This window comes from Lagenorhynchus albirostris, chromosome 14 (assembly GCF_949774975.1).
Source record: "Lagenorhynchus albirostris chromosome 14, mLagAlb1.1, whole genome shotgun sequence".
NCBI classification, from domain to species: Eukaryota; Metazoa; Chordata; class Mammalia; order Artiodactyla; family Delphinidae; genus Lagenorhynchus; species Lagenorhynchus albirostris.
Window position 1 is genome coordinate 13,589,760 of NC_083108.1, and position 144,179 is coordinate 13,733,938.

The 144,179-nt window shown below is 43.9% G+C and overlaps 1 protein-coding gene across 5 annotated transcripts; it reads left to right on the forward strand.

Annotated features, from left to right (window-relative positions):
* Positions 1-4,834: 4,834 nt before the first annotated feature.
* On the forward strand, positions 4,835-80,533 carry RNF152 (ring finger protein 152). 5 transcript variants are annotated; one of them, XM_060121441.1, is made up of 6 exons: positions 4,835-4,968; positions 6,125-6,248; positions 6,709-6,738; positions 7,749-7,816; positions 25,554-26,024; positions 79,016-80,533. In XM_060121441.1, exon 6 carries the CDS (start codon positions 79,166-79,168, stop codon positions 79,775-79,777), a length of 612 nt encoding a protein of 203 aa, XP_059977424.1. In that variant the 5' UTR covers positions 4,835-4,968; positions 6,125-6,248; positions 6,709-6,738; positions 7,749-7,816; positions 25,554-26,024; positions 79,016-79,165; the 3' UTR covers positions 79,778-80,533. The 5 variants fall into 5 exon arrangements, 4 of the variants coding, with proteins under 4 accessions (XP_059977424.1, XP_059977426.1, XP_059977427.1 ...); XM_060121444.1 differs by lacking the exons at positions 6,125-6,248; positions 6,709-6,738; positions 7,749-7,816; positions 25,554-26,024 and adding an exon at positions 40,284-40,396 and having other exon boundaries at positions 4,872-4,964; XM_060121443.1 differs by lacking the exons at positions 6,125-6,248; positions 6,709-6,738; positions 7,749-7,816; positions 25,554-26,024 and having other exon boundaries at positions 4,836-4,964.
* The last annotated feature ends 63,646 nt before the right edge of the window (positions 80,534-144,179 follow it).

Sequence of the window (144,179 nt, forward strand, 5' to 3'; positions counted from 1 at the left end):
TAACCAACAGTTTTGGAATAATGTGTATTGTACATATTAAAGATGAGGTTAAGAAAAAAGATGGCTTTGTTCAACCCATCGCCACTTTTAGAAAAGCAATCTGGGTATGGTTCTTATGAAATCCTTTGGAGTTTCCAGAATACTTCAGTTATTTTGTTCCAGATGAGGCTGCATTGTCCATAGATAGTACCTGGCTCTAAATAGGTAAGAGATTAGACACTGTTTCAAGTATAGTAGCTCTCTCACTTAGAGAACACCTTACTGGAATAATTAGTCTGTTGAGATTGGTTTACGTAGGGCCCCCAAATAAAAACCAGTCTTGAAATGTGCACTATCTTTAGCAATCGCTAACAGTAAACTATCTTAGACTATATGTACTTGAAGACCGTTTTTTACACTTTTAAAAAGACTATGTGTACTTTAAGGTGGCAAAAAAATCACATAAGGGAAAAAGTAAATTTGCAAATTGAGAAAGAAAAATTCACTCTTTCTCCTGGTTGTTTCTCCTTTACTCTCACATATAATACTTCACTTCTGACACTTCCGGTCACCAAATGTGTGTTTTTTTTCCCCAAGGTAAGTAATTCTCTGTGACACCATAAGGCAGCTGGGCGGCTTTATGATTTAACTCAGATCTGACACTGGAGAACTGGAGTTACCTGGAGATAACGTCAGATCCCAAAGGTGAGGGATTCAGTCCTAGAAGACTGCACACCTCCCAACTTCAGACGCCAATCAGAAGTCCAGATTGTCCCCTGTGCTTCTGACCAGTCAGCTCTAAATCAGAGATTCCCGCCGTAGGTTTGATTAATTTGCTAGAGCAGCTCACAGAACTCAGGGACACCGTTTACTTACTGTTTACCAGTTTATTATAAAAGGGTACAATAAAGGATACAGCTGAACATCCAGATGGAAGACATGCATAGGGCGAGGTATGTGGGAAGGGGCGAGGAGCGTCCATGCCCTCTGCAGGCCACCCCTCTCCAGCACCCCAACGTGCTCACCAACTGGAAGCTCTCTGAACCCTGTACTTTTGGGATTTTTATGGAGGATTCATCACAGAGACATGATCGATTCGTAATTGCACTTCTAGCCTCTCTCCCCTCTTTGGGGGAATATGGAGTGGGGCTGAAAATTCCAAGCTTCTGATCTTGGTCTTTCTGGTGACCAGCCCCCATCCAGGAGCCCACCCAGGGTGACCTCATTAGAACAAAAGACATTTCTATCACCTTGATGTCAGGAACCAGTATCAAAGACCAAATATTAGAATAAAAGATGCTTCTAGTGTACTTATCACTGAGAAAATAAGGGTTTTAGGAGCTCTGGGCCAGGAACTGGGGGCGTGGACCAATATATATTTTTTCCTATTATTTCATACAAATCTATTTGGTTTAAACACCTATTAGGAAGGATGATAATGTGTTTGGTTAAATATGCCTCTGGGTTATTCACAGCACACGAAAGCTGTCTAAATGTAGCTCCTACTTCAATGCTTTTAAACAGCTTTATTTAGGTATAATTTATGTACCATAAAATCCACTTGTTTTAAGTGTACGACTATCACCATAGTTCAGTTTCAAGATGCAATTTTAATATGTAAAACTCAAACATGTTAAACAGAAAACTCATGCTCATTATTGGGCTGGATGAAGATCTTTAGGGGTCTTAAGCACCCGGCAGGGTTTGTGTGTTTCCCTATCCTCATTCTCCTCTGACTCTGCCTCTCTCCTGTATTTCCTCCTTCTCTCCCTCCCTCTTAGCATCTTAGGTGCTCAGGGAACAAGTTGAAATATAATCTCTGCCCTCGAAGATCAAGAACACAGTCACCAAAAGTGATAACAAAAGATTATCACATTGTTTTGTGGAAGTGACATCCCGATAGAAGGGCAGTCCTGGGAATCATGGGGTCACATTTATCTCAGCCCCACCCCGTGTTCTAGGAGATTTAAGGGTTCAGCTCGATAAACATTTATGGGATACCTATGCTTGATGCTGTGGGTACAAAGATGAATAAGAACTCATCCCTGCCTGGATTTAAGCAGCTTTCATTCAACCTCAAGTGACTATGCATCAATAAATGTTACTGGTCTGACTAACCTTGTAACCCAATCCCAGTACCTTGACTCAGCCCAGGGGAGTGGAGTGGGGATATTAGAGCCCTCCCCCTCACACACATCCTGTCTGATGGCAGGAAGTCTCTCCCTCAAAAGGCACCTTCTCAGGGGGCCCTCCCTGGCCACCAAACTAAAATTTCAGCTTCCATCCAATACAAAGTCTTCACAACACCCCTCCCTGCTTGATTTTCCCCTCTTTCCTTCCCTTTCCCTCCCCAGCACACAGTTTCTTTCTCTTATTTATTATCTTGTGTATTCCCAGCTTCCTCCATTAGGATGTAAAGTTCTGTGAGGGTAGGGATGTGGGTCTGTTTCCTTCTCTGTCCTAACTCTAGGGCCACGGTCCAGGTACAGAGTCCACACTCAAGGAATATTTGTTGAAGGAACTAAGGACTATCTGATCCTATCTTACTCCCCAGTGCCGGGGGCCCCATCCTGATGAGCCTGGTTCTTCAAGACCTGGGGTGCTGCCTTGATCTCGTCTCCCTCCCTCCCACACATGGGCACAGTGCCTCAGTCTGGAGCGTGATGCCTTCCTGAAGCTTTGACCATGCTGCCTGCCAGCGTGCGCTTCTCAACACTGTCTGCTCCTAACTGCCTTGATCCTGGAAGTGTCTCACTGAAGAGTCCTTTTCGACATGTAGTTGCCTGTGCCTCTCCTGACTCAAACCGTGGCTGCCTGCCCCGGCGCTGGCCCCCAACTCATCTTAAGAGCTGCGTATCCCGGTCTGCCCCACTAAATTAACCTTCTCTGTGTGACAGCTTTACAAGACTGGACAGAAGGCAGAACACCCGTGATGTGGTTGTGAATTAAAATACCAGTCAGGGGGAATGAATGACTAAGGGTGTTAGAGTTTACCCAACACCATGCTGAATGCTTGAATCCTCCCAAAGAATTGTTTGGAAAGCAGGTGAAAAAGATTTTAAACATTTTGTAATAATGAGTGATCCCTGAAAGTAGCTTCCTCAACGTAGTCTTTAAAGTCACTCTTGTATAATAATATTTCTAGGCTAAACTTTTCTAGTAAAATCTTGGTGTGTTGTAACTCATCATCCTATTCAAAGCTCCTGGTCAATATCAGAGTTTTCAATACTCTTATTAGCTTCTCATTAAAACAACAACAACAACAAGGAAAAGAATTTTTTTTGGTTCCTGAAGTTGAGCCTGAAAATAAGACTCCTGAAGTTTTCTACTCCAAGAATATATGTCTGCTTTTAAAGCAGACATATCGCTTTCCTTCCTGCCAGGTGTACAATAGAGGATATAACTTCAGGGAGCAAAAGGACATGGGTCAGCCAGGTGAACATTTTATTTGGGATCCTAGAAAAGCCTGATACCCATCAAGCTTTATGTTTCTTGGTGACTGATTTCTGTACGTGCTGAGTGACCGCACATTTGGGAACACTATTAACAGGTTTTTATCTGAGAGACAAGAAGGGTCCCTTGAGTACACTTTGAATTTTAGTAGGTCACATAGCGTGGTTCATGGGGCTTCCATCTCGTAATCTTGGCAGAAGCATTTACGTGAACTATTGGGAGAGGTTAGAATGGGAGTTCTTTTCTTGTGGACAAGACTGTAGGGACATAAAGACAGCTCCATTCTGGCAGCCCAGAAAGGCTGCCCGCTCTGCTGGATGACTAGGGACCACTCAGTTGAACCCTGGTGCTGGAGATCCAGGAAAGTTGGCAGGCTTCACTTTACTAGAGTCATAGAACAGACTTTTGGGTTTCCGTTCTGCAAAGAAATCCTTTAAAAAGGCAACAGAGAGCATGGACACCATCCTCTACCAGCGACCTCCCTCCTCCATTCTGCTATTCTGCAGTTAACACAAGAGCCACGCCTAGATTTTCTCGGAGGAACTAGACATTCTAAGCATGTCCCTAAGGTAGGAGTTCGGTTTCAGGGTGGAGAATAGGGTGGGCCCCGAGGTCCCGGGGATTCGCACGGACATGTAACCCTCAGGACTGGCCCCTCCCTGTTCCTGCTCCCTGCACCCCATCCTAGGGAACCAGGTGGTGGAGTGTCATTCAGGCTTCTTTGGACGCATCCTCCCCTCCACCAAAGCAGGACCCCGCCCTGCCTGGACCACATGAACTCTTAGGGGCAGCCAGAAAGTACCAGCGGTGACGCGGACCCAGGGCAGTTTCTGGAAACGTGACGATCTCGACTCCCCCCTCGCTCGGTCCCCAGGTCCCGAGCTGCGGACTGGTCCCCGCCGGCCTCTGCCCCTACCTCAGACCCGCCCTCCTGCCGGCCGAGCTCGGCCTCCTTTCACACCTGATTCCAGCTCGGGTCCCACTCGCGCGCCGTGGAGGGGACAACGTCGAGGTCCCGGCCGAGGTCGGGCACTTGGAGGCAAGGCCGAGGGAGCGCGCGGGGGAGGGTGGGCGGCTCCTCAGCCCGTGAGTGGTTTGCGATTTGGGACTGACAGACTGAAGTCCTGGACCAGCGGGGAGGTGGGAGGGAAGGGGCGTGGGAGGTGGAGCTGCCGGGGAGGGGCGGTGCCGCGGGGAGCGGAGCCCGGCCTCTCGCCCCCACCCCTTTTGGTGCCCGAGTCTGGGCGGTGACACAAAAAGCTCCCGCTCCTAGCCGAGCGCCTGGCGGCGGTGTTCGACTGCGAGCGCGGAGGGCGGCCGGGCAGGTGGGGCGCCTCCTGAGGGTCCGAGCAGGGGAGCTGGGGCTGCAGGCGCCGCCGCCGCCGCGCTCCCCGCGCCCGCCCCGCAGCCCTCGGCGCGCGTCTGGCCGAGCGGGTGACGGGCGCGCCGGGACCCCCGGGCGGCGATGCTGCTGCTGCCGCTGCCGCCGTCGCCGCTTCTGTAGGGAGCGCCGGAGCCCGCTGCGGAGAGAGGTCGGTGAGTTTCGGTTTCTCGGCTCTGTTCCTCCTGGGTCGCAGGCGGCGAGAGGAGCGCGAAGGGATGTCTGCGCCCCCGCGGCGGCCGCGCCCGGAACTAGGGAAGCTGGAAAGGGGAGGTGCCGCCTGGCGGGTAGAGGGGGCACCTTTTGGACTGTGGAGAGCGGGGTGGCGGGGCCGCAGGGGTCGCGGGGAACGGGGCCCGGGGCGCGGCGAGGCAGTCCGGGAGCGCGCGGGAGGGGGCCCCTGGAGTTGCGTCTCTCCCGAACGCCGGCAGAGCTGCGCCCGCGGCTGGGTCTCGGGAGCGGCGCTATCGGCGGCTCCGCCGAGTCCTCGGATGCCCTCTGGAGCTCCTGTCCGAGGGAGCCGGTCTCGTGCCCGCGCCGCGCGCGCGCCCCCCCCCCCCCCCCGGGATGGGCCCCTGGCAGGGCCTCTGTCGAGCGCTTCCGCCCCCCCGGAAGTTGTCTCTGCGGTCCCCGGGCCCCTCCGGGGAGGAGAGGGCTTAGTGGAGGGATAGATGTTGGGGGTCTTTTGTGCGCACCCACGCGTCCGGGGCGCTCGCTCCTGGGAGGGCAGCGGCAGCACAAAGCAGGCTGGACTCGTGGGACGCTGCTCCGGAGGCGGCGGTCCCCAATCCCGCCTAGGCTGGGGGCGGCGCCGCAAGGTTTTGGAGAGAGTAGAGAAATCGGCAAAACAGAGTGACCGGGACTTGATGAGGTGGCGGACAGGGGCGACGGAAAGAAGGATGCTTGCGAACGCAGCGCTGGTGTGTCTCTTTGGGCGCGTGACTGGGCGCCCCGCGTTCCCACATAACCGGGTTTACCTAGTATATTTTGCTTGTGTTCCACGGTGCTATGCTATGCCTTCTCGTTTTTCTTTCTTTCTGAGGGATTACCGTTGCCAGTGGAGGCTCTACAACCAGAGGATAACTTAGGGGCGTGGGAGACTGCAGAGGAGTCCGGGGAGGTCGTTGTTTGTCCCGCGGAGACGATTAGGAAGCGTTACGCCCCTCGGCGGCCCGCCAGCCCGCCACACCTCCGCCGCCTTCCTCCACCTCCCCCCAGTGCACCCACGCCACCACCGCTGCTCTGCCCGGGAGGTCGTTTGGGTTTCTCTGCTGCGCCTATCTAACCCTTACTGCATGTATTTCACTGCAGGCTGAACAAAGCTCAGGCTCAGTTGTGCTTCCTGCTTGTCAGCCTCTTGCCTCCCAAACGCGTACCATTTCCACTTGATGTCATCACGCAGAAGGGGGTGAAAGGGACTCGGTGACAGATTCAGGTAACCACCGCTAATCTGGGTAGCCTCCTGGGTGTCTCTGGGTCATTTAGGTCAACGGGCGTTTGCAGGGGGGCTATTTGGGTGGTTTCTGCCTCACACCATCCATTCCTATCTGTGCGGAGCAGAAGGGGCTGCTGAAACTCCTAATTCAAAGAAAGAAATTGCAAAAGACTTGAAACCTTCCTTTTGAAGAAGTCATTGAGGGCAGGCTGCGTTTGGGGTTGTATAAATTCCACCTGGTTCCCTTTGAGGGGAATTTGATATAATCCACACATAGGCAGTTGTATCTGAACGTGGGGTTTGGATTTGTGTCTGCTTTCTTATCTGTAGTAATGCATTTTGGCTTCAGTCTGTAGGTGGGATATCATTTGTTGAAAAGGTATTGGTCAAATGTCCTAATTGTTCACCTTCTTATGAAACACTGTCTCTCCCCCCCCCCGCCCCCGGTTTATTGTAATAGTGTTCGAAATATCAAGAAGGACGTGCAGAAGTAAGTTACTGGGAGGTGGGAGGGAGGACAGTTGGGGGAGCAGAAAATGGAGCTTCAGTTAAGCTTCCATTTATATAGCCATGAACCATTAGGCCCTCAGTCTGCATTTTATCTTTAGGTGTTGGTTCTTTTCCAAAAACTCTGGCCTATTATTCTTTTCATTCCAAGGATAGTTCTGTTTTGATGGCAACCTAACCAGGTCTGGGGTTATCTTGATAAAGCTCAGTGAAAGCCTACCCTTCAGATGGATCAGGACACCTGGTGTTGGTCTCCTAGAGCGCAGAGTCATGGTGTCCTACACGAGAAGCAGGGAAGAAGGATGTGTATGGACATAGACTCAAGTTTTATTTTGCAGGAAGAAGGGACGGCTGAGGACCAGAGGCCAGTGTGCTGTCTCTTGCACTATAGCAACAGCATGGTATCCGGGGCAGATTCTCCTTTCACCATTTTCCCCCCCAAATCCCTTAAAAAATAAAATTTAAAAACTTGAAAGATTTGTCATTCCCCTCTAGGGTAGTTTTGTTTGGAAACGTGACTTTTAACAAAACATCAGTGATGCTGGCATTTATTCTTCGACTCAGAGCATTCAGGTATCACTAGGAAAAGTAGATGAGTTATCAACCTGTCCCAGCTGAAACAAAGACCAGTGCTTTGGAAAGATCAGCCTTGTAGTGGGGCTAAGGTAGAGGTATTTTGACAAGTGGTTTTTATGTCAGCAGTAATGCAGGGTGTGTGCTGTGTTCCTGCAAGAGGGGAAGCTACGTGATGGGATAATAGGGAGTGTAATAATGCAATAGAAACAAAGGGTGTGTGTGTGTGTGTTTTAAATAGAAAAAATAAATACCTCACCCACAAAATTCCACATGGGAAAACTGCTGCCTGAACATGTAAATGCATGTCCAAGAACAAAGATAGCCGTAGCGCAGGGTTAGCTTTCAATGTGGTTTTCAATTGTGTCTAGTAATAAATCCTAATCAAGTGTTGTACTGATGTTTAATTTGTTCTTTTAGGTGGATGCTCCCCACTCCCAGATGTCGGCAGTAGTGTGTTTTAGTTTTAGGTTGGAGGAGCCCTAGAGGTGATGAGACCGACTTTTTCCGCCAGAGCTGAGTCCTTTCTACAGTGTTCATTTAATTCGTTTGGCAGATGTTTATGGAGCACCGGATAGGCACTGGGCTCTCTGATAGCTGCCAGGGGGCAGGCTGGGGCGGAGTGTGGAGACACAAAGGCGAACCGCCTTCCAGAGCTTCTGGGGGATGGAGCAATGAAGACCTGACTAATTAGGTGCAGTGGGCGCTAGAGAGAGGGGAGCAAAGAGGGGGTACTGGACTTCTGAGGAGGCAGCCTATGATCATCCCGCCTCCACTTGAACGCCTCTTTCATTAGGGTGCTCACTGCTTCGCCAATGTCTGCACCTGTTGTCAGAAGGCGACCTTCTCTTCGTAGTCTTTAAACTCCGCAGCTGAATTCCACATGAATGGGTAGATTTCACCATTGTCGAGAGGTTATTCTGTTTTCATTCCTTATTCTCTCAGAGTTGTTTAGATCTGTCTATCCTGTTGGCACCCTCTACATTTCAAGGCATTATTCAGGCCCTGCGGCACTTGAATTTTGAAATAAATTCTGCTTTTCTGAATTAGAAAACAGATGGGAGGGGGACGTTTGCAGATCTCTCTTTTTTAAGCAGTGATGTATCAGCAAGATAGGTTAGGTTATTCTGCCATAACAAATAACCTCCGGGTCTCAGTGGCCCGGTTTCTTTCTTTCCCACACTGTGTGTCCAACACAGTCAGCAAGTGGGCCCTGCTCATCGTAGTCATGCAACGACCCAAATTGGTGGGGGTGTGATCTTGACGTGTGATCAAGGTCACAAGATCACTGCAGATCAAGGTCACAAGATCACTGCAGCATGGGAGAGGAAGCTCCAGAGGATCTTGCTCCAAAATGACATGATCTGACCCTGAAGTGACTTATGTTGCTTCACCAGACTAGTCCTATGACCCCGTTTAACGACAATCTGATATTTCTTGTACTGAAAAAGGGAAAACCGGATATAGGTGAGTAGCACCAATGACCTTCCACAAGTGATGTGGCCTAGTGTGTTCCTATGGGGTCTAGCTTAGCACATTGTTATACGAGTATGGATTGAATGAACAAATGATACGTCGCTTAAAGAATCTGGTCGTACTCCAACCTGTTCTTTACTAGTATGTTCCTATTATATTTGCTAATATGACCTCACACCGGTCATCAAATAAAAAATGATAATTATTTTCTCTTTTTGCCTGTTTTGAGTAGTTCTTTGTTCTGACGTGATAGGCCAGGAATGTTTCCAAGGCTGGTTCTAGGAGGTTCTGTGCTTAGCATTATATAATAGAGAGGGGTTGCTTACACACTTCCTCTGCCTCACTGTCTGCCTCTTGTCTAAGACTTCCTGAGTTTGTTTGAGCAGCCAAGGGTAGAAAAAGCAACGGTGGGCCTAGCGTCACCCAGGATGTGGCCTCCCTCGGCCAATACGGCAGATAAGACCTAGAGGGGGCAGGGGATGTGTGGGGTAGTCTGGATCTTCCTCTTATTGCTTTGATATTAGACAAAGGAATTTTGGACAAGAGGTATTTTCTGGTCATAGGGCTAATAGAACACCTGAGAGTTCTGGGGCATTCAGACTTTCATCAGCAACCATGGTGGCTATGAGGGTGGTAAGTTTTAAAGCCTCCCTTTCTGCACCCTCCCTAAAAATAGTTGGGTTCTGTGGCATAGTCATTGTGAGGGGCTGTGGATTAAGCGGCTGGTGGCTTGTTGAGAGATTTTGCTGTGCAGAGTGCTGGTCACGCAAATAATCTTTGTTGTGATAAATGCGTGCATGGATTAGAACGTCTAGGATTTGATATATACTTTTAGCATAAGTATGGAATTGAACAAGAGTATGGCTTCTGGGTCAGTAATCACCTTGTTGAAGTCGTTTTTACAGACAGCTCTCCATAGGCAGGTGATATGGTAAGCTGACTGCTAGCTCCTGAGTCAGTGACCAGAGGACCTCAGTGTTGGCCTAAGAGCCCAGAGGCTGCCCCCTAGTCCAGCTTTCCTTGAGTGACAAAGGATTGCATCCGTAGGAGTTCTGAGGTGGAGATGAGCAGCTGAGAAACCGGCAGAGAGATCAGATGCAGCCCATCCAAGACCTCCAGGTACTAATTCAGGGCAAGGCGCAGACTGAGAGGGAGAAAATGAAGCCCGGAGGGACTGGTCTTGAAATATCTTTGGGAAGCTCCAAAATACATGCCTAGATTTTGTTGGGCCTCTGAGTTCCTACCGTTTTACTTTCATAGTGAAGTTGGCCATCTAGGTAGAAGACCCCTGTGGAGGGAACGTGGTTCCTGGCACTGCCAGTCGCAATGACGTGGTTGCAATGTCGTGGAAGCCGGAAGCAAGGAACGTGTTGGTTTTCCTGATCCTTCCCTCAGGGCTTTGGGAGCTACACTGTATGTTCCAGGATAAAACAAGTACTTGTTTTATGGTTAAGGATTTTCTATTTTTCCAGTTGACTTACTGACATTGTGAGAGTTCAGGAGGGAGGCCTCAAGTCGTGTATATGTGATTTGCATTTCCTTTGGGTAGCTCTTGAGGCCTGGGATTTCCTGCCAGAGACCTGATGTGGCTGCGCAGGCCTTGGAGCACATTCCTTGTGGAGTTGTGTGTGTGTGTGTGTGTGTGTGTGTCGGGGGGCAGGGAGGGGGGCGGGTGGGTGTGGTGCCTGTGAGCTGCTGGGAGTCAGGGGGCTGAGTAGGAAAGGATGCCTTATTCACCACTTGATTTATTAATTCCTGCATGGATGAAACTCATTGCAACATCCTGCATGGTAAAGGTTATTATTGTACATCACATAGGCTTCCTGGGGGAGCAGACTTCCCCAAGGAAGGGATTGATCAAATGCAGATGTGCTGCTGGTGGAGAAGAAGTCGTGAGGAAATGGAGTCTCCCAACGCGGTATTCTGTGCTTGTGTTTTCTCTTTCTGCTCCCCCATCCCCATCTTACACCTACCTGTCAAGGAAGTGTAACTTTTCTGCCTCACTTTCCATTAATAAGTCCAGATAATCACATGTAATGTGCTCTTCACTGAGGTTCTATAAGAACTGATGAGATTTTGGTAAAAGCTTTGAGGGATACTGTGGAAATAGATACTGTGGAAATAGGGGCCATTATTATTCACGTTGGTGTTCCGCTTATTAACAGATTAACTGATCATCTTTATTTTTTAAATTTTTTATTTCTTTTAACATCTTTGTTGGAGTATGATTGCTTTACAATGGTGCGTTAGTTTCTGCTGTATAACAAAGTGAATCAGCTATATGTATACATATATCCCCATGTCCCCTCCCTCCCACCCTCCCTATCCCACCCCTCTAGGTGGTCACAAAACACCCAGCTGATCTCCCTGTGCTATGCGGCTGCTTCCCACTAGCTATTTATTTTACATTTGGTAGTGTATATATGTCCATGCCACTCTCTCACTTCATCCCAGCTTACCCTTCCCCCTCCCCGTGTCCTCAAGTCCATCCTCTGCGTCTGCCTCTTTATTCCTGTCCTGCCCCTAGGTTCTTCAGAACCATTTTTTTTTAAGATTCCATATATATGTGTTAGTATGCGGTATTTGTTTTTCTGACTTACTTCACTGTATGATAGACTCTAGGTCCATCCACCTCACTACAAATAACTCAGTTTCGTTCCTTTTCATGGCTGAATAATACTCCATTGTATATATGTGCCACATCTTCTTTATCCATTCATCTGTCGATGGACACTTCGGTTGTTTCCGTGTCCTGGCTATTGTAAATAGTGAACTGAGCATCGTTAGTGACAGTTCCCACATCTTCCTTGATTTCCATCCCCACTGCCACATCTTAGCTGAGAACCTTATTTCTCTCATTCCTGGCTTTCCCAGCCCCAGCTTCCTGTCCAACTTTGACTTTTGCTCTGCATGACTTTAAAACACAACATTAGCTGGGATGGTTAGCCCACTAGTCCCCCAAAATGCTTTGCATGGCCCTATTTCTTAATCCTGGAATATTCTGTGGCCTACAGTCTCCTGTGCCTCATGATACCCCATCATTAAAGGTGTGACTCAGCTCTTAACTCTCCTAAAAAACTTAACTCCATCATTTTAGCTCATAGCAATCCTCGACGCCTCCACAGTTCTCTGTCAAAATTACCTCTCTCATTTCACTCAACATTCATTTTACAAAGGGCACTTATCATAGATTGTCCTGTATTATCACCTAAGATTGAAGTGTCTTTTTCTTTCTGTTTAATTGCAAAGAATAGAAACCCACTAAAGCTAGTTCATGTAACAGGAGGTGTGTTGACAAGATGTCCCAGGGTGTCTTTTGTCATCAAACCACATATCACAAGTCATTGCTCAGCTGGGGGAGAGGGTAAGGCGTACAGTTCTTTCCAAGGGGCCTGCAGGCTGGTAGATGTAGAGATGAAAACAGCAGGATCTCGGTTCTCTTGCAAGTTCCTTAAAGATGAAGACTGGATGAGGTTTGACCTTATTTTGTATTCCCTACCACGTTTGTACAAATTAAGGGCTCCGTACATACTCGATCATTGATAACACAGAAATGATTTTGACTTACTGTGGTAAGGGAATTATACATGCTTTGGGCCTGTGGAATTGAAGTTTAGAAGAGAGAAAATTATTTTTAAGAGCTTCCCCTACTTGCATTAATAATGAGTAAATGTTGAATCAGATTAGGGTTGCCAGGCTGCAGTGTGCATACCAGTGGTTGGGAGGTGAACATTCTCATAGAGGGTCATCATTCTAACAAAATGAATTGTCACTGGTGGCCTGTTTTTCAACTTGAATTGGGCTGATACTTCCAAAACAATAACAAAGGAAACAAAAAACCCCTCTTCCTGGGGACATACAGTAAGCAGCATCAGAACTCTACACTCCACCAAGCCAGCCAACAAACTCAGGGAGCAGATGGTGCTGTTTGGGTTTGACATGAGTGGGTGACAGTTTCCCACAAATGGCTACCACCCCTCCCTTCCTAATTAACTTCTGGCCATAAATGCCTTTGGGAGGGACATCTGGTTTACCTCACTTCTTTTGATCTTGGAATAATTCACAGGATAGAAAGTCTTCTTTAGCCCTCGGAATGCTCGATCATTATGGATAGTGTTATTATGAAAGAGGAAATGTGTTCAGCTGCTTGGAGAAAATGGCCAGGAATATATTAACATTAAAATAATGTTCTCAGTTTGACGGGTAATGAATGGAGCTGAGAGATAGATGTCTCAAAAACAAAGTATTTGGTGTGATGTTCTTTTGCAGTTGTGTCGCTCTGTAGGTTTGCAGATTGCTTCCTTTCAGGTTAAATGAAACTGAAAGTGGTTGGAGAGCAGGAGGGTAGATCTCTACCATGGAGGTAGAGTGCCAGCCATCCTTAACTGGGGTAAGTACCTGTCCATGTGTTCCTGCCCCATCACACTAACCCTTCAGAAGGTAGGAGTTCATCTATTCACCTATGGTGGTGGCTAAAATAGCCTTTGAAACACTGAGCATCAATAACTTAAACCTCATATTAGGTATGCAATTGTATTCATTACATTTATTCAAATATTGAGTGCCTTCTGTTTGCTAGGCACAATTCTGCCCAATTCTAACTAAAATCCCTGCCTTGCCTTAGCTTAATGTATGAGCTTAACTCAATTGATTTTGGCTTCTGCCTTTTTTTTTTTTCTTGCAAGGGCAACACTAAAAGTAGAGAAAATAAAAGAAATGTATCTGATACTCTCCTCTCTCAGTTCTTGATGGCTCACTATATATGCTCACCTTACTTGAACCTAATTCAGTTGAATGGTTGAAAACATGGAACTTTTGAAGCAAGATGGGTTGGGTTCAAACATGAGCTCTGTCATAATGACCTTGAGTAAATAGGGTCTGACTGAGCCTTGGTTTCTTCCTCTGGAAAATGGAGGTCAATCAACCTCACTGAGTTATTGTGAGCGTGAGATCATTTATATAAGGTGCTTCGTGTGTTGTCCTACACATCACAAGCCCTGCGTAATGGCAACTATTATTATCGTCCATTTTATGTAGTATTTACCATCCACCAGTCTTGGTGCTGGATTCTGGAAATCTTGGGGTGAATAGTTATGGTCTAAACTGAAGGAGCTCTTAAACTAGCCAAGGAAATACCCACATCCAAATAACTCCAGCCTTCGGCATTTATGTGAAGATTTCTTCTGTATGTCGTGTCATTGGAGTCTTGTCATTGGAAAGTCTTTGTAGAGCTTAAATGGTGTGGCATTTTAAAAGGATAGGCCTTCTCAGGAGGAAGCTGGAGGAAGCTGTGAGGTTCTAGGACAGCCCACGGGCAACCCAGGCCTTCCTTAAAGGGCACCAGGCGCCTTTCTCCTAGGGCCTCATTTCCCTCAGGCAAGTGAAGTAATGTACCTCCCTTTGCTGAGGTCTGGTTTCTTGGGGGTAGGGTGACCCACTGACTCAGCTTGTCCAGGCCTAAGAGGGTACCTGAGTTGAGGGACTTGCCATTTTAAAACCAGAACAGTCCCAGGAAACCTGGGACCAGTTGGTCACCCTACTTAGGGGTCCTGTCCTTGTTTATGATTGTTGTTCGCATCCTGAAGCAGGCTTTGTAGACATTTCACATCGTTAGAGGCACAGCCATCGTAAGACAGGAGGCAGGAGAGAATGGGGCAGGATAAGACTGGAGAAGGCAGTGTGGCTATCAATCTGTATTTGAATCTGCTTTTTGGATGGAATCTTTATTAGTATTAGTATTATTTTAAAGAAGAGAGCTCTTTAATAAAGGCACAAAAACTAGACTGTACAATGCAAAATATAAAGTTAATGGAGTCTTTAAAAAGTTTCCCCTAGACAGTGGTATTTGCTATGCCTGGTAGGGCTGTTGAATGGAACTTGGTACATAGTAGACATTCAGTAAATATTTGTTGAAGGAAGGCTGGAATCAATTTAATCTTCAGAAATAGCTTTGAGAGCTGGGTTCCAGTTCAGGCTGGATTTGAGCCTGGGCCTTTGATACCTAATTTGAAAGTGTGTAAACCCAGATCTGCTCTTGTTGCGAGCAGATTCCTTGTTGTGCTGATATCCGAAGTGTATTTATGTAGGAGCTTAGGCCCTTCTCGACTTGTGTTTTTTTCTTTTCGGTGAAACCACACGACACCAGCAGATGGGTTGCCTTGTCTTTTGGTTGCAGCTAGGATGTTTCTGGAACGTGCCCGTGTTGTAAACGTGACGGTAGCGTGGGCTGTGATGGGGGCGCTTGTGTACACAGTGCTCAGTGCTTTCCTCCCAAAGGTGTGGGAGGGATTTCCTGCTGAGTCTGTTAATTCCAAGTGGGGGCTGGGAAGGGGACCAGGCCTGGCTCCATACTGCTGGGTGGAGATGTCCAGAGCCGGGCTCCCAGTTGCCAGCGTTCCCTCCTCCTGAACCTTCGTTATTAACACGGATGGCAACCTATAAGGCTCTTAGATAAGCCACAGATTTTTCTAGTCTTTAGCTGAGGCTTCAAATGGTAATCTTTTGTCTTCTGTTTCTTCCTGAGAAGTGTTAACTGTTTATCCAGGGATGGTAGGACCTGCATCAAGTTGCCAGAAACAGTAATTAGTTTGCTGGTTGCCAGTTCTCTAAATCTCATGCACAGAGCACCTGAGGGCAACTGCCAGACATTTACATCACCCTTCGCATCAGATTCCCATGTCATCATTATGTACGCTGAGAAATCATATTCTTTTATGTTCCTGACAAGCCAGATTCCTTCATGGGTTCTTACTTCACCTAAGAAGAAGGTAAATAGCTTATCTACGGAAGGGGAATCTTTCAGGTAAACAGAATCGATTTACTAAATTGCCTTTATTTCTATACACAAAATACTAAATATTAGTTCAAAGAGAGTGTTTCTTTGCAGAGTCCATAGTTTACTTTTTTTTTTTCCCAACAGTGGAGTCAGAGCTATCAAAAATTTATTGTTCATACACCTTGAGTTTATATCAAAATAATAAATAAAGTTTTTGAGAATTGCATCTCAGGGCGGTCGTACTTCCCTACAAGGAGTTCATTGACATACAAGGAAAAATGTCTTTACTAAGAAGTTAAAAAGAACACGACAGACTTCACTCCAGACTTATTATACCTTACTTGTTGAAATCTGTCCATGCAGATGCCGAACCCTCTCTTTAATGTGCTCCTTAAAATAACATTCTCTTGGGATCAAGTCCAGTCTGCAATGGAAATTGAAGGAGACACTGTCCAGACAATTTAGAATTCCTTGTAAATTAGGACAGCGATAATCAATTTTGAAGCCTAAGCGTGATTCAGCCTAGTTCTGGTTGGCTTGACTTTTGTTTTATTCCTTGTTCTTGACTTACTGCAAAAGGCATTGCCATGCAATTTTGTTTCCACTTTTCGTAAAGGTGGATGGGACTTGACTTAGCCTAAGACCCTAGATGTCTCCCCCTCACCATAGGAGGAAGCAGTTCGGAACAGGCTGACTCTTCTCCGGGTTCTGGAGGCTGCTTCCCTCGTTTTAACTTCTCCTTCGAGATTCCGACTTGTAAAGAAACAAATTTCTTCCTTTTATGAGGCTTTTTAGTGCTAGGTGATTAGTGTCGTTCGATATAATCTATAGTACTTAACAACTAGATACACTGTTTTCCCAAAGCTGATCACAGTGAAAATAAGAGTTAGAGAGAGAGAGAGGCATCAATTTGAGGGAGGAAGCGTGAGTAAAGAGAATGATGGGGGTAAATAATTGTGTCGGAGTATGGTATTTTAAAAATTTTAATTTTAGCTTCAAAATTAAGAACCACCGTTGTTTACATGGTGATGTTGGTTTGTAATTAATAGCATCTGGCCCAAGCAAACTGAAGTCGCTATTAGTAATAGTCTACAAAACAACATGAAAGTTCATCAGATATTTCCCTTCCCAGCTGTGTCAGATTCCACAATGTATTTTATGACAACCAAAAGACAATTTTGGGGGGCAGAGGAGATGGCTATGGTACAAAGATGGAGATAGTGTTTATTATACGCTTCAGGTTCAGTGCTAAGAGCTTTAAGCACATTATCTGGGAGGCAGTAGATCCTGGAAACTTAGGTAACTTCTTCAAGGTCACACAGTGAATTTATGCCAGAGCCAGGATATGAACCCGGGCAGTCTGTGCTCTTAACCACAGCCTGGGAGCTACATTCACAACTGGAAGAAGATCGGAAGAAGCAAAAACTTTTCTTTTTTAACCCAACAGGTTCAGTGTGACATAATTTAGGAAGAGATCTGACTTCTGCACTGTCCTGTCTTTGGGGAACAAAGATGGATGCATTTGGGCAACCATCTGCCTGAATCAGTTTCATGTTGGCTCTGTGCTAGCATGGTTTGAAAGACTCTGTGACAGGTCCTGTTGGGAAATTTGCAGTGAGATTTCCAGCTATTACCCGGGCTTTGCCCTGTGCTAACAAATTTCTATGAAGCCTGGTGGTGTGAATTGTTTCTCAAAGGGCCACTTGACTGAAAGCCAGTGTGTGTGGCTGGGAGCTTAAGACTTTCACGAGCACACTGCTAAAAAATGTTTGAACCAAATAGCGTTTTTTACTACCCCTCCTCCCCTAGTTCCTATTTCTTCCCCTAAACAAAAAGGGAATAAATCATATCCTTTCATATTGTTATTCCTTTGTTTGTACAGTTTTCCTTTTCCTGGAACCACCTTTTTCTTCTCCACCGCCCTGCAAAAAAACCCCCACAACATTTCGATGGAAAGCCATGAGTATATGCTTCCTTTGAGACGTCTTTCCTATTCCACTTTCCCTATGGCTTCTCCTCCAACTCTCTCAGCCGGAATTCATTGCCCTTCCATTTGTTCTTTTAAATCCCACTTACCCCCATGTCTGATAATCTACATATACTTGCCTCCCCTGCTCCACTGTGAAGTCTTTGACTTGTGAGACCTGTCTTGTTTAGGAGCCTGGAGCTTGGATGAATGAATGGAGGAACGAACAAGCAAATGAACGAACAGACTATCGATACGTGGATTTGCTGGGATTGATTAGAGTGTATGGTAGTGGGAAATGGTGGTGGATCTGAGCATTGACGTATGTGCGATTGTGGAGACTGGCTAGATGCTTACCAAAGTCTTGGCAATATTGCCATTTGGGGCTGGTTAATTTTTTGTTGTGGGGGGAGACTCTCCTGTGCACTGGGGGACGTTTAGGAGCTTCCCTGGACTCTATCCACTAGATGCCAGTTACCCAGCTATAACAATCGGAGATGTCTCCAGACATTGCCACCTGCCTCTTAAGAGTCAAAATTGCCCGCAGTTGACAACCACTGTATTGGACTACTTTCTGTATCTAGTTGGAGCCATGAGATTGGTTCTCACGAAAGGTTGTGTGTGGAAATGAGAGGCAGTTAAGAGTGGGGGTCCTTTTGCATATCTGCTCTCTTTCTGGTCTGCTGGCCAGCTGCAGGGGCGTGCCGGGGAGAACTATGAAGCCCTGGGGTTTGATGGAGTCATGGGGTGGAAGGACCCCTGGTCCTGAATGACCTTGTGGAGCAGAGCCTTCCTTACCAAGTTGCATTGAGATGCAACGTGAAGAAATTAAACCACATGCGTTAGGCCAGTGAGATTTGGGGGTATGTATTTTGGCAGTCAGTCTACCTTCCCTAACCTTCCCTGACGCTTGGAAAGAAGGGACTTTGCTGAAGCAGCCATGCCCAGTATTCCAGGCAGTGAGTAAAATCAGACATTCTAACCACGGCAAAAGAGAGTTTGTTTGTTTGTTCTTGTGTAGGTAGCATCAGTCTTATTGCTATAATTCTTTTAATTTCTAAAATTTATCAGGAAATAAGAGGATGATAAATGTGAATTTGCTGTTCCACCACTTTAATAATTCTGACCTGTGAATAACAGGCAGCTCTGAGCTATAAATGCTTTTAGTAAAAAGTTAATAAAACATCGAATGTCCCAGCGGTTCTCGTTTCACTGTGTATGAATATAAGTCTGCAATGCAAGTTCAGGTTGAGATATCTGTGGTAATTTATGTTTAATGCGTTTTCATATTTTGGGGGGAAAATGACATGTTGATACCCTACAGTCACAGCTGTTCCCCACACCATTAACAAATAAATCACTGTATATGATGTGATGGGCTTTGAACCGGACTCCTATATGCTTAGCCCAGCTGAATGATGTGGGTTAGTGTCCGTTAAAAAGGTGAACCCCAAAGCTTGCTTCTCAGACCAAATTCAATGCCTAGTGCAAGATTTCCTTTGCAGCAGTTAATTGGATTTGTGGTTGTGTCTACGCAGAGCCACTGTCCGCAACTCGTAAGTCAAACGGTTTCATTTGGCACTCATCTGGATGACAACAGAGGGGTTGTTTGTGGGAGACAATGGCTGATTGTGGGTGAGCCCTTCGTTGGCTGAAAGCTTTGTGTTTGAGTCAGTGGTCTCGGTGCCTGCCCCATTTGCACAGCGTTCAGTCCGTTGTACAAAGAGCCACCCCCGGTGAATTTTACCTTACCTGTCAGACTCCCTGTCAGCAAATAGAACAAATCTGGCCTCAGGATTTTAAGATGGTAAAGTCTCTCTTTCTAGAAAAAATCCTGCTGGCATCTTAACTACCAAATATCTGATCCTTCTGTGTTTTTTTTTCCCCCCAGATAAAACATTTGCACAAGAATAAGAATAAGAGTAGCTAATATGGATGACACTAGTTATGTGCCGGGCTCTAAGTGTTTTGCATACAGATTGTGCGTCATTATCACAATAGTCTTAAGGGGAAGGTACTACTAATATCTCTATTTTGATTTCTCCATTTACAAGAACTTGAGGCACAGAGAGGCTAAATGATTTGCCCAAGATCACAAAATAAGTAATGCCAGAGCTGGGATTAGAACCCAGCCATGAATGGCTCCAGAGGTTATGATATAAGCCACTGCAGTATGCTACCTCAGATTTTTCATTCTGTTAAGGAGACTCACTTTGTCTGAGATATCCTGTATTTTTATGACTTCAACTAACATTTGTATATGATGATTAAAAAGAGTTCGTGATATTATTGCTTTATTTTTGCATGGATTGAGCATAATTCCCTACTAAGCTGTCAGCCGATGGTCTTGTGTCTTCCATAACTCTTGACACAACGCTTCCTTGTAAGAAAGTGCTAATTTAGCACGTTGGTTTGATTATTTTTATATAGAGATGCTCCTTTAGGAGGTTACCTCTGTAGGAATAAGAACACATGGACACAAGGAACTCAAGTGCCAGGTGGTTTTGGATGAAGTGGCCTTGGAGTTCAGAGGGGGAAAGATGACTTCCTGCTAGAGGGTTTAGAATGGCTTCATGGAAGAAGTAGCATTTGCCAATGCCCTGGAAGGGTAGCTAGTCATCTGGACATCTGGAGTGGCATTTCTGCAGCAGCAAGGTGGTAAGGGAGGGTGGATCTTGTCTTCTGGACAACAAAAAATGCTTTCTGCCTGAAGCCTGGAGCATGTGAGCAGGACTTGTAGGAAAAGGATTAGAATGGTGGGTGGGAGGGGGACTTTGGCATTTATTTTGCAGGAAGCCATTGATGGTGTAGGGGCAGGAAAGGATGTGGATGTGAAGCTGTGCTTTCAGAAGCTTAACCTGGCAGCAGTCGGTATGGATCGGGGCAGGAAAGGACAAAGGTGGGGAGGCCAGTTGGGGTCCAGAGAAGATGTGGGGAAGACTTGGACTCCAGGGGGGAGGCCACAGGAATGGAAAGGGTGAATGAAAGCAAGAAGCGTTTCTGAGACAAAGTTAGAATTTTGGAGACGGATTGAATGAGAGGTGAGAAGTAAACAGATTTTCACGTCTGAGCTACTGGTTGAATAGTGGTAACAAATATAAAATTGTGGAGGAAGGACCAGATTTGGGAGAAATCAAGAGTTCACTTTGGAAATGCAGTTAGTAGCGAGGTCAGAGCTGTTCTTTCGACAGTAATGCACATCCAGGTGGTCATTATGAGTCTGAGTTTTGAACCGTGTTACCCAGAGAGAACCTCTCGAGGGCTGGCTGTGAAAGGACATAGGTAAAAAGAATGGTAGGAACAAAGAAAAACATTATCTGGAGCAGAGGAGACTTGCACGTATCGAACACTAAAAGTGGTATGTGACTTCACGTTATCGTGTAGCTTGATTTCTATCTATTGCTCCTAAATTGGTTATGATTTCTTCTAGATTTGAAATGCTTTACGGACCATGCATGAGAAGTGCTCCCTATGGGACCCTGCCTGGAATATTGGGAACCTGGTTGGAAGACCCTCTCCTCATCTAAGCCGGTTCACTCACCAGCCCCTAGATGTGCTCGGGACCGGCCAGCCTGCTCCCTCTTCCTCTGCCCTTCTATTCAAATCATAACTCTTTCTTTAATTCCCTGCTCAGATCCCATCACTGAATCCCCGATAACCACAGCTGAAAGTGGCCTTTGCTGCCTCCTCTGTCTCGCAGACCTTAATGTAGGTCCTGGGGACAGCCAGCTGCTGACCAAGGGCAGATCAGGGCTGAGCCCACCTATTCATCTTTGCATTGCAGGGACCTAGCTTATTACTTTTTTCACCAGTAAATGTTAGTGTGAACTGTTACATCTCTAACTAGTTTTTAATCTCCTTGAGGACTGCAGAGATCTAATGCTTTTTTGTATTTCCCACACTGTTTTTTGGATGTGGTATCTTGGTGGTCCTGGTTGATTAAGGGCTGTAGCGTCAGAAAGTTTCCTTTCCTCGTTGGGGCCACTGCAGCTTGACAGCTAAATCTTGTATCTGTAATCAGAAGTGTCATGTTAGTTACCACCTTTGACTGTGTTTATGTTTGTCTACTTTTCAAAAGACATATTGACTATCTTGATTGATTCTTTTCTTACTGTGGTGTTGAGCAGTGGCTGCAAGGAGATAGTGTCGGGGCACGTTGCCATGTAGTTTTGCCTTTGGTTTTAAGGTAAGATGTTGGGTTAGGTTTTCAGGAACCAAAATATACTCAGAGTCCAAATGGGTAAAAACAGAAGTAGAAACCTGAAATTAGTTTTTAATGTTTCTAAAATTAACTTAATCAGACAAAATTCATTTAGTAATGTATGAAAAATGGTTGTGAGTAAACAGAATGAAACTATGCTTATTAAGATAGATTAGGAAAATACTTTGGGGAGTAAAGCAGCTTTAATTTTCCTTTCTTGATGTTTGTTTACCAATACAATCTCAGCTAGAATCTGCTGTCCTGGGCTCTGGCCTGTTGCATTTTCTCAGAAAACAAGTTCACTTCCTCTGGGTTATGGAGAAAGAGCTTTTCCTCCTTCAGAGAATTTTAGGTGGGTTGACGTTCATAACTAACTTTTGAGTGATGGGAGTTTAGTACGTTGGCAGAAGAAAAGCAAGTGGTGGTGTTAGCCACAGTGCTGTAAGAGGTAAGGCCTGCCAGTTTTTAAGTATGGAGATTGCAAAATTTGGGGTAAAATTTTAAGTATTAAATATCTTTAAATTGGTCTCACAATTTTATAAGTGAAAAAAAATTGCTGATATGTCCTTGGCAGTCACTAAATCCAGAGCATCTTGTAAAACTCGACATAGTCACCCAATGTAATTCTTATAATAATTTGGAAGTAGGTTTTTGTCCCCATTTTTTGGATGACCAAACTGAGGCACGGAGAGGTCTAGCAGCTTGCTCTAGATTATGCTGTCAAGTGTCAGAACCAGGATGGAAACTCAGTAGTAGCATTGGTACATCAGTTCATTATAATACAGTGATCTTTCAAAACTTTGCAGTATTGGAAAGTACCGATAAAAAGTAATTGCTATCAGAAACAAAATATACTGACAATAAGCGTCTTCAATGAACATAATATTAAAAATGAAATGCTAAAAGTTTTAGAGTTTTAATTTCAGTCACTCTGTGCTCTGGTCACAATAGAGTTGTAATTTATCTTATTGTGGCTATTTTGTTTCTATACCAGAAATTCATCTGGAGATTACAGTGCAAAGAGTAGCTGCTGAAATTATGTGGAAGTAGAGAATAGTGAGGTTATTTTGAGGGAAGTCCACTTTAGTAGAATAGCCAATGCTTTTCGAATGTAGGACAAGCCAGAGAGGAAGGGGGCCTAATTATGGATCCTGTTTTGGAGATCAGAAACCAGACTGCCCAGAGTTCATTCAGAGTTTTTAACCAGATAGTATCAAGGTCATTAGCAATATTTTTTGGCTCTGGTATTAAGTTTTTTAAATAAACATTGTTCATCTCTAGCCTGTTCCATGAACTCCCCATTCTGAATGTTGGGAGTAACCAACATCAGGTTTGCTGCCCTCCTGACCGCAGGATCCTTTTCTGGAACCTCCCTCATGACAAGTTTTACCTTTTGCCATGAACACTTCCCAGTGTCAGAAGCTTACCACCTCCCGAGTAAATTTGCTCCCATTTTATAGTCGGGAAAACCTGAGACTAAATGAGGTGAAATGATAGACCGAGGTCTCTGCAGTTCAGAGGTAGGCCTTGAATCAGCCCTGATAGAACATAACATCCTGTTCAACCCCAGTCGTGCTCCAGGAATCACTCGATGCGCACCCCAGCCGTCCAGCCTTTCCTTCTGATGGGGCGCCATCAGCATACCACAGGACCCGCTAATGCACTTTCACTCTGCTGGCCTGCAGTGTCCTTGGCTTTACCATTAGAGATTCATTCCTTGTGGTATGGAGAAGACAGCATGAACTGGTTACTCAGTGGGCTGAGGGCTGTATTCCTCCTCTGCTACTTATGTATTAGCCTTGTGATCCTGAGCAAATCACTCCGTGTCCTCCTTGAAGATGAGGCCAGCAGTACCTGTCTCGAAGGGTCACTGCCGTGAAGGTTAATACTGATAACTGATGTGCACGGAGCCCTTGCAAGGGTGTCGAGTGCTATTTTCAGTGTTATGTATATGTCACCTCACTAATTCTCAGAACGGTAGTCTGAGGTAGGAATCAGAGGCAGGCCCAGAGAAGTTAAATGATGTATCTGAGAGCTGGAGCTGGTACATAGACAATCAGTATAAATTCGTTCTTTTTGCTCTTCCTTTTGGGTTTTATATCCATGAGTCCTTTGCTAAAATGTGAGTGCCCTTGGGTAGGATAACACATTCACCTCTGTAAGGGTATAGTAGCTAATCCTGTGAATCAGGTTTCGTTTAGCCCCTCTGAGAAGCAGGTGCAGGTCCGATGGAGGGAAGGTGAAAAAGACGACCACAAGCTGTAACGTGATCTGGGCAGGTAGGCTAAGACTTGACGGTGGTGTGGTGGGAGGGACCCCGGGAGTGGTGGGAGGAGTAAGGTGAGCATCACAGTGAGGCGGGAGGCACCGATAAGGAAAGGCAGTGGGCGCTCAATTTAAACTGGACCTTTTTGCCTCGGATGGAGGTGGTCCCTTACTTTGGCTTCACTTTTTTCTCTTTCTTGGATCTGAAGAAGTGAGGTCTACAGACATGCTGATAGGGAGATAGGACTTTGACCCTTTTTCTTTCTTGGTTAACCTTAAAAGAACTCTTCTTTCCACATCCTTAAAAGAAGGTAGAGAAAGAAGAGTGACGTCCTGAAGCAGAACCTTCAGGGAGTGGGGTTTGGGGTCTGCTTGGTCAAGACACAAATAAGGGGTGGGACTTTGGGGCGATGGAGCCAGCAGGGATGTGAAGTCTTTTCTCGGGGGACCACGCCAGCTGTGAAGAACCAGGGGTGAAGGGTCAGCCGGGGTTGGGGAGGGACCCTTTCTTCCTTGGGTAGAAGAAACCGGAGCAGATGAGAGCACTTAGTAGACACAAGCTTTGTGGGAGACAAGGAGATGCATGACATGAGGATTTAAAAAAATACCATTGCTTGTGCATATTTGCAATAATAAATCCCATCCTCAGACACTGTGATAAGTAAAGCTTGTTGGACGTCACAGGCCACATCATGGCTGCAGTGAAATTTGGCCACAGAAGGCTTCCTGCTGTGCTTTCTACACCTACCCACCCCCGAAGTCCAGCCTCCTTATAATCCTAAAAGCAGGGGATTAGCATTAGATACAGGTCCAGTAAAATAATATTTCTATATTTTCGATTATTTCTTTCCAAGAGAGGGGGAGGTTTGGGAGAAATGGAAGGATGTGATAGGGTATCATATATGGCGATGCCTAACTTGAGTTGGTAGACTTGCCCATCTTTTCCCTCATGGGTTGAATTCAGAATGAATGAGCTCAGCGTGGAAGTCTATATCAGAAAATACAAATGCTTATCGTGAATCCTAATTACACAGCTACTGTCGTGGCTTCCTGTCCAAAGGTACCTCTGCTTTCTTATTTTGTCTTTATATCATTGTTCCTTGTACTGTTAGCCGTTCAGATTTGAGGATAGACATTTCCTATTTCTATGGATTTCAGTAAATAGAATTTTGTGGTGATTGAAATGGTTAAGACTGGAGTTACTTTAGCTAGTCCTACTTACAAAGAAATGGAGAACTTAGGATATTCCCAGAACAAATGAGATTACCAAGATGTTAGAATGTTCTAAAAATCTTTTCTAAGAACCTCAAATGCTTATGAAAGATCTACATTCTTATGAACAATGAATGCTTCTTAGTTTTTGTATTTAATCATTAAAGTGGGAACCCTAAGGAACTCAAGAATAGGCAATTCTTTATCAATTTGCTTTTAAGTCACCTGTGAAGAATCCTGTGTGTCCTTGACCTTTTCATGAAGCTGCCTTTGCGATGCCTGGTCCTGACTTTCCCCCACACTTTCCTGTTCTGCATCTTTTCTCCACAGAACTACACAGCAAAATATTGATGTATGCTTCTCATTCATGTAGTGGACGACTTTGAAGTTGCTTCTAAAGCCCATACTTATCCTTGTGACCTGAGGCGGCCTTTCTGGATGCCCAGGGCAGTGAGTGCCCTGCGGAGTCAGCTAAGGGTGACTAGGCTGGACTTCCCTCCGCCCTGTGGTCTCCAAGCTGACACTGAACAGGTGTGGCTGCTCTTGAGACATTGAATAAACTGGGAAGAAAAGAGAAACATTGGAAAATATTTAAAAAATGCTTTTCCTTGGGAGAAGCACCCCTGAACATGGCGCAGATAGGTGCCATCAGCTGATAGCAACACTTGAAGGCCTGTGCTGGCTGCAAGGGAAATGGAGAGAAAGGAAAGCCCAGCTTCATGCCTTACCACGAATGGGGGTTTGTGAAGGAGGCACGGGGCATCCAGATTGTCCCCCAGGGGCTCATTAAGTTCTAAGAAGGTGAGTAAAATTGGTTTAATGTGTTGTTTGTCTTAGCTAGCATATCAGTTGAAGTCGTATCTTTATGTGCATTTTGTGTGTTTTCACAGTACGGTGGGGTTCCTTGGAGAAATTGCGTGCCCTGGACATTGGTAACCATTCTAAGGGATTTAGGAACGTTATTTTATATTTTAAGTGATGACCGCGAGTTACAGTTGTTATTTTTGCTTTTCATGCTGCATTGTCAATGGCGTCTGGGTTTATTTGATGCCAAGTTCATGGTCAGGAATAGAGGCCTGAATGGTTCAGACTGGTGCTACAGGGAGTCCAGCCTGGTTTACATTGGTTCACCCTGTGGTAGGGTCCACAGAAGAGATGTAGGGAATAGGTACCCTCCCTTCTTAAAATTAAAAACAACAGCAACAACAAAATCCCCTTCTTCCAAATATCTCTTTGCTCTCCCTCCTGCTGCCAGGAAAAAACAATAAAAACCAGTCGGAGTTGTGGGTTCAGTTTGTCATCTCTTCGCTTTTGTAACTTGTGTCACTCTCAAGTTCCCACTCTGAAGATTATCTCTTGCCGATTTAAAATCTGAAACAGGCTTGCTTCATAAACCCTTGAGCTAGCGAGCAGATAGCTAGGTGTGTTTGCCATCACGAGGTTGCCATGTTTGAATGCTTGGTGGAAAAAAATGCCCCGACAGGCAGAGCTTTTAAAAAGGGCACATAAACCCTTCCCATGTCCTCCTCCCTACTCTTAAGGGTCCTGAGTCAATCTGGGGCAAGCCCCTAAGTCTGCTGTTTGGTTTTGCTTTTGCTTTGAAGACATTTGTCATAGCACATTCATTAGTTCCAAAGCTTTGGGGACCGGCTCACCGCAGCCCTGCTGTGAGCACGCAGGGGCTGGTTGTGGAAGAGCCAGAGCCGTCGCCTTGGAGAAGGTCGCAGACTCGGGGGAGACACACGTGTGTCCCCAGTGTCAATAGGAAGTAGTGAATGGTTGACTAAGGGGATGAATGTGGCACTGCGGGGGCATAAAGGGAGGTTGTGGGAGCCCTCCCGGGAGGAGCGGCGGAGGGAACAACAGCACGTGCATAGTTTGGAAAAGCCAGAGTTGGGAGAAGATGGAGAAGAGGGTGTGGATCGGATGAGACTGGAAATGTAACCGAATCACCAAAGGATCTTTAGACCTTAGTGGGCATGTGGGCCCCACTCCCTTGGTCATAAGGAGTAAGTAGAATATTCGAAGTTGTGGGAGGCCTGCTCAGATGGTTCAAAGCATGGGAAATTGGGCAGAAAGTGTGGGTGTGAATCCTGGCTCTGCCGTGTTCTTGCTGTGTAACCTGGGCAAGTGTGTTGAGTGTCTTTGCTGCCGTCTCTTGCCCGGCAGTGTTGGGACCATGAGGGCACCTTCCCCGAATTGTCCCAAGGGTTAAGCCATCATCCTATTAAAGCCCTGACATGGGGTAGTGCTCCTGAGGGCTTCTAGGGACCTGATTGCCACTTAGGACCAGTACACAGGGCGGTGGGAGTGAGGGGGAGATTGGAGATGGGGATGGACCTGGTTTGCAGGGTTTTCGTGGTGGTCTGGACAGCGGTTCCCAGTGAGGTGTGCCCTGTGGGACCTTGGTCCTCTGAGCGCCTTTGGAAGTTGGGGCCACATGGTCGGGAATATGCCTGCTTCTCCACCCTGGTCTAAGGTGTGGACCCAGGCAGTGGTTGTAGGAACAGACCTGAGAGAAATTTTAGGAGGCAGCATAACCTGGGCTTGATGAAACTTTGGGAACATTATATTATCTTGTTTTTTGGACCACAGGGTTTACTCTAGTTCCCAATCATTCCAACAGGGAGATATGTAATTGAATCTCAGCTGGCTAGCCCTCCTTGCAAACTAAAAGAAAATCGCCATTTTTAGAGTTTTATGCAGGTTTCTTTTGGGGGGATGTGGACAGATATCACGGAGATATTTGCCTTTAATTTAAAATGAGTTGCCCTGGAAATCCATTGCACTGTACGTTGAGAAAACTATTTTCTGAGGCACAGAAGTATTAGTCCATTCTGAACCTCTCTGAGGCAATAGAGACAGTAAGTACTAAATGCCACAGTGAAATGGAGGCTGCTAGCAAGGGATTATCTAGGACTTGGGTTTAGACAATTTGCAAAAACAATTCAGCAAAGTCTATAAAGGCAACAGGGGAAAATAGTATTTCTTTTTTGTGCTGCCAACCAGGTTGTCACATGGATTAGTAATTTAGATAGGAACAGCCGTGAATCACTGCTTAGAGTTTCGCATTTAATTTTATCCTGGAAGCAATTTCCCTTTCAAATTCTCGAGCTGTAGTTATCATTAATGAATCAAACATGAAACTCAGAGAACTACTAATTCATTTTGAAATAAGTAGACATTTAAATCTCAAAAAAAAACCCGTAAATTTCTTTCCGTGGTGTTTAATATCTTCAAGCTGACAAAAACGTGGAACGGCATTTCACAGAGGGAATTTCCCAGAGTGGTGAGCGGCAGGTCCTGGGGTCTGTGTGCCTGACATCTTGGCTGCCGCTTTGCGGGTATGAAAGTCAAGACTTCTCAGTGACCAGTGAGTGACTGGGTGTTTTCCAGGGGGGGAAAGATGAAAATATATGGAAAAGGCAGCTGATGGCAGTCAGAGCTCACCACCCAAGCTCTCATCCCCGGTGTTTTGCGGCTTAACCCTTTCAGTCTTATCCTTTCCTGGGACGCCTGCCACCCCGCTCTGTCCCTGCCTTCCTTCCCCTTATCCAGTGTTGCTTTGGGAAAAGGTCCATTCAGTCATCAGAGGTTGTTGGATGTGAGTCTGTGGGGTTCCAGCCTCTCAAACACTGTCTGAGGTCCAGCTTGTGCGGGGTGATGGCTATGAAAGGTCCCTGTGGCTTCACACACAGGAGTGCGTGAAGATTTGGAAGCACCGAATGAGACAGAACACCAAAGGCCAGAATACTTACATTTTCAAGCCTGGAAAATGTGTTTGGGGTTTTCCCTCAAAGACACTTTAAATAACGGTCAGAGAGGGCTGCCCTGGTGGCGCAGTGGTTGAGAGTCCGCCTGCCGATGCAGGGGACACGGGTTCGTGCCCCGGTCCGGGAAGATCCCACATGCCGCAGAGCGGCTGGGCCCGTGAGCCATGACCGCTGAGCCTGCGCGTCCGGAGCCTGTGCTCTGCAACGGGAGAGGCCACAACAGTGAGAGGCCCGTGTACCCACCCCAAAAAAGGTCAGAGAATCAGTGGATTGTGTCCAAAGCAATATTACCTGAACAACTACTGAAAAAGGTAAAGGGACTGCTTTTCACGGCCAACAGATTTGATTTGTTTTGGACGTGGTAGGCTTCTAGAACGTCTGTTGAACTCATCTTTTTTTTTTTTAAGACAAGATTTAAGGACTGTTTTTTACTCCCCACCTCCTACTTCCACTCCACCTTTTTTGAAAAGGCCTTTGGTCAGCTGAGGTTCTTTTCAGGATGGTCATCTCATCTGTGATCTCGTGTGAGCCTCAGTTTCCTTGTGTGTAAAATGGGGGTGATAATACTTTCCCTCCTTCCCTGTAGCAAAAATGGCTGTGAAGGTGACATGAGATCATGGCTATGAAGACACCTATTAGTACCTTTCTGTAAGCACGTGAGGCAGAGAGGGACTCGGAGGCTCAGGATGCAGGAGGGAGTATTTTGTATGTAAACAGGGAGGAAGAAAGCGTCAATTTCTACTGTTCCCGCCCCCACCCCGTTCCTTCCCCTACTTAGGACCTGAATTAGATGGTCTAGTTTCTTAGGGGAAGGAAGGTTCCTTCTGGGGACTCCAGGCCTTGTCTATCTTCCTCCAGTTCAACCAGGCAGGCAGCCACGCTGTGAAAGATGTTCCTGATCGCAAATATGTACAGATCTTCCTTGGCTTACGATGGGGTTATGTCCCAATCAACCCATCTTAAGTCAGAAATGCATTTAATACACCCAACCTACCGAACACCGTAGGTTCGCCTCGCCTACCTTAAAGGAGCTCAGAACACTTCCATTAGCCCACAGCTGGGCAAAACCATTGCACACAAAGCCTATTGTATTGACTGTCTCATGTAACTTACTGATTACTGTACTGAAAGTGAAAAACAGAATGATCGTCTGGGTACAGAATGGTTGTGAGTGTATGGTGGTTTACTCTAGGGATCACGTGCTGATGGGGAGCTGTGCTCACGGCCACTGCCCAGCATCACAAGAGAGGATCGTACTGAAAATTGCTAGCCCCCCAAAAGATCAAAATTCGAAATACAGTTTCTACTGAATGCATATTACTTTCACACCACTGTAAAGTCGAAAAATTGTAAATCGAACCATCCTAAGCTGGGGACCGTCTGTATTTTCTCTTTCCTACTTGACGCTGCTTCTCAATCAGGAGGTTTTTGTGGTTCCTCAGTTGTTCACTTCCCCTTGTGTTAATTTCCTAGGGCTCCTGTGACAGAGTCGCGCAAACTGGGCGGCTTAAAACGAGAATCTCGTTCTCTCACATTTCTGGAAGCTGGAAGTCCACGTTGGAGGTGTCGGCAGGGCCACGCTCGATCTGAAACCTGTACGAGACGATCCTTCTTTGCCTCTTCCAGCTTCTGGTGTTGCCGGCAACCCGTGGCTCGTAGATGCATCATTAATCTCTGCCTCTGTCATCATACGGCCTTCTCTCCTCACGTGTCTCTTCTCTTCTTAAACACACCAGTCGTGTTGGACTAAGGGTCCCTCTAATCCAGTGTGAACTCACCTTAACTGATGAATATGCAGCAACCCTATTTCCCAATAAGGCCACGTTCTGAGGCACCGGGCGTTAGGACTTGAACACACCATTTTTGGAGACACAATTCAACCCGTAACATCCCTGTCTCCCCCCATCAGATAGTTTGATGCTCATTCACGCCACAGCTTCAAGCCCATTTTCAGAGAGCAGCATGTGCCCCCCTGGAGAGGGATGCAGCTCCCGCTTCCTTCCAGAACTGCTTGCTGTGACATTGTGTCTCTAATGACTATGTCATGGAGCCCCTGGGAACATGGTCTGTGAGAGTCACGCAGCACTTTGGAAGCAACTTAGAGTTTGGATTAGCACCAAAACAGCCCTCTCGTGCTCTGTTGCTGATTTCACTTAAGTCAACTAAGCCTGAAACCAAGAAGCTTAGATGGTACTGGTGGGAAGTACAAAAGTCCTTCCAGTTTCATTTGAAACAATTGATTTTATCAGAAGTACTGAAGTGGGAATTTGAGCAAGTGCATACTCTGTCCCATTCTGCGAGGTGGAATGAGTTCATGGTGGCTTCTGAATGGTGCGTGCAGGTGACTGGGATGCCAGGGAGCCCTAGCCCTCACCAGTAATACAGGGTTGTGGCCAAGGGGCATCAGATCGCCCCACGTGGGTTAAAAAATGCCTCCTCCGCCCTCCTGCACCTGGTAATTGACATAACCTGGTGCCTGAGAAACATAGGGCTTCCCCAATTAGGACTCATACAGTAAGAAGGAAGCCAGGTCAGGCTGCATTTAGTCCTGGTTTTGCCCCACTCTTGCCAACTGAATTTAAGCACATTTCTTATTAAAATGGGATCTCAGGTTTCTCACCTCTGTGTGAAAATAGTGAAATTTGCTGCATCATGATGTCTGCAAGGCAATTAATAGGTGGCTATGTGCAAGCCACTGGCAGATCTCAAGTAACTAGTGAAGGGTGATGATGAGGACAGCCTCTCTCGAGCTCTGTCTCCATGAATAAATAGATGTTAGGCTCGGACAGAGCCATTTAAGTAAGAGCAAAGTCTGAAATGCAGAGGGTTGATTGAGGAGCTGCCGGTCTTGTTCTTGGGGTCTGGCCAGGTCCGGGAGGAGAGCTGTAGACTTGTCTGGTGGGGGCCATGGGTGGAGTCCACTTCCAGATAAAACGGAGGAGCTGCAGGAGGGCTGGGGAAGGGAGGGGGTCCCCTCAGGGTGGTGGGTTGCAGTAGGAGGTTGAAGGAGACAGAACTGAAGACTATTTCCAGAAGTGGCAGTATCTCAGGACAGGCTCCCAGTCCTGGGGTACATGCTTGTAGGGACAGCAGGTCCAGGTGGCTTGAGGGATGGAAGGGCGGCCAGGAGTCCAGGGAGCTTCAGACCCGGAGGGCTAAGGAATCAGGAAAGGACTCTTAAGTATAGGTAGAGGAGCCTGGGCAGGAAGTCATGGCCGAGCCAGCAGTCGAGGGACTTGGGTGGGGTCCCAGAGGGTTGTACCAGAATTACTCAGACATCTCCACTAAGGTTAGGGCTGGCCGTAGAAACTGGGGTGGATGGGTGGATGGAGGGGATTCCAGCTATGAGAAGAGAGGGTTGGGACAGACCATGTCTGGGACAGAGCATCCCCCTACCCAGCCCTGCTCTGGGTCTCAGCCCCGCTTCATTTATTTCCGTGGATTTAGTAACAGTGAGGATCCCAGAAATGAAGCTAAGCTCATACCCAGCACCTCAGCACAGACTAGAGCTGTTTTTGCTGCTGCTGTGTTGTCTTAGTTATTCGGTCATTTATAATCACGGGGCAAATGCATTATTTTGGCAGACACTATTGAATGTAGATGTTTAAACGCTTCCATGACAAATTTACTTTAAATGACTATTGATTAACAGGGATGAGGCTGAGAGGTGTTTTGCCGTATGGTATCATCCAAAAATAAAATGAACAAAGACCCACAGTCACATTTCTGATTGCTGGCTGGGGCCTGGAAGTGGACTGTGGGATTATTTGCTACTTTTGTGCCCTTGTGTGATCAGAATACGGCCATGAACCATAGGCCTAGTCATTTAAAAGAAGTAACAGTGGGTTAGGAGGTGAACTACGGTAATAACGTCAGACTGCAAGGGGCGTGTTCTTACCTGCAGCTGCTCGTAAAGAAAACTCCGTTTATGTTGGCAGTTGGAAATTTGCTTCATTTTGCCAAGATTCAAACTAGAGTATTCTGAGGGCCTGAAAGTTCAGAAGCAAGGCCCAGGCAAAATATATGACAGTGTTTGATATAAAAATTATGTTGGTTTTGCCATGCAGATGAAATCACAGGGACACAGTGTGTGGTGTCCTGGAGGAGACTTTGAAATAAGAAATTTGGTGATTTGGGTTTTGATTGTGACTCAGCTTTGGGCTTACCATTTAATATCCTTAAGTCTCAGTTTTCTCATCAGCAAAATAGAAGAATTTCTACTCTCTCTTCCTCTTACAGTGTTGGGGGTTATCCAACGAGTAATGCACAAAACAGTGTTTGAAAACTGACTTAATTATACAACTGGTAAGTAGGAGTTAGCAGCGTAAAGGTAAAAAGTCAGATTCTCTCTTTTACGCCTGTTTCCCTGCATCGATTTTAATTATATTCACTCCAGAGTTTTGATTGAAAAATGCTGGTTTTTCCTTGTTTTACTGCTTAAATAATTTCAAATGCTATCCTGAGTAATAGCACTATATCTAGATGAGGGCTGTTCAAAGAGGGGGAATTGTGCTGCAGGATGTTTGTAAATAATGTTTAGGTGACACTATTGTGATAATTATGGCTGTTTAAAGATGAGTTTTATAGTGAGTCCTCAATTTTCCTGTCACTTTTTTTTTCCCTGGGCTTTCCCACTTAAGCATATTTGTTCTGTAGAGAGAGCTGTTGAGGGAACTAAATCCTGAGAGAGCTCAACAGCTCTTTGAATCTACTTTTCATTTTCTGTGGCTAATTTTGCGGGCCCTCAAGAGGACAGAGTTTGCCCCCCTTTCCCTGCTAGTAAGGGCCGGAGGGGGGAGGTGTAGCAAATCCCCAGACGCTCAGTTTCCGGCGGCAATGAATCCCTGGATCAGAGTGACCTTGAAAGCTATGTTCAGTGGCCAGAAGATCCCGAGCCATGATATTTGTGTGGGATCTGAGTCCCAAGGGTAACACCCCACCTCACCCATCCCTTCTGAGCCGGTACTTGAGAGGCTGCTGAACAGGAGGCAGCATGAATGAAGAGGACCCTCCTGCAGATAAGTAAAGCACCTTCAGAGGGTTTTGCAATAAACTCTTGGGACCCCCAGGCTTTGTAGCTTTCCCAGGCGAGGAACCCGATGTGTATCTCACCATGTTGCTCACCAGCTTCCATGTGCTTTCCAGCTTTTAGTTGTTAGCAGTCTCAAACATCAGCTTCGTTATCTTCCTTTTACTCACCAGCTCAATCGGAATCTAATGTCAGATGAGTCAGTAAATTTTGTTAATGAGTCTTTGCAAGCTTTTAGAGTTGCAATTGGAGGAGCCCTTGGAAGTCATCATGACCAGCCCTCTCACCTTACAGATGAGAACCCTGAGACCCAGAGAAATTGAGTGACGGGTCCAGGTTATACAGCAAGTTAGTGGCGGAGTCAGGACAAGGACCCAGGGCTCTTTAACTATCTGGAAGCATTGCGTGGTCCTATAAAGTATGGAGTAAGGCGTCCTTAGCAGGTGTACCCTCTTTTAATTTAGCCAGGTTATCTGGAGGCTGTGATATCACCAAAATAATGTTATCACATGGATTAGAACATCCTAATTTTATTAACATGTTTATTGTTAACTCCTGGTAAACCAGAATTCCCTTATGATGCTACCCTTTTTGAAAAACTTAACAAAGTTTATTGGTTCATTTTTCCGAAATAGGAAAATAGTCATTTTCCAAACTGACTCTTAGATGTCTGGGAATCTTGCTGTCCTTAGAATCATTCCAAATATTGGTTGTAAGTGTGTAGGGTTATAGCTTCAGAGCATGGATTTGGCATGAACACAAGCCACAAAAGGTATTCCAGCACCGCCCCCCCTTTCTCCCCACCACGTTAGCTTATTTAAAATATAATATTCCGGTTGCTTGAATTCTTCCGCATGACTTTACAAGCCCTATTCACTGTTACTTTATAGTTTTGGGGACTGAGACAATGACTTATCTTAGCCCAGGAAAACCATGTAACTTGCTGATACTATACCAGTTGCATTCTGATGCGGCACTGATTTTTTTTTTTTTCTTCACTACCATTTTCACTTCAGGTTGCACACAGACACAGGCAGGGTATAAGCTTGGCAGTGCTACCTGCTTGGCTTGTTTATTTTCTCCCATTGTTAAAGTGCCTATGACTCAACACTGGGTTCTTTTCTTCTCCACGACGTTCAAGTGAGAGGAGGGGATGGCACATCCCAGGCATCAAGGGAAGTGTGACCATCGTATTAGAATGTCCTTCGTGTAGGAAGCCTCGCCCACTCCTTTCTGATTACCCAGCTGCGACACACCACACGCCAGGGGACCACAGACTAAGGCTCTAAATGGCACCCTGTCAGCCCTCTCTAGTTCCCTCACTTGAGAGCAAGAGAGAAAGGAACCATGGAAAATCACTGAGAGGACGGTTTCCTATGTATTCTAAATAGATTGTTTCAAACATGGAGAATGGGGATGTCACCTATTATAAATTTTTCTTGAGACAGTTACTGGTATGTGTAGGTCTTAGCAAGTTAAGATCGTTTTGCTCTTTTAAAACTGAGAGCTGGGCTTCCCTGGTGGCGCAGTGGTTGAGAGTCCGCCTGCCGATGCAGGGGACGCGGGTTCGTGCCCCGGTCCAGGAAGATCCCACATGCCGCGGAGCGGCTGGGCCCGTGAGCCCTGGCTGCTGGGCCTGCGCGTCCGGATCCTGTGCTCCGCAATGGGAGAGGCCACAACAGTGAGAGGCCCGCGTACCGCAAAAAAAAAAAAACCAAAAAACTGAGAGCTGTCATTTCCATACCCCCTCGCCCATATACTTTCTTGTGACACTAATCTCTCAGGTAGTTGTGACATCATAGTCTGTAAAATGAATTGCTGCCTCAGTGCCTTGCTGCTTCTACTGGACCATAGGGAAGGGGGCTGACGTGAGACAGGGTTACCAGCAGGGGTAATAGAACTGGAAGTTTCCACTTGGCATCTGTTGGCTGAGGAACAGAGATAATGATTGGGACAGAGTTGAAATACTTCTTGTTAATAGTATGGTGAGAGCCTGGAAAAGAAAATAATATTGCAGGCATTGCCATATCTGGGGAGGCGACAGGAGCAGCCGAAAGGAGTGGAACTTGGAGTTATGAGATCGGGTTTAAATTCAGCCCCGTCCCACATGTGGAACCTGGTTTAAGTCATGCAGCCTTGAGCCTCAGTTTCAGTTGAAAAGTGACGGTGGTGGGCAGAGGGAATAGGCATAGTGGTGATGCTGGTCACGTTTGCCTTACTCTGTGACAGGCTGAATATTGGTCCCCAAAGATGTCCTTGTTCTAATCCCTAGAACTGTTGAATGTTACCTTATGTGGCAAAACGGACTCTGCAGAGGTGATTAAGGATCTGGAAATGGAAAGATTATCCTGGATTATCCGAGTGGATCCAGTGTAATCACAAGGGTTCTTCCTTATAAGAGGGAGACAGAAGATACGAGGAAAAGGGGCCCTGAGCCTAGGAATGCAGGTGGTCTCTAGAAGCTGAAAAGGGCAAGGACACAGATTCTCCCCTGAGAGCCTCCAGAAGGAGCCAGCCATGCCCATAACCCTACTTCAGCCAAGGGAGACTGGTTTTGGATATCTGGCCTCAAGAACTATAAAAATAACTCATATTGTTTAAGCCACTAAACTTAGGATAATTTGTAACACACAGCAGCAACAGGAAACGAATACACTTACCTTACGTACCGCATAGTTCTTGTAATGGTTAAATGTGACTTTGTATTTCTATATTTGCAAATCTCAAAGTGCTACATAGACGTTAGTACTTTTTAAGTGAATTTTTATATTCATCTGGATTTCCAGGTTAAGTTGGTTAAGGTAGGTCAGGAAGACCCAGAGAACAAGAATCAAGACTTCTCAGTTATGCAGTGAACAAACTGTGTCTGAAAAATTAAATCCGTGTTATCAGATAATTCTTAATTGTGAAATTGTTCATGGTCATTAACACCCGTGAGTCGCTTTTCAGGTGAGCTTCTGGGTATGCGCCTCGCTTTCTGCACCTGTGCGTCTCAACCTTGAATGTTTATTAGAGTCACTGGGAAAGCTTTGAAAAGTCCAATGTCTAGGCCACACCCCAGGACGATTAAATTAGAACCTCTGCAGGTAGAACCCGAACGTGGGTGATTTTTAAGGCTCTGCAGGTGATTGCAGCAGGCAGCCCAGGCTGAGCTCCACTGCAGAGGTGCTGTGTTTGCTAAGCAAGATTTTAAATCATTTCTCTTTGAAGCCTGATGTAGCTAGATGTTCTTTTGAGTTTGGTGGAAAATGCTGTGCCGAGGACTCGCTGTTGTATCTTTCAATGATATTAACATATCAGTTTATGAGCTGTGATGTGTTTCCAGTAGGAAATACAAAAGTATTAGCCAACACTCCTGAGAGGTTCAGCAAACAGATTGGTGTGCACTGATGGCAAACACAATATCAGCAAGTACTTTTCTCCTCATCTCGCCCAAGCGTTTTTAAAAGCAACGGTTGGGGGGAGAAAAGGAAGACGTTGAGGCTTTCTCCTCAAATGGTCGAGCCCTTGAAAACTGATAAATACTGTTTTACTTGGACTGTATGTCCTATGCCTCCCGTCTGAAGGAGGAAATAATCATTTTGAAATTTCTTCCTTTGGAGCCATGGAGTCAGAAGCTGTGAGAGAGTTGAAAGTTGCCATTGCTGTCTCCCTGTGTTCCTGGCTGCCGTGAGCTGTCGTGTGCTTCCAGGCGTCTCTGGGCCCCCTGTCACTGAGGGCACCCTGGCCTTGTCGGCTGGTGACATTATCTGCCTTATGTATGTCACAGGGAGGGTATTACAGATAAAATTATTTTTACAAATCACAAGGTGCTATACCTTGTTGCTATTGTATTTTGAGTGTGCAGTCTGCCATGAATTTATAAAGATGATAGAAAGCCTGTAGCATAAGTTCATTCTATTCATGATAAGAACGGATGGGGTCCTTATTTTCTAGGGTCCTGAGTGACCAAGTAGAAGTACTGGCTCTAGTACCTGTGAAAGTCATGTGATTTCTTACTGGTCATTTAACCAGCTGGGTTTAATTTTCTCATCTAAGTGGAAACACTAATGCTTGACTGCTTAATGCTGCCCTAGGTGAATTTGGGTGTCCAGACAGTAGGGTGGTACTTCAGTGTACCTCTGTATTACATTGTCTCAGTTTAGATCTTGGCTCTGAAACTTACTGTCTGGGGGATACTCAGGAAGTGATTTAACCTCTCTGTACCTCAGTTTTCGCATCTGTAAAATGGGCAAATAAGATACCTGAGAAGGCTGCCGTAAGGCTTGGATAAGGCATGGAGAAAACCTGGCACCCATCCTGGGTGTGTCACCATGGCCTACATCCTTACCCTTGTATTTGGGGCAGCTCAGGAGCATGGGTTAGTGTTTTCTCCTCTTTTCCTTCCTCCTGTCCCTTCAGTAAATATTTATTGGACACCTAATACTTTTAGGAACTATACCATGGATACAATGTTTATGCAAAGTAGACACTCTTGTCCAGAGCTTTAATGGTTTGAAAGTTTGATTTAAAATGTTGGTACAGGGCTTCCCTGGTGGCGCAGTGGTTGAGAGTCCGCCTGCCGATGCAGGGGACACGCGTTCGTGCCCCGGTCCGGGAGGATCCCACATGCCGCGGAGCGGCTGGGCCCGTGAGCCATGGCCGCTGGGCCTGCGCGTCCGGAGCCTGTGCTCCGCAGCGGGAGAGGCCACAACAGGGAGAGGCCCGCGTACCACACACACACAAAAAATGTTGGTACAAAGTGGTGATAGGGTAGGATTGGGTGAGTAAAACCTGTTTGTTCCTGATAGATCTGAAACGTAAGACTTCAGATGGTTTTTCTGCACCAACCAGAGTAAGTTCCTAAGATGTTTCTTGTAATTACGGGAATCAGTTGATGGACCTAGGGACCAGGGCAGAGGAAGGTCGTTGGAATGATGCTCCAAGTGGTCCCCTGGGGAGAAGGCATGGTTCTCTGATCCGATTGGCCGTATGGTCAGTCGTGTGTCAGAGCGGACATGGTGATTGGGCGTTCCGTTTGCCGGGTGCTGTACCAGCTCTTGAGGGTCCATGGTCCCTGTCCAGATGGAGCTCCCTGAGCACCAGGAGATTTCACAGCTGAGGGGTGGGGTACTTACAGTGTGGATGCCAGGTAGGAGCTTTAGGAAGCTTTCGCCAGATCCCTGAGCTCAAAGAAGCATTTGGGTATTTTATGGTTCATGAAATTGTTTATTTTTTAACTTAGTTTTTGGGTACCATTCAGAAACAGGTTTCCCTTACTGTCGTGAATGTATACCTTTTTCATAGAAAATTTTCCAAAATGAACTCCTCTTTTCCCAAGATTTCTCTTAGGATGAATTTCTTGTGCTCTAATCAAGTCTATGTAGCTCGACCCTGCTTTTCAGCCACTTAGGTTTCGTTAGTGATTAGAGCTATTAATCAAGTTTGGTGGTGATCATAATAACCGTTTGTGTTATTTTCAGCTCTACTTTAACAGACAAAAAAAGAGAATTATTTTAAGGACATAGAAAAATTCTAGAGAGTGCTCAAAGAAATTTTGTGCTTTCACCAATCCCACTTAGAATTGCCTATGAAAAGTGGTAATGAGAATGATAATGATGGTAATGTTTGCGATGATTGCATTTTGCTTTCGGGTGGTTATTCTATGCCAGACTATGTCGTGAGGGCTTTGCACGCATGCTCTCATTTTATCACCCAGCAGTTGTATGAGGTCGTCCTTTCTTGGCTTTCACTTTTTACAGAGGAGGGGCACTGAGGCACCACAGGGTTGGATACATTGTCCAAGTTCAAATGTCCCATCAGTGAAAGGTCTACCAGTTTACTTCCAAATGAGTCTGACTCAGACGTGCTTTCCACACTACTTTATTATCTCCTTGGGCAAAATCCAGTTAGGAGGTTGGGTGAGAAGAACCTCTGAAGGAGACAGGAAGGATATATTAGCTAATTCACCCCAATAGGTCCCTGGCAGGTTTGGATGAGGAAGCATCCTATTTATCTTGGAGTTAGGGACACTGAGCTGCTGAGAAACTGCGGATTGCCTAAGGTCATAAAGTAAATCATTGATAGAACTTAATCCAGAAGCTGGGTCCTCTCCACCTCATTCGATGGAGAGTCAGTTTACACAATTGCATAACCTACAGCAGTTCAGTTGCATGGATGACAGAGAGATCCATTATGTTTTGGATCATCTGAAATCAGAGGTTTAAGAATTTTCAATTTGGATTCAATTCTAAAACTTCTTTTCTTTTCCTATTTTAGAACACTGCACAGGCTTTGGAGTCTACTCAGAGGTCGCTTTGGGCAGCTACTTCTTAAACCCAGCAACGAATCCTTCCTTTGTGTGTGGCTGTTGGGAGGAGTGAGTGCTAATGGTACCTGGAACTTTGTGGGTATTTGCTATAATTGCTCAGTGATTGGTCACTTAGTCTGCATTTGAAATAATTTTGGAAGAGAGAGCAGGGCTCTCAAAACTGTAATCATGGGACTAGGGGAATTCTTCAGGGTCAACTTCACGGTAGCAGGAATGGAAACTCTGCTATACCACATAGCAGTTGCATCTCAGTTTTTGTGTGTTGGGCACTAGAGACCACCAACTTTGGACAAGGGACTTAGTGCTTAGGTTATGAGCTATTGACCCTCCCTGGGCAGGACTCCCCTCCAAAGACTTGGCTTCCAAGTCCTAGTAGATCAGCAGCTCACAGTGAGGGGAGGTAAGGAAAGCTCATGGCCACCTCCAGGCTCCCCTTGCAGGCTCTTCCCTGGACTGGACTCTAGGATCTCCATCGGCTAACAAGGGTGTGCTGGACATTCTCCATTCATCCCTCCAGATCATTCTCCCATCTTCCCAGACCTTCTTGGGCTCCATCACCCTGGCTTCCTTGCCCTCTGGCTTCAGGTTGGGTTGTGCCACTGGCAGGAGATGGAAGGACAAGAGAAGTCAAAACACATCCCTGTTCCCTCCTTCCCTGGGCCCCATTTCCCTACTTCTCTCTCAGCTCCTCCTGGTAGACTACATGACTACTTTTACTGATTCTGGTGACAGCACCCTTCTTTTGCCCTTCAGCCCTGGAGGTGGTGGGATCTTCCACTGTTGCTAATCCCTGGTAGTCTCGATAGGACTCTCAACCCTGCACAGCCCCGCAGACAGTCCCTTCCTTAACTCTCTTCAAATACTCCTTAGGAAAATGCAGCTGACATTTGAGCACAGGCTTGAAGGAGGCGAGGAGGAAAGACATCCATATCTGAGAGAAGAGATTCCAGGGAGAGGGAAGATCCGGCCTGGAGCAGAGGCAGCAGGGGTGGGCAGGGGGAGGGGGCCCTGGTATGCAATGGGGTCGGATGGTGCGGGGCTCTGTAGGCCATTGCAAGAACTTTGGGGTGTTTTTTTTGTTTTTTTTTTGTGGTACGCGGGCCCCTCACTGCTGTGGCCTCTCCCGTGGCAGAGCACAGGCTCCGGACGCGCAGGCTCAGAGGCCATGGCTCACGGGCCCAGCCGCTCCGCGGCATGTGGGATCTTCCCAGACTGGGGCACGAACCCGTGTCCCCTGCATCGGCAGGCGGACTCTCAACCACTGCGCCACCAGGGAAGCCCAGAACTTTGGTTTTACTTCTTGTGACACAAGTGGCTCTTGTAGGGCTTACAGAAGGTGATTATCGTAGCCTGCTCTGACTTGTGTTGTCACTCCATCACTCTGGGTGCAGTACCGAGAGTCGACGGTAGGGGCATAAGAAGGGGACAGGGAACCAGACCGAGATAGTGCCAGGGTGCCTGGCACTAAATTTTTTTAAAAGGTGAAGCTGATGGGGTAGATGGAATATGAGGTGTGACAGAGAGAGGTGACCCAGAGGCTGCTGAAGGTTTTGGCTTGAGCTGCTGGAAGGATGCAGTTGCCAGTAGCTGAGATGGGGAGGACTTTGGGGACGGCAGGTTTGGGGGTGGTTGGGGGAGGGGACCAAGAATTCCATTCTGGACCTGTTAACTGCGAGAAGTCTATGAGTGATCTCAGATGTGTGACTGTTGTCAATGTTTGAATGGTAGTTTTTACTTTCAAATTATATCACCCTTGGTGGCTGGCTTTCTCTGAGGTGAGTTTTAGGAAAAAGAAATATTTACAACCGTGGCTGTAGTGATTTTCAGAGTAAGCCTGAAGGCAGAATATGCAATGCCTATATTTTCCATTGATGCAAAACCGTCTTTGCATACTTAACAGATTCAGGACACTTGTGGGGATTTATTCTGAGCCAAGAGACTTTGGGCACTGTTTTACCAGCCTGGCTATAACAACACCAAACCTTTTTAGAGCAGGGCTGCGTGTTATGGCATCAGGCAGTGAGGGTTTCAAGCCAGCCACAGAAGCAGACCTCATGCAGATTGAAAGCGCACATTTACCAAAGCCCCAATTTGCTGGTGTGTTAAAGCTTTGCTGCCTTTTAGGTATGTTTTTGCTTTTCAGTGTCATTCTGGTATCTTTTCCTTGTGCTTTTCTCTCCACGTCTTTATTTCCGAAAGTTCTGTTTTCTTGTTGGCAGTGTCACTGTTGCTCCCAAATTGAAGTTAGACTATGAGTTGGGAAAGAATACCAGTGTTTCTTGAGCACCTATTATATGCTGGCCATTGGGTACCTTCCTAACCCATTTAATCCTCAAAACAGTATTTGGAGATAGGTCTGGCTATTCCTCCTTAACAGATGAGGAAGCTGAAATCAGTGAGGGTAAATGATGTGCAGAAGGCCTGAAGCTAATTGGTCACAAGAGTTGAGTTTCCAGTTCCAATTAGTGAATTTCCAAGGTCCCGGGGCTTCAACTCTGTCCGAGCAGAGTTCTCTCTTCTGGCAGTTTAGTGCTTCTGGACATCAGTTCATTCACTGTTTTGTCTGGCTTCCTACTGATGAAGAAGTGAGCAGTAGTAATATTTCTGTGCCTCATGCTTCTTTCATATATGTTTCTACAAGTTTACCGGGACGTATGGTGCATACCTGCTGTGTGCTCAGTGTTGGCGGGAGGTGGCAAGACCTCAGGGGGCTTCCACTCCAGCCAACGTTACGTAAGGAATTACATGGGAGAAGTGTGGGGGGCAAAGGAAGGAGCCGTGCCCTGCGTGTGTGCATCTGTGTTTTGGGACCACCTTTCACCCCACCTCAAACGCTAAGCCTAAGGGTTGTCCAGCCAAGGAGATAGAAAAAAGGCTCTTTGCAGCAGAAACAGCAGCAACCAAGGCTTGAGGTCAGGCCGAGATTGGATTAGATGAGATTGCACACATGCAGTGGGTAGAGGGGGAGAAGGGGGCCTGCAATAGAGAGAAGTGGTCCACTCTTTGGGACTAACTGACTCTTGTACTTTTGTCTTTTTTTTTAACATCTTTATTGGAGTGTAATTGCTTTACAGTGTTGTGTTAGTTTCTGCTGTACAACAAAGTGAATCAGCTATATGCATACATATATTTCCATGTCTGTCCCTCTTGCGTCTCCCTCCCACCCTCCCTATCCCACCCCTCTAGGTGGTCACAAAGCACCGAGCTGATCTCCCTGTGCTATGCACCTGCTTCCCACTAGCTAGCTGTTTTACATTTGGTAGTGTATATATGTCCGTGCCACTCGCACTTCGTTGCAGCTTACCCTTCCCCCTCCCTGTGTCCTCAAGTCCATTCTCTACATCTGTGTCTTTATTCCTGTCCTGCCCCTAGGTTCATCAGAACCTTTTTGTTTTTTAGATTTCATATATATGTGTTAGCATATGATACTTGTTTTTCTCTTTCTGACTTACTTCACTCTGTGTGACATACTCTAGGTCCATCCACCTCACTACAGATAACTCAATTTCATTTCTTTTTATGGCTGAATAATATTCCACTGTATATATATATGTGCCACATCTTCTTTATCCATTCATCTGTTGATGGACACTTAGGTTGCTTCCGTGTCCTGGCTATTGTAAATAGTACTGCAGTGAACATTGTGGTACATGACTTTTTGAATTATGGTTTTCTCAGGGTATATGCCCAGTAGTGGGATTGCCGGGTTGTATGGTACTTCTATTTTTAGTTTTTTAAGGAACCTCCATACTGTTCTCCATAGTGGCTGTATCAATTTACAGTCCCACTAGCAGTGCAAGAGGGTTCCCTTTTCTCCACACCCTCTCCAGCATTGTTTGTAGATTTTTTTGATGATAACCCTTCTAACTGGTGTGAGGTGATACCTCACTGTAGTTTTGATTTGCATTTCTCTAATGATTAGTGATGTGGAGCATCCTTTCGTGTGTTTGTTGGCAATCTGTATATCTTCTTTGGAGAAATGTCTATTTAGGTCTTCTGCCCATTTTTGGATTGGGTTGTTTGTTTTTTTCATATTGAGCTGCATGAGCTGCTTGTATGTTTTGGAGATTAATCCTTTGTCAGTTGCTTCATTTGCAATTATTTTCTCCCATTCTGAGGGTTGTCTTTTCGTCTTCCTTATGCTTTCCTTTGCTGTGCAAAAGCTTTGAAGTTTCATTAGGTCCCATTTGTTTATTTTTGTTTTTATTTCCATTTCTCTAGGAAGTGGGTCAAAAACGATCTTGCTATGATTTATGTCATAGAGTGTTCTGCCTATGTTTTCCTCTAAGAGTTTGATAGTGTCTGGCCTTACACTTAGGTCTTTAATCCATTTTGAGTTTATTTTTGTGTATGGTGTTAGGAAGTGTTCTAACTTCATTCTTTTACATGTACCTGTCCAGTTTTCCCAGCACTACTTATTGTCTTGTCTCCATTGTATACTCTTGCCTCCTTTATCAAAGATAAGGTGACCATATGTGCGTGGGTTTATCTCTGGGCTTTCTATCCTGTTTCATTGATCTATATTTCTGTTTTGTGCCAGTACCATACTGTCTTGATTACCGTAGCTTTGTAGTATAGTCTGAAGTCTGGGAGCCTGATTCCTCCAGCTCCATTTTTTCTCAGAATTGCTTTGGCTATTCAGGGTTTTTTGTGTTTCCATACAAATTGTGCAATTTTTTGTTCTAGTTCTGTGAAAAATGCCACTGGTAGTTTGATAGGGATTGCATTGAATCTGTAGATTGCTTTGGGTAGTATAGTGATTCTCACAATATTGCTTCTTCCAATCCAAGAACATAGTATATCTCTCTATCTGTTTGTATCATCTTTAATTTCTTTTATCAGTGTCTTAGAGTTTTCTGCATGTAGGTCTTTTGTCTCCTTAGGTAGTTTTATTCCTAGGTAGTTTACTCTTTTTGTTGCAGTGGTAAATGGGAGTGTTTCCTTAAATTCATTTTCAGATTTTTCATCATTAGCGTATAGGAATGCAAGAGATTTCTGTGCATTAACTTTGTATCCTGCTACTCTACCAAATTCATTGATTAGCTATAGTAGTTGTCTGGTAGCATCTTTAGGATTCTCTATGTATGCTATCATGTCATCTGCAAACAGTGACAGTCTTACTTCTTTTCTGATTTGGATTTCTTTTATTTCTTTTTCTTCTCTGATTGCTGTGCCTGAAACTTCCAAAACTATGTTGAATAATATTGGTGAGAGTTGGCAACCTTGTCTTGTTCCTGATCTTAGAGGAAATGGTTTCAGTTTTCCACCATTGAGAACGATGTTGGCTGTGGGTTTCTCATATATGGCCTTTATTATGTTGAGGTAGGTTTCCTCTCTGCCTACTTTCTGGAGAGTTTTTATCATAAATGGGTGTTGAATTTTGTCAAAAGGTTTTCCTGCATCTATCAAAATGATCATATGGTTTTCCTCCTTCAATTTGTTAATATGGTGAATCACATTGATTGATTTGTGTATATTGAAGAATCCTTGCACTTCTGGGATAAACCCTACTTGATCATGTTGTATGATCCTTTTAATGTGCTGTTGGATTCTGTTTGCTAGTATTTTGTTGAGAATTTTTACATCCATGTTCATCAGATATTGGCCTATAGTTTTCTTTTTTTGTGACATCTTTGTCTGGTTTTGGTATCAGGGTGATGGTGGCCTCGGAGAATGAGTTTGGGAGTGCTCCTCCCTCTAGTATATTTTGGAAGAGTTTGAGAAGGATAGGTGTTAGCTCTTCTCTGAATGTTAGAATTTGCCTGTGAAGCCATTTGGTCCTGGACTTTTTTGTTGGAAGATTTTTAATCACAGTTTCAATTTCAGTGCTTGTGATTGGTGTGATTATGTTTTCTATTTCTTCCTGGTTCAGTTTTGGAAGGTTGTGCTTTTCTAAGCATTTGTCCATTTCTTCCAGGTTTTCCATTTTATTGGCATATAGTTGCTTGTAGTAATCTCTCATGATCCTTTGTATTCCTGCAGAGTCAGTTGTTACTTCTCCTTTGCATTTCTAAATCTGTTGATTTGAATCTTCTCCCTTTTTTTCTTGATGAGTCTGGCTAATGGTTTATCAATTTTGTTTATCTTCTCAAAGAACCAACTTTTAGTTTTATTGATCTTTGCTATTGTTTCCTTCATTTCTTTTGTATTTATTTCTGCTCTGATCTTTATGATTTCTTTCCTTCTGATAACTTTGGGGTTTTTTTTGTTTTTCTGTCTCTAATTGCTTTAGGTGTGAGGTTAGGTTGTTTATTTGAGATGTTTCTTGTTTCTTGAGGTAGGATTGTATTGCTGTAAACTTCCCTCTTAGGACTGCTTTTGCTGCATCCCATAGGTTTTGGGTTGTTGTGTTTTCATTGTCATTAGTTTCTAGGTATGTTTTGATTTCCTCTTTGATTTCTTCAGTGATCTCTTGGTTATTTAGTAGCGTATTTTTTAGCCTCCATGTGTTTTTATTTTTTACATTTTTTTTCTGTAATTGATATCTAGTCTCATAGCATTGTGGTCGGAAAAGATACTCGATACAAGTTCAATTTTCTAAAATTTACCATGGCTTGATTTGTGACCCAAGATATGATCTATACTGGAGGATGTTCCGTGAGCACTTGAGAAGAAAGTGTATTCTGTTGTTTTTGGATGGAATGTCCTATAAATAGCAATTAAGTCCATCTTGTTTAATGTATCATTTAAAACTTGTGTTTCCGTATTTATTTTCATTTTGGATGATCTGTCCATTGGTGAAAGTGGGGTGTTAAAGTCCCCTACTATGATTGTGTTACTGTCGATTTCCCCTTTTATGGCTGTCAGCATTTGCCTTATGTATTGAGGTGCTCCTATGTTGGGTGCATAAATGTTTACAATTGTTATATCTTCTTGGCTTCATCCCTTGATCATTGTGTAATGTCCTTCTTTGTTTCTTGTAATACTCTTTATTTTAAAGTCTATTTTGTCTGATATGAGAATTGCTACTCCAGCTATCTTTTGATTTCTATTTACATGGAATATCTTTTTCCATTCCCTCACTTTCAGCCTGTATGTGTCCCTAGGTCTGAAGTGGGTCTCTTGTAGACAGCATATATACGGGTTTTGTTTTGTATCCATTCAGCCAGTCTATGTCTTTTCGTTAGAGCATTTAATCCATTTACATTTAAGGTAATTATCGATATGTCTGTTCCTATTACCATTTTCTTAATTGTTTTGGGTTTGTTTTACAGGTCTTTTCCTTCTCTATTGTTTCCTGCCTAGAGAAGTTCGTTTAGCATTTGTTGTAAAGCTGGTTTGGTGGTGCTGAATTCTCTTAACTTTTGCTTGTCTGTAAAGGTTTTAATTTGTTGAAATCCTTGCTGGGTAGAGTAATCTTGGTTGTAGGTTTTTCCCCCTTCATCACTTTAAATATGTCCTGCCACTCCCTTCTGGCATGCAGAGTTTCTGCTTAAAGATCAGCTGTTAACCTTCTGGGGATTCCCTTGTACGTTATTTGTTGTTTTTTCCTTGCTGCTTTTAATATTTTTTCTTTGTATTTAATTTTTGATAGTTTGATTAATATGTGTCTCAGCATGTTTCTCTTTGGGTTAATCCTATGTGGTACTCTCTGTGCTTCCTGGACTTGATTGACTATTTCCTTTCCCATGTTAGGGAAGTTTTTGACTATAACCTCTCAAATATTTTCTCAGACCCTTTCTTTTTCTTTTCTTCTTCTGGGACCCCTGTAATTCGAATGTTGGTGTGTTTAATGTTACCCCAGTGGTCTTGGAGACTGTCCTCAATTCTTTTCATTCTTTTTTCTTTATTTTGCTCTCTGACAGTTATTTTCACCATTTTATATTCCAGCTCACTTATCCATTCTTCTGCCTCAGTTATTCTGCTATTGATTCCTTCTAGAGTATTTTTAATTTCATTTATTGTATTGTTTATCACTGTTTGTTTGCTCTTTAGTTCTTCTAGATCTTTGTTAAATGTTTCTTGTACTTTTCTCCATTCTGTTTCTGAGATTTTGGATCATCTTTGCTATCATTACTCTGTATTATTTTTCAGGTAGGTTGCCTATTTCTTCTTCGTTTATTTGGTCTTGTAGGTTTTTACCTTGCTCCTTTGTCTGTAACCTTTTTTTTTATCATTTCTTTCTTTTTTTTTGATGGGTGGGTCTGTATTCCTGTCTTACTGGTTGTTTGGCCTGAGGTGTTCAGCACTGGAGTTTGCAGGCAGTTGGATAGAGCTGGGTCTTGGTGCTGAGATGAGGACCTCCGGGAGACCTCACTCTGATTAATATTCCCTGGGGTGTGAGGTGCTTGGGCCCGACCTCCGGCCTGGGAATCAATATCCCGCAAGCTGCGTAATGCCGCAAAAAGAGAAAGAAAGAGAGAGAGAGAGAGAAGGAAAGGAGGAAGGAAAGAAAGAAAGAAGGAAGGAAGCAGTACAATATCAAAGAATAAAAAACAAAATAAAATTAGAAAGATAAAAAATATATTAGGAAAAATAAAAGTATAATTGAAACAACTGGTCGCTGTGGGTTCCTCCCATCCCCTTAGGTGTCTGTGTTCCCCCACTGGTGCCTGGTAGGTGCCCTAGTTGTGCGGGCACCTGAATTCCGTGTCCTCCTAGTCCACCATCTTGACTCTACCCTCCTTTTGACTTTTTCATTTCATGATATTGTAGCCACTTTCCAAAATAATCTTTGAGGATTTTTTTTTAAAGGTTAGGAAGAAGCCAAGGACAAGAGCCAGCATGGCTGGACTGAGACTCATGAAATTGTGTGTTGGCTAAATTTTTGAGCGGGCTTACAGTCAGGTCCACCACATGCAAATGATTATTAGGAGATGGTTTTAATTGGGAGGAGTGTCAGCCGAGCTACCTCTGTTATGGGAAGACAGTTTCTCGAAGAGTGGAGAGTGCTTTAGAGGATAGTCACCTAATCTGGGCAACGTCTGAAAGTACGAATGAATGTATCTACCAATGTGAGATGAGATGATAGAAAAACTCCCAAAATCGGTTGTAAGGGAAGAAACTTTTGTGACTGTAAACGTCCAATTTCAGCACCTAATTAGATGAAAGGTGGATGTTTTCTAGCACAAAAGCTTCTGCATGGCCCAGTCAGTTTGAGTGGCGGCCTGAATGGCATGCACTGTATGCCTAACTGATGTGGGGCTGGTGTGCGAACTTGGCAACAGATCTTGGCACTCTGAGCCATCGTCATTGTTTAACCGAGTTTTATCTTATCTCTCTAGCCTTTCCCTTCTTCTAGAGCACAGCCAAAGCTGTCACGTCTATAAATGAATAAGAAAATCGTCTTAACCCAGCTTCTCTCCTAGCATAAATATCCTATAGTGTTACCGACATTTTTCTACCCTCAGATTCACTTATGGTCCCTGGGAGGAACAGAGGGAATAAAATGAATGAAATAGGCACTTTCTTACTTGCCCTACATAAATTGTTTGTCACTAGGGTGAGTAGGTGAATAAATGCCTTTTTGCAAGGCCATTGTGAATATCTAAAGTTCATCAGAGCCTTTAAGGACTAGGATAAAATGCATTTTGCATGTTCCCTTGAGAAATCAAGTTTCACTGCATCTTATTGCCCTCGTTGGAGGTACAAGTTTTAAGCACATATGGCCTACAGACCCGTGCTTTCATTACTCTTCTTCTCTCATAACCCTCAGAGTTACTGGATAGATGTAAGATGAATAATTTGTTGGATCATTCGTGCTAGTACTTAGAAAAAGAAGCTTACCTTCTAGGTAAAACGTGCTATGCATGACTACACTACAGACCCGAATATACTTCTCACACACGAACAACGAAACAAGTTCATGGAACCCACCAGAGCGAGTGTGGCTTACTGCACCAGATCGAGGTGATGAATGCCCTTTGCCATGTGAAGGATGGCAGTAGGTTATCAGTTTTATGATTTCCAGTGTTCTGTTACTGATAACTAAATTCCGATTAGTTGGGATTTTATAAAAGAAGTTTGCTCATGAATTTGACTTTGACTCTCATACAAAATGATAACATTTGTGCTCTGTAGAGTTTCACTGTGCTTTTTAGACACCTAGAGTACCATATAGGGTTTTATACCATAGCTGCAATCCTGAAGAAAGTTGACATCCAGTTTGGTGAGGCTTGACTGAGAAACCAGTGGAAATGGCTAGAAATACACCGTGGACTTAAATCATTTCTAGCTGGAGCTGGTTTTTCTGTGAGTATCTGCATGAGTTGTAAAGAAAATAGTTTTCCCAATCACTCAGAAGTGGTTACCCACATTCCCCTGGTACAAGCCCACATGGGCCATTCTAACATCCTTCCCACAGAGCAGGTCGGCAGGCACGTGGCCAGGCCTGAGCTTTAAAATGCAGGAGGGAGGAAAACCGATCTATACCACATCCATTCTGGGCAGTCAGGTGGCTGTGGTTGATGGGTACTGCCAGGCCGAGTCAGGAAACGGAAAGTGACTGGGTGACGCTTGCTGACCCAGGAAGGCACTCGGTAGGCAAGCATTTGACCTTTTACCATGAAGGAAGGATGGGCCAGAGAAGAACCTCCTGTGGGTCCTAATTTTTGTGAAAATAAGTCTGTAGGGAAACAAAGCCCTTGTGACTCTTGGCCTGAGTCTGACAGCTGCTAGGCTTGTTAAAGAAGTGAAAGCGGCCTCCAGAAGAGACATAGGCGGCTCGGAACACGAAAGATTGGGTTCTGCTTTTGCGTCGTGTGTGTGATCAGCTGTCAATTAATAAAACTTTGCTGAGAGTCAGAAAACTAGGCTGCAAAAGCTCTTTCAGGAAATGTTTAGAACGTGGAATTATTCTGATCTTCATTGTGTTGGTTGAAAAATGGAACAATGGCTTGTTCATAACAAATCGTTCAGTAGGAAAAAATGCAGTAATGGGAATTGCTGGGTAAGTGAATAACAGAGTGAATATGACAAAATTTGTGGTAAAAATAAATGTGAGCCCTTAAAAATATCAGAAGTGAGCTGAGTTTTGTGATTTGCTATTATCGTTCTTGTGCTGACTTTGAAGTGATACCTTCCAGAGTAGTCCTTGGGCCAAATCCAGCCTGCCTCCTGTCTCTGTAAATAAAGTTTTATTAGAACACAGGCACATCCATCCACTTGCATATTGTAAATGGCTGCTTCCTGTTCCGATGGCAGAGTTGAGTAGTGGTAACAGATACAGTAAGACCCACAATACCTAAAGTGTTTACCATCTCTTCCGGTACAGAAAAAGTGTGTTAAGTTCTATTCTAGAACTTTGCCACTCAAAGCAGCATTGGTGATTCATTGGTGGTTTATTGGGACATTAAAGTTTGAGAAGTAATGGCCTAGGGCATTCTTCATCTGGGGTTTTGGTGATCAAACTCCATGAAGTTATAGGCACAATTCTGTTCGTGTGCTTATGTGTATTTTTCTGCATCTCTACCCTCTCAGAGGTGGAGGGGTCTGCACCCATTATCACTTTCTCAGAATCTGCTTTTCTGTTTTTCTCAGAATTGCTGAGAATCATTAGGCTAGAAAAGGATGGCCTTGACTCAGAATTCATGGATTCATGTTTCAAGTGATGGTTACGAAGATCTCACTACTTTACACCAATAAAAGTCAGACCCGGCTCGTGCTCATTTATTTATTTATGCTTAAATAAAGAATATAAGGGGGCTTCCCTGGTGGCGCAGTGGTTGAGAGTCCGCCTGCTGATGCAGGGGACACGGGTTCGTGCCCCGGTCCGGGAAGATCCCACATGCCGCGGAGCGGCTGGGCCCGTGAGCCGTGGCCGCTGAGCCTGCGCGTCCGGAGCCTGTGCTCTGCAACGGGAGAGGCCACAACAGTGAGAGGCCCGCGTACCGCAAAAAAAAAAAAAAAAAAAAAAAACAAAAAAAAGAATATAAGATTTGCAGCATAGCCTAGCTATAGGATATGACATTTTGTAACTATTATTAATGGATAAGGGACTATTTCATGCATATTGGTTCTTTGCGCCTTAATAGCTATTGTCATATCCCATTGTGGTTATGGAGATATTTATTACACGCCTCTCCCACCTTGGAAAAATGAAAGCCCAAAGGTCCAAAATTATAGGACTTTGTAATGACTTTTTATGGGTACCCACTAGAAATCACTGCTAGTTAGCCCTACAATGTTATTGAATATCCATCATGTATAGAACCCTGTAGGAGTTTCTAAAAGGCAGAAGACAGCATCTAAAATGGACTGAGGCTGACTTCTGATCGCCTTTCCTATGAATGGCTGTTTCATGTATTCTGTGGGTATTCTTTACCCTGTATCAGGCTCCTACAGTAGGTATTAGGACCAGACGATTTATGTCATGTCAAGTTTACCTAGATGGACACGTGCTTCTGGGGATGGAAGTTGTGCAGATCAGTAGAGGGAGGAATAACAATGGTGCTTTTAGAAAACTGTGGTGTCAGAGGTAGAGAAAGAAAAGCTTAGAAATGCAGGACTATCTGACCTTGGGACAGATATTTTGACCTTGGGACAAACATAATCATCCTCACAAACCCAAAAAGGTACAGATCACTTTGCTTCACAATCTGAAACTATTTTTTAATCCATTAGAGATAAATGTAGGCTAAGATGGACTACAATTAGGGATTTAAATACTTTTTGGTGCTGATTTTCAATGGGGGTGTTCTACACTGGAACAAACAGGTCCCTGGGGTCCTGGGTTCTGGGAGCTGGAATGGAGTTGTGTTTAGGGCAAGCCTGGCTCTTGGGCTGCCTGGGACCCAGGAACTCTGAAAGTTCACATATGAAGCCAAGAAGTTAGAGGCAAACAGTATATGGCGAGGAGAGAGACCAAGGATGACTCATCAGATGGAACTAGGAGCTTCCAGACCAGAGTGCGAGGCTTTGGGAGAGGAGGGAGAGGAGGGAGAGCTGTGAGAGACAGGACCCCACTTCGTAGGCTTAGCTCCTTGGGGTTGTGGCTTACGAAGAAAATACAGACCAGTTCAAGTTGTAGGATTCTAGGAGATTTTACTGAAGTTGAGGCTTTTCTACTTCATAGGAGCAAAACTTTGGACATTCCAGGGGAGCTCAGAGGTTACATATATTTCCTAGCTGTGTCCACTTACAGGGCCTGGTAGTAGCGATATCCAATGGCCATGAGCACATCTATAAGCCAGATCTTGGTTTCTAAATACCATTCTGCAACTAAAAGGAATGGGCTTCTTGGAGAAATCTGATTCTGGGCCTGGGGAAGGGGAACTATAAGATGAGCCTGAAACACCTTTTTGTGCCACAAAGTAAGGAAGTTCTCAAAGAATGGTGAGGGCATGTCAAAAGGACATAGCAGCCAGGTTGATGAAGCTCCCAACAGCCAAACCTGGGTTGTTTTCAGCATCAAAATAAATATAGCGGTAATGGATCATAATTCATTAAGTAATATAAAATCAATGAACCCATACTAATATGAATAAAATAAATAAGGAAAAGAGGACGTTCTGTCTTCAGTAGAATGTCCACTAATAAATGTAGAATAAAAGGTAGAATTAAATATCATCACTGGCAATCATCATGTAATGGTTAATTCAGGCAAGAAATGTTAAAGTGTGCCAAAATTAGTGGGTGAAAGCTTGATAAGGAGATTTACATAGCCTCAGGCTGTCTCCACAAAATATTCGGTTGGCCAAAAAGTTCGTTCGCTGTTACAGAAAAACCCGAACGAACTTTTTGGCCAACCCAGTATTTGTTAAATACAAAAGAGAGGGATTAAAGAGTAACTTTACCTTGGAGAAACCTGGGAGACACAAGGGATCAAGTTACTGTAACACAATCACTTGCTAAGATAGAAGGAGGAAATTACAACATTGTTTCTGTAATATCTCCCCCTCCCCTGCCAAAAAAAAAAAAAAAAAAAAAAAAGGAAACGAATCTCTTCGTGAGAAAACATCAGACAAACTCAAATTTAGGGATATTTTACAAAATAATTTATGGTAATCTTCAAACTGTCAGGGTTATAAAAGTCAGGGAAGACTGAGAAACGGTTCCAGATTGAGGAAGAATGAAGAAACATGACAAGTAAATACAGCATGTGACTCTGGGTTCTATCCCTTTGCATTATTAGGATATTTGGTGAAATTTGAATGAAGTCTGTGGTAGTGTACCAGTGTTGAGTTCCTGATTTTAATGGTCGTCCTGCAGTTAAATAGGAAATACTTTGAGTATACAGGAGTAATGGAACCTCAGGTCTGCACCTTACTTTCAAGTGGTTTGAGGAGGGGGGAAGTTATTTGTTTTTTGCAACAATGTGAGGTCCTATGGGTAATCATGTTTATTGAAGTTGTGTAAGATGGTGCAAAGTTCAGCTCGGATTGCAGACAAGTGAGGAGGTTGAAGGTGGATTGGGACATTGTGTTGTCTTTATCAGAAAAGCAGGTTCCAGTAGGGACAAGGACGAGGGAGCAAACGGGAAATTGTCTGTTTAGGATAAAGAAGCATCAGCCTATAAAAGGCTATGTAACGCCAAGGGTTCCCCAGGAGGGGAGTAAGTGGGAGGCAAGGAGTTGAGTCCTGAGAAAAGGGTGGGTCTAAGACTTTGATAGATCTGGATGTGGAGGTGAAAGCAGGGACCTCGAGAGGGGCTTTGAACAGCAGACGTGCATCAGTCTGTGTGCTGTCCTTTGCTGGACCCTCCAGTGCCATCCTGGTAAATGGTGGTTCTTCCATCTCTTCCTCGCCATGAATGGCAGTGCCATCTGGGGATGCTCCGTGGCTATCCATAGATGCTTTGGGGCCAAGTTGGGCAGGAGAGGTGGTTTGCTGGGGACTTCAGAAGGGTTACAGCAGTTTATTCTAGAAAGAGAGGTTGTTTTAAGCTCACACTGAGTTACGTTTCACTTAATCTCAGTTCTCTGAGATTCATTTCTGTTAACGCTAATGAAAACCTGGCTGGCTCCAAGTACAGGCTGATGGGAGGATTTAAGTATTACTCCTCTGCCTTTGGTGACAGGGCTGATCTCCAGAGTCCTTTCTGTGATGATGCTCTGGTCCCTTGAACATGCCAAATAAGTGAAAAGCCAAAAGAGTCTGAAGTTGTCTGTATAGGATTGTTTGTATTTCATGGTAACTTAATTCACAGAAGATACGAATGCCTAGCATGTGCTTAAATGCTGTGCTTTACAAAGATAAAGAACACGTATTTCCTGCTCTAGAGGAACCAGAGTCTTGGGGTGAGAATTGTGAGTGAACAAGTAGTTTTAATGCATCATGGGAAGGAGCTTAATAGGGGCTGATAAAGGGCTGAGGAACTGGGGAGGAGGGAACCGTCAACTTTGTAAGGGTTGTGGAGAGACACCTTCGAGTCAGGAGGAACAAACAGTGTGTGTGTTTCTTCAAAGAAAGGCACAGAAGTGAGAAACCAGGAATGGGAGGGTGTCCTGGAGCCTGGGGAGGGGATGGGGGTGGGAGATGGGGCCTGTGTGATTAATGGGGGCCAGATCGAAGGACCTTGTGTGCCACCTCTGAGCAGTGCTGGAGAGAAGAGTGCATCTGGGCAATGTGAGCCAGGAACTGTGCCTGGCAGAAGAGAAAATTAATCAAGAAAAGCACCAAGTCAGTGTATGAGTTTGCTCAGGCTGCCATAATCAGAAGCACCGATTGGGTGGTTTGACCAACAGAAGTTGATTTTCTCACGATTCTGGAGGCTAAGTTGAAGATCAAGGCGTCCACAGCGTTGGCTTCTTTGGAGGATTCTCTCCTTGGCTTGTAGCTGGCCATCTTTCCCCTGTGTCTTCACCTGGTCTTCAAAATATCTGTCTGTGCCCCAATTTTCCCTTCTTCTGAGGACCTAGTCACATTAGATTCAGGCCACCCTAATGGTCTCATTTCACCTGAATCACCTCTTTAAAGGCCCTGTCTCCAAATACAGTCACACTCTGTACTGAGGGTTAGGACTTGGACGTTGGAATCTTGGGGGGTGGGGTAGGGAGGTGGGGAGACACCGTTCAGCCCATAACAGTCAAGCAGTTTTATTTTTGTAGGTCCTCATGCAACTTTTTAAAGGGCAATTGACAGCTTTTCTAGAAGTGTGAGAGACTTGCTTTAACTGTAGTGAGGCTTTCTCTCACCTATAATATTAGAAATAGAAGGACTAACTAAACAGGTGGAATGGAGATGAGTTTTAACGTTTCATCACGTTTGCAGCATCATGACCCTTCACCTTGGAATACTTCCAGCATGTATCTCCGGAGAACAAGGACATTCTCCTGCAAAGTCACATCATCACACTTAAGAATTCACCATTAAGTCAGTAATGTCATCTAATATACGGTCCATGCTCAAAAATGTCCTTTATGACGGTAGAGTTTTTCCCCACCTCAATCCTGGATCACAACAAAGATCATGCATCGGGCTTCCCTGGTGGCGCAGTGGTTTAGAGTCCGCCTGCCGATGCAGGGGACACGGGTTCGTGCCCCGGTCCGGGAGGATCCCGCATGCCGCGGAGTGGCTGGGCCCGTGAGCCATGGCCGCTGAGCCTGCGCGTCCGGAGCCTGTGCTCTGCAACGGGAGAGGCCACTGCGGTGAGAGGCCCGCGTACCGCAAAAAAAAAAAAAAAGGATCATGCATCGGATTTAGCTACCATGTCTCCTTAGCCTCTTATAATCTGGAGCAGCCTCCTTGCCTTTGTTTGCCTTTCCACTCAATTGACAGTTTTGAGGAGCCCGTACCAGCCCTACATGTCTTGTTCCCTCATGGTGAAGTTCAAGATGAACATTTTGGCACAGCGATGTTTAGCAGTATTTCACTGCGTCACTGCAGGAGGACGATGACACATCAGTCTGTTCCATAATGGGTGTGCTAAATTAGACTTCTGGTTAAGGTGGTATCTGCCTGGTCTGCACATTGTAAGGATGACTTTCCTCTACCGTTTAGTAAGCAATCTGTGAGCCGATACTTTGAGGCACGTAAATATCCTGCCTTTCAATAAGCTTTCATCCAATGATTTTAGTGTCTATTGATGATCTTTGCCTAAATCATTCCTACACTGGAGATGGCAAAACAGTGTTTTTTAAGTTTAATCGATCATTTTTTTCATCTATAAACCAGCATTCGTCAATTTAAAAAGTACTTCCCCTCCCCAATTCCTCTCTTAATTTCCCCTTTCTCTTCCTGTCTGATTTTCCCTTTGAGTATCACTGTGGGGTCACAGATCCTTTTTATAATTCAAAGTCTTATAAAAATACTACCTTTGGGGCTTCCCTGGTGGTGCAGTGGTTGAGAGTCCGCCTGCCGATGCAGGGGACACGGGTTCGTGCCTCGGTCTGGGAAGATCCCACATGCCGCGGAGCGGCTGGGCCCGGCTGGGCCCGGCTGGGCCCGTGAGCCATGGCCACTGAGCCTGCGCGTCCGGAGCCTGTGCTCCGCAACGGGAGAGGCCACAACAGTGAGAGGCCCGCGTATCGCAAAAAAAAAAAAAAAAATACTACCTTTGTCTTAGTCATCTTGGGCTGCCATAACAAAATACCATAGACTGGGTGGTGTAAACAAGAAACAATTATTTCTCACAGTTCTGGAGGCAGGGAAGTTCAAGGTCAAGGGTTGGGCAGGTTTCGTTACTGGTGAGAGATCTCTTCCTGGTTTGCTGGTGTCTGCTTTCTCACTGTGTCCTCACTTGGTGGAGAAAGGGCTCTGGCCTCTTCTCTTAAAAGGGACTGATCCCATCATAAGGGCTCCACCATTATGACCTCATCTAAACCTAATTACCTCCCAAAGGCCACCCTTCAAACACCATCATATTGGGGGTTAGAGCTTCAATCTCAGGGAGACACAAACATTCAGACGATCATTCTTTTCCATGTTCAAATGTTGCCAAGTTTGGTCAGTGCAGTTTGAGCACCTTCAAGCTGACTTCTGTGGCCTCTGACATGTCCCCATCATTCTCACCTGATGGCACTATAGGACGATCCAGGCTCACTTTGTATTTTCCCTGCCCCGACCTGGAATCAGCCACTTCCCAAGGATTTCAGATTCTTTTTAGTGAGAAATAGTATTTAGAAACCAAGATCTAGGAATGAAGAATGCTCATTGTTACCGGACTCTCATTGTTTCTAAACGTTTTCAGTGGACAAAACTTAGAAATACATATCTATTATTTTAAATCATGATTGTATTTTGATGGTTCCAATTTAAATTCAGCACAACTAATTCCCTCTTACCTTCCCTGATTTCAGTATTTTTTTACCTCCCTTTTCCCACAGTGGGAAAATCCTGTTTCCTAACAACATCAATATAATTGCTTCTTCTAGCATGTAGTATATATTACAAAATAGTTTCAGAATTACTATGGCACTGCCATGAATACCAACCATAAACCAACTAAGTAAAGTTCAAGATTGCTTGTCAGGGACTTCCCTGGTGCAGTGGGTAAGACTTCACGCTCCCAGTGCAGGGGGCCCGGGTTCGATCCCTGGTTGGGGAACTAGATCCTGCATGCCACAGTGAAGATCCCAAGTGCCACAACTAAGACCCCGGGGCAGCCAAAATAAATAAATAGTAAATAAATATTTTTTTAAAAAGATTGCTTGGCAGATACCATTATTATTAAAAAATGTATCCCACTAAGTGTGTACAGTCTTTATGCCCAGTAGTTATATGAATGCAGTTATATTGTCCATCTGAGTTCAGTTCACTTGTTTCTGTTTATATTTAATTTTAGGGTTGATTTTTTTTTCTACTTCTCTGATTTAATTATTTTGGGGGATATGTAAAATGTTCACAGGACTCAAAAGTCACAACTGTATAAAAGATATACTGAGAGAGGCCGCACCTGCACATCCTTCCTCTCCGTTGCCACCCCTCCACTTACTGATGACCGTTTACATTAATTGGTTTATTCTTTTGAATTTATTTTTGTAGAAATAAGCAAATATATATTCTTACTCCCCTTCTTAATCTTTCACCTTGCTTTCTTTTCACCTGACAGTATAACCTGGCTGTCATTCTAAAACAGTTCATAGCTGTCTTTCTCATTCTTTTGTACGACCACATGCTACTCATTGGGGGAATAGAAATCAATTTGTTTCCATGAATGGGAATTCAGATGATTTGTTTTCCAGCATATTGCTATTGCAAATAATGGTGAAATGAATGAATTACCTGTGAACATGTTATTTTGTATTTATGGAGGTGTATTTTCAGAGTGAATACTTAGAAGTGGAAACACTGGGTAGAAGGTAAAATCATAAGTAGCTTTATTAGATAATGACACATTCCCCTCCTACTGATTTGTTCTCTCAAGAGCAGTGTTCGAGAGTGCCTGTTTGGGGGTAGATTTTTAGAGCCCTTTTTAGTTAGAATAAGGAATTATCAGTGGCTCTCAACCCTCAGTTGACATCACAATCACCCAGGGAGCTTTTTGCAGATATTTACCTTGGAACCGAACCCCCGAGGCACTGATTTGCTCAGCCTCCAGTGGACTTTATGAGGCATAGATTCAAATTATTTTGTCGAAGTACTAGTTTAATATCTAAGTTTAGTTACCAACATAGTAACTCTTTCCTTTAATGAACTTACTGTTCTGGGAAGAGGTAAACGAAAGCATACTGTTAAATGCATGAATCTAATATGCTCATGATTTCTGAATTGCCTACGAATACTGGTGACCATATATCCTTAATTTTTCAAAAATGGCCTGGTTTCTACCAGTTTTCATTCATTCTACAAGCATTTATTGAGCACTTACTGAACGCCAGTCATTGCTTAGGTACTAAGGAAAGGAGACAGCAGGGAAAGAGGAGGCCACTGAACCCCTTGGTTGGCCAAATATGGGGTGTATGTAGGTTTTTGCCCTTAAGGAACTCACTTTCCAATGGGGGAGACACAAGTAAATAGAATATGATCATTATAGAAAGGGGTCCTTAGAGAACATACTCGTGGCATCTAACCCAGCTAGAGGGATGAGGGGAGCCTTCTTGGAGTTGGTGATGGACATTTGGACGGAATTCTTCCATACTAAAAATGGGAGGGACAGCATCCCAAGCTAAGAGAATGATGTGCGTGAAAAGGCTTAGCGGTGAGAGAGGCACATTGCTTTTAGAGAAGTGTAAGTGCCTCAAAGTGGTTAGAGTGTGGGCTTCAAGCCAGGGCATGACAAAAAGAAGATTGGATAAGTAACCACAGGCCACATCATCTGCTCCAGTGCCTGGTGCATAGTGGGTGTTAAATAAACCATTGGTTGGTTGATCGCACAAATGACTTGCTGATTTATGGAATAGAGCAGTTTTGCATTAGTGTTTTGCTAACTACATTCAAGATAAAAGGAGTTGGTGTTCCCAGTGTATTTGATATTTTATCTTGTGGATAAAGCTGATTTTTTTTTAATGCAAAAGGCAATCAGGTTATGAAAGTAGCCATATAATTGGGAAGGGTCACCTGGATGATGTATTGCCCCATTCTGGTTTGATGGACAGAAAGAAAAATCTCTTCAAATTGTTTTCACAATGTCCCTGTCTCTTTATCTGCTTATTATAATCCAGCTTCAGGGATAGATGGCATTTTAAAAATGCATAGTCCTTTTGGCCCTGAGAGCCCTCGGAATGTTTCCCATCAGCTAAAGCAAAACAAACGGACTAGACTAATAGACAGCACTTGTGTTCAGTGATGTTAGCTGTAGAATGACTTCCTCAGGAAATTGTGTTGTGTGTGAGTCTGGTTCTGTGGTTTCATTGATATTCCAAATTAGACTGGGAAACGGAGGAATTGCGACAATTCAAGCAATCATTTGAAGGACAGGAGTTCTGGTGGAAGCTGGAATTGAATTTGCAGCTGTACCAGTGGCTCACTGTAAATCACCTTAGATTTGAATTTCTTTAAGGCTTTGCTACTTCTTCCCTCCTTTAATGTAGGTTAAATTCGACCTTGTTTCATTTTAAGTTACTCAATATCTTGAGAGCATTAGAGAATTATTTTCCGAAATAGACCGACTATCTCAACAAACCAATGTAATCTGATTCCTGTGACCTACATTGGCTAATGGCTGATGAGACATCCATTTTCATTTAAATCTGTATTTGTTGTTTTATTTCTACTATTATTATGTCTCTGTGAAAAGTGTCATAATACGCATAAAGCAAGGAAACAGCTATTTTCTCTGTTGGTAAGAGTCATTGAGTTTAGTAGAACCATAGAACCAGGAACAAGGAAGCTCTCTGTCATAGTATAACTGGCATAGAGATTTGAAATATGCTTACCATTTCTTCTGCTAAAATATCTTGAATTAAGCAGATATAGATTAACCGTGTTATTAAAGGTACTCATAAGAACAGACTGACAAAAGCTCAGTAATGTGAGATATAGAAAACTACCATTTGGTGATTGAAAACACATGCTTGCTAACAGGCATGACCTAATACAGGTGGGCCATATAGAGGTGGCTTCTAAAAACCTCTGAGTTTTATTTGCTGGCCTGACTCTATTTTAATTTGTTTTCTATCAATACTTAAAAAAAAAAATGAATGCTTGTTAAATCAGACTGTTTTAAACTCAAAGATAGAGTTTGGGTAATTTAGAAAATATTAACTTCCTGTTTTTAGATACATTTTATGACTATTCTAAGAAAGATGAGTTATTGAGAATTTTTTTCACAAATGAAATGAAAGCTGAAACTCAGTAAGTTATTGGTAGATTAAATAGACTTAAGTTAACAGGATAGTACATGGCTATTTGGGAAAGGTATTTGCCTTACTGAATTGGGATAGCAATTTTCACCAAATAAGACTTATCAATTACTTCATTTCACTGAACTGCTAGCTTTGGAAAATAAGTATTCTGTACTATAAAGATACATATTTTTATATTTTAAGTAGTTTTAGTTAGGTAATATGTCTATACATGTGTACTTAAAAAAATTAAATATCCACATATTGTGAATAACAATACCAACTTATTCAAATCCAAAGTACTTGAGGATGAATTTATTCCAACCAAAAAGGATATTGCGAAAGGCGTTGGTAGAGATTATTCTTAAGTGTTGGTCATTACTGATTAATTCAGATATTCTGACTATCAATTGTTTAAAAATATGACTTAAATATTTTACTTCGGGATTCCCTGGTGGCGTAGTGGTTAAGAATCCGCATGCCAGTGCAGGGGACACGGGTTCGAGCCCTGGTCCGGGAAGATCCCACATGCCGCAGAGCAGCTAAGTCCGTGGGCCACAACTACTGAGCGCGTGAGCCACAACTACTGAAGCCTGCGCACCTAGAGCCCATGCTCCGCAACAAGAGAAGCCACCACAATGAGAAGCCTGCGCACCGCAACAAAGAGTAGCCCCCGCTCGCCGCAACTAGAGAAAGCCTGGGCACAGCAACAAAGACCCAACGCAGCCAAAAATAAAAATAAATAAATGTATTAAAAAACTAAATATTTTACTTCCCCTAAAATTGAATGTATTTGATGTGATGGAGATAAAATTGCAATAATTCAATATATATTGCAATAATTCAATATATAACAAAACCAGTTTAAGATGTAAGAATTGTCCGTCTCTATTATTTTAAAAAAAAAATGAATTGGATCTTATGTGGCCTATATATAAAAATATACTAACAGATCATGACACATATATCCCCACACGCACATGCTATATTTAGAATATGTATTAATATTCTGAAAAGGTTACATAATTTAAAAAATGGTTTTGGAAGTAAATTGTTCCTTATTTGATGATGGGACCTTTAAGCTTTCATATTAAACAAGAAAGCTTTTTTTTTTTTAACAGAAGTCATTTACATGTAATGTTTTTAAATAAAATGAATGTTTTTTTTTTCTGACTTAGAGCTTGTATTTTTACAGTGTTTTTTGCTTTGAGGGTACTTGGTGAGAGTAGGGGGAACATTGTATCCGAAATTGCTTAATTGTTTTCCTTGCAGCCAGTTTACATGCTTCGTGCACCGTCTTGGATATAAGGATTTGGATAATCCATAATAACCTCACATTTCAATTTGGGGCTCCTTGGAAAGTTGAATTCTTTTAGTTGAGATAAAAAGAGAGTAAGTGTACACTTTTAATAAAGGAGTGCCTGCCATGAACCATCTAAAGATGTGTCTGTTTATACAGAGGAGGAAGGTGCTCCGATGAATAAGTAACCAAGGGAGAGGTGATGAATCTAGCATCTCCCTGCGTTGATTCTATCACAGCCCGGTGTTGATTGAGAAAGGAATTTACGAGGCAAGAAATGGCTGGGGGCCCAGAGACAGTCCTTATTTGACAATGTGATGATCTAATAATAATCACTCTGGCCCCGCACAACCCCTTACAAGTATTTACTGTAGCTTTTCAGAGGTGCTAAGAATGGGAGGTTTAAACTGCTAAGGTTTAATCTCTAGAAACTTAAACATTTGTGATTGCGATTTGTGATTAATCCTTACTGATTAATTCAGACTTAAACATTTGTGACTCATAGTTCTCTTCCCCCACCTTCATTTTTTCTAGAGGGCCTATTAATGAAAATACCTATTTTTTTGTTGTCTAATAATTGGCTAGGTGAAATATAACTTCATATAAATAAAAGTATGCAGTAAAGCTAGTTTCCCAATAGTTGTCCGAGTTTCACATGGAAGTCAGGACTTCAGTAGTTAGAAAATTTCAAGACGCAGAGAGTATTGGGTCATCTCTGTAACCTCCAGACCCCTCGCTGCTTTTCATCCAGCCCCTCTCCTCAAAAATGCTACCTCTATCTAGTGGTCTGAATTGGAGACTGGGGGTCTTTCCCTCATTCCTCCCTTGGTCTCCCCTCTCTCTCTACTTCCATCCTATCTCCAAGTCCTCTTCATTTTCTCTTCCCTTTTCCTCCATCCTCATGGCCTTCATTCCAGCCTTGCCCACCCTTCCCTTTCAGCTGAACCCCTGCCAATTCATCCCCACTCTGCTGCCAGGGGAGCTGTTAAAAATAATGCACAGTGGAATATTACTCAGCCATAAAAAGGGATAAATTCTGATACCTGCTTTAACATGGACAGACCTTGGTACACATGCATAGTGAAATAGGCCAGACCCAAAAGGACAAGTGTTATATGATTCCACTTACACGAGGTACCTAGATAGGTAGTTCCTTGGGACAAAATGCAGAATAGAGGCCACCAGGGGCTCGGGGGAGGGGATGGTGGGGAGTTACTGTTTAATGGCTATAGAGTTTCTGTTTGGGATGATGAACAAATTCTGGAAGTAGACAGTGGTGATGGTTCCACTACATTATGTATGTACTTAATGCCACTGAATTATATTCTTTAAAATGGTTCAAAATAAGAATGATAATGCAGTTGTGATTGGGATGCCTCTCTCCTGTGAAGTCTTCATGAGCCCTATCACCTCCCAGATAAAATCCAGGCTCTGTGTAACAGGAAGGGAGGGGCCACTGTTCCATTCCTTGGAATCTCATCTCTTCCTACAACATAAGAACTCCCACTTCCACCTTTTCTCCAGGGGGCCTCGGCCTTCCTCTAAGCCCCTTGCTGAGTGTGGGAAGGAGGAGAAGATGGGGCCCCGCTTGGCCTGTGTTCCCCCCACCCCACCCTTCCCCCTTCCTCCGCCTCTCCCCCCCTCTCCCATCTCTCAGACCTGTTCACCCTCCTTGGGGTCTTGTGTTGCTCGCTGCACCTGCTGCCACCTAGTGACCTGGCCTTTTCCAGCCTGCGGGGACAGCTGCTCTGATCACTAGGACCAGAAGGGGAAGGAGGAAGTGCCTTTGGGCTTCGGGGCCTGGCTCTTTCCTCCAGTCTTGCTTTAGAGCCATGCGGCGGAGCTCATGTTTTAACCCCCGCCTGCTTCGTCATCTGCTTCTCCATTGAGCTCAGAGCCTGGGGGGAGGACTGTGCTTAATCAGTTGACTAGTTAGCACTGCTGCAACCCCACCACCCTGCCTGGGACCCAGCCTTCTCCTTCCTGCCTCCTGAGATGGCGATCGTACCTGGAAGAGGCATGCCAGGCACTGTTCTAAGTGCTCTCCGTGTGTTAATGTATTTCAGTCCGAACAACCTATGAGGTAGGTGCTGTTATTATCACCTTCTACAGAGATACTGGAGTCACTTGCTGGCGGCTCCAGGCTCTGGTCCCTCTTCCTAACCACCCCTCATTCTGTCACATCTAGAACTCTGTGCTTTTGCATATGCTGTGTCCTTACCTTGGAGTTAAAATGCCGTCTTTTTCTGAAAAAAATCTTTCCTGGCTTCCCCAGACAGATAGAGGTGCTCCTTTTTCCATTTCTACCGGGTCCCCTGCCCACCCCCTGCATTAAGCCCAAGTCACACTTGTGCTGTAGTTATGTGAGCATGGTTGTCTTTGCAGTGATGGGCCTCATCTTTTTCTCTTTCAATCCTTCAAACCTAGAACAGTGCCTCTTAATATATATTTGAATGAATGCATTTGTAGTAGTATTTGCTACTCGAGGGTTTTCTCTGTGAAGTTGAATAAACACCTTATATACAAAAGTCATGGTCCTGGGACATCTGAAAGGAACCTCGGAGTATTGCTATTTTCCCCTAAGTCAAAGCCCACGGGTAGCGTTGTTTTTTTTTATTTTATTTTTTGCTGTACGTGGGCCTCTCACTGTTGTGGCCTCTCCTGTTGCGGAGCACAGGCTCTGGACGCGCAGGCTCAGCGGCCATGGCTCACGGGCCCAGCCGCTCCGCGGCATGTGGGATCCTCCCGGACCGGGGCACGAACCCGCCTCCCCTGCATCGGCAGGCGGACTCTCAACCACTGCGCCACCAGGGAAGCCCCCACGGGTAGGGTTTTAAATACACAAACGAATTCAAAGAGAGCAGAGCAGTGGCTGGGAGGGACGGGGGTCTGGGGTGGAGGTAGGAAGGATGGGCTGGATGAGGCGCAAAAGGGACCTTTGGTGGTGGAAATAGGTTGATTGGCACAGCGGTTACACAGCTGCACACATTTGTCAAAACTCATTGAACTGTACCCTTAAAATATGTGTATTTTATTATTGAAAAACCTTACCTCAAAGTTGACTTAAAAATATAAGAAAGCAAGAGGAAAAATCTTTTGGATTTATTGTTTGGTTAGGAAAGATGAGTTAATGATTGATGGCCTTTGGTTGCAGCACTGTTCAATATCTAATTTGGGAGGTTGTAGGTTTTTTCTTTTCTTCTTACCTTGCCTAAATGGAAAATCAACCCTCATTGAGTTACTGCAGCCAGAAGAAAAAGCAGAAGTAATGAGCAGATTGACAGCTGACTCCCCATGGGGCTTAATTTTAGTACCAATGCCTTTAGGAATTCTTTGCAGCTTCAGTCTGAGGCTTAACTCGTGCAATGAATCATCGATATTGAGGGTAGGTAGGGAGGTTGAAGCGATGAACACTCTCTGCTCAAAGAAAATAATCTCATGAATGCCTTTTGAATAGGCTTATTTGAAGTGATAGCTATAAAACCCACCAGGTTTTTAATGTGCCATCCTTTTTTCAAATGTTTAATATAGAATATTCTCCAGGTAACCTGAAGAACTTAAGAAATCCAAAAAAGAGGGGATATATGTATACATATAGCCGATTCACTTTTCTGTACAGCAGGAACTAACACAACATTGTAAAGGAACTATACTCCAATAAAAATTAATAAAAAAAGAAATATGTATATATATATATAAATGTTTTTTTATGTGTGAAAGTAGGTGAGTCTTAACAATTAGGTGGTTTTAAAAAAATTGAGCCAAGACTTTCCTGCCCTTCCAGCCTTAAGATGCCTCAAATTAATGAAGCTCTCATTGTAAATCGTCCACGTTCTTTGGCACTTTGAAGGAATGCTCCACATGTTTGGGAAATGTACCCAATGTCCCTTCTTGGCAAAGGTGAACCATCAGCAGATGCTCCTGTATAGGGCTGAGATTCACCTGGCCGAATCTAAATTTGTTGAGCTACTGAATGACTATGCAGATGAACACAAGAATTGTATCCAAAATTCAGACCATCAGGAGGCATTATCATGCTGTCTTTGTGACATTCCATCAGATGAAGGCTTGTCTTCAGTCTGGTGCTGTCACAATGACTTCTAGAATCATTGCTTATTTGGTTGAAGCAGTGGATCCGTATGTTTAAGTGTGAAGAAAGTTTGGAACCCTATCTGTATGTTCTCACTAATGGTACTTGCTGTTGGTGAGACAGGCAAAAGTTTGTCATTGTTAATGTTCTTTGCTCAACTCTCTTTCCTCCTGTTGACTGGGAATAGTCATTCAAAACGACAATGCATCTGTAAGACATTATATTCCCTTAATGTCTTCCCAAATAACTATGAAAATATTTTGCATTCTGTAGCTTGACAGAAAACTCAGTTAAGATAACTCATGTTAGAGCAATAAGATGATTTGAGGATGGGTATCTCTGGAGTAATATACTGAATTTCTGGGATTAAGGACAGAGATGATGAGAAATGATGTAGATCTGAGGTCAGTAAATGATGTCCTATTGGCCAGATGCCATCTGTGGCCTGTTTCTGTAAAGACAGTTTTATTGGAACATAGCCTCTGCTGCTCCTTGACATATGACCTGACTGCTTTCACACTTTGGTGGCAGAGTTGAGTATTTGCGGAAGAGCCTGCATGACCCAAAAAGCCTAAAAGCCTAAAAGATTTATCATCTGCCCCTTACAGAGGAAGGCTGTGGGTCCCTGAAGTAGATGAAATATAATAGGAAAACATTAAAAAACAAATTGCCTTAAGGTTTCAGTGGTTGGAATTTGTGGAATTTGTGGTTGGGTAAGAAATAGGAGTGGGGATGCACATGTGCGGTTCATATTATGAAAATGCAAATATTTATATAGGAAGTTTGTCAGGGGCCTTCAGAGGTTCTCTGTCTCCTGCACATGAAGAGCAGGGGCAAAGGGGACCCTCCACAGAGAGAGACCTCTGCTCCCTAGGGCACTTGCCTACTCGGACAGCCCCTCAGTCCTTAACTCACAATCTTGGCCCTCAAACATCCTCCCCAGTGATGATTTAATGTGCTTCCCTGGCATTGGGCTGTCTTTAGATATCACAAGGTATCGCTGCCTTGCGATACCATCTTCAACTCCTGCATCTCTTGAGACTTGTGAGCTCAGAGCCACCTTGCTGTCTGGGATGATGCTGACATGGGTCAGGTGGAATGCTTAATCAATAAAGGAAATTTCAGTGTCCTTCCCTCTGACTCTCCTTGCTCCCCAGTGTCTCTGAAGTGGGCCAGCTTAGACTCCTTGGGTTCCAATATCCTTTCTGGCTCTAACAGGCAATTATAGTTTTTTGCTTAGTGGTTCTGTCTAAGCCCTATGCATGATCGATTGAATTCATATGATCACTTGAAGAAGAGTCTCCCTGTCAGTGCTTTGTCTACACTTCCCCTCGCCTTTGCTTCTCTTTCCACAGACCAGGTTGCAAAGTCAGGGTCCTTGAGGGCAGAGACTCTTGTTGCCATGGTGACCCCAGTGCCTTGAGTAATGCTTGGCACTTGGTGGATTCCCAGTAGATATTTGTCTACCTCCTACTATATATTTTATCTTAGTAGATGTCCAGCCGTTGGGAAGACTTAGGATTTTTGTTTGTTTTCCATTCCTTTACTTTACTTATGTGCCTGGCTTGTCAGTTCCTTCAGCTCTACTCAGAATTCTAGGAGTTGGGGTAATTGATCTTTTCCCCTTTGCGGTGCCCGTCTGTCTGATGGCATCTTTTATCATCTCCTCTCTCCAGGGAGTCTGGGGATCCCCGACAGTCCTTTATATCTCTTCTCTACCTTTGTGACCATCTGCAACTTTTCTCTTTGCCGTCATTAGGTGATCAGAGCAAGTGAAGGTGAAGCTGTGTGTCTGATTGATTCCAGCATTAACCTTGGCCTCTCTATGAGCCAGACAGTTATGCAGGCTTCGGCTCAAGGGACAGTTGGAACCACCTTCACGTAGTAGCAAGTTTGGATAATGGGAGTATCTTGCTTGAGCTGAGAGGGTTATTGATTAAACATAAATACTTATTCCTTTGATAGTTGCTGCAAATCGAGGTTGTGGGCTGTTTCTTTTAGGGTGTTAGCTCTCTTTAGACTCATTCATTAAACCTAAGGCCTAAAAAAAAAACAAAAAAAAAAACTAAGGCCTAAAGGAAGAAACTTCTAATATGTAAGAGGCTTCCCATTTATTTTAGATGCCCACTGTCTCACGTAAACCTGCATGAGATCATGGACAGTTAATATGTATAAATGATCTGTCAGATGTAATGACTATAGAACAAACAGCCTGACAGCTCTGTCATGTTGTTGAAAACCCAGGAGTGTGGTTAGCAGTTACTTAGGTCATAGAACTATTGTTACTAGAAGGGACTCTAGGGGATCATCTAGTCCAGTGTTCTTGGAGGTGAGGACACTGCAACTCATGGAGAGGTGATTTGCCTAAGGTAACCCAACTACTTATAGGCAGAATTAGAGCTAAAATCCTTACCTCCTGGTTCCTAATAGTAATGATTATCTGATAGATATTAAAACGAGCAAACCAACAAAAACCAGTGGTTTTTATCAGTCATGGCAATAATGAAATTTGGCTTTAATTCCTAAAAATGTCTTGGTTCCAATATACTTTGATTTTAAATATTCATCACCAAGCTGTGATTAGGTCAAATGCATTCATCTTTTCCCTACCTTGACTTAATTGAAATGCTCCTATGTAAGTACATCTCTGGAAACTGTGGTTTGGTTTCAGCTGCTTGGTTAGTTACATTTTTGCAGCGAAAATATTGGCACGTGCAGAGGTATGGCCCCTACTCTGTGGGCAGGTCCATCGGGCTCGTGGTTGTCCCATTGGGCAGTGCTGGCAAGGCTAGCCCTTTGTGTGGCAAGTCCCCAGGCTGACCATGGTGTTCTGGTCTGCTCCTCTTTGCCCATTTAACCAATGACCTCTCTCTCTACCCTGCCTGCGTCTGCTACTGGGGCCAGTCGGCCTCCAACACCGTCACCGTCCTTTGCCCCGTCCCCCTTGGTCACCCAAGACTTTTAAGTAACCATTCTCACTTTCCAGAATTTTTGCATCTTCAAATACACAAACCATGATGCTCATAGGAGAAAACAGGGCAACTATTAAAGCTTGGCCCATAGAATTCTCACTTGAGATTTGTCAGAGTCCTGGAATCCACTGCCTTCTCCATGAAAACAGAGTGTAGTTATACCAATTGGACTTTACACGTAGTAGGCAACTGTGTCCTGAAAGGGTTGCTCTCTGCTACCAGAGGACCAAAAGTCAGCCATACATCTTGTCATTGCCAGCCATTCCTATTCTTGCCATTAATCGGAGAGTTTGTCAAGATCCAATATAACTAAATGGTCTTGCCAGCTGAAATGCCAGATTAAATGGAATTGTAATTAATTTCTTCAATCTCAATTCAAATATTTACATTTTCTTGAAAAATTAAGTAAATGACCTGCGTCAGAAAGACATGCTATTTTAAGAGAATAAGAAGAGCAGTATAGTGACTAGTTTAGTCTTTGACTTAGAGATTTTTCTCAACACAACCATTGAATTTAAGATCCTTGTGTAGACCATGAAATGGAATAATTCAAGGTCAGCCACATGTAATTAATATCAACTCATGTCACAAGTGGGGAGAGGCTTCATAGTTGATGTCACAGACGTGGATCTAAATCAGAACGTATGAAGAGTCTATACTATAAACAGAGTAAAACTACCTGCATTATAGTCGGCGGGTTTCATTTTCGAGAATTTCATATCCAAGGATACAGAGGGCCAGCTGTCCTAGGCCATTTTTTTTTTTTTTTTGCGGTACGCGGGCCTCCCACTGCTGTGGCCTCTCCCGTTGCGGAGCACAGGCTCCGGACGCGCAGGCTCAGCGGCCATGGCTTATGGGCCCAGCCGCTCCGCGGCATGTGGGATCTTCCCTGACCGGGGCACGAACCCGTGTCCCCTGTATCGGCAGGTGGACTCTCAACCAGTGCACCACCAGGGAAGCCCCTCCTAGGCCATCTTAAATAAGGGGCTTGAGCGTCCTTCGATTTTGGTATTCGAGAGGGGAACCTGGAACCAATCCCCCGCAGATACCAAGGGACGACTGGATATATTTCATCAGCTTTTCTGATGAAAAGCCTAAAAAGCCTAGGCCTTTTTTTAGGCCTTTTCTGTCCTCATGTGCCCAGACTTCTAAAAGCAACTGGAACTATAAAAATGCAGCGTTGGAGACCTTTGCTTTTTTACCACCCACTAAATTCATGGGAGCACTTTATCACACCCACAGCTTTAATAAAAGTGCTTAAAAGTATACAGTTTTTAAAAAGGAAGAAATTTTATTTTATGAAAATATATCGATGTTGTAAAGCAACAAATGTCCATTGCCCCTAAACAACAATTACAATATACACACCCCTCTCTGGTTTTGGCATTTTCCCTCCAAGTCACACCTTCCTCCATTTATATAAATCTTAGTTTTTTAAACTATTTTAAAACCAGGATATGCATTAGTATTGAGTTCAGTGATGATTCAAGGCCTTTAATTTGTATATTGTACAACTGACATTATTTATGAAACTACTGTTGTTTTATTTTAAAGTAATTTTTAACTAAGGTAATATATATTGTCTTTTTTTTTTTTGGGCGTGCTGTGCAGCACACGGGGATCTTAGTTCCCCTACCAGGGATTGAACCCGTGCCCCCTGCAGTGGAAGCTTGGAGCCCTAACCTCTGAACCACCAGGGAATTCCTGAAACTACTGTTTTATGAAGATACGTTTGAACATAAATTCTGGATCATAAGCCACAGTTAGTTTGAGAATGTCCTCCCTTAGCTGCTATTCCTCTTTTTGTAGTCTGTTTTTTTTTTCTTAATTTTTACTTTAGGTTCTTTCAAACTAAACTGTTAAAACTCGTTCCAATATATTTCAGTTTACACCTGTTCTTATGTGTTCTATCAAAATACTCTTTTCTTTTGAATTTGAGTACTTACTTTGAGCATCATGTCTTGCTCCTGTAAGGAAACTAACTCCAAAGACAGGTCTCTAAAGCAGTTGCCAGTGTGTGCTTGTGTATCCTGTGTTTGACTAGGAACTCCGAGTTTCTTTTTTAGCTTACGTGGACCTTGTTTCTTCTGTAGTTGACTCATATCTTTTGAGTTCATGATGAAAGGGAGAAAGAAGATTCATCATTACCTTTGGTCCAGAGCCTCATAAATTTTCTTCTTTTTTTATTTTTTTTTTGCGGTACGCAGGCCTCTCACTGTTGTGGCCTCTCCCGTTGCGGAGCACAGGCTCTGGACGCGCAGGCTCAGCGGCCGTGGCTCACGGGCCCAGCCGCTCCGTGGCATGTGGGATCTTCCCGGACCGGGGCACGAACCCGCGTCTCCTGCATCGGCAGGCGGACTCTCAACCACTGCGCCACCAGGGAAGCCCAAATTTTCTTCTTATTACCTAAATAGTCATCATCATTACTAATTATGCTACAGGAAATAAACTGGAATTCAGTATGGGCAGAATCAGTGTATAAATCAGAGAGCTGCCCTGCTGTCAAAATGACTTGAGTGGCTGAGCACAGAAGATAGGAACTGTTTTCCCCTTCTGCCTTTGTGTTCAGCCTGTGTTGTAAGGCCTACACTTACTTGGATAGAGTTGAAAATTGAGTTGTATAATCTAATTTTAAGGGAACTCAACACCAATTAAGTGAACATTACTTGGAACATAAATTCATGAATAAAATTGCATGTTGGTTTTGTTGAAAAATGATGGTGTGGCAGGTCTCGGGGCAGTGCCAAGAGGAGTGCTCGCCTTTCTCCGCCCAAGCTGTTGCACAGGGCTGTACTTTGAGAGCCAGGAAGTGCCTCTGGGTAGACCACACCCGGCACGGCACTGTGTGGAGTCCAAGTCAGAAGGAAGGAGGGATTAGCACCAGGGCTCCCTGAGCCCTTCACTACCTGGCAGTGCCTGAACACACTGGACCTTCAGCCACAAACTCCATCACCCCTCATTAGCCAGTGAGGAAGCAGGCTCTAGAAGCTTTGGACTTGTTCCAGTGGCACCGCTGGTGGTGACAAAACAGAGATTGGACCCAAGATTCTTTGAAGCCAAAGCCCCTATTCTTCCCACTCTGCTGAGCTGTTTTCCACAATTTTCTATGGAAGCAAGGTAACTAATGTGGAAGTAGAGAAGGGTAAGAAAGGAACTGGTGGTCACTGTTTCTATATTGGTGTCACAAAGTATTTTTTTGTTCCCAGCTCTCTTTACATAGAAGGTGGTTGCCCTGAGTGCCATTGTTAAGGACAGCTTTCTCCAAATTCATAAAATGGCAGGAATCTGTGCTTTTTTTTTGTACCCCTCCCCAATGTTTTTTTAATTGAAGTATAGTTGATTTACAATGTTGTGTTAGTTTCAGGTGTACATCAAAGTGATTCAGCAATCCCACTACTGGGCATATACCCTGAGAAAACCATAATTCAAAAAGAGTCATGTACCAAAATGTTCATTGCAGCTCTATTTACAATAGCCCGGAGATGGAAACAACCTAAGTGTCCATCATCGGATGAATGGATAAAGAAGATGTGGCACATATATACAATGGAATATTACTCAGCCATAAAAAGAGACGAAATTGAGCTATTTGTAATGAGGTGGATAGACCTAGAGTCTGTCATACAGAGTGAAGTAAGTCAGAAAGAGAGAGACAAATACCGTATGCTAACACATATATATGGAATTTAAAAAAAATGTCATGAAAAACCTAGGGGTGAAACAGGAATAAAGACACAGACTTACTAGAGAATGGACTTGAGGTTATGGGGAGGGGGAAGGGTAAACGGTGACAAAGCGATAAAGAGGCATGGACATATATACACTACCAAACGTAAGGTAAATAGCTAGTGGGAAGCAGCCGCATAGCACAGGGAGATCAGCTCGGTGCTTTGTGACCGCCTGGAGGGGTGGGATAGGGAGGGTGGGAGGGAGGGAGACGCAAGCGGGAAGAGATATGGGAATATATGTATGTATATAACTGATTCATTTTGTTGTGAAGCTGAAGCTAACATACCATTGTAAAGCATTTATACTCCAATAAAGATGTTAAAAAAAAAAAGTGATTCAGATATATATACATATATATATATATTTTTTTTCTTTTGCAGATTCTTTTCCATTATACTTTATTACAAGGTATTGAGTCTAGTTCCCTGTGCTATATAGTAGTTCCTTGTTTATTTTAGTAGTAGTACTGTATAGTAGTTTGTGTCTGCTAATCCCAAACTCCTAATTTATCCCTCCCCATCTCTTTCCCCTTTGGTAACCATAAGTTTGTTTTCTATATCTGTGAGTCTGTTTCGGTTTTGTAAATAAGTTCATTTGTATCATTTTTTTAGATTCCACATGTAAGTGATATCATATTTTATTTGTCTTAATCTGTATGAGTTACTTCGCTTAGTATGATAATCTCTAGGTCCATCCATGTTGCTGCAAATAGCATTATTTCATTCTTTTTTATGGCTGAGTAATATCGCACTGTATATATATACCACGTCTTTTTTTTTTTTAATTTTATTTATTTATTTATTTTTGGCTGTGTTGGGTTTTCATTGCTGCATGCGGGCTTTCTCCATTTGCTGCGAGCTGGGGCTACTCTTCGTGGTGGTGTGCAGGCTTCTCAATGCGGTGGCTTCTCTTGTTGCGGAGCACAGGTTCTAGGTGCGTGGGCTTCAGTAGTTGTGGCTCGTGGGCTCTAGAGCGCAGGCTCAGTAGTCATGGTGCACGGGCTCAGTTGCTCCGTGGCATGTGGGATCTTCCTGGACCAGGGGTCGAACCTGTGTCCCCTGCATTGGCAGGCGGATTCTTAACCACTGGGCCACCAGGGAAGTCCCATATACCACGTCTTCTTTATCCATTCACCTGTCAACGGGCATTTAGGTTGCTTTCATGTCTTGGCTATTGTATACCCCTCCCCAATTTTGTCATTTCTGCCACTGTAGTTCATTATGATCAATCTCTGCCCCCCACCCTCCATTTAACATTCACATCTTCCTATGATTTATAATATTATGGCCTGCTGTCTGTCAGTGGGCTTTAACAGTGAGGATAGATAAGAGCATTGGTCAAGATTCACCAGCAAACCCTGTGTTCGGTTTTTATTTTCTAAGAAAAAATAAATTCAGTACCTTCGGTATAGAATTAGAAGAATTCCACCCTCATTGCTGACACTTTGGGGATTTCTGTTTCCGTTCCACATTCCCCACCTCAGTGTCTGTACACTTTTTCCTTTCTGAGCTTCAAACACTACCTTCTGCTGGGACCTGTGGCTAGCAGACACCGTATTGAACAGCACAGACCAGGCCATCTGGCTGTGAGCGCCCTAACTTGCTTGCTCTGCCCCTCTTTTCTCAAATTTCTCTACTCTGAAAAGAAAAAGAACTGTTGCTTGATGCTCTTCCCTCTTAGCTATGATCCTATCGCCTGACATCACTCCGCATCACAGGGAACTCCAGCATCCCGCCAGTCTCCATCATACCCCTAGTCCCCTGCTGAAGTCACACCCCCAAAATGCTAGTGACCTCCTGGTCGCCCCACCTCAAGGTCTGTTCTCAGTGCCCACCGCTCATAGCCCTTTGCTGCCTGGAACTCTTTCATCTGGGGTATGTGCTGGGAGGGGTTCCTGGGTTTCTGCTTATGTCTGCCCCTATTCTTCCTTTTAGCCAGGCTTAAGGATAAGTGCTCCCTAAGGTTCTCTCTCTGCTCTGCCTGCTCTGCAATATCAGATCCATATATTCAGCTTTCTTTTGACTCTTTTTTTTTTTTTTGCGGTACGCGGGCCTCTCATTGTTGCGGCCTCTCCCGTTGCGGAGCACAGGCTCCGGACGCGCAGGCTCAGCGGCCATGGCTCATGGGCCCAGCCGCCCCGCAGCATGTGGGATCTTCCCGGACCGGGGCACGAACCCGCGTCCCCTGCATCGGCAGGCGGACTCTCAACCACTGCGCCACCAGGGAAGCCCCTCTTTTGACTCTTTAACATCTTCCTGGATAACTGATTTCTTTTATCTTCCTAACCCCTCAAATGGAATACGGCCCGAACAGAACTCATCATCTTTTTCTTTGCCATCCCTATTTCTCTTAATAATACCAGCCTCCCCTCAAGACTTGACCTTGGACTTCTTCCCCCTTACAGCCTCATCGTCACATGTGGCCAGATACCACTTGACCCCTGTAGGACCTGTCAGCACTTTTCAGCTCTTCATTCTCATCACCACTATTGACTTCAGCTACTCATTATCTCTCGTCTACTATTATAATAGCTTCCCAGCAGGTCTTTCCAGTCTATCCTGAATATAGCTACCTAATGAATCATTCTCGTATTCTTAACCTTTCTGATGTTTTCCCATTGCTCACTAGAAAGCCCCACATCCTTGGCACTCGAGGCTGTCCACAGTCTGTGGTCTGTGGCCCGTGCCTGGGTCTGATCACCTCCCCTTCCTGTGGGCCCTGCTCTCCCTGGCTGGGCCTGTGGGAGGGTGCTTGCCAGTTCTGTGAGAATTCTGTTTCTTTAAAAGGCATCTGTATCAAAGACCTAAACTTACAAGCTAAAACTGTAAAACTCTTAGAGATGGCATCTATAAGTTACTCTTGTATTAGAAAAAATCTTCTAGCCAGTGTCACAGCTAGAGTATGAAAATAATTTTGTATTTGCTCACCCCTTTTACTTTGCTCATGCTGATTTCTGAACTTGAAAATAACGTGTCCCTGATTTTACATGTCTGAATCCTCTCCCTGATCCAGATTCTTCACTGAGCCGTCCTTTATTCCTCCAGCTCCAGTAAGGCATGCATCACTGTATTTCTATTATAACTATTTACTCACATAACTATTTAAGTACCTCCAGTCTGGGAGTTTCTTATGAGTGGTGACAAGGTCTTTGTTACAAGGGAAAAAAATAAATATCATAATGCTTGACACATGGTAAATATTCAATGAGAATTTGAATGAATAAATGAATAGAAGAGAAAATACATTCACTAGTTCATTCTTGCCTAACTTTAAATTGCTTAAGAGTAGTATTTGGGTCTGATTCATCTTAATATCCTACCATGGCTAGCTTTCTGCATAACAGATACTCAGTAGATATTTCTTTTTTATTTTTATTTCCTTTTTCAGCTTTATTGAGGTATAATTGGCATATTAAATTGTAAGACATTTAAAGTTGACATCGCAGTAATCTGAAATATGTCTACATTGTGAAAGCGTTTCCAACTTCTCACATATTTATCTTTTTTTTTTTTTGGTGAGAACATTTAAGTTCTATGGTTAGCAAATTTCAGTTATTCCATAACTATTTCTTGAATTAATGGATAGATGAGTAGTTGATTATATTAATAATATGAGCTTTCTGAATGCTATGTTACTATATTTTTACTTTCAGTAACTTAAGTGCTCTTACTACAGCTAAAATATTTTAAAATGTTTCTCTTTTGATTGTCAACATTAATTTTTATCAGTGATTATTTTTGACTTTAAACTTTTTCTGCATGTTTAATTTTTATTTTTACAAATCGTAATCATTGGGGAGGGGGTGCATTCTTAACTTCACAAAGGAAATTGGAAAGAAAAAGAAGGTTCACTTTTTAAGAAAAATGTGAACGAGGTTTTCTGTGTTATTAGCTCCTGCTTCTGGGTGTAGGTGGGGTTCTAGGACTGACAATTATTTCTACAATAGTGGTTGAATAGTTCTTTCCAGAGTCATCATGGCTCCACCCAGAGACACATAATTTGGATGCTTTCAATAGGAAGCAGAGTTGGGCAGCCTTTATTAGAACACTTGGCGGGGAAGGGGGGGGATGGGGTGGGGGGAGGTCCTTAAACTCCAGTTAAGTTGAACTAAGTTATTCTGCCTCCTGTCAATATCAGAAGGCTAACATTCCTCCTTCTTCTCCTTCTCCTTCTCCTTTTTTTTTTTTTTTGGTGAGGCTGCCTTACCAGTCTTCTCTGACCATAATGCTCGATTATGATCAGTGAATTAACAGTATTTGCTTTTGGTCATGTTAATTGATGCAAGCCCAAATAATAATGAAATTAAAAGAACTGACTGAAATGTAGTAGTGATCCTGTGTATTTTTGTGACCCCTACTGCATAAAGGTTCACTGTTGTTGTTATTTGGGGGTTATTTTGTTTTTGTCTCTTTTTAAAACCAATAGACGAGAATTACCTTGGTTCAGGTGATTTGGTGGAAAAGATAACAGATGCCTGCATGTGCTTCTTTGGTGGCATCATTTTAATTACCTGTGAGAGAGGAACGGTCCTAACCCATATCAAGTGAGCGAGCTAGTTACATGAAATACCTGGATTTGTAAAGTTGCCCGTATCTGGCAATGAATAGTTACAGGAAGATAAGTAGAGTCAGAAAAAGAAGGTCAGAGGATCTAAGGAAAGAAATTTACTTTTAGGAAATGCTACAAACTTATTGGAAACGAGAGAATTTCTGCAGTGTATTTAGAAGAACAGTCCAGAAGAACAATAAAGCAGAAAGAGCAGACTCCCTCTGTATACCCCATAGAGATGTTTATTTCTTCAGAAATAAGCAAGGTATTCGCGGAGACAACTCATTACTATCCACTGGACATTACGGGAATCCTACAGCCTCACAAGTGGGAAACTTTACCCTTTTGACCTGGTGTCAAGACTTTTTGAGCAGTCGTATAAATCCATCTCAACTTGTTTGAAGTAATTAAGTTGGTTGGCATTTTTTGTCTCCTTCAGAAATGAACACGCCCGAGTATGCTAGATGCCTGTGAACTCCCCGATCCCCCGGCGGCTTTGGAGAGACTGCAAGAAAGAAGGTGGCGGAGTGGTGGACTCTGAGAACAAGCTCCTCCCCCTCGGCCTTGGCCTTCCTGCCCACAGTCCACCATGGAGACGCTCTCCCAAGAGTCTTTGCTGGAATGTCAGATCTGCTTCAATTACTACAGCCCCCGGCGAAGGCCCAAGTTGCTGGACTGCAAACACACGTGCTGCTCGGTGTGCCTTCAGCAGATGAGGACGAGCCAGAAGGACGTGAGGTGCCCCTGGTGCCGGGGCATCACCAAGCTGCCCCCGGGCTTCTCCGTGTCCCAGCTCCCGGACGACCCCGAGGTCCTTGCCGTCATCGCCATCCCGCACGCCTCCGAGCACACCCCAGTCTTCATCAAACTTCCGAGCAATGGGTGCTACATGCTGCCCCTGCCCATCTCCAAGGAGCGAGCGCTGCTGCCCGGGGACATGGGCTGCCGTCTGCTGCCCGGGAGCCAGCAGAAGTCCGTCACCGTGGTGACCATCCCGGCAGAGCAGCAGCCTCTGCAGGGCGGGGCTCCGCCCGAGGCGGTGGAGGAGGAGCCAGACAGGCGGGGCGTGGTGAAAAGCTCCACCTGGTCTGGGGTGTGCACTGTGATCTTGGTGGCCTGCGTCCTGGTCTTCCTTCTCGGCATCGTGCTCCACAACATGTCCTGCATTTCTAAGCGCTTCACTGTGATATCCTGTGGCTGAAGAGGGCTGCGGGGAAGTCTCTTGTGGGTGCCAACTAGCGGTTGAGCAGGTGTTGGTGATGGATCGCGGTGAGGAGATGGGGGGCCACGCTGATCATTGGGTGCCGAGTGCTGGCCTCTGGGCTGCCACTTGATTAACCCAAGACAGACACGAAGGGCAGAATGTGAGGTGTCAGCAAGATACCAGGCAGAGCGCTCTGATTATTGGTGGCAACAGCTTCCAAGACGATCGCATGCATCCTCATAATCATGTATTAAATGGACTGTAATTTATGATTTCTCAAAATCATGTTGCCAGGTAGACCTATTCTACTTAGATGTTAAACTGTGGAAGTGCATACAATGTGATCTTCTCTAAATGTGGTAGATTAAAACAAAGATGCTATGTATACAAGTAGAATTAAATCTGAGAATCCATGTAAAAATTCAGTGATGACATGCAGTGCTGGTTTCTTTCCTTTTTTAAAAAATGAAACCCAGTCTTCATTTAGTTGCTAAGGCCTTTTATACTTTTTGAATGGCACCCAAATTAAAATAAGTTAAGTGGACAGTTGTTTTTTCAGGAAGATATTTGAACAAGTGTTTCCAGTGTGCTGTGTTTTGTCACGTACCTCCATTTTTCTTCCCTTGTAATTAGAGCTCGCTATGTGTTTATTAAACTGAAAGCCCAACAGGGGAGCAATAAACTGAGTAATAATGAGAAATGCCTAATCCCACAGGAAACCTACATGCGAATTTTTCTCAAGCCATCTCACAAAATAAGAATTTTAAATGTAAATATTGTGTATTTGTGTGTGGGGGGGTGTGGGGGTGGGTGTAATTTGATTTACCTCAGGTTTTGAATCTTTTCAGAAGAATCCCGCGAGTAAGACTTTGTGGGCATGAATGAGTCCGGGGTCTGAAATGATGGCCACCTCAAGGGCACCGGTACTCACCCAGCGAGGTGTCACAGACACGTCAATTCCAAACTTGCTCCTCTTCTATGTATTCAAGTCCTATATTCTGTAAGGCACTAAGGGAGAGTAACAGAAGATTCTGTCTTTGCTCCCAGTTTTGATGTATTGTAACAGCCATGAGTGTTGGTAAACAATAACAAACTTGGACTGGCATTTTGAGACAGTCCATGATTATTTTTTGAAAGAGATTGTTCCATGAGAGTTAAATCATTTTGAATTCCAGTTTTCTCTTGTTGGTATAAGTGAGACTATCTCTTGTATTTCAAAATGTGTTTTCATTGAGAAGAATGGCAAGGTGAACTAGCAACTCACATTCCCAGTTTAAGTGGACCAATTCTTCATAAATTCTCAGACGTTCTTAAATGTGTAATGGCCTACAGATGCTCATGAAGAAAGATCTGCTGGTCTTAAATGATAAATTTCTATCCCTGAATGTGTGCGTTCAGACATAGCTGTGAGCTTTACAGTTCTCTTCTAGCTTCTCTTACGGAATTCATGAAGCAAGTGGTATGTGCCAAGGTCCCCACTCATAAATATGTCTGTTTATGTTCCATTGAATCCCTGAAAATAGGGGACAGAAAAATAAGCAGTAACTGGCTCCAAAAAGTAAGGCTAGAAAAAGCCCTTAAGACTGAGATAATTTAATTTACTTATATGCTGTTACCTTCAAGCAGCACAAAATATGCACATTAAAGTGATGGAATTAATGAGATAAAATGACAATATAATGAACAGAATCCCAAGCTAACCCTGTTCATTGACATGAGGATTTGATATAAAAATATGAACATGGGTTTTTCAAATCTTTCCAATTTGTCATTAGACCTTTAGGAAATGTATTTGAAAGCTCAAACTAGAAATTAGGTTAAAATGCCATTTCATTGTGTAAGCTATTGGGCATTATACAACAAATAATCTAGGATTTATTTGGTATTAATAATTTAGGTATCACATTAGCTGAATGCTATCCTCTATTATGTAACCTAATATACTGTTGGGTTAGTTTCAATTTCTCAAACTCTCCCAGGCTGCCTTGATGCATGTCTGACCTAATTTCTATTCCTCCTGGGAAAAAAACCCCACAGAAATGTTACATTAAGAATTCTACATTTCAAATGGACTTTACCCTTGCAATATTAAGTCATGCCATTTTCAAATTAATTTTGTGAATGATGTCTACGTATGTTTATGTCCGGTATGAAATGACCAGCCCTGGAGTGTAGTGTGTGATAGAATTCTACATGGTCTGTAGGTAATATATAGACACTAACATATGTGATGATACAGTGCCCTGTGTTTCTTAGTGCAAAGCTGTAGATTACAAATGTCCATGTACCTTTTACTTAAAAACGACCCTGTGCTAGAGCTGCAATTAAGCAGTGCAGAATTAATCGGCTCTATGATAGATTCTTGACGTTACAATTTAAGGTACAATAACAACCCAAATCAGAATTTTTCGTGTGAGTCTTACTGATGTAAGAACAATTGTTTATGTGGATTCTGCCTGCAGTTATTTATTTGTGTACCTGCTTATCAGGGTGTGCAATCCTGTGCGTGCACGCGTGTGTGCGTGCACATGTCTGTGTGATGTCTCAGCCTGCCAGATAGGATTTTTATAGGCTTAATGATGTTTAATGTTATTTGGCATCCCATTGCTCTGGCCTCTTTGGCATTTACCCACGACACTAACAACTCATCTACCCCATGTGACTCAAGTCCAGTGACACAGTCAGCCAGAATTCACAGTTGCACATCAATGAAATAACTCACAACTGAAAGCACAGAAAGCTGAAAGCAACCTCTGGTGGCTTCATTTTGTAGATGAGTCTGCTGGGGTCCCCAGAGGTGCGAGCCCGTTTGTCATTCTGCAGCAAAAGGGGACCAGAACCTTGTACTGCCGTTTCCTCTTGCTGCTTCCTAGACCTGTCGATCTCTCTGTTGGTCTATGATCCTTTTCAGGGAGGATCAATACCCTTTACTAACTCAACTATTAAGTTTTTGTCTTTGTAGATTTATATATTCACTTTAGTTAGCATCTACCTCTCCGGGAAATGAAAGGAGTGTTGATTTAGGGATGAGTATAGACAGTTAAAGAGAACCATGTGATTTGAATTTTTTTAATTGCAAAACATTGGTTCCCCCCTCCCACTTGAGCTATAAAGGACAGTGAGTGTTGTGTAAATAGTAAACTATAAGAAGCATGAATTTTCATCTTTATTAATGATCTTGACATAAGCAAGAGAATGCTGAATATGCTAAGTAGAGCCAAGTATGCTATCAAAAAGCATTGTCTTTGGAACGTTTTTGTATAATGACCTGGGGCATAAGTTGTGAAAAGGCAAATGGGTTCTCATTTCCAGTCATACTTTTGATCAGAAAGCTATAAGGCATTTCCTTTAGGAATATAATTCAGTTTAATCTTGCACATGACCTGAGTGGGTCCCTTGAAGGTTAAAACCATGTGCTGGTGCAACCTTGGGATCTTCTAGATTGACGCTGTTCTATAGAACTTTCTGTGATGATGGAAATGTTATATAACTTATGCTGTCCAATACAGTAGCCACATTGGGTGTTGGGCAACTGAAATGGGATTAGTCTGAGTGAGGAACTGGATTTTTATTTTATTTAATTTAAAGTTATTTAAATAGATGCCACTCACATGTGGCTGGTGGCCATTATATTGGACAGTGCACTTCTGGAGGGTTGTGCAATGGAATCTAGCATCAAAATATTAATGGAGTAAGCAGAGTAAGGCGAAGAAGACAGTTTTTGGTTTAGTAACATGCAGTTGGCTTAAAAAATATATGATCTCAAGTATGACAGTAAAAATGCATCAATTGCTCTTCAGGGTTATTACTTAGATACTCTGGGCCAAGGAATAATCAGTGAAACTTAAAGAGTGCTCGATAAAGCCTCCTTTTCTGGGATCATTAGCTGCATGTGAATCTATTGTCCAAAAATAGTAGTTAGACAGTAGCTCTAAAACGTTTGACTTGCATGACCTGTACTGTGAAATTGTGTTTAGGGTCTTGTGACCAAAAAGTAAATGTTACAGAAAAAGAAAAAAAGCCTAATGAAATCCCTCTTTCAGGGTCTTACCCAAACGCCATCATTACATTAGTAAGGTATGAAATAAAAGAGCAAGCATGTTTTGCAGTGTTCACGGGGAGTGTTTTTGTTTGCCCTTGAAGTCTGCCAGCTCGTCATCGTATTTGAGATGGGCATAGGTGGGCATCATTTTTCAGATGCCAGACAAAAACATAGGTACAATTTTTAGAGTGAGATTTGACATTGTTTTCGTCCTGTTTGGTTTTTTTAGTTATCACTGAAAGAATCGAAGATTTGAAGCCTTGCACAAAGACACTTTGTTTTACATTAAAAAAAAATTGCCCATGGAATTTAAAGCCTTGAAGGTTATTAAAGTTACTAAAATTGCTTTTTAAGTGAATAAAGGGAAGTAGAAAATTCAAATTGAGATATATTTTCATAGAAAGATCAGACTCTTCCTGATAGTACAGTATTTATTCCAGTCTAGATTTGGTTTTATAGAGTTCTCATAGTTTTATTTGAAAAGCTATGCTGTGTCTAAATTGGTTAGTCTGCTTTTCATTGTCCAAAAATACTGTAAACCAAATGCATTTGCTTCAATTTAACAGAATTGGGTTGATTTTTTTTTTTTTATAGAGAACTCATCAATGGGCAGGACTCTTTAGTTCATCCTTGAAAATGATTAAAAATTTTTTTGCCCAATGATAGTTTTTCTTTAGACTTATGAGGAAATTAGAGGTCCAAAGGTTATTGGGATGAGAGGAGTGATATGCCAATGGTTTGAATTACTATCTTCTCTTAGAAAAATGATGCTGCCAACTGGTCAGCATTTTCACACAAGTGTCATCAGTCAGTCAATCTGTCATCCTTGACCTAGAAGGAGAAGCTGTTCCTTACCATTTCCACCATTCTCAGTAAAACATTGCCCACAAAGTAATCCTTACTGAAAGAGAAACTCCAAAGAATGAGTGAAGATAATTCAGCAACTGTTTTGAAAGTGGTAGTCTATTTCAAAAGTGATGACAAGTTGCTGAAGTTTGTTAAACATGAAAGTCTTCTAAAAAAATAAGTGGAAATTCAAGCCATTGATTTTCCTGACACAATTGATTCACTGTATATAGATATAAATATATATGTAGACACACGATTTAGCTATAACTGAAGCTACAAAGATCAAGTAAAATGTTTTCCAATGTGGGTTATATAATGGTGAATTTAGATGTTAATTTCTCAACAAGTGTTATAGGCTGCACCCGTTTTGTCAAACCCAGCTATCTTTGGGAGTGTCTATATAACTAAGCTCTTGAGACTTTTCAAATATATGAAGAGGTGGGTTCTACCATATACATTTTGTTGGAAAGCCATTGATCTTTAAAGAATATTAGTGGGTGGGGCATTTAATCTCTGTCTTCCAAATGACTTATGTTTGGGCTCTGCTCAAGTTGGCGAGGGCAGAGCACCACTATTGAACTCTTGCAATATGGCTCTGAGTTTTCTGCACAAGTTTCCTTGCACAGTCGGGCCAATTATTTTTTTTCAGGGTTCACTGCCTGGGGTACCCCACTATGTACAATCTCACTTATGATGTAGTGGTGCTTGAAAACACTCATCTCATTAGCTGGACTTTATTATTGTAGTCTCCGGTTTTTGATACTATTCATATTAGGATCTTTTTAGAGACACTCAGTAATATTTGGGGCAAAGAACTGAGGGGTCTTCTGTGGTCTCCCTGGGGTACGTTAATTGGATTATTCTAACAACAGTTTTCCAAAGGGAAGCTCAGTTTTTAATTTGACATTTGCTTTTTGAGAATCCAGAGGTAGACGGTTGGATGTGATGGTTGTGAAGGAGCATGGGCTGTAAGAAGGAGGAAATAGATGAGGCAGATGCCCCTCAAAGGGGAACAAGTTGAGATATTTAGGTCATCCCTGTTTAAAAAGTGGGAGGACACAATTGTTGGTGTCTTACCCTGTGCTTCAGAAAATTCCTGGTTGGATTTTCCTGGCTGAGAGAAAACCCAGCTCTTAGGTAGACACTGTATGGTAGAGGTGGAGATGTAGCATTTGGTATATAGCAACAGATAGGAAGATATCCCCAGAGAGTGAGAAAACACTCGCATAAAGGGAGGGAAATCTGTAATGAGATGATAACTCCTGAACAAAGTAGACAGAAGATGAAGAGATGAAGGTCAGTCGTGGCAGAAACCAGCTGAAGAAAGAAACCCAGGACAACTGGGACTAACTTAGCCAAGCACGATTTGTCATTCCAGTATGGCCCACGAAATTCAATTCAGGATGTTTAAACTGAAGACAAACAGGGAATATGATCAGCTGATGAGAGGGTCCAAGGAGGCCCTACTGGGCGTCAGCACACAAGACAATTTCAGAACCTGCTCTGCAGTGGGTTGCTGAGTCATTGCAGACAAACTCTAATGACATCCTCCCAGCCGTGGAATGCAATGCTCGTGCCTGTGGATGTATTCTGACTTGAGTAGGTTAAGACTATTGGGAAGACTCATTCAGAATATTTCAGTTTCTATCCAGGTTGTGGTCATTTATTATATTTTTTATTCCACCACGTGTTCCTGTTTCGCTCCCTTGGCAGATGCAGGTGGGGAGGCTGGTTTCAGCTTGGGGTGGTTACAAACTCCCAACATACGCCCTGCAGCTGCTGCACAGGGTCCCTGCCATTCGGATGGCTCCACTGGTGGGTTCCCTGGCCCTCCTGATAACTAGTACTCCGGTCAAATGGCTAGATTAATGCTGCTCAGAGGCTGTTAACTTAAGTCCTTGACATGTTTCATTTACAATTATGTGGATTATTTATTTTAAAATCTTTTCTTTTAAAGGGCCAAATAGCCCTACAGATAAATGAGCTGCTGGACTGTGTAGAAAATAGTGTCCAAATGTTGCCAAATATCGACTTCGTTAGGGGGATATCAAGCTGCTGTTTATAAATCGGAATGTCTTAAAAAGCATTCTTGCTTGCTCTTTCTGTTGTAGGTGGTGTCTTAGCAAGTCCTGAGTTTTTCCAATGAACCCGATTTTAATATATGGTATTTTTGTATGCCAATCTGGTGTCTTGTCCTTTGTATATGTGGTAATGTTGATTTTATGACTACTGTTAAAACACATTTGCTATGATTAAAATTCATAAAACGATTTCAAATAGACTTGTGTTGGTTTTTCCCCCCCCCACCTCATGAAGAGAAAAAAATTGGCTGGGATTTTCATCATCAGAGACTCTAAGAATTTTAATAGACTTGGGTCATAAAGCTGCTTCTGAGCCAAGGGTTTAAGTGGAGCCGACCTTCAAGTGGCTCCTCTGAGAAGCCAAAGAACGCATTTGTAATGGGTAAGTCCAAGTGTGCTTTTGCAATTTGGGTTTTTGTGGCTTCTGGTGGCCCCAACTTTAACCTCTACCATTTAGAAATGATGCTGTGTGGACCATCTCTAAGTACCTTAGAGGAAATTAGAGGTCCAAAGGTTATTGGGATGAGAGGAGTGATATGCCAATGGTTTGAATTACTATCTTCTCTTAGAAAAATGATGCTGCCAACTGGTCAGCATTTTCACACAAGTGTCATCAGTTTCTCAGGTCCCTGTGTAGTGATTAGTACCATGACCCCGGCCTCTTGGCTCTGCGTCTGGAAAAGAATCTTTTAACAAATGTTTTTATCAGCGGAACAGAGGGCATTGGGGCAGCCTTTTTGGATAAAAGCATTCTGCCTTTCAATAACTTGGGATCACATCAGTGAATTGTATTTCAGTGGAACAGGTGCCCTAATCCTAATTAAGGGGTTAGCAATGATTGGATATGCATGAACACTAGTATTAGTGTGCTGGGGCTCTCGCTGGGAAGTTATAAAAATGATCCCTATAGTTTTAAACATGAGAGGTTACTGTGCTTCAATACTCATTTCTTGTACCAAAAAAGCAGGCCTTTTTTAGGGAGTCCAGATTTTTGAGAGTGTGACATTTATTTAGTATATTTTAGGATTTCTGGTGTGGATTTCCCTGATCTCAAATAGAGGGTGTGTGTGTGTGTGTGTGTGTGTGTGTGTGTGTGTGTGTGCATGCTGGGGGGCCAGGGAGGGATTCCTCACTGTTAGAGCAGAGCTTTTCTGTCAGCTAGAGGAAGAGTTGACTGGAAGAAGGCATTTAAGGCATTTAAAAGGTCTTAGCTCCTCCAGGAGCTTAGCCGGGACTGGATCCCATGTATAGTCTGATCTCGAGGCTTCTCTGTAGACTTAATGGGGGCCAGGGCGAAGGAGAAGGAAATCACGGGAGAGCCCTACACGCCAGTCTTGCCTGGGGATAACCCACGTTGGCAACCTCTTCAGATGACACTGGATGGCACAGGTGGTCTGCTTGTGGTGCAGGGCTGGAAGGAGAGGATGAGCCTGGGTCAGCTCCAAGCTCTTTGCCGTTCTGACCCCTCCCTGCGAAGGGGGCGCTGAGTGTGAGTAGTTGAAAGTCCCATGGGGATGGTGCAGGATGCACACATAGTGAGTGGAGCCAGGCCCGGTGTCCACTGCACCCCACCCTCACCCTCAATTCTTACATACTACCCCTCCAAATGCCAGCCAGATTTCCTGAGATGAAAGCCTGTCTATCTGCCAGTGCGTTGTCTTTCTTAATGCTTGTTTCCAGTGATAATTCTGGGAAGAGAAACCCATGTCCAGTGTCCACCATGTAGCTAGCACCAGGCTGGCGTAAATGGTGGCCCGGGAGGGGGTGGGGGGAAGGAACTGATCCAAGAATTAGACTGAGTCTCTGCTTTTCTTTATATAAGTTTGAAAACTTTTGCACAATTTTACTTGACCCAGAAAGTGATACAGCTGTGATTGGGTTCGGTCTCTCTCATTCCCCAAACCTACTGCTCCCTGCATTTCCATCTCTCTTCACACTATTAGACTTGATAAATGATTGTTTTTATTTTTTAAAATTTATTTATTTATTTATTTATTTATTTTTGGCCGTGTTGGGTCTTTGTTGCTGCGCACGGGCTTTCTCTAGCTGTGGCGAGCGGGGGCTACACTTCGTTGCAGTGCACAGGCTTCTCATTGCGGTGGCTTCTCTTGTTGTGGAGCACGGGCTCTAGGCATGCGGGCTCAGTAGTTGTGGCTCGGGGCTGTACAGCACAGGTTCGGTAGTTGCGGCGCACGGGCTTAGTTGCTCTGTGGCATGTGGGATCTTCCCGGACCAGGGCTCGAACCCGTGTCCCCTGCATTGGCGGGCGGATTCTTAACCACTGTGCCACCAGGGAAGTCCCAATGTTTGTTTGTTTGTTCGTTTTGCGGTACGCGGGCCTCTCACTGTTGCGGCCTCTCCCGTTGCGGAGCACAGGCTCCGGACGCACAGGCTCAGCGGCCATGGCTCACGGGCCTAGCCGCTCCGCGGCATGTGGGATCTTCCCGGACCGGGGCACGAACCCGTGTCCCCTGCATCGGCAGGCGGACTCTCAACCACTGCGCCACCAGGGAAGCCCCCCAATGTTTGTTTTTATTATCATTATTATTCACAGGAGTAAATGGATGTATAGATGTACGTGTGTGCACGCATGCCTGTGTGTGTGTACACGCATGCCTGTGTGTGTGTACACACATATATATGAATATTTCGTAGACTCTTGGTATAGTTTTTTTTTAAGGTTGAAAGAGTGAAGATCTTTCGAGAAAGATCAGAGTAGAGAAAAGTACTCAGATTTGGCTACAAAGAAAGGCTAGTCTGGGTAGAATCATGAGAGAAATTAGGGAGAAGGAAGCTCCCCTGCATCCATCGTTCCTCTGCTCAGAGTTCCCACTGGCTGATCGCCACGCACTGGGGCTGCTGAGACGAACAAGATGGAAACGGGCCCTGCCCTCGTGAGCCTCACAGCCTTGTAGCAAAGACAGGCATTAATAAATAACGTTCATGTCCAGTGCAAATGTACATGCTGTAACAGGGAAGCAGGTGGGCTGACCTCGTAGGTTCATGGTAGGGGATGTAGTCAGAAAAGCCTTTCTGGAGGAATTGTCTTCTAAGATAAGATCTGAAGGATAAATTGGGGTCAGTGAGGACCATTTGTGGAAACACTTTCAAGAAGGGACAAAGGAGGTATGAGGGTTTTTATGGAGACAGAGTTGGCTTTTCCTGTTAGGCCCCCTGCCATTCATGCATTGCCTTGTGTCGTGTTACACTGTGATTGATGATATTTCAGTATGACTCCCCAGTCCCCGAGAACGTCCACAAAGGAACATTTGACAAAAGCACAGCTATGGGGTCCATTTCACTGGTAGATATTTTCATCTGTCATCACCATGTGGGACGGGCTCCACAGTGGACATTTCACCTCCTTGTGCCCACATAACACGCAGTTATTTTCTTCTGCCTTCGCCATGTGCAGAAGAAGAGGACACGGAATCTTATGTCCCAATACTTATTCGTTTCAGAATCAAACAGATTCAGAGCCCGATATTGCTGACAACCTGTCTAAAGTAAGTGTTAAGAAAAGCATTTCCCAAGTTATATTTTGAGAGATTAGTAGGTGTTATATGAAAAATGTTTTATGATTTGAATAAGCTGGGAAAATACTGGGTTAAGCAGGGGTTGGTTTTTTGTTGGTTTTTTGTTTTTGTTTTTGTTTTGCGGTACGCGGGTCTCTCACTGTTGTGGCTTCTCCCGTTGCGGAGCACAGGCTCTGGACGCGCAGGCCCAGCGGCCATGGCTTACGGGCCCAGCCGCTCCGCGGCATGTGGGATCTTCCCTGACCGGGGCACGAACCCGCGTCCCCTGCATCGGCAGGCGGACTCTCAACCACTGTGCCCCCAGGGAAGCCCCAGCAGGGTTTTTTTTAACTGTAGAAATTTTCAGAGACTTTAACATGTGTATTAGTTCTCTAGGGAAACAGAACCAGTAGAGTGTGTGTGTGTGTGTGTGTGTGTGTGTGTGTGTGTGTGAGTGTGTGTGTATTCTCTCTCTATATATAGACCCTTGAACAACACAGGGGTTAGGGGCACTGACTCCCCACTCGGTTAAAAATCTGCCTATAACTTTACAGTTGGCCCTCCATATCTGCAGTTTTCCCATCTGTGGGTTTAACCAGCCCTGGATCACCGGATCACGTAGTACCGTAGTACACATTTATTGAAAAAAATCTGTGTATAAGTCGAAACACTTGCAGTTCAAACATATAAGTGTGTATGCATCTACATGAGATCTCTCTCTCTCTCTGTATACATATACACACACATAGAGTGTATACATACATATATCTGTGCATATAGATTATATATACAGATATATCATAATAGTATATACACATATCTGCAAGTATGTATGTACCATCTAGAGAGAGATTTATTTTAAGGAATTGTAGAGGCTATGGCAAGTCCCTAATCTTCAGAGCAGGCTGCAGACGCAGGGAAGAGTTGATGGCGGCAGCTTGAGTCCAAAGGCTGCCTTCTGGCAGAGTTCCCTCTTCCTCAGGGGTGGTCAGTCTTTTTTCTCTTAAGATCATCAACTGATTGAATGGGCCCACCCACGTTACAGAGAACAGTCTGCTTTACTCAAAGTTTACTGATTTAAATGTTAATGTCATATAAAAAATACTTTCGCAGCAGCATCCAGACCAATGTTTGATCAAATACTTGGCTGTTGTGACCTACCCTAGTTGGCACATAAAATTAACTATCATAATATGCTCAAGAGCCTTGCAAATCTGTCAGAGGGGAACATAATGCACATCACTTTTCCCCAACTTATCTGAGTAAAAAACTCATTGTTTTCAGGATACCTATGAACATCTGGTAGAACACAGTTTGGGGAATATTGACGTTGAAAATGATTCACAATTAGGACTCACCCCACATCATCCAAATCTGGCCTCCAAAATGCATTAAGTGCTTATTATTATGTAATAAAATTAAACCATTAGCTCACGTTTGTTTTTTTATTTTAAATCAATGTCATGCAAATGTAAAAATAACCCAGTACCTGTATTAGAGTTACCTTGATGGTATATTGTGAGCAGTTCGCATGCTAAAATTCCATGTACTGCCCACATTACCAATGAAATGTTCTCACATTAGCAAATCATGGGGGGTGGGAGGGGAGTATGTATACATCTGCTGTAGTAATAAGGGTATGGATGATTCATACTTGAACACAATGCATAGAGACCAGAGAGGTTTGGGAAAATTATAGCCTAAAAATTCATAAATATTCATTACTACATACTGTGGGGTTAAAAACAACCCACAACAAACTAAATTGATAATGATGAGCAAAACCAACAATAACTTGCTATTAAGAAGCAAGAAGAGCAGCAATTAAAGAACATGACCGTTCAAGGCAGTGCTGATAATGAATACGGATACTTCCCCCAAACTGTAGGAATTCAGCTATTTGCATATGCACATGTGCAGTAGGAGCCTTGCAATGTTAATAAAACACTGAATTAGCAAAATACTAAATTGGAGGCAGACATAAACTCTCTCAGCTCTCAAAGGCACTAATTTTAGTTTAAAAATACTGAACTTAGCAAAACATATGTAGTCAGTTATTAATGAGTTGATCTCATTCAGGCAGGTAAGAAAAAGTTTTGGGATTAGAGAGTATGCCCACAGTGGGCAGAGGGCCATACCCTGAGAACTACTGCATAGAGAATTAGGCAAACAAAAGAATTTACAAGCATATACAAAACACATAAATTAAAAAGAAAACCTTTTTCCATTTCACAGAACATCATTTTAATAGAAATATAAATTTCGTGGAATGAAATCAATAGTTGTAATAGAGCAGTCCCTGATGATCTGCAAGGAATACATTCCAAGACCCCCAGTGGATGCCTGAAACCATGAATAATACTGAACCCTGTATATACCATGTGCTTTCCTGTACATACATATGATAAAGTTGCGTTTATAAATTAGGCACAGTAAGAGGTTAACAGCAGCAACTAATAATAAAAAAGAACAATTACAATATACTGTAATAAAAGTTATGTGAATGTGGTCTTTCCCTCTCTCTCTCAAAATATCTTATTGTACAAAGTTAATGCCTTTTCCATCTTAACTAAGAATTTATCAAGCACTGTGGCCGTAACTTTTGCAGTTTGAGGTACGACAACAGAACTAGCATGAATTTCTTTTTCCTTCTTCACAATTTCACGGACAGAAGATTTATTCTTACTGTAAATCTTAGCAACCTCAGCATATGCTTTTTTCTTTCCTTATGAAATTGCAAATTTAAAGGAAGCACTTTATGGCTTGTCTTTGACATATCTGAATTGCCAGCATCACTACTCTTGGCCTTTGGAGCCATTATTAACTAACATAAGGGTTACCTGAACACAAGTAATATGATACCATGACAGTTGATCCCATAATGGAGATGGCTCCTAAGTGACCAACGGGTGAGATACAAAGGGATGATGATTCAGGTCCTGGTACCACTGACAGAGGAGACCCTGTAGAGCCTGCCTGGGATCTATCCCTGGTAGGCTGGGATCTCTCTGTGCTTTGCACTCGCCATTGCATCCAGTGCCTAGTGGAGTGATCGATGGTCTGTGTAAGGATTCGCTGAATGAATGAGTGTCTGTGTCATCCTGTCTGCTGAGGTAACTCAGTAACACTAGGCTCTGGTGCACTGACACTTTTGGGATATGCGGTGTGGTTGGAGCTCTCTTCTTTGCAGATCTCATCACTTCCTGGACTTAGATTCTTGCTATTGCTGTGGGGAATAGTTTGCTTCCTCCATCCTGTCCATCAAACCCACTCTAACGAGTTGTTCCTGTTCAGCTGTCTTCCTGCAATAAAGTCATTTCCTCTTCCTCAAAATGTTCCTGCTCAAGGCTGACTGGCTTGGCAACTTCGCTTGTTAATCAGAATTCACTAATGTGAAGTCTGCACCAACCCTCTCACTTTGACCACTTATAGATCTTGTACATTCCTCATAGTCCATTTGCTTGAATACATGAACACGCTCTATTTTGTTGTATTGAATTGCAGTACATGGTGTGTGCTTAAGAAGGAGGGGACAAGACCTGGATTAGGGTGATGCAAGGGAGACCTCCAGGGCAGACTGTTTAAGGAGACACTCTTGAGAGCCTCCCTCTTCTCACCCTTGTCCCAGCTCTGGGAGGAGGAAGGGAGGGTGTGTGTGTGTGTGTGTGTGTGTGTGTGTGTGTGTGTGTGTGTGAGTCTTGACTGTGACTGGATTGAGTGTAAGGTCCAAATACATCTCACTTGTTTCCCCCACAGCTGCCAAGGTAGTCTTCCAAACAAAGTACGTGCTCAGTTAATACTGCATATGCCGACGTAGAAAATAATGCAAATTACAAGGTCATACTTTATCTTCCCAGTTGAAAGATCTAAAAAAGAAAAATGCAATTTAGGCCAACTTGAATATATAAACTTTTATAAGCATAGATGTCAAATGTTTACTTTAAATGTAATTTACCTTAATTGTACAATACATTCGAAATCCTAGGTGATTTTTCTCTTTTGCCTCTTAAAAGAACAGTTCTATCAGGTGACCTCCGTAAGAATCTAAAACTAGCAGTCTCCTCATCTGATAATAATAGTCCATGATTTATAGGGTTGTTGTGAGGATTAAAACAGTTAATGAAAATATTGGACATAGAACAGTGCCTGGTATATTGTGGGGTCTCAACAAAGGATGGTTAGGGGCTTCCCTGGTGGCGCAGTGGTTAAGAATCCACCTGCCAATGCAGGGGACACAGGTTTGAGCCCTGTCTGGGAAGATCCCACATGCTGTGGAGCAACTAAGCCCGTGCACCACAACTACTGAGCCTGTGCTCTAGAGTCTGTGAGCCACAACTACTGAGCCCGTGAGCCACAACTACTGAAGCCCACGCGCCTAGAGCCCATGCTCCGCAACAAAAGAAGCCACCGCAATGAGAAGCCCGTGCACTGCAACGAAGAGTAACCCCCGCTTGCTGCAACTAGAGAAAGCCCGCGTGCAGCAACGAAGACCCAACGCAGCCAAAAATAAATAAATAACAAATAAACAAATTAATTTAAAAAGAAAGAAGGGTCTTCTCATTCCAAGTGCAAATATTCAACCTAGATTAAAAAAACCACAAAACAAAGGATGGTTATATACGTGTGTGTGTTTCTAGCTCACGTGTCTAACCCAAGTAGAAACTTTTTATTCAAAATATATTAGGAAAGACAATAAGGATGTGAAAATTTGGGCTACTTCCTCCTTTCTGAGGGGTAACTTTTTCAGGTGTAACAACCTTATTTTCTCTTTGGGCACATACAGTGATTGTCAAGTGACTGTCACTGTTCCTTTTTTTTGCGGTACGTGGGCTTCTCACTGCTGTGGCCTCTCCCGTTGCGGAGCACAGGCTCCGGACGCGCAGGCTCAGCGGCCATGGCTCACAGGCCCAGCCGCTCCGCGGCATGTGGGATCTTCCCGGACCGGGGTACGAACCCGCGTCCCCTGCATCGGCAGGCGGACTCTCAACCACTGCGCCACCAGGGAAGCCCCACTGTCACTTTTAAAAAGACCCGCATTCAAATCTCAGTGGAGGGCTCTAGAAATATAAGGTGAGTTGAAGCTATGGAAAAAGGCAGTTGGGAGACAAAGCCTCAAAAATAATAATAACTCTCTGTACAAATATGACTCCCTTTATTTCTTGAAATTTTTCATGCCTTTTGAGTGAGGTTTTTCTGCTCTTCTTACTTTTTCTGAAACAAAAAGCCTGTCTCTCATTTCATTACAGTCTCCGCTTTGCTCTTCAAGACTGAGTGACTTTAGGTGTGTCTAATTCAACTGGATTTATTTGAGAAGCTCAAGCACTAATTTATTTATTCCATTTATTTTTACAGCATGCCCATTACCCAGGGATTCTGAGCACGTATAAATGATCTGCTTGGGATTGGCAAACAAAAACTGGTGATGGATGGAGAGTGAGCAAACAGTCTAAAAGCATTCGTCACAAGGACCCTTCCCTTCCAGAAATGCTTGGTTAAGCAGGTTAGTCTTCCAGTTTTCTTGGATCCTGACATTTTAGGTTCACACTGCTTGCCTTTTTATTTGACATACACAACAAGAGAAGTTCCTGGGTGAAGGTGGAGCAGTCAGAGAGGGGCCCTGTGCAGGGCAAAGTTGGGGACCCGGAAGTGAAGGGCGCCCCCAACCCTTCTACAAAGGCCTGGGCTCTGTCCCTGGAGGTCTATTTATTTTATGATTCACAAATGGAAAGGCTCTGGGGTGGATGAACCTGTATGCCTTTGAAGGGTCTCTAGTAGTTTCAATCTGCGTTCAAGGAGGGAAAAAAGAAAGATGCTGGTCCCCACTACGGGGCACCAGGAAGGAACAAACCAGAGAGAACCCAGATTCAAGCTCTACTGAAGGTTCCCATTCAGGAGAAAACCACTGACATCAAAACCATCAAAGAGGAACCAAGGTGCTGTCCCTGTTCCTCCTTTTCAGTCCCTCCTTGGCTAAGGAGGCCGTTAGGACAGCATGCTGTCCCTGTCACTTGCTGTCAGCCTTTGAGCAGGTCATGTCATCTCTCTGGACCTCCATTTTCTTATCTGTAAAATGAAGAAGTTGACCTGCGGTACAGGTTTTCAAAAATGTTCCCTGGGACCCTTGGGAGCCACCAGGGGAGGACCAAGGATGGCCACAGTAACCAGCAGGCGTCTATTTTGTCAGGTAAAAGGAGTTCTGCTGGAGAAATAAACTTGGAAATCACTCTTCTGGGTGATTTCTAAGGTGCTTTCCAGTCCTTGGCTACTTTTTTTCCAGCCAGGCTTTTCCCACTAATTCAGTTGACTCTGATTTGGGTCTGAACTCAAAGTTTTGGCAGTCTTTCCCATGGGGGTTCAGGATATAAATCGCCAAAATAACCTTGTTTAAGGCTGTTTCCTCTGCCAGCTGACTGTGGGGGGGGGGGCGCCTGGAGGCTATTTGTCATTTTCACAAAGTTTGATGGGATAAAGCGGGTGGTTTTAGAAAAGCAGCATCAGAACAACGTGCCTTCGAATGGGGCTCTCAGCCCAAAGTGCTCTCTAAATGGAAAATATTATTACAGCAGGACTAATCCCTTTTTACAGCAATAAAACACAGACCCACTCATATAAATACACTGGTGCAATCAGCCAGATTTGACTCCGAATGGAAAATATTTTTTGACAGGTAGGTCTGGGAGCCACAAATAAATGACGACCTGAGCAGCAGGTGGAAGATGTGACCCTGTCTTTTTGAAGGGACTCATGTTTGGGATGCAGGTGAATGGAGACACCAGACACAATCAGTGTGTACAAATGGGCTGAACAACAGCTCACCTCCCAGCTCTGCAGATGGTAGAGGAGACTGAAAGCAAATTAAGCCTAAATGGGTCACCAAATGCTTTTTGGTTTTCCTTAGTGATCAAGACAGATCTTCATGGCCTGATCAGTCTTTTTATCTAACGCAGAGATTTTACAGATGTTTACCCCTACCACAGGGAGGAGGTGGCGGCATCTTGTCATAAATTTTCTTTGTTAACTGCGCCAGAGGTGTGTGTGGGTAAGTAGATTCCCTGCTTATTTAAAAAGCAAACCAGAAAGAGCTCTGCATTCCTTCCCGTTTGCTGGGCCATTTGTGTCTAGATCCATGACTTAGAGAATTCTACAGACTGCTAAAGCTTTCATCTTCTTTGAAGTTTTCCATTCCCCTGAAGGATAGCCCGTTGCCAAGTGGACTTTCATTTCCTGGGGATGCACAAATAATAAAATTGTTTTGGACTATGATGTCATGGGATGGGGCTGGAGGGTACACCTGGGCCAGAGTGAGAAGATTCGGGTCTACCCTGGGGCTTTGCAGCTTGCTATCTGTGTAGCCTTGGGAAAAATGAGTTCACTTCTTTGAACCTCAGTTTCTTCATCTGTCAGATGGGGATGATAAAATATTTACTACCTCACATACTTACCCTGAGGATCAAACAAGATAATGAAGTTTGTGAAAATGATTAAGCTTAAAAATAGGTCACTATTCATAAATAGTATTAATGAAATACTTCGGTTACTAATGAATGCTCAATAAACGCCTGTTAAGTGAATGACTATAAAGACCAGAAAGAATGATAAAAGAAGCACCACGTTTGTTTATTTTTCTTCTACATCCTTGCCACCAATGCCCCAGTTTAGATGCTTTTCAGGAGATTCCAATCGCCACTAGCCAAGGCTAAAGTCCCTGTCTTCTGCTCTGTCTCTGTCACTAGCTTTGTATCCTCTTCACTAAAGCTAGTGTGTTCTCTGCGCACGCCCCTCTCCTGAATAAGCCCTGCACTGGCTCCATCTTAGCATTAAGACCAGGGTCTCGGTACCCGAGCATCACACACAGGGCTCCTCATTCCTCTCCCTCCCTACTTCTCTAGTCTGTTTTTAAGGTCCAGCAGTGTTAAAGGATTTTCAATGTTCCCTGAATGCAATTGTCCACACACTGTCTCTCCCTCCCAGCCATTCTCGTCTGACTAGGAAACTCCCACTCAGTTTTTCAGTGTAGATGTTATAGATGCAAGGAAGGTTTCCTGACCGTATGAGAGAGGGTTCATCAGTTCCTCCTCTGTGGTACCAGCATCTTACGTACTTCTCTTCTTGTGCTCATCACTCTTGTAGAACTCACTGGCTTACACACCTCTCTTTCCTAGGGATTGTGATCAGCCTGTATAAGGGGTCTGTAGAGAGGGTTCTTACTTGTATCTATTGTCTCACCTGGACTCCTTGTACAGTGCTTGGCTAGTGAAACAGTTGATGCTCTCAGGGGCTAATATGAAGGATGTCATGGTTACTGCCCCCATTCAGTGGATTGGCTTCCTCCTTTTTTTCCCTTCTTCCCTCTGTTCATTTTCCCCTCCTTTTCTTCATTCCTTCCAAGTATTACTTTTGACTTTCTTACTGAGAGTTGTCACTGTGGTCTTGTTGTGTACTGTATCCTCTGCTTCCAACCTTCCGTCTATCTCAGAGGGAGATGTGCCTGGGCTCTTCCTCTACTTCTAGTAGCCCTGGTTCACCTGTCAGTCCCTGGTTAGTAAATAGTATTTACTAGCAAGGACTTATTTAAAGAAATTATTTAGATTATTTTAAAATTATTTAGAATATACATATGATGTATATACATAACCAGTCCTAGTTATGTTTCAAGAAAATTAAATTACTAAAAGTTTTCTGAATAAATGGGTGCTACTGTGTTCATGTATACTCATGTTATATGTAACATTAGATATTAGTGTATGTACGAATTATTACTATCCTGGTTTTTCAGATGAGGATTCTAAGGAACAGGAAGGTCAAATAACATTCCTGGAGCCCCATGAGTAGTTAATGGTAGTGCCAGGGTTCAAATCCAGGCAGTCTGAAAGCCATAGATTTGGATAAATCAGGATCCTTTCTCTTTAAGAGAATTAAAACATTGAATGTTTTATCCTTGGTGGTTTTTATGCTAAAGCATTATCCTTTTTGTAAATATTTACCACTAAAATATGAAAAGGGGTGAAGGAAGCATGAGGAAAGGAACAAAGTAAAAAGTAGATGGGCTATTTGCTACAGCACAGATGGATCTGAAACCCTTTTGCTTAGTGTAATAGGCCAGACACAGAAGAACGGATATTGTCTGATTCCACTCACATAAGGGACCCAGAGCAGTCAAGTTCATAGAGACAGGAAGTTGAATAGAGATTACCAGGGCGTAGGGGGAGGGAGGAATGGGAAGTTGAATAGAGATTACCAGGGAGTAGGGGGAGGGAGGAATGGGAGTTACTGTTTAATGGGTACTTGGTTTCTGTTTGGGATGATGAAAAGTTTCTGGAAATGGACGCTGGTGATGGTTGCACCACACTGCGAATGTGCTAAATGCCACTGAACGGTGCACCTTAAAATGGTTAAAGTGGTAAATAGTGTGTATATTTTACCACAATAAAAAAATAAAATAAGAAGTAAATGGGGGGCTACCCTGGTGGCGCAGTGGTTAAGAATCTGCCTGCCAATGCCTGGGACACGGGTTCGAGCCCTGGTCCGGGAAGATCCCACATGCTGCGGAGCAACTAAGCCCGTGCACCACAACTACTGAGCCTGCGCTCTAGAGCCTGCATGCCACAACTACTGAGCCCGCGAGCCACAGCTACTGAAGCCTGTGCACCTAGAGCCCAGGCTCTGCAACAAGAGAAGCCACCGCAATGAGAAGCCTGTGCACCGCAATGCAGAGTAACCCCTGCTCGCCACAACTAGAGGAAGTCCGCGCTCAGCAATGAAGACCCAACACAGCCGAAAATAAATAAATAAAATTAATTTTAAAAAAAGTAAATGGGGAGGAATGCCATAACAGTTTTATAATCCTGGGCAAAAGCTTCCTCTGGAGGCAGCTGAAGAGGCACTAAGCGTGATTGAGGGCGCTGCCATTTGCTCTCAGCAAACAGAGTTTAATTAATCACAGCCAACCCCTCTTCCACGGCTCTGACCGGTGGGTGTGGCGGCTCAGGACGATTACTGTTGACAGAGCAAAATCATGGCGGGGCGGGGAATGCGTATCTTAAATGTCCTCTTCAAAATTAAGGAATTATGCAAAGTCAGCGCACTACATCTAGTATCAATTTAATCAGGGCTAAATATATTCTGCAGAGAGTAAAATGAGTCACTTGAAATGCACAGGCTCGGGGGACAGGAGAAGAAAGAACTTTCCCAAGCTGCCCGCCTCGCTGACTGGGTCAGAGCGCACAGCAGTCATCCAGGTCAGCCAGAAACTGTTCTTATCGTGTGGCATGTGGGATCATAATTCCCCGACCAGGGATTGAACCCATGCCCCCTGCAGTGGAATCGCCGAGTCCTATGCACTGGACTGCCAGGGAAGTGCTCAGAAACCGTTTTATTTGACCTGCAGCCCCGTTTATCTTAGTTGTCAATATTTTAAAAATCTGGTATTTCTTACAAATATCTGGATTTCTACCTTTTCTTGAATAATCTGAAGGTCCAGTAACCCAGGCCCCGCACTCCCATGCAGCAGGTGGACATGTGGAATTAATATTTCTCTCCTGTGCTAGTGTCACTCAGCTCACATTCTCTGCTTGGCCCTGTGGACATCTGGGTTCCTATCTCAGAGGCAAGTCTTAGTTCTCCTTTCTCTCTCCTCCTCGGTAACATTTTGCCCAGTCCCTCCTTTGGCAGCTTTCATTTCTGTACCCCTTACTGTGTCCACACTACTCTTGGATTATCATGTGTTACCTTTTATAATGTAATACTGACATGACAGAAAGTTCCAGACTTTCTGAAACAGAAAATTATTTTGCACAATTCTCTCTTTATTTCTGCCTCAGAAGACACAGTCGCTTGGACCCCAACTAGACTGTAAGACCCTCAAGTACATAGACTGCACCTTAAAACATTTGATTTTTCTAACACCAAGGATGGGTTGGATTGGTGTCAATTATGAATCAATGGGTTTGGGAATGTCTTTAAGGATGACTCATGAGTTCAGCTGGTTAAAGTATCATGCTCTTGTAGCGAAGGACATGGACTTCATCGTTTGGCAGGTCAATCCCTTTGCCATAACCTGTGGTCATGGATCATGTCTCATCTTCTGGCCAATTATCTGTTCTTGCGCAAAGGGCAGAAAGTATCATGGACTCGTGCAAATCCATCCCTCAGTCCTGGTGAAGAAGTCTAGGTGCTGGGATTCAGCAATAATCAAAACACACAGAAGAGGCTCTTGAAAGTGCATTTTTGTGGGGAAGATAGACAATAAAATTAACAAATCACAAAAACAATAGGTATATACTATAACTTCAGGTGATAATTAGTGTCATGGGGAAATTAAGGCCCACTGAAAAGATAGTGTGGCTGGCGTGTGGGGTAGGGTGCCTAGGGAAGGCCCCAAGAACTAAGATTTTGAATAAAAATGTTTTGAGTTCTAGTACATGGCAGATGCTGTGGGAAGTGGGACAGGGTGGGATTATGATATCGATTGTACTCCCCCCAAATTTTACAATGGAGGAAAGAGATGGAGAATATATGGACTATAAACAAGGTTAAATGTGATTTTTATAAAATAGGAGTTAATGTTTGCTATCAGCCACGTGCCAGGCTTTGTGCTAAGCACTTTCTATGATTTAACTTATTCAACTTTCACAATCACGGGCTACCTCAGTTTTCAAAAAGACAAACATAGGTGGTGTGACTCAGAGAAGGTAAGCGATTTGTCCGAGGTAACACAGCTAGGAAGCAGCAGAGCTGGGGCTCAAACCCAGTTCTCTGCCTCCAAGGTTATGCTCTTAACCACTGTGCCCTGTTGACTTCTCTAAATGTTATAATATCACAACAGAGTTGTAACTAAAAGGTGAGCCTACTACTTAGGAGAAGGGAAATCAAGGAAAGCTTCTTGGAGGGAGTGGCATTTGACCAAGGCCTAGATGACTTACAGTCAACCTTTGAAAAACATGGGGGTGAATCTGCATATAATTTATAGTCAGCCTTGCATATCTGAGGTTCCTCCACATCCGTGGATTCAACCAGCTGTGAACTGTGTAGTGTTGTAGCATTTACTTGAAAAAAAATCCAGATATAAGTGGACCCATGCAGTTGAAACCCATGTTATTCAAGGGTCAACTGCACTAGGATTCAAGGAGAGGCATTTGAGGAAGTTCTAGTATAAACAGGTGTGGAGTCAAAGAGGCATAGGCCACGTCTGGGGAGGACAAGACATTTGTATTTGGCTAGAATTGCTGAATAGAAACAAACTTGGAAAGAGAATTTGAGGTCAGATCACAGAAGTTCTTAAATGCCAGGCAAAAGAGTTTGAATTTGTTGAAAAAAGCAATAGTAGCTATTGAAACTTTTGAGCAAAGTAGAAAGAGGAAAGGCTGTGTCTTAAACAAAATAAACCAGCCAGCTATGTGAAGATTAGATGAGATTGGGACAGTCTGGTCAGGAAGATGGGTTAGGAGCCTTGACAATGGCAGTGTCAGTGGAATGGAAAACCATGAAAGGAGCTGTCATTTTAGGAGCAGAATGGATAGCATTTGCAATGAATATGGGAGGGACGGGGAGGAGATCGGGAGGGAAGGATAAAAGATAACTCAACCTGGTGAAAAGTCTAGATAATTCTTTATTTTCTTAAAATTTATACTTTGTTTCTTCTTTTAACACTTATCTTTGATCGCCAGACAGGAGTCAAAAAAGGAATTTTACTGCAGACTCTTTTTGTGAAATTCAGCAAATGCCAGTGGAACAAAGCTACTTAAATTATGAGCTGCAAAGCTTCAAATCTCTTCTCCCAATGAAAATCTCATTAGCCTGCCATTTGAAAAGTAGTGCATTTAAATCTGACTTTGTTTGGCTTGTACGGTTTGATCCCTTTAAAGTGATAGTTTTTTAGGAGTGAGGCAGGAAACCTGAAATTTCAATTAGATAAGCCAGAGGTTTACCTGTTGGAGGAGAGAAGTATTACCTTCTTGTTGCTAGGTGATGGGTCTCTAAAGCAATAGCTCAGTCTTAAAGGATCAGAGCTCTTTTTAAATTCCTTTTCTTTTGAAAATAAACATCAATTTAAAACTAACCCCAGGACTTCCCTGGTGGCACAGTGGTTAAGAATCCGCCTGCCAGTGCAGGGGACACGGGTTCGAGCCCTGGTCCAGGAAGATCCCACATGCCATGGAGCAACTAAGCCCGTGCGCCACAACGACTGAGCTTGTGCTCTAGAGCCCACAAGCCACAACTACTGAGCCCGCGTGCCACAACTACTGAAGCCCGCGCACCTAGAGCCCGTGCTCTGCAACAAGAGAAGCCACCGCAATGAGAAGCCCGTGCACCACAACGAAGAGTAGCCCCCACTCGCCGCAACCAGAGAAAGCCCGCACACAGCAACAAAGACCCAACGTAGCCAAAAATAAATAAATACATAAATAAATTTATTAAAAACAACAACAACAACAGCAAAAGATAAACACAGAAAACTAACCTCAAAGGCCCTGCTCTGGTTCTGTAAGGAATAAAACAACCCGTCATAAATCCACCAAACCTTGTGCTCACCCCTTCCTCAAACTAGAGAGCCCTGACTTACATGAATGACCAGCCTTTACTGTATCCATAGGATATGGGCAAGGACAGTGACGACCAAGGTTAATGCTAGGAGTCGTTCTCCCTGCTTTGTATGCTTCTTTGCATCACAATTCTATGGTGTATGTACTATTTTTCTTCCTTTTGATGGGTGATGTGATAGTTAATTTTATGTGTCAACTTGGCTAAGCCATAGTGCCCGGTTGTTTGGTCAAACGCTAGTCTAGCTATTGCTCTTTTTTAGACATTTACTTTTTTAGACATTTAAACCAGTAGACTGTGAGTAAAGTGGGGTTTTCTCCATAATTTGAGTGAGCCTCATCCAATCAATTGAAAGCCTTAAGAGCAGAAACTGAGGTCACCCTCGAAGAAGAAATTATACTCAAGAGTGCAACATAGAAAGCTTGCTTGAGTTTCCAGCCTGCTGCCCTGGGGAGCTCTGACTCAAGACTGCAACATTGACTCATCAGAATCCTGCCTGCCAGCCTGTCCTACAGATTTCAGACTTGCCAGCTCCCACAGTGGTGTGAGCCAATTCCTCAAAATCTCTCTCTCTTTCTCTAAAATATCTGTATCTATACCTATATTCATATCTAATACAGCTGGAGAAACTGAGGCTTACATGGACTAACTTGTTCAAGGTTACACAGGTGATAAGTAGTAATTGGTAGAAGCAGGACTCCAGGGAAGTCTGCCCTTCTAATGAGTAGGCTATTCTCCTCCTGCCCAAGGACAGAGAGTTACTCATGAAAATTATATTCAAACTCAATAGCAAAGCCCAGATGAAACAATGACTTTAAATGACTTTAAATGACTTTTCCAAATTAAGAGATGTAGATGCTAAAAGAGATTCTTTGGTTTTCCACCTTGTTACACTTGCTCTCATCTCTGAGGGAAGAGCTCTAATCTGAGTTGGCCCGGGAGGTATATTGTTCTCTTTTTCCTGAACCTCTTTTTTGACCTGGCCCCATGAGTCCCAGGCCTGCAATCCCCTACAACTGGTTCTAACAATGATTCACTCATACTTTTGGCTTAAGGAAGAGGAAGATAGTGTGGGTTTGAGTCCTGGGAGAGAGATTCACAACAGTATCACAAACATCTTTGTCTTCTCTTAAAGATGCAGGAGTTTGGTCCCCATGGAGATTAGGGTTATATATGAAATTTATGAGGCCACTTTAAGATAGGAAAGCATAGCCCCCAGAGGTAGAATGTACGTAGGACAGCCTAGAGGATGAAAGAAGTGTGCATCTCCAGGTCCCAGAACTGCATGATGGGTAGTGATGCAGCAAGATGCCATCTTCCCTGGACTGCATTCACTGGGAACAGTCAGATCTGAGTGTATGTGGAGCTCAGGACCAATGAGGAACTTCTCTTATAAAAGAGCAATTTCTGGGGGACTCTCACCTAAAAACCTGTACCCCAGTAATGGGATATTGGGGTAGTTGTTTGCACAAATAATTTCCTTCTCTTCCCTTGAGTCATTCCCTCTCGCACTGACTCTGGGCTTGGACATGTGAGTTGTTTTGATCAATGGGACACAATCACAGACTCGAAAAGTTGTTGAACACTGGCACTTGTTCCCTATGTTTTGTGGAACCCTGAGACCTTCATGTGAAGATGTCCATGCTAGCCTACTGGAGGATGAGAAGCCACATGGAGAAGAGATGCACCATCCCATCTGCAGGGCCCTAGACAAACCAGATTGCCAACCACCAGTCTTGTGAGTGAGGTCCTCTCCCCAGCTGACCCCAGCACATGTGAATGTCCAACAAAGATCAGCTGAGCCAACCAAGAAGAAACTTCCAGCTGGCTCACAGAATTGTGAGCTAAATAAAATGGTGGTTGTTTCAAGCTACTTCATTTCAGGGAAGTTTGTTATGCAGCATAAGCTAACTGGTAGATACTAGTCCCCTTCAATAAATAAAGATACTATTTCCTCCTAACAAGGTTCAAAAACATGTCTATCAGCTTAAATAGACCCAACACATGCATGAGCTGTTAACCTTATGGAAGGAACTTGAATTTATTTCTTTTCTATACTTTATATGATTTGTGATTTATACTTCAGCAATCCAATTATTACAACATACCAATATCAAAGCATAGTAGCTTTTTCTAAAGTCAAAATTCAACAAGCGTATTTCATAATTTAGAGTTTCCTTTGTATCTTGATGTTAGTGTGATTAAAGGCCATAGTGATGTCAATATTAATAATGTTTAGAATTTACATATTTCACATTTCCAAAAGTATCCAACAGCTGGATAATTAGACATTTTCAACAATACTTTTGCAAGTGGAAGAGTATATATTCTAATATGCCATCAGCAATTCTATTCCTGTTTGGTTCATTATTTATCCACAGCACCTAGAACCTGGAACTTAGTAGGTGCTCAATAAATTTTTTTTTAATGAATGGATGAATGAATGAATATGGACCCAAAAGACTTGATTAAGTGCGTAGCTGCCTTTTGGATAGTGTAAAACATTTTTTCATATTTTTTATTCTCTATCAAATGGATTGTTGCCTTCACTCTACTTAATTATCTTTCCAGTAAGACTACTAATGTTAAAATATTTAAATAACTTCTTTTTAGAAGTAATATGTTAATTTTCCTTCAGTTCTTCAAATCATCAACCATTTTCAAAGAGTTCTAGATTGTCCACTGTGTTATCTCTATTGTATTATCTCTTTATACTTCTTTTAATCTAACAAGGAAGAGAGTCCTCCAAGACCTGTAATAACTGATAAGGCCATTTGTTATGCAATCTGAAAGCATAAACCACAGTGGTGAGTGGAGTCATTTTCATCTGCGTGAATGCCAAGCACATTCTCAAGCTTGGGCTGTTACATTAAGGAAAGGTATTGAGAAAACCCAGAAGTGTTTGGGTTGTGGTTTAATCAGAAATTAGTTTTTAAAAGGCTGTTGAATTCCAGCTGTGTAGGCAATGATAGCACTACAACTGAATCCTTAGCCCTGCCCGCACATCTGCATCACTCCAGGCATTGAAAAACATTCTATATGGTTTATGGGTATGGGTATATGGGGACTCTGGACTCTGCTCAGTTTTTCTGTAAACCTAAAATTACTCTTAAAAAAATAAAGTCTAGGGCTTCCCTGGTGGCGCAGTGGTTGAGAGTCCGCCTGCCGATGCAGGGGACACGGGTTCGTGCCCCGGTCCGGGAAGATCCCACATGCCGTGGAGCGGCTGGGCCCGTGAGCCATGGTGGCCGCTGAGCCTGCGCGTCCGGAGCCTGTGCTCTGCAGCGGGAGAGGCCACAACAGTGAGAGGCCCGCGTATCGCAAAATAAATAAATAAATAAAATAAAGTCTATTGATTGAAAGAAAGAAAGAAACAACACACACACACACACACACACAAATACTGATGTACTTATGTGTGGTCCCCAGACCAAATGATTCAGAATTTCTGAGGCTGGGGCCTGGGTACCTGGAGTTTTTAAAAGTTCCCTAGAGGTTTCTAACATGCGACCAGTTTTGTAAGGAATTGCCTTAAAAGTACTGCAGTTTTCTGGCTAATGCAAAGAGTCCCTTGATCGCAAATGGGTAAAGAAACTTGATTTTGCTTTAAAATGTCTATGAGATGTTGAGTGGAAATGCTGTAGAGAGATGTTACAGGTCCAGAATTGAGCTCATGTCTGGAAATGGGGAAGCACTACTAAGTGATGCATTTATCACTGTTGTGCTTACATGCCAATCGTCTAAGGAAAGCACGGTTGAAATCAGCGATCTCCTTTTTTTATAATATTAGAGTCTCAGATGCCTGTTGGTACAAGATAATGGGCTTGAATTTAGCAACTATGAGCACAATGGGTTCAAGGAGACAGTCCCCCTCCCCTGACATGTGTACAGTGAGATAGTGGTGGCTGAGGATCCTAATTACGTTAATAACCAAGCATCCTTCACAATAAACTGCAGGCAGGATCCTAATTAATGAGCTCAGTTCATCGGAAGCAGAGTCCACCTTCTGCAAGAGGGACACGTATCAATCAAGCCGAGCGAAACGCAGGGCCTGTAGAATGTGTTCTGTTAATACCGTTTAACGTCTTTTATCAGGGGCTTTCAGAGCACTTTATAAACATTAACTCTCCCTGCACTCTTGGGAAAGTTACTGATAACACGCGGGCTATCGAGCCAGCAAGCGGCGGGGCGGGGCTGGGGATGGAAGTGGGGTGGTGGGTGAAGAGAGGCTGGGGGGAGGCCAGGGGGTTGGCGGGGGAAGAGAAAGTGTAGAAATTGGTGTTTCTGGTCCAAGTTCTGACTTGCATCGGGAACCTAAAGCAAATCTCAGATTTCAGTGTCTCCACTGAAAAAGATGATGCCTCTTCTTCCCGGTTTCAAAGGACTGTTCCAGGTGGGTGCTCTGTCTTTTTTAGGGGCTCTGCTTGCTCCTTTGAGCCTTGAACCGTGGTTTCCCCCCAGGCAATACAGTATAGAGTATAAAGAGACAGCTAGACCTGAGTTCAATTTCTAGCTGTGTGACCTCAGGCTAATTACTCAGCTTCCCTGGGCTGGAGTGTCCCCACGCTCCCAAATGAGGTTTATAGTACAACACATCACAAAGGACTGTGATCAAGATTAACATGATAGAGGATTAAGATCCTCATTAGGATTCTGCCTGCACTTGCACATACTATGTGAACTCTTCAGACATTGTCAAGGACACAGTTCTCAATAAATGCAGCAATTCTGTCAGGGTTTCCCTGATGCACTGGTGTAAGAATAGAGCAGGGAGACTGGTCAGGAGGCCATTCTGGAATCCAGCCAAGGGGGCATGATGGCCTAGTTCACAGAAGTGGGTGGACCTGAGAGCTATTTAACATACTGTGTATTGGTTCTGCTGCCATTTACACCTGTGGTGGAGGTCTTGGAGGCCTCCCTTTTGGCACCTGTGTCTGTCCCATCCAGGGATTTCCCAGCGTTTTCATTTCCTAAGCCTGCTGCTACAAAGTACCACAAACTGGGGGTTTAAAACAACAGAACTTTATTCTCTCACAGCTCTGGAGGTTAGAAGTCTGAAATCAAGACTCCCTTTGAGGTTTTAGGGAAGAATCTGTTTCCTGTTTCCCTTGTAGCTTCTGATGGCTGACAGCAATCCCTGGCGTTCCCTGTAGACACATCACTCCAATCTCTGCGTCCGTCTTCACATGGCCTTCTTCCCTGTGTCTCTCTGTGTCCAAATTTCTCTCTTCTTATCAGGACACCAGTCCTTGGATTAGGACCTAATGCAATGGCCTCATCTTAATTTGATGACATCTTTGAAGACCTATTTCCAAATCAGGTTACGTTCACAGGCATGGATCCTAGAAACACATCTTTTGGGGGGAAACAATTCAATCTCCAACACCCTTTAAGAGGTTTCAGTCACAGCACAGATTACTCAGTAGTCGACAGTGTTGTTTCACTTTCATGAGTTCTATTGCCATCACCCCCTAGATGCCTTCTTCGCTCCAAGCAGTGTAGGAAGGAGGGTCTTAACAGGTAGGATGATGCAACTTCCCACAGGAAGTGAGTGAGCCAAGTGTTTGAACTTCGAAGGAGCTCTGAAAATCTCCAGCAGGCTTCAGAGGGGGAGCCAAGGACTCCTCAACCAGCCCTTCCTGGCAAACGTCAGCTGACTGCCTCCTTCCTACATGTCAGGATCTTGGGGCTTTAGAACTGATGCCTTATAATCTAGCAAGAGATTGTTGTTCCCAGGGCTTCTAAAAGTAACTTATCATGCTTGCCGATACTGAATAGACACTTTTTACAACAAATACAATTCAAATGCTTCAAAAGCAGACTGTAGAGAGCATCCTCGGCACGGGGATTACTACATCCTTGTGAAATACCTATTACCAATGATTGTCAATTCATTTGAAGATTCAAATCCTTTCTCCAGATACACAGATCAGACCACCATTAAGAGATGTCTTTCTGGCACACTATTAAACGTATCGATGACCCCCCAGATGGGCAGAGCTTTAGGAAGTTTCTTCTCAGGGCACCAGTCTACCTGGGGATTTTCTAATTTCCCTGGATAGGTGAAATGGACCTGATTATAACTGTTGAGAAATGGACATGAGAGAGCGAGAGAAGTGAAAGATGATGTGAACTTTCTGGTTGGGTTATTTAATGGTAATTCTGCCATTTCAACCCATGGCATATTGGAGGAGGAATTTGTATGTGTGTGGTGGAGAGGGGCCAAAATGAGTTCAAATTTAAAAACATTGAGTTTGAAATGTATATGGGACATCCAAGTGGAGAGGTCCAGACGGCCAGGAATTATGGGTGTAAAGTTCTGGAGTGAAATCTCTACTGCAGACGTGGACTTAGGCATCATCAGCATATGATGAGAAAGGCCAGCATGGATGCAATCACTCAGAAAGTGTACAAAGTGAGAATAAAAAAGTACCCAGGATGGAACTGGGGTTCGGGGGTCCGGCTCTTATGCATACAGGAAGAATGGCTACAAAGGAGCTTGAAGAGGCGGGAGGGGAGTGAGACCTTGAGGTAGCAGATGAGTCTGGTGTGACACAAGAGGGATGGAAACAATTTAAAGGAAGAGGAGGAGATTGGTAGGATAAATGGCTGCTCAGTGGTCCAGCCAGGTAAGAACTAAAAAGCATGCATTGCACTTTAGGAGAAGGGATGATTGTTGACTGAGTGGAGAGGATGCAAGTCTGAAGATAGTGGTTGGGGAATGAAAAAATAGCTTCTACAAAGTGCACAAATAATACACTTATTTGAATAATATTGAATAATACTGGTTGGAAAGTGGTGAGAGACAGAGAGACAGAGAGAGAGAAGGAAAAAAAAAAAAGCCCTTGAAAGTCCCAGAGAGAAAGAGACAGGATGATGAATGGAGTTAAAGTCCTGAGAAGACTGGAGATGTTAGGATTCAGAGCCTTGGACTAAGGTCACATCATCTTTTTTTTCCCCCTTTAAAAATAATTGTAGTGACGGGCTTCCCTGGAGGCGCAGTGGTTGAGAGTCTGCCTGCCGGTGCAGGGGACACGGGGTCGTGGTCCGGCCCGGGAAGATCCCACATGCCGTGGAGCGGCTGGGCCCATGAGCCATGGCTGCTGGGCCTGCGCGTCCGGAGCCTGTGCTCCACAATGGGAGAGGCCACAACAGTGAGAGGCCCACGTACCACAAAAAAGAAAAATAAAAAATAAATAAAATAAAATAATAATAATAATTGTAGTGAAATACACTTAATATAAAAATTACCATTTTAACAATTTTTAAATATACAGCTCAGTGGCAGTAAGTACATTCACATTGTTGTGCAACCGTCACCACCATCCATGTCCAGAACTCTTTTCATCTTGCAAAACTGAAACTCTTCTTATTAAACCATAACACCCTCCTTCCCCCTCCCTCTAGCTCCTGCAACCACACCATTCTACTTTCTCCCATTAAAAATATTACCAATAATTGTATTCCCTAGGAGACAGATAGCCTGCTATAAAATAACAAATTCAGTGCTCTTTATTAGTGGGATGAGACAATTTTATATCACACTAGTTAATAATATGCACTCTTTCTTTAAATGCTTTATTTACAACCAATCCCCTCTCCTCCACCAAATTATCACAAAATCTTGGTTATCCCATGGAAAATTGTCAAGATCCTGCTGCTATTGACACTGCCTCTCAAATTATAGCACACAGGCCACGTGTTCTAATCCCATTACTCATAAACTTGATGTTACAAATTATATGTAGACCATAATTCATTTCTAGAAATTGTTGTCGTAAAGTAATTATCATAAAGCAAGTTATCTTTTCCCTCGGGAACCACGTTATAATTAGGGGTTCCATCTCTGATCCAGAATGCAATATCAAATAAATAATGGATATGCAAAATATGTGCCATAAAATCAAATATACAAAACTATTAACCTCTTCAATTAATTAAAATAGTAATGCCTATGAATTGGTCATAAATGCCCGGTGCACATTATACAACAGGCTCTCAATGGGCTATAAAGTAAGTAAATAGCACATAAAAATTATGAGTGGCCAAATCAGAGATGTGAGCTAAAATAGAAGCTGAAATTCACTCTAAAGCATAAATTAACAATATTTCTATGTGTCTTATTAGGTTATGGCAAGAAGTTTCTCTGGGGGATGTTTGTATTCCAAAGCCCTTATAGCTTCAGAGACAAGTCCTGGGTTGTATGAATATTCGCAGTGGGGTGTGGAGGAAAGAGATTGGGACTGGGGTTCAGGTCACTTGAATCAAACCAAGTTGCTTCCTATGAGCAAGGCAATGTACAAGGTGCAAATTTAGTCCCAGCTGAGGTATTGGGACCTCAACTTCCTTAGCTATTGAATGAGATGTTGAAGCAACAACCTCCAACTCTAAACCTCCATGATTCCATAACCTAAAGGGGCTTTATGAGGATGATTTAGTCAGCCAGACTTCTTGAAAAGCTGTCTAAAGATGTTTAGACTAGTGGGGCTGGGAAGCAGGGGAAAAAAAGGTGTTTAGATTAGTATTTTTTATATTTTTGTAGATAGATTCATCTCTCACAAAGCAATGAAATTCAAAGTCATTCCATCTACATTAGGATGTCTGAAAATATCTTAATAGTTCCTCTGTGTGGGGATGGATGGGGGGCGAGGCTGAGGAATAGGGGGGATGTCTTATTAAAAGTTTACTCAAGATGACAAAAAGCACAATTGAACTCTCTTTCACCTTTTGCATCTTCTTGATTTAGAGCTACACATGCAGCTGCTTGAGATCAAACCATATAAAGGTCACGAGAAAACAATAAGATTGCTATGGACTAAATGTTTATGCCCCCCAAAATCCATCCATTGAAGCCCTAATCCCCAATGTGATGGTATTAGGAGGTGGGGCCTTTGGGAGATTATTAGGTCATGAGGATGGAGCCCTCATGAATGGGATTAGTGTTCTTATTGAAGAGACATAGGAGAGGTTATCTTTCTCTGCTTTCTGCCATGTGAGGGAGGACACAGCAAGAAGTGGCCATCTGCAAACCAGGAAGCAGGCCCTCACCAGACACAGAATCTGCTGTTGCCTTGATCTTGGACTTCCCAGCCTTCTGAATCGTGAGAAATAAATTTCTGTTGTTTAAGTTACCAAGCCTATGGTATTCTGCTATAGCAGCCTGAAGTTACTAAGGCAAAGTCTTACAAATTATTTTATGAGATACATGGGTGAACATTGTCAAATTAATTCCACTTCTTTGGAAACCTGTAAAAATTAAAGGAACTTTTCCATTTCTGGCGGTGTGCTGGACTTGGTACCATAATGACTCTGCCTCTGAAACTATTAAAAAAATATTTTCAAATGCATCAATGAGCTAGCAAGAAGAAGGAATACTCAAAATCTAAGTAGAAGCTTTAACCTATAGAAGTAGGTGGAGCACTGATTCAACATTTCCTGTTGAGTGAACTTGAACTTGGTTTTCAAAGCCTTGTGGGGACATTTGACAAAAGCTGGGTCCCACCCATTGGGTGTTTGATTAGAGGTCCATACATAAAGCTGAGACTCAAAGGGCTATGTCCTGAGGGTAATGATGAATTGGAAATAAATTTACACCTCGATTAAAGGTGTACCCAGCTGACACTGCAAACAGACAGACGACAAATCTGCCTGCTGTCCTGAAAGGCTGCTCTCCACAGATAAGGCTGTTAATCAATGCAGGCGTCCCCCCTACTTTCAGACCAGGCCAATTAACATGACTCATTTAGGAGAAAACCTCTTCTTAGAATTTAATCTTTCAATAGGGAGCTGGAATAAAAACAATTTAGCAGAGGTGATTTAGGGCATAAGCATCCGGCAAGAAGCAAAGATTTCTGATGTGGTGTGTTTACTATAAATTTTGCAAACGATTTTCCGTTTGGGCAGGGCTTACTCTGTATGGAATGTTGTCAGTAGTTTGCATTTTCCACTTTCCTCTCCCTCTGTGGCCCATTTTACTTCCAATAACCGCCTCTTCTAAACTTGCTTTCAGCGGAGGAGGAGAGGTGTGACATTTCCCAAAATCGTGACCTTAACACACTTAGGTTTTGAAATGAGACTTGTGAAATATTCAGTGTCAAATAAATCTTCCAAGGAGCTAGTCGCCTACATTATCTGGGTGGTAAAAACCTCAGGTGCTATGGTTCCCGGGCCCTCATTTCTACTGTCTCCTAAAATTTCCTTCAAAATAAAACAGCCACTTCATTCCCTAGATCCGAGGTGGCAGTTTGGTGGCATCCTTAGTGTTTCAGTCTGTGAGTCTCATTCTCCAAGATCTGCTGACTTCCCAGAAGCCATTTAAAACTCGGTTCCCTCACTATCATTCCCCGCCGTCTCCCCTGTCCGCCCCCCGCCCCCGCCAACAAAAAGCATTGCTTCACTTTATTCATTGCTTCACAACATATAATTGGACTTCCTGGATGAGAAGTTGCACCTCAGATGTTTAGCCATAGTTTTCACAGTCAATAAATGAATAAATGAAGAGCTCCCTGCCAGCTGTGGTTTCTGAGAATAAGAATCATTTTGCCTCAGTCAGCTGACTCTTTTCACACTCTTCCCTTTAAGGCTGAGGTCAACTTGGTGGGTGGTTACAGTTTCCTTTTTTTCCTATTAGAATTTGCACATTAATATTTATAGTTAATCAAGCAAAAATAATTTCATCATAGCAGCAATTACCATACTCAGAGAAATTAGAGAGTTAGAACCCAATGGAGCTGTGAGGGTTTCTCAGGCCCAGCTCATTTTTTTTATTGTGATAAAATATACATAAAATTTACCATTTCAACCATTTTAAGTGTAAATTCTGTGACATTAGGTATATTTACAATGTTTTGCAGCCATCACCAGTAACTAGTTCTAGAACCTTTTCATCATACCATATATTAACTCTGTATCCATTAAGCAATAACTCTCCATTTCCAGGCCCTCTCAGTCCCTGGTAACTACCATTCTACTTTCTGTCTCTACGATCTTGACTATTCCACGTACACCATATTAAGTGTAATCATAGGAAATTTAATCCTTCTGTGCCTAACTTATTTTACTTAGCATGTTTTCAAGGTTTATCCATCTTGTAGCATGCATCAGAACTTCATTCCTTTTTTTTTTTAACATCTTTATTGGAGTATAATTGCTTTACAATGGTATGTTAGTTTCAGCTTCACAACAAAATGAATCAGTTATGTATATACATATATTCCCATATCTCTTCCCGCTTGCGTCTCCCTCCCTCCCACCCTCCCTATCCCACCCCTCCAGGCGGTCACAAAGCACCGAGCTGATCTCCCTGCGCTATGCGGCTGCTTCCCACTAGCTAACTACCTTACTTTTGGTAGTGTATATATGTCCATGCCTCTTTATCGCTTTGTCACCGTTTACCCTTCCCCCTCCCCATAGCCTCAAGTCCATTCTCTAGTAAGTCTGTCTTTATTCCTGTTTCACCCCTAGGTTTTTCATGACATTTTTTTTTAAATTCCATATATATGTGTTAGCATACGGTATTTGTCTCTCTCTTTCTGACTTACTTCACTCTGTATGACAGACTCTAGGTCTATCCACCTCATTACAAATAGCTCAATTTCGTCTCTTTTTATGGCTGAGTAATATTCCACTGTATATATGTGCCACATCTTCTTTATCCATTCATCCGATGATGGACACTTAGGTTGTTTCCATCTCTGGGCTATTGTAAATAGAGCTGCAATGAACATTTTGGTACATGACTCTTTTTGAATTTTGGTTTTCTCAGGGTATATGCCCAGTAGTGGGATTGCTGGGTCATATGGTAGTTCTATTTGTAGCTTTTTAAGGAACCTCCATACTGTTCTCCACAGTGGCTGTATCAATTTACATTCCCACCAACAGTGTAAGAGGGTTCCCTTTTCTCCACACCCTCTCCAGCATTTATTGTTTCTAGATTTTTTGATGATGGCCATTCTGACTGGTGTGAGATGATATCTCATTGTAGTTTTGATTCGCATTTCTCTAATGATTAGTGATGTTGAGCATTCTTTCATGTGTTTGTTGGCACTCTGTATATCTTCTTTGGAGAAATGTCTATTTAGGTCTTCTGCCCATTTTTGGATTGGGTTGTTTGTTTTTTTGTTATTAAGCTGCATGAGCTGCTTATAAATTTTGGAGATTAATCCTTTGTCCGTTGCTTCATTTGCAAATATTTTCTCCCATTCTGAGGGTTGTCTTTTGGTCTTCTTTATGGTTTCCTTTGCTGTGCAAAAGCTTTTAAGTTTCATTAGGTCCCATTTGTTTACTTTTGTTTTTATTTCCATTTCTCTAGGAGGTGGGTCAAAAAGGACCTTGCTGTGATTTATGTCATAGAGTGTTCTGCCTATGTTTTCCTCTAAGAGTTTGATAGTTTCTGGCCTTACATTTAGGTCTTTAATCCATTTTGAGCTTATTTTTGTGTATGGTGTTAGGGAGTGATCTAATCTCATACTTTTACATGTAGCTGTCCAGTTTTCCCAGCACCACTTATTGAATAGGCTGTCCTTTCTCCACTGTACATTTCTGCCTCCTTTGTCAAAGATAAGGTGACCATATGTGTGTGGGTTTATCTCTGGGCTTTCTATCCTGTTCCATTGATCTATCTTTCTGTTTTTGTGCCAGTACCATACCGTCTTGATAACTGTAGCTTTGTAGTATAGTCTGAAGTCTGGGAGCCTGATTCCTCCAGTTCCTTCTTTCGTTCTCAAGATTGCTTTGGCTATTCGGGGTCTTTTGTGTTTCCATACAAATTGTGAAATTTTTTGTTCTAGTTCTGTGAAAAATGCCAGTGGTAGTTTGATAGGGATTGCATTGAATCTATAGATTGCTTTGGGTAGTAGAGTCATTTTCACAATGTTGATTCTTCCAATCCAAGAACATGGTATATCTCTCCATCTATTTGTATCATCTTTAATTTCTTTCATCAGTGTCTTATAATTTTCTGCATACAGATCTTTTGTCTCCTTAGGTAGGTTTATTCCTAGATATTTTATTCTTTTTGTTGCAATGGTAAATGGGAGTGTTTTCTTGATTTCACTTTCAGATTTTTCATCATTAGTATATAGGAATGCCAGAGATTTCTGTGCATTAATTTTGTATCCTGCCACTTTACCAAATTCATTGATTAGCTCTAGTAGTTTTCTGGTAGCATCTTTAGGGTTCTCTATGTATAGGATCATGTCATCTGCAAACAGTGACAGCTTTACTTCTTCTTTTCTGATTTGGATTCCTTTTATTTCCTTTTCTTCTCTGATTGCTGTGGCTAAAACTTCCAAAACTATGTTGAATAAGAGTGGTGAGAGTGGGCAACCTTGTCTTGTTCCTGATCTTAGTGGAAATGCTTTCAGTTTTTCACCATTGAGGATGATGTTTGCTGTGGGTTTGTCATATATGGCCTTTATTATGTTGAGGAAAGTTCCCTCTATGCCTACTTTCTGCAGGGTTTTTATCATAAATGGGTGTTGAATTTTGTCAAAAGCTTTCTCTGCATCTATTGAGATGATCATATGGTTTTTCTCCTTCAGTTTGTTAATATGGTTTATCACATTGATAGATTTGCGTATATTGAAGAATCCTTGCATTCCTGGAATAAACCCCACTTGATCATGGTGTATGAGCCTTTTAATGTGCTGTTGGATTCTGTTTGCTAGTATTTTGTTGAGGATTTTTGCATCTATGTTCATCAGTGATATTGGCCTGTAGTTTTCTTTCTTTGTGACATCCTTGTCTGGTTTTGGTATCAAGGTGATGGTGGCCTCGTAGAAGGAGTTTGGGAGTTTTCCTCCCTCTGCTATATTTTGGAAGAGTTTCAGAAGGATAGGTGTTAGCTCTTCTCTAAATGTTTGATAGAATTCGCCTGTGAAGCCATCTGGTCCTGGGCTTTTCTTTGTTGGAAGATTTTTAATCACAGTTTCAATTTCAGTGCTTGTGATTGGTCTGTTCATATTTTCTATTTCTTCCTGATTCAGTCTTGGCAGGTTGTGCATTTCTAAGAATTTGTCCATTTCTTCCAGATTGTCCATTTTATTGGCATAGAGTTGCTTGTAGTAATCTCTCATGATCTCTTTTATTTCTGCAGTGTCAGTTGTTACCTCTCCTTTTTCATTTCTAATTCTATTGATTTGAGTCTTCTCCCTTTTTTTCTTGATGAGTCTGGCTAGTGGTTTATCTATTTTGTTTATCTTCTCAAAGAACCAGCTTTTAGTTTTATTGATCTTTGCTATTGTTTCCTTCATTTCTTTTTCATTTATTTCTGATCTGATTTTTATGATTTCTTTCCTTCTGCTAGCTTTGGGGTTTTTTTGTTCTTCTTTCTCCAGTTGCTTGAGGTGCAAGGTTAGGTTGTTTATTCGAGATGTTTCCTGCTTCTTAAGGTGGGCTTGTATTACTATAAACTTCCCCCTTAGAACTGCTTTTGCTGCATCCCACAGGTTTTGGGTCGTTGTGTCTCCATTGTCATTTGTTTCTAGGTATTTTTTGATTTCCTCTTTGATTTCTTCAGTGATCACTTCATTATTAAGTAGTGTATTGTTTAGCCTCCATGTGTTTGTATTTTTTACAGATCTTTTCCTGTAATTGATATCTAGTCTCATGGCGTTGTGGTCAGAAAAGATACTTGATACAATTTCAATTTTCTTAAATTTACCAAGGCTTGATTTGTGGCCCAAGATATGATCTATCCTGGAGAATGTTCCATGAGCACTTGAGAAAAATGTGTATTCTGTTGTTTTTGGATGGAATGTCCTATAAATATCAATTAACTCCATCTCGTTTAATGTATCATTTAAAGCTTGTGTTTCCTTATTTATTTTCATTTTGGATGATCTGTCCATTGGTGAAAGTGGGGTGTTAAAGTCCCCTACTATGAATGTGTTACTGTCGATTTCCCCTTTTATGGTTGTCAGTATTTGCCTTATGTATTGAGGTGCACCTATGTTGGGTGCATAAATATTTACAATTGTTATATCTTCCTCTTGGATCGATCCCTTGATCATTATGTAGTGTCCTTCTTTGTCTCTTCTAATAGTCTTTGTTTTAAAGTCTATTTTGTCTGATATGAGAATTGCTACTCCAGCTTTCTTTTGGTTTCCATTTGCATGAAATACCTTTTTCCATCCCCTTACTTTCAGTCTGTATGTGTCTCTAGGTCTGAAGTGGGTCTCTTGTAGACAGCAAATATATGGGTCTTGTTTTTGTATCCATTCAGCCAATCTGTGTCTTTTGGTGGGAGCATTTAGTCCATTTACATTTAAGGTAATTATCGATATGTGTGTTCCTATTCCCATTTTCTTAATTGTTTTGGGTTCGTTATTGTAGGTCCTTTCCTTCTTTTGTGTTTCTTGCCTAGAGAAGTTCCTTTAGCAGTTGTTGTAGAGCTGGTTTGGTGGTGCTGAACTCTCTCAGCTTTTGCTTGTCTGTAAAGGTTTTAATTTCTCCATCAAATCTGAATGAGATCCTTGCTGGGTAGAGTGATCTTGGTTGCAGGTTTTTCTCCTTCAACACTTTCAATATGTCCTGCCACTCCCTTCTGGCTTGCAGAGTTTCTGCTGAAAGATCAGCTGTTAACCTTATGGGGATTCCCTTGTGTGTTATTTGTTGTTTTCCCCTTGCTGCTTTTAATATGTTTTCTTTGTATTTAATTTTTGACAGTTTGATTAATATGTGTCTTGGCGTATTTCTCCTTGGATTTTTCCTGTATGGGACTCTCTGTGCTTCCTGGACTTGATTAACTATTTCCTTTCCCATATTAAGGAAGTTTTCAACTATAATCTCTTCAAATATTTTCTCAGTCCCTTTCTTTTTCTCTTCTTCTTCTGGAACCCCTATAATTCGAATGTTGGTGCGTTTAATGTTGTCCCAGAGGTCTCTGAGACTGTCCTCAGTTCTTTTCATTCTTTTTTCTTTATTCTGCTCTGCAGTAGTTATTTCCACTATTTTATCTTCCAGGTCACTTATCCGTTCTTCTGCCTCAGTTATTCTGCTATTGATCCCATCTAGAGTACTTTTAATTTCATTTATTGTGTTGTTCATCGTTGCTTGTTTCATCTTTAGTTCTTCTAGGTCCTTGTTAACTGATTCTTGCAATTTGTCCATTCTATTGTCCATTCTATCTCCAAGATTTCGGATCAACCTTACTATCATTATTCTGAATTCTTTTTCAGGTAGACTGCCTATTTCCTCTTCATTTGTTAGGTCTGGTGGGTTTTTATCTTGCTCCTTCATCTGCTGTGTGTTTTTCTGTCTTTTCATTTTGCTTATCTTACTGTGTTTGGGGTCTCCTTTTTTGCAGGCTGAAGGTTCGTAGTTCCTGTTGTTTTTTGTGTCTGTCCCCAGTGGCTAAGGTTGGTTCAGTGGGTTGTGTAGGCTTCCTGGTGGAGGGTACTAGTGCCTGTGTTCTGGTGGATGAGGCTGGATCTTGTCTTTCTGGTGGGCAGGTCCACGTCTGGTGGGGTGGGGTGTCTGTAGACTTATTATGATTTTGGGCAGCCTCTCTGCTAATGGGTGGGGTTGTGTTCCTGTCTTGCTAGTTGTTTGGCATAGGATGTCCAGCACTGTAGCTTGCTGGTCGTTGAGTGAAGCTGGGTGCTGGCGTTGAGATGGAGATCTCTCCGAGATTTTTGCTGTTTGATATTATGTGCAGCTGGGAGGCCTCTTGTGGACCAGTGTCCTGAAGTTGGCTCTCCCACCTCAGAGGCACAGCACTGACTCCTGGCTGCAGCACCAAGAGCCTTTCATCCACAGGGCTCCTTAATTTGGGATGATTCGTTGTCTATTCAAGTATTCCACAGATGCAGGGTATATCAAGTTGATTGTGGAGCTTTAATCCGCTGCTTCTGAGGCTGCTGGGAGAGATTTCCCTTTCTCTTCTTTGTTCTCACAGTTCCCAGGGGCTCAGCTTTGGATTTGGCCCCGCCTGTGCGTGTAGGTCGCCGGAGGGCGTCTGTTCTTTGCTCAGACAGGACGGGGTTAAAGGAGCCGCTGATTCGGAGGCTCTGGCTCACCCAGGCCGGGGGGTAGGGAGGGTCACGGAGTGCGGGGCGGGCCTGCAGCGGCAGAGGCCGGCGTGACGCTGCAGCCTGAGGCGAGCCGAGCGCTCTCCCGGGGGAGCCGTCCCCGGATCCCGGGACCCTGGCAGTGGCGGGCTGCACAGGCTCCCCGGAAGGGCGTGTGGCTAGTGACCTGTGTTCGCACACAGGCCTCCTGGCTGCGGCAGCAGCGGCCTTAGCGTCCCATGTCCGTCTCTGGGCTCCGCACTCTTAGCCGCGGCTCGCGCCCGTCCCTGGAGCTCTCTCAAGCAGCGTTCTTAATCCCCTCTCCTCGCGCACCAGGAAACAAAGAGGGACGTAAAAGTCTCTTGCCTCTTCGGCAGGTCCAGACCCCTCCCCGGACTCTCTCCCGGCCAGCCGCGGCGCACCAACGCCCTGCAGGCTGTGTTCACGCCGCCAACCTCAGTCCTGTCCCGGCGCTCCGACAAAAGCCGGAGCCTCAGCTCCCAGCCCCACCCGCCCCGGCGGGCGAGCAGACAAGCCTCTCGGCTGGTGAGTGCCGGTCGGCCCCGATCCTCTGCGCTGGAATCTGTCCGCTTTGCCCTCCGCACCCCTGTTGCTGTGCTCTCCTCCGCGGCTCCCAAGCTCCCCCACTCCGCCTCCCGAAGTCTCCACCCGCGAAGGGGCTTCCTAGTGTGTGGACACTTTTCCTCCTTCACAGCTCTCTCCCGCTGGTGCAGGACCCGTCCCTATCCTTTTGTCTCTGTTTAGTTTTTTCTTTTGTCCTAACCAGGTACGTGGGGGGTTCCTTGCCTTTTGGGAGGTCTGAGGTCTTCTGCCAGCGTTCAGTAGGTGCTCCGGAGGAGTTGTTCCACGCGTAGATGTATTTCTGGTGTATCTGTGGAGAGGAAGGTGATCTCCGCGTCTTACTCTTCCAGAACTTCATTCCTTTTTATGGATAAATAATATTCCATGGTGCATATACACCACATTTTGTTTATCTGTTGAGGGACACATTATTTACAAGAGAAAAAAGATCCATTTTTTGGCTCTTGTAAATGTTGTTACTAATGTTGGTGCACAGATATCTGAGTCCCTGCTTTCCATTCTTTCAGGTATATACTTAGGATTAGAATTGCTGGATCATACGGTGATTCTATGTTTAAACTTTTGAGGAACCAGCCTCTTATTTTTAAAGGTAAGGAAGCTAAGGATCGGAAAGGACCACTTGTTTTTCAAGATCATACTTACTAGGAATGTTTGATTACTATATATTTTAAAAATATACTTTTTCCTATCTTAAGAAGTTTCTTATGGCCTCCTAGAGGGCAGGAAGCTTAATTCATGTTTGGATTTCCAGTGATTAGCAGTGCCTGGTGCACGATCAACTTTCGGAAAATATATTAGGTTTTACACATCAACATTTTGAAATGGGACTCTTTCAAAGACTCAGAGCAAAATGAGATAAGTACCCTCATGCTCCTAAGTGGGGTGCTAGACCACTTCACGCTGGACTTGCAAATGAGGTTCCTATAAGCCTATCTTGTGACATTAAGCATAGAAAAGGATTGAGGTTGAAGATGTCGAGAGAATTTCCTTGATGTGGTCGTTGACATGCTTTGGCATTTTTCCCTTCACCAACGTGGCACTCCTGGGAGAAGACTGAGCTGCTGGTGGCAAGGCAGGGGTACACTGTAGCCTAAGTATAGGTCACAGAGAAATGGCATCCTGCCAGGTGCACTTTTGGACGCAGAAGCTGATCGGAATGTCGTAAGAAGACAGCTGGAGGAGAGACTTCACATTTTCAGTCAAGAGAGCTGCAAATGGATGTTTCTAGTAGGTGCCCCATGAGAGGGTCAACAAAGGAATTGCCCACGGAACACGTTAGTAGACCTTGACAGTAGCCGCCAAGTAAGCTCTTTCCAGTCTCCCCCCACCACGCCCCCCCACGCCCCTTCAGCACCACGCCCCCCCACGCCCCTGAATCCCACCTTCAAGCTACAATCCTGAAGGATTCAGCAATCTAGGCTGCCCAACTAAGGGAGAAGAAGGGAAAGGCAGAGAAACCAGTAAGTAGTCAACCCTGCCACCCCTTCCCCCTGCAGACTCCCAGGCAGAAACGAAGCTCATCTGCAGAGGCGGGAACTTTTAATGAAGTTTGTAGTTTTATTTGTTAAACTGAAGAGAGGGTTTTAGTTACTGAATGGAGGCTGTCCTTGGTTCTAAAAGTGGCTGGAGAACTTTTTCTTATCAAAGGGTGCCTGACAAAGACATGGGATCTAGCCAAGACTTCATCCAAGAGAACGCGGGCAGAAAGAGCTCAGACAGACAGTGAGGAAGAAGAGAGCTGTTTTCTGCTTCCATCTTATTGAGTTTCTCCTTCTCAAAGCTAAATTTAAAGTGTGTTAAAATAGATTTTTGTTTTGAGAAAATTATCCGTCATAATCTTATCCAGGCTAACAAAAATGTTAAATTTATTTGCTTCTGATTATAACTTAATTGATTGGATGTGGTAACACTGCATATTTTATTGAAGTAAGAATACTTTTGACTCTCGAATTCAGCACATATTTTAGTAATAATACTTCACGTGCCTTGTGGGAAATTATTTCTCCTCCATCTAATATAGTTTGGTGACACTGTTACTAAAGTTGTCCAGTTTTCCCCTAGCCAAGGGATGGGACAGTGGCCCAAGCCACCCTGGAATTTAAATTTTGATCAGAATGAAAAAAAGACATTATTCACAGAGGTAGCACTGTGATAATACTGTAAATAGTGATCTAAACTCTCTGACCCACCATCCCCACCAGACCCAAATTTCTAGACTTTGTTCTCTAGTATCTGAGCCACCAGATATCCTGCCAATACATGGCCAGAGTCATAATTTCTATTACTTATAACCAAAGGAACCTAATTTGTACTTATTAGAGGTTGGTATACATTTACTTATGTCAGTGATACAAAAAACAAAATACAAAATACAAAAAACAAAATAAGTTTTCATTTAATATTTGCAGTTTGCCTTTCAAAATGGAACATGAATGGGGGTGAGTACTATAGATGGTAAGTGGGATTGGGGCAGGCACTGGAGAAACAGTGATTAATAAGACAGATATGTCCCTGGTCACATGAGCCTTGTAGTGTATTGGAGCATGCACGGTCATAAATAGCCCTTGTTTCATTGCATGTTAATTGACTACGATGTGGAAAGAAACACGCTATAAGAACACATAGGAAGGAAGGGAGGGATTTCTGGAGCTGAGGGGACCTGTAAGATAAGAAGTAGGAGTCATTTAGCAAGTGAAAAGGGAGGGATGACAGGAGTTAGGATGGGCAGGACATAGTTTTCCAGGTAGAGAGAAAGAAGTTCAAAGTCTGGTAGACCACAAAGTGCCTGGTACCTTCAAAGACCTGAAGGAAGATCTCTATGGCTTGGTTGTGGAAGCTCAAAGCCAAGAGACTGACTGTTGACATTGACCGAGAGGACGGTAGATGGAAAATGCCTTAACCTCAGAGAATGAGACTCTCTTTTGTGCAGGGGAATTTAGAATCCCAGGCTAGCTGGAGAGAATAAGGAAATATTCCTTTGTGAGGTGGGTTGGAGGGAACACTTCAAAGAGCTGTAGTCACTGCCTTTTTAACCTACGCTTAAAAATTGTTCTGCCAGGCAGAGTACAACCAGAAGCAGAAACTGCAATTATCACTGAATAATAGATCCAGCCATTTTGTTTTAATTCAATAAGTTTGGTTAAGAGCAGGATAGTAATCTAGGTTGGAGGAGATGACGATGCATGCACTCAGTTCTACAGAAAGAAAATGGCAGATCTGGGATCCCATGATACCATCTGGTGATTCCACTCACTGACTTGCCCAATGGGGGAGAAAAGAACGCATAAAAGGAACGAACAAATGACATCATGATTCCCAAATTTCTTGCTTCCATAGATCCCTTCAGAAACCCAAGAGCTGAAAAACTCACGGTGGGAACCACTGAAAAATGTGTCTTATAAATATTGATTTATTTGGGGGATGCCATGTAGAGTTAGTAAAATGGAACATCTTAATGTTTTGAGACAAACTGACCAGTTTCCACAAATACTTACTGAACACTGCTACGTGACCAGCACTGGGTCTGACACTCTGGGGGATCTGAAGATAAGTAAGACATTTACCATGCCCTTCAGAAGCTTATGTCATAGAAGGGCAGTTGAGACCATTGTAGATCTCATTACTTCTTTTGGACAAATTACTTACTGTATAATGGTCTACACTGTCTGTAAGTAAGAATACATGTTGTCAGCCTATATTATAATGAATGGAATACGCTAAATTTTGATGATATGGCATAAGCCTGATATACCATTATAACAGGAATTCAAGAGGAAGAAAAACAAATGTGTATGGGTCAGGGGCTCGATGAGCCTCATTTCATTTAATGAAATGAGCAGCCTTGCAAAGTATACATTAATGGCCCCATTTTACAGAGATAGACGCTGAGGCAAAATTAAGGAACTTGCCTATAGTCACAACACCAGTAACAACTGGGCTGGATTAGGAACCTTTGTCTCTGGCTTCCAGGGTCCATGCATTTCCCACTGTACCACGCTGGTCTTCCCGCTTCTGACAGAAGGATTCTCCCATGATCTCATCCGATCCTTGCTGTACTTCCCCACTGCTTCTAACAGACCATTGAGATTATTTAAATAAGTGATGAGCATATAGATTAGAGAAGCTTCTCATGAATATTTCTATGAGACTGGCCAGATTTTGATCTGAATTATTGCAGGCTGAGATGGGGCTGTTGTGTGCCCATGAGTCTTTGATGAATCACCACTCTGTGACCCTAAAAAGTCATAGCTGACAAGGAGAAAGGAAAAAACGAATACTCACTGAGTGGCTCTGTATGGGTATTTAGATGATATATACTCTACCACAATGATCCTTATTTTTTAACACTTCTGGGCCACCCTTCTTCCCACTCATCCCAAGTGTGTAACAGAATCTGACAGCTGTCAGCCCTGTAGCAGTAGGAAGTTGCTAGAATACAGCACATAGTCAATAGTTTTTTTTTTTTCTTTTTGATTGAGTGCCTGAATGCCACAATATGATAGTGACTGCAATGGACACTTAACCTTTACAAAATCCCCAGGTAGTTTTTATTATCCCAATTGTCAGGTGAGGAAATGACATTCAAGCAGATGTAGAAACTTCTCCACATTCTCACAGTTAGCAAATGGCAGATCTGGGATTTCATGCCACCCTGCAGGGATTCACTCACTGCTCTGCCTAAGAGGAGGGAAAAGAAACATCGAGGTCTAGAAGGCCCGGGGGAATTGGTTATCAATGGGCAAGTCCTGAAAAGGATGGTTGCTGTGGACTGAACGTGTCTCCCCCAAATTTATATGTTGAAATCCTAACCCCCAATGTGATGGATTTTAGGGGGTGAGGCCTTCAGGAGGTGATTAGGTCATGAGGGTGAAATCCTCATGAATGGCATTAGTGCCCTAATGAAAGAGACCCCGGAGGGCTTTCTCGATTTCTGTCATGTGAGGACACAGTAAGAAATGGCTGTGTATGAACTAGGAAGTGTGCCCTCACCTCACGCCCAATGTGCTGGCTCTTTGATCTTGGATTTCCCAGCTTCCAGGACTGTGACAAATAAATATTTAAGCCACCCAGGCTGAACGTACTAACACAATGTTGGAGTTAGTGATAAATGTTAGTTTAATGTAAATATATTTTTCTGTAATTTATTGCCCCATCCTGAGCAGAACGCTGAGCTCCTTTTCCAGAGGGGCTGGTCACCTTTGACATGATTATGTGTCCCCACTGTTGCTTCCCTAGGCCCCTCCTAGAGTCCTCTCTTCAGAGGACTTTTAGAAGGCCCTTTGCATCCTCAGAAGAGGTGCTCCCATGGAGATTTCCAGGGTCTTCCTTACCGTGACCCTTCTGGCAGTTACTTAAATGTTCCTTTCATTCTCCCTGCATCTGCTATATGTTAGGTCCTCAAGAAACTCAAGGTCAAGGGGAATGACAGGCATCTAGACAATTCACTGTAATGTGCCTCACAAAGGTAGAGTCAGTAACAGGTTTAGTACACGATTAAGAACCACTGAACCTTGGTAGAATCTCTCGTGATTATAGGACACAACCCTGAACTGTTATTTTTAGCATCCTCAATTGCATCCTGGGTGGTCAGGAAAAATCTTTTTCTGAAATTCTGCTATCACAGTTTATTTCCTGCTTTCTCTTTCCAACAATGAATCATCTTGATATGGCATCTCGTGTTCCTGAATAGCCTCTGGTGGCAATAGGACTGAATTATCCTTTCCTGGTGCTGTGAGGGGCCTCGGGGTACTGTCATTTTTGGTGTTTTAGAATAATGTCACATGTAAATAGGCTTTGCCTAATTTTTATTTATTTATTGTTTTTGCGGTACGTGGGCCTCTCACTGCTGTGGCCTCTCCCGCTGCGGAGCACAGGCTCCGGACTCGCAGGCCCAGCGGCCATGGCTCACGGGCCCAGCGGCTCCGCGGAACATGGGATCCTCCCGGACCGGGGCACGAACCCGCGTCCCCCGCATGGGCAGGCGGACTCTCAACCACTGCGCCACCAGGGAAGCCCCTTGCCTAATATTTAAATGTAATCCCCAGTGCATCAAGCAATATAAAAAGTATCTTTGGATTCCTGGACATTTTTTTCACTGATAGATTTGGGAAATTCATCTGGCATGTAATGTATTTGTGTCAGATAATGAAACTGAGCATGGGGTGTGGTGGGAGGAAATCAGCCGCAAGCACATCTTTCTCTTTCCTCTTTAGTGTTCTAAGCTGTGGGGTCTTGCTTTCATTAGAAGCACAGCGCTTCTAATGAACGGCTGTTAAGAGAATTCAGTGACTATTGGTCAAGTGATCTCTATGCCCTATTCTATCTAAATATTGACGCTGTGTTTTAGAAAAGCCAGAATCTGCAACTGTATTTGCTGAGCAAATTTCACAGCTAGGCTATGCACACCAGGAATCAGTAGAGAACATCAATTTATTTTCTCCTTTCCAGAGAGGGAAGAAGAAACAAGAATATGGTCTGCTAGCAGGAGTGCGGTTGGGTTACATATCTGCAACAGGTTTTTGCCATTCTTTATCGCTGATTTCTGGAAACAGCCAATCTCTGAGTACCAGAAAGCCCAAGGCCCAGGGCAGCTGATCAGGGAAGCAGGTTTTGCCTCAGTTTCTATGGCTGTCATACAGCTGCTGTAGATGGCAGGCTTTTTTCGTGCACTCTTTTTTATCAGAAGGATTCATGATTTTTTTTTTTTGGTCCGTTTAAAAAAATTTTTTTTTAATTTTTAAATAATCTTAGACTCCTAAGAATTTGAAAAAGTAGTACAGAGAGTTCCTGCATACCTTTTACCCCGCCTCCCAGAATTCATGATTAATGATGTGATTGCTGGAAAGTTCTTAAAGCTTCTCAGGAGAAGGATCACATTTAAATGAATTACAACAAATGGTCCAGATCCTTCCGATATCTGTGTAGCTTCCCCCTGATATGGGCTCTTTTAAGAGCTATATAAACTCTTACGTAGTGTGAAGGTACTGTCAAGATATTTCAATAAATCATGGAATGCATTCATTTATTCAGTCGTCAGTGAATATTTCTTGAACACCCATTATATGCCAGACACTGTGTTGGCCATAGGGGTTATTAAGAGCTCTAAAGTGTTTCCTGGGATCAAAGTTGTCCTTGTGTTTGAGTGTTCTGACATGAAATGTTGCATTTATCCTTAAAACAATGTGGGAAAGTAAATATCATTACTAGCTCTATTTTACTGATGAGGAAACTGAGGCTCAGGGAGTCCAAATGCTGTGCCCAAGGACCTCTACATAAAACCTACCCCCTTCAAACTTCGTTCTACTTCCGATACGTCATGTTGTATTCTCACTCTGTATGAACTTTAATTACTAGATTTTAGTCAAACGAGACCAACCAAAGTCAATATAAAGACTAGACCTTTGGCACTGGAGGATTTAACTTTCTTGGCTTTGACTATTTGCTAGACTATTCTTGGGCACCGTTAGCAAATAACATGGAAGAGCCATGATTTAGGGATTTAAATTGCTGACACATGATCTGAACCTCCTCCCTAGGACGCCAGGGTATGGGGCCAGTTTCTCATGTTCAGAGTGTCTTACCAAGCATCTGCATCTCAATGTGGCTCTGTATTTTTATGTTTTCATTTATGTATTTTATAAGGAAAATGCTACAGTGGCCTGCCCATTATCAATAGTATTTATGAATATCGGAACTCAAGAAAAAATCTCTGGTGTTGTCCATCACAAATGTCAATATAATAAAATTTATTAACATGGAAATGTAAATAGCACAGCAATGAACATCGGGGTGCATGTGTCTTTTTGAATTATGGTTTTCTCTGGGTATATGCCCAGTAGAGGGATTGTTGGGTTGTATGGCAATTTTATTTTTAGTTTTTTAAGGAACCTCCATACGGTTCTCCATAGTGGCTGTATCAATTTACATTCCAACCAACAGTGCAAGAGGGCTCCCTTTTCTTCACACCCTCTCCAGCATTTGTTGTTTGTAGATTTTCTGATGATGCCCATTCTAACTGGTGTGAGGAGATACCTCATTGTAGTTTTGATTCGCATTTCTCTAATAATTAGTGATGTTGAGCAGCTTTTCATGTGCTTCTTGGCCATCTGTATATCTTCTTTGGAGAAGTGTCTATTTAGGTCTTCTGCCCATTTCTGGATTGGGTTATTTGTTTTTTTTAATATTGAGCTGCATGAGCTGTTTATATATTTTGGAGATTAATCCTTTGTCCGTTGATTCGTTTGCAAATATTTTCTCCCATTCTGATGGTTGTCTTTTCATCTTGTTTGTAGTTTCCTTTGCTTTGCAAAAGCTTTTAAGTTTCATTAGGTCCCATTTGTTTATTTTTGCTTTCATTTGCATTACTCGGTTGTGGAAGCAACCTAAATGCCCATCGATAGACGAATGGATAAAGAAGATGTGGTACATATATGCAATGGAATATTACTCAGCCATAAAAAGGAATGAAATTGGGTCATTTGTAGAGACGTGGATGAATCTAGAGACTGTCATACAGAGTGAAGTAAGTCAGAAAAAGAAAAACAAATATCATATATTAACGCATATATGTGGAACCTAGAAAAATGGTACAGATGAACTGGTTTGCAGGGCAGAAATAGAGACACAGATGTAGAGAACAAACGTGTGGACACCAAGGGGGGAAAGCAGCGGGGGGTGGGAGGGTGGGGGGATGAATTGGGAGATTGGGATTGACATGTATACACTGATGTGTATAAAATGGATGACTAATAAGAACCTGCTGTATAAAAAATATTAAAAAATTTAAAAATTAAAACAAAATAAACGTGGAAATGAACACCTTCCATTTGGGGATTTGGAGTTGGAATTTGATCTCCCAGTGGTTCACGTCTTCTCAGCCATTTGACTCACCAGATCCTGTTTTACTGCGCTCTTCCGTCTCTTTAGGAATGGAGCACAGGGCTCTGGCTTGGGTCGCTTTTTATGGAAACTTGAGCAGTTGTGCTCTTCGTGCAAAACCTTCAAAGAGATTCCTCTGGACCCTGCAGGCTTCCACAGCTCCCAGTGGTTACTTCTTCCTTACTCAGAATGGTTAGCTGGAGTAGTGTCCATTCAATTCTGGAACCTGGAAGTCCAAGATCAAGGTGCCAGCATGGTTGGGTTCTGGTGACAGGGTTCTGGTGACAACCCTCTTCCTGGTTCCTAGCTGGCAACTTCTCCCTGTGTCCAGGGGCTAGAAATCTCCCTGGAGCCTCTTTTATAAGGGCACTAATTCCATTCCTGAGGGCTCTGCCCTCTCTTCATGACCTCCCAAAGGCCTACTCCCTAACTCCATTATCTTTGGGTGTTAGGTGTCAACATATGAATTTTGGAGGACACAAATATTCAGACCATAACAGGTGGATACCTCAGGAAATAGACAGTTGTATGCAGCCTTGCAGATTTGCAACAATTTTCTGTACTTATCTGTCTACCATGAAATTAGTAGAATGAGCAGGTCTTTCTCAGCTAGATCTGCTACATTCGCATCTACTGTGTGCTCTGTACTGCTGATAGGAGTCCAATGAGAATACAATCTCTGACCCTAGAGTCTTCATTAAACATTTTATTTCCATAAAATGCCCCATTTGGGAGAATTTTGACGGGAATGAAATGCTCTAAATAATGGATTTCAAAATCCTCTTTTCATTTGGAATAGTTATTAGTAAAATGAAACTCTCTGTATCAGTTAAAGGCTATTTTAGAAGAGTAGAAAGAAAGGAAAATGAGATTTACAGCAACCCAACCCTAGAATCACAAAGCAGAATACAGAATAGTGGATGTGGAGCAGAGAAGCAACAGCTTAAACACCAACACAATCGGGCTTCCCTGGTGGCGCAGTGGTTGAGAATCTGTCTGTCAAGGCAGGGGACATGGGTTCGAGCCCTGGTCCGGGAAGATCCCACATGCCATGGAGCAACTAAGCCTGTGTGCCACAGCTACTGAGCCTGCACTCCAGAGCCCGCGAGCCACAAGTACTGAGCCCACGTGCCACAACTACTGAAGCCCGCGCGCCTAGAGCCCAAGCTCTGCAACAAGGGAAGCTACTGCAATGAGAAGCCCGTGCACCGCAACAAAGAGTGGCTCCTGGTCACCACAACTAGAGAAAGCCTGCGCGCAGCAACGAAAACCCAACGCACCCAAAAATAAACAAACAAACAAATAAATAAATGTATTACAGAAAAAGAACAAAACAAAAACCCAACACAGTCACTATTTCAATGAGTGGAACCCATGGTCCTTGTGATACAAAGGCACCATATGCTGTGCCACAAGGAGTTGTTTTGAAAAAAAAAAATCTCATTTTTTACCATTAGTCACCTATGACTTTAAACAAGTCGATTCTGTGGAAATATCCTTACTGACCACATGCAAGTGGTCATGGAGTTTTATTTAACCAAATGCAAACATGTGACCCTTCTTAGTTGCAAATAAAGGTGGCACTTTGATTTATTTATCTTAAACCTGTTCTGCTGTTCACTCCTACTACATATAAGAATTTGGAAATGTGCTTCAGAGGTCAAGAGCAAATCTGTGTCATATCCTGGAAACAAATTGTGGGCTGACTAACTTCTGTTCAGCTCCTTCTTTATCCAAGAGAAGAAAGAGCAGAGCTGATCTAGCCAAGATGAAATTAAGGAGTAACAAACCAAAACACACCTTAGTTTTGTAAGGCACCGGTTTCATCCTCAGCTCATTACAGAGTTTCAATGCTGGGCCTGAGCGCTATCAAATACTCTAGAAGAGCAAAGAAAAATGCCGCTCCTGCTAATGTGAATGTCTAAATTCTAGTCAAAGCTTTGCTGTAATCCTGCAGAAATGCATAGTGAGACTTCCCAGCTGTCAGTCCTTGTGATCGTGACAGCTGTAGTAAGATTCTGGCTTAATGTGTGCTTCTCAATAACCTGGGCCCCGGGGCAGGTGCTGTCCTCGGGAAAAGACAACTTTCAGACTGTCAACCAATTTCTTCCCATCTGGAAAGGAGGAGGGGGCCCTCCTGGGTCCAGCATGAGTAGGGCCACATAGGAATTGCGGCAGATAAAGTATTGAATGTTTTTCTTCTCTACCTTTACTCACTGTTCAAAGGGATGACAATTCCCCACTGCAACTGGTCTTAAAGAGGGACAATACAGTACAAGATTGTCTAATCAGGAAAGGCAAAGTGTTTGAACTAGGGAGTTTTCCTCTAATTCCAACAGAAAGATCTCCAGTAATAGAAATTAGTTAAGTGTCTGTTCTCAGTAACAGAACATATTTACTGCCACCTCTTTTGAGATAATGAAATGCCATTGACATTACCCTCTCTCCCTGGTAAATCTGAGCAGAAAGCAAACTCTCTAAGTTTCCTATCATTCTGCAGAGCCGGAAAGCATATCTGGTAATCACTTCTAATCTCACTAGGGAGGAACAGCAGGTAGGAAGCTATTTGGGATTTATAGTGCTACTTACTTCTCTAGGCAAAACCAGAGTTATTAAAAAGCAAGAAGAAAGACTTCTTGAGCTCTCTGGGGTATGTAAGGGAATAGACTTTAAAATCCTGATTTCTATTACTCTAGACAAAAGAAGACACCTTAGGGCTTCCCTGGTGGCACAGTGGTTGAGAGTCCGCCTGCCGATGCAGGGGACACGAGTTCATGCCCCGGTCCCGGAGGATCCCACATGGCGCGGAGCGGCTGGGCCCGTGAGCCATGGCCGCTGAGCCTGTGCGTCCAGAGCCTGTGCTCCGCAACGGGAGAGGCCACAACAGTGAGAGGCCCGTCACCTTAGCCCATTGCTGGAAGACTGAACTTCAGTCTTTTTCTGCCTGCTTATCTCGGCGGAGCTCAGACAGGTGTGGTGCTCTCTCTCCCTGACTCAGTTTCCCCATCTCTGAAGTGGAGCTAGCAATGTCCGCCAGGTTCTAGCAGTGCGTACAGGAGACTCAGGAATAAGAGGCGCCACATTGGGGCTCTAAAGCTCTGTAACGATGACCAAGACTCATTCTGATGGCAGACAAATCAAACTTGACATTTTGGCAAGATTTTCGTACCAGAATTGGTCAAGGTTATGTCCTTTGTCTGTTTCCACACCATTGATCTCCCTCTGTTCTCACGGAACACTTCATTTGGGGTATCAGAGGTTGGTGGTAAAAGGGAGAAAAGAAAGAACACTGAATCAGTGATAGCTGAGATTTTCTAGGCAAACTTGGCCATGACCCAGCAAGGAAGCCAAAGAGAAACCTCCCTGCTTTATACCTGTTGAGAAGAGGCCAGTCTGAGGCAGTGGAAAGATTCAAGTGTGAGGCTATTTGCAAACCATTCTAAATGGAGAAAGACCTCTGTTCCTTGGTCTCCCATCCTCCCCCCATCCCCACAACTCATAGAAAGAAGAGCCCTCCTCTTGGTCTTGAAGTCTCCTCTTCCTCTTGCTATGGACTCCTTTCCCTCCCTGACAAATATGCATGGCTGTCCCTTAACATAAAAGCACAATCACTTCATACAACCTTCTACCCTTTCAAGATAACTGTGCTGCTGTCCTTTCCCTCACACAGCACAGAAGGGAAGGCATGGCAGGAAAAGCACAGGCTGGAGTCAGGTTTAAGTCTTGCCTTTCTCTTTCCATGTGTGTATTTGAGAAGGTGATTTACCCTCACTCCCCTCGGCTAAGACAGCAACGCGAGACAGTGATAATAATGCCGGCAAGAGTTATGAGGCTGAGGTGAGATCTCGCATTTAGGTGCCCACCAAAATACCTGGGACACGGAGGTGACCCAGGTTTCCTCCTCTCACGGCCAGATGTGTGGAAACGTGGTTGGAACCCACCGACTTCCCTCCCTCACGCCCACCTTGCTGCTCAGGCTCTGGAGGGACTTCCGTTTCTGTTGACCTTCTGCCCGTGTAACAAGGATAAACACCGCCTCTGCCTAGGAATCTTGCCTGCGCCGGTTTCCGTGACGCAGCAGTCTCGTGCGGTTTACATAGCAGCTCACAGAATTCCTTCTCCAATTTAGAGTCAAAAGAGATGACCAGTGCCCTGCTTCCAGTGCAGGAATCTGTGCTTCCTCAGAGCCCCTGCAGCCTCGGGTTTGATCCCTAGAACTCTGAAAACCCTTATTTGGGGGTGGGAGTGTCACTCCGAGCTGTTTGTATTTGAATGCTTGGGGGACACGCCGTATTAATACAAGCAAAAGCCCTGGCCCCATCCTCACAGCCCCGAGGAGCCACAGATCTGGTGGAGTGGCTCTGGCTACTTTGGGGTGAGTGGGAAACACGAGCTCGGCAGAGGGTGTATCTAACGTCCCCTGCTCACCCTTGTTGTCTTGCTTGGAGCCTGTTACCCCCGTTGGGTCCCGCACCTTCATCACCCACAGGAGAAAGCGAGGCCCGGGGATGCGGCAGTCACACCAGGGCAGCTCAGCCCAACCTGGTGCAAACACGGGCCTCCTGTCTCAGCCTGGATCCTGTGGACTGTTTGTCTGTAGACAAGATGCCAAACCCTGTGTGTCCTGTGTAAACAAAGGTGTTGGTGGGGAGAAAAGTGGAAAATAGAGTGGTTAGGCCAACTGGCAGCTAAACAATGGATGGAAAGAAAGACCGGAAACCTGGTGTGTAGGTGAGACAAGAGAAAGGGCGAGAAATAAATCAAGGGAGCAGGGAGACAGGCTGCTCAGGCCAGGAGCCTGTGGGAAGGCGTGGATGTGCGAGCTGGTAGGTGGCCGCCGGGCCAGGAGGGAGCTGAGGGAATTTGGGTGCACACGGGGACCACTTATTCTGTTGTTACACCAGGAATTGAGGGTCAGACCTGGAATATTGGACAAAAAAAATCTTTGCCAGCTCTAAGACTCCCAGCACACTGACAGGGAGGGAGGGCAGGCAGGCATGTGGGTATCAGCCCATCCCCCTCCAGACCCTCCATCTCCAATCAGAGAAGGAAGCAGCAGAGGAAATAACAGAGGAGAAAGTTGGTGATCATTTCATAATATATAAAAATATTGAGTCACTATGTTGTACACCTGAAACTAATATAATATTGGATGTCAATTATAACTCAATTAAAAAAAAAAAGAAAACAGATTCAGAGACCTTTAGTCCCAGAAAAGATTACCTGATTTAATTCCTTCCTTTACTAGTGAAAGCTGCAGCCCAGGGAGGTTAAATAACCTCGAAGCAGGTCACCGGGTCTGTGCACAGAAATCACTCTGGATCCCTTTCCTAATTATCCAGGTGTTGGTTACACTACAAATACCCTATTTCCAAACAAGGTCACATTTGCAGATACCAAATTAGGACTTGAACGTTTCTTCTACACAAAAAGCAGATTCTTCCTTCCCACACGGGGAAGAAGGTCACGTGAGATGGAAGCAGAGACTGAAGTGATGCGTCTACAAGCCACGAAATGCCATGGTTGATGAGTAGCCCCCAGAAGCTGGAAAAGCGGCATAAAATAGACCCTCCCTCAGGGCCCTCCAGAAGGAACCAGCCCTGCTGCCACCTTGATTTCAGACGTCTGGCCTCCAGGACTGTGACACGATGAATTTCTGTTGCTGAAGCCACCCAGTTTGTGACACTTTGTTGTGGCAGCCCTAGGAAACCACTCCACCAGCCTAAGGAAACCACACACGTGTGAAGTGCAGAACTTCCTTAGACACACAGCCGAGCACACGGCAACATTGGATGGCTTTGCACAGAGTCTGGATCCAGCTTCTACAAGCTCTAGGTTAACCCTAAAGCCTGAGCAAGTGTGCAGAGGTGATGGGGGACATGGGGAATGGGGGACGGGGCAGAGAAAGCCAGGACCAGGTGTTGCAATTGTCCCCCTTTATAGGTTCTGCACCTGCGTTAAGGGGCTTCTTGACCCGTGCTCCTCCTGATTCTTGGGGGATGGGCTGCATGGGGGGCAACGCTCCTAATCATGTTATAGGGGCTTCTGCCCCGTGACCCTACCTGATCTCCTAGCCTGATGAACTGCAGGGGATCAAGGTGATGTCCACGGATCTCCTTCCCCTTCTTCCCTCCATCTCTGAGGCAGCCCTGTCACTCTCAGATCCCACCCAGCCCCTGCCTGGCTCCTTGCTAACCCCCGACCTTCCCCCCCCACCCCAAGTCTAGCCCCATGGACCCATCTGAAGGGAGTTCAGCAGGGACCCTCTTGTAAAGGCGATCCCATCACTTCACCCGTGGAACCCACAGTGCACATTCCTTTGAGGCTTCCGTTCTGTCCTTGACACCGACAAGGCCCCTTCGTTAAGGAGGTTAGAATGGGAGGGTAGAGGGTGATGTTCTTTGGTGCCATAATAAGAAAATACGAAACCAAATAACTAGCTCAAGGAAGGAATTCCCGGGACTTCAAGAGGAAGGCCCTAAGCCCCTAAGGGACCAGCAACTCCCCATGGGGAAGGGGTGGGATTACCTGAGCCCCAAACAGAGGTGATTTCTTGTCTCTATCAGGCTTCCCCAATCTCGGGCCCCATCCCCTCATTTCCCACCGCTGTTAGCAGGTCATTCTATTACTGTTATTCTGGTTCCCGTCGGAATGGAGGCATTTCGAGCAGTGGTTCTCCAAGTCCAGTGGCCTTTTTACTCAGATTCCTGAGACCTATTCCCAGGGGTCCGCTTCTGGAGGTCCGGGACTTTGCATGTTTGAAGCAGCGCTCCAGGTGTTTTCGCTTGGGTGGTCCTCAGACCTTAGGCATCATTAGGCATCCTTGTCCCGTGGACAATCTGGAGCCTTCCAGCGTGGAGGATCTTGGGGACAGTGGCAGCCGGTGGAAGGGACTAGCTTTTTTTTTTTAACATCTTTATCGGAGTATAATTGCTTTACAATGGTGTGTTAGTTTCTGCTGTATAACAAAGTGAATCAGCTCTACCTATACATATACCCCCATATCCCCTCCCTCGCGTCTCCCTCCCACGCTGCCTCTCCCGCCCCTCTAGGTGGTCACAGAGCACCGAGCTGATCTTGGAAGGGACTCTCTTGACAGCTCAGTGGTCCTGTCCTTCTCTTCAGTGGGGACCTCATCTGACAAAGCTGGGCGTTGCCCCCAGAGCCTGTGGGCCCCTCGAAGACCTCCCAGAGATATGCAGGCAGAGGCACCAGGGACTGCGGCTGTAAAGCCCTGTAACTGGGACAGAGGTTGTAACCATGACAGGATGTGAGCTGGCAGAAAGTTCTCTGCAGGAGAGAGGGGGAAAGAGGCAGGAAGAGGGAACTGGCAGAAGAGGTGTGGGGTTGCACCCTTGCTGGCCTGTCAGCGATGCCATCCACAGCTCGCTGGCCTCTGTTAGGTATGAGCAGCTGCCTTCCCATCTGCTTTCTATGCAGAAAGCTCACACCTACTTCAAAGGGAGGAGAAAGTCCATTTGGGCTACTAAAATAAAAATGCCGTAGACAGCGGCTTAAACCTTTATTTCTCACAGTTTCGGAGGCTGGGACACCAGCCAAAGTGCAGATTTGGTGTCCGGTGAGGGGACGCTTCCTGGTTCGTAGATGGCAGTCTTCTCACTGTGTCCTCACACGGTGGAAGGGGCAAGGGAGCTCTGTGTGGCCTCTTTTATAAGATCACTAATTCCATTTATAAGCAATAAGTCCCCACTCTTACGACCTACTCACCTCCAAAAGGCCCCAACTCCTCATACCAACACACTGGGGTTAAGTTTCAACATATGAATTTGGAAACGACACAAACATTCAGCAACGAGGATGGAATGAAAAGCTCCAATTCTTGCCTACCTTCTCCAGGATCTGCCTCTGGTCACGCAAACCCACTTCCCTGCTCAAGAAGGAAAGAGGGGACATCATTCCATGTCTCAAGGGTAGTGGAATGGGGATGCACTAGAATTGCCCTGGACACACTTCAGCCAGTCCCTCTGTGCGTCTAGCCACCCATCACCTCTTCACACCACACCCGGACTCCCAGTGAGTGTGGAGGCTGGAGAGCGAGGCTTCGTTTCTGGAACAAGTCTCGACAGGATGGCACCGGATGCTGCTAAGGACCCTCTACGCTTCACGTGGGCACTGTCCCCTTGACAAGGGAGGATGAGAAAACATCCATGTTTATTCAACTATGTGACCTCAGGAGTGTATCCTGTATTCTTTTAAAAGAGGAAATCCAATATAATGTAAAGCAGAAGCCAAATTCAAGTTACTTTTTTTTTTTTTTTTTTTTTTTTTTTTCGGTACATGGGCCTCTCACTGCCGCGGCCTCTCCTGTTGCGGAGCACAGGCTCCGGACGCGCAGGCCCAGCGGCCACGGCTCACAGGCCCAGCTGCTCCGCGGCATGTGGGATCTTCCCGGACAAGGGCATGAACCTGCGTCCCCTGCATCAGCAGGCGGACCCCCAACCACTGCGCCACCAGGGAGGCCCTCAAGTTACTTTTGACAGTTGCTTCAACTCTGGCCATTTCCACTAAAACCGGAGCCATTGCCCAGCTGTGTTTAGAACTGTTAAAAGGTAAACGGAGGCATATTAAAACGTTTAAGAGTTTTTTGTTTGTTTTTGGGGGGGGTTTTTAGTAAAATTGATTCAAATTGGGCAGGACCAAACTGGAAGTTGTTAGGAGTGTTCCACCAACAGGAGCTGGGGAGAGGCTTATGCAGAGAAGGCCTGGAAGCGAAGCAAGGAAGTTGTTGATCGGCTACAGCTCAAAACCTAGTGGGCTGTTTGTGGTCAATAAGCTGGTCGTCCTTACGTTTCAATTTCTTAACCTTGAGGCATTTACAGGCTTAGGTTTGGGTTTGCTTACATAGACTGCCATGGCATTAAGGCCACTTCAGTCCAATGGCTTCCCTTGTTTAATTAATGTCACAGAACCTTGCAAAAAGAATTGTATGCTGAGTTGAAAAGATCCACTTTGTTTTAATTAGATATATGTCTCACATGTCACGTGGTGCTGACAGCAGTCACTCTAGGTTTTCTTGGCCGTGACAAGAGAAAGTGAATAAGGCAGAAGCTGCCTTTTCTCATTCAATTTGGCCTGTTGAGTGAACTTTGCATTTCTTTATGGCGGAATGGCTTAGTCAGTTACGCAGAGGGGCAAAGCAGTGCAGTTATGAAGAGCATGGACCCTGCAGCCAGCCTGGCTCTGAATCCTGGCTCTGCTGCTCACTGGTCTTATGATTTTGGCAGCTGGTGGACCCTCCCCATGCCTCAGTTTCCTCATCTATAACGGCTACTAACGGTACTTGTCTCATAGGGTTTTTGTGAAGGTAAATGATTTAATAATATAAAGCACTTAAAATGGTGCAGCACATCGTAGGCACTTTGGGTGAGTTAGGTTTATTTCAGTTCATGTTTTTCAAGTATTTGCCGTCTTTTCCTGCTTTTAAAGCAGCTCTTGGCAAGTCACAGGAGAAGCCATCATTGTCAGAGTAACAAACTTCTGCAGCGCCCACTTTCTCTCTCGCAAAACACCGCTTAAGGAAACTCTTTTCGTGAAAGTCTGCAAAATCTTCTTCCTCCAAAGTACTTCCAGCTCTACTAAAACCTTTCTGAGGATGCAGGGACTGATAATTGCTTTTACAGTCAGTTTGGTAAAGGTGCCTCTTTTAAATTTTTCCAAAAAGCAACTGGAACTCTGTATGTGCAGTCCTCACTCCTGGGTGTCCTTGAACTTGTGCCTGGGTTTGGGGGTGCTGTGCTGAGGACCCAGTGACATCCTGCTCATCGAGTGCCAGCCCAGCACGTTCTGGACGCTCCATAAAGACTTGCTCCCATTCTCTGCTCTTCCAACCTGGTTACCATCCTGAACTATTACTACAGCGGTGGCAAGGCTCCCCCCGGCCCCGCCCCACGGTGATGATGCCCACATAAGGACAATTGTTTTACACGTGCCATCTAATGAGCAAGGAGAAAGGAAACACACATGATAGGATTTCACAAGTAAAGGTGGCCCCTAGATCACCAAGCAAAGATGTGTTGAATTGGTAGCACCTTGCCCTCGAGCAATGTATTTTCTCTCTGCCAATTTCTCTTTGATTGGGGAAGTTGCTGTACTGGGTGGCAGGGGTCGCACTTCATAATGGTGCCTGATACCCTGGCTCATACCATGAGGGTCCTTTTGTACCCCAGGGTCACAGCAGGTGGGATCAGCTTATTATTACTTTTGCCTATAGTCACATGTCTACTCCAGAACCAACCCTGGCTGCATCTGGAAAGCACACAGACAAAGCTCATCAAAGAAAATGAAAAACAAGTCCACGCTGGTTTCTAAGAACTCCAGGGCCTACTGGAAGGAGACGCTTCCTCTTTACACTGCGAGGACCCTAACTGTCAAGAAAAACGATGGGTTTTCAGGGAACTGTCACCTAAAAACAATACTGCTCATGTGTGCCAAGCTATGCCATCCTCTGTAGCAGCTTTTCTGTACTGGCTAATTGCCAATGCGCAAAACCAATTATTTGTAGACACCTGCCCCTGAAGATCTAGCTTCTCCAAAGCTTTTATTCCAAACCTGTCCTTTCTGCCCCTTGCTTTCACACAGAAATTTATTCTCTTCTTCCCCTACTGGGAAAACAGTTGCCCCTTTAAACATAGAACTTTGCCACGGGCTGAGAAACATCCACTAAGAGAGCACGACAATCAGAGAAGTCTATATAAACACTGCGGTTCCCCATCGCAAGACAATGACCAGATTTTCTACATCCTAACCCTCCACATATCCGGGCACTGGGGCTGAGCATTCTGAATGCTCACCCGTTTCCTCCCATTACAAACTCCAACTTATTACCTGCCTCTTCTTCTTCTCATTCTCTAGGGAATGCCTTTGCATTAGGCCTCCCATAGGACAGTCACAGTGGCCCCAGAAATTCAAGCCAAGGCCCCCAGAGGGGCCAGATAGCTCTCTCTCTCTGGTGCCAAAACTGTGGCAATTCTCTGAATGTAAGACTTCCACATGGGAGCTAGAAAATAATTACCAAGTAAAGAAAATTTTCTTCTATTCAGAAAAAAATGACTGGTATTGTTGGGCTCTGTGCCTTTGCACTGGTTGTTATGTGGCTCTAAATAAAAACCATGAGATAATGCCCAGAAGGCCAAAGAAGTGTTCTGACTTCTAGGGGGAGCCCAGCATATTCTTCAGTGAGGACACATATGGGTGCACACGCTTTCTTGGGTAGAAGCTACAAGGCCACGAAGTCCGCATATTTCCTGCAGCTGGTCTAAGCTTCCTAGAAGGTTTTGCTATTCTGTTTGGAAATTCTGCTAAGCTCTGCTGCAGATGAAGAGGTGTGAAATGTCTGAAAGACACCCAAAACGTCTATTCGGACACGTTGACTATTTGTGCGAGTGTGTTTGAGTTTGTAGGTTAAAATATTTTATACATGAAGAGATACAGGTACTTTGAGGAAATTGTTTCTGACTAGGCTCTGTGTTAATGGTTCCCAGCTGCCAAGAGAATGGTTGTATTCAGTTTCAGTCTGAACAAGAACTTCCTCAGGAAACTGAAAGGTCTGCTTCCCAAGCTTGTATAGACACAGGGCACCTTCTGACTGAGGAAAAGGTAGTAAGTGCGCCTTAGCACCTACTGGAGACATTTCAGCATCAATAACTATGTCCCATTGTGGCTGGGGGACAACCAAGCAGCTGCTCTAAAGGGTGGAAGTAGAAAAATCCAGAGTCATGTGACTGTATAAAAACCTGAAGAATAAGATTTCTCTTACCAGGGGAATCACCTCAAAGCATAGAGCATTCTGTGAGGGAGGGAGGCCCAGGAGAAACGTGGCCAGTGGGAACCCCCTGATATTTGATGGGATGGCCAAAAGGCTTGGAAAACGGGGTGACTCATGTTCGGTTTTATGGATACAGGCAATTTTGAGACAGTGCTACTTCAAGGCGGGTCTCTGCACTGTATTAAACCTTTAGCGAAGTCAGCTTCAATACAAAGCTACTGGATGAGTGTATTTGGAAGAAAATCACAGAAAAGAGCTGTGTCCCAGGTCTCGGGGCAAGAGGATTAGCTGTGTGAGCGGACAGAGAGAGACGGTGGAAACACAGAGCCCAAAAAGCCTTGAGGAGTCGCTGGAACTTGCCTGAGAACTTGCCAGAATCTTGATCTTCCCACAGAATTTAAGACCAAGGCATTAAGCCAATTTTATTTCAATCCCAAATGACACAGGGACCTCAGCAGCTGCAGGAATCAAAGCACAAAACACATGTGAATCACAGGACACAGATCATGACACTTAGTAGGTCCTCAACGATTGGAAACCAAGATTCATGTGGTGTTACTGAATACTATGTAAAAAATTGCCAAGCTTGTCTATTTTGATAAGGAATTCTATTTTTTATAAAACAAAAATCCCGCTCCCTCTTGGTTAATTGGGATCTTAGATGTTTGCTTGTTGGATCAGGACATCGTCGTAACCTTGGTAGGGGCACCACCAGGGACCAGCTTGTCTGGATGTCAGGACACCTCCCGAGGAGACCGTCATCCTACTTGTGCTGGACTTGTCAAAGGCCGAGGTAATGTCACAAAGGTGTTGGCCAACTGCAGGCCAAATCTGGCCCATGGCCCTGATAAGATTTAAAGGATTAAAAAACAGAACCCTCCCAAACCAAGGAATATGGGACAGAGATCGTTTGAGACCAACGAAGCCCTAAGATGTTGACTACTTGACCTTTTACAGGAAGTTTGTGGCACAGGGGGTTAAGGTCATGGTGGCCGTCAGACCCCACCAGCCCGGAGGAGGGAGCAGGTCCCCAGGGGATGGTGTCACAAGCGCTTTGAGCAGCTCCAAATCCAGCGATGCGGCTTGTGCTCCAAATCTGCCAGAGTCTGGTCCAAGCAAAGGGCTCGGGGTCAAGCCCTCCTCCCACGGCCCCACAGAGAGGGTCCAGGGAGGATGGGGAACCTGGGTCTCAGGGCTGAGGCTGGGAGATGTGGGCGCAGCAGGTACAGAGCCCCCTCTGTCCCCAGAACCCCGGGAGGGCGGCTCTGGCAGGGGCCATCGGCTCCGCCATGGGAGGAGCAGGGGTGGGGCCCATGGGGATGGTCAAGTCTGGAAGGGAGGCGGGAGATGGGACGCAGGCCTGGGATGGGAGGGGATGTGGAGGGGAGCCCCATGTGAGAGCTGAGGCCTCGGCCAGCCCAGCAAGCTGATTCCCCACATGGGCGGGGCAGAGAGGCCACTTCCTGCAGAAACCTAAGCTCTGCCTCGGCAGGATCCTACAACGGGCCACACACGCTCTACGTAAGTGGCCTGCTCCTGCCCCGCCTGCCGTCTGAGCTCTTAGTTTCCAGCCTCTCCTCACTTTGCCCGGCCACCCTGCTGGGGAGAGAGAGGATACCCAGCCTCCAGGCTTCCCCGGGCCCACCTTTGTCCACACACCACCTGGGGGATGTTTCCAGTCTCCACATTCAGCACATCTGGGATCTGGAGTAAGAAAGACAATGTAATCTGACAACTAGACTTCACGTCAGAATGCTCTGTTTTCAATACTTTTTGTTTGGTTGATTGTTTTGGTTTTTGGCGCTGCAGGCATTCCTGCAGAGTGGAGTTTGAATAAAGGGGCAAAAAGCCCACTGCCTTGCCCAAGGCTGAGGTCTTAGGCCAAAGCACACAGCAGTCTGGGTGCTAGTGCTGGAATCGGCAGGTGCTGCCTGGCTGGGGCCACCTTAGAAAGTCAGAGGATGTGCCCTGGACAAGCTCTTGGTGGCCAGACAAGTGACTGTCCTGGGCCCCATGGGGGTGGGAACCTAGCAGTGATGACGGGGGCTGAGGGGCTGGGTGCTCAGGTGGGCCTGAGCACGGGCTCAAGATGCTGGAAC

Bases quoted from the DNA above. Each gene is read 5' to 3' on its own strand.
- RNF152 (XM_060121441.1), top strand. From the start codon at position 79,166: ATGGAGACGCTCTCCCAAGAGTCTTTGCTGGAATGTCAGATCTGCTTC.